The following is a 143,379-nucleotide window of genomic DNA, read 5'->3' on the forward strand; positions in this document are numbered from 1 at the left end:
GCGTTAAACAAATATGATCTTTAAACAATAGGTGGAGGTGGTCCAGCTTCCCAGCCACGCAAGGCTAGATTCAAACAATGCAATAAAGTTTTCTCATGACTGCCATAATTGAATAAAGTTTTCTCACAAGACAGAAATTGACATAGACCTGATAACTGAATAGAAAGGAAACTGAGCTAGATCCAGAATTGAGTCACAAGATGGAATCAGTGTGGTTCACTCTATTCCCATAATTCCCTCCTTTGATTCTTGGGGGAGGAGGCCAGCCTTATCTATAAACTAATCTATGTAAATTATAATAAATATAACATTTGTATATAATAATCTATACAAGTCTAAATAAATTTATATGAACTTATCTTTAAGCTAATTTATAAGTTTTTTAATGTGTTTATGCTGTCAACATTAGGTACCAGGAAAAGACCACTGGGAAGCATCCTCTCATATAGCTTAGTACAACAGTTAATACAAAGTCTAGGGACAAACGTTATTAAATAGACTCTGTAGGAAAACTAAGTCAGGCTACAGATCAAACTACTTAGAGGGCTCAAAATGAACTAATTTTGAGAGGGAAGATATCACCAGGGTAACTAAGAAAACTCAGCAAACATAAGCACCATGAAATAAAAGGCCAAAGCAATATAATGATGATTACCAATATTAAATAATATCAAGTCTCCTTGTATCCTAGTAACTCACTTCCAATGCCCATTTCATCCTTCCATTGTGAGTGAGTTCCAGATGTCCCATGAAGTTATCTGGTCCTTGGATCTCTTCTTTTGGACATTCAGAAATAGGCCTCATTTTCAGGGCAGCTCTAAAGAAGGCTCTGCTTCTCCCATTCCAAATCACTTGCAGAGATTCCTAGGTAATTCTGCTCAAATCTTCTAGTAACAAGACTTAATACAATTTACTACAATCTCTCAAATTTGTTTTTCCAATAACTAGTTAATGTAGTGAAAACCAGCTCAAGCCTTATGGAGCTAATCCTATTAACAGAGCTATAAGAAGAACACCAAAATAATAAGCCTTAACTCATCTGAGACTAGAGAATTTCAGTTTTTATTTACCACTTCCTGTCTCTTTTTTTACCTAAACTTATACCTGATATAAGAATCTAAAAAAAAAACCAAAACCATGAGGTTCTGACTTGTAAAATGAACCCTTCTGTATTAAAATTATCAGACAGTACTTTAAAATGGAGAAATATTTTCACTTTCTTTACAATTATCAATTTTATATGTAAAATCCTTAATCCAATATTGAGAAATTATTAGTAAAACATAAAGCCTGAATTTTCATACTAGATACATTTGGAAGTCACTCCTATACATACATATACACATACATACATACACACCTATATATCATAAACAGTCTAATCCTTTTGTTTTCTCAAAATGTACTATTCCACTTAATTAGAAAATTTTGCATCTTTGTCTTATTACTTTGTCTAATCCCCCACCCCAAGGAGGATATCATCTCTATAACTTGACCACAAATACAGATTGAAATTGGGACATTTTTCATACTTGTATCCATTATAATAACTCAGAGATGTTCTAGCATCAGTCTACTAGTGGATTTAGTGTTGTACTTACAAAGTTTCTACTGCTTACCTGTCCTGATTATAGAAATTTGCTATGAAAGGAAAAGAAGAGACATAGTTATAACAATGTTAAGACCCATCCCCTTAAGGGCACAGACTGACCTGACACATACCATAATAAGGCAAAAACTTTAGCTCTGTGATTCCAGGCACAAGTCATATCTGACAACTAATCATGTAGCAAAGTTCTACATTATTCACAGAGTATCTCAGAATTCAGCAGATGAGTAAATTTTCTGTTCAGAAAGGCAATAGCACAATGGGGAAACAGAAGAGGATCCTATCTTTGGCCACACCAAGGTTGTCCCTTCAACTTTTCCCAGGGAAAGGGTGGCTCTGGAGAAGAAAGTGAGGCTGGTGACCTTGCACAGCCCTCTCTCACTCAAATCATAGTCAACTGCAAATCATGGCATTATCTTGATGTCATGGTCCTCTTCAAGAACGAAGAACAAACACAACCACCACTACCCAGGGACAGACCTGTAGCAGTTCTCAGCCTGCAGCACATGCCATTTTTTCCTTAACTGGCGGACTGTTGGCTTCATAACACTTCAAACAACTATTCCTGGAATCAAACTCAAAATGATATCAAGACTATGGTCCCATGACAGTTTACCTCAAATGGCAAAGTTTCATTAACCATAACTTAGGGCTTGAATTATTATCAGTTTTCTCATATTTCCTTAACAGTTGCATGTCACTTATCCTTTATTTATAAATTAATAGTAACCACATTCTGAGGGTTCAGATGTACAATGAATACATGAAAGCTGACACATTAATGTACTGAAGTTACATCTTTAAACCACTTTATATATTTTATACATAATTGTGGTAAGTGATAGCCAAAGATTTTCAAGTGAAAGGAAACTCACCCTTCATTATAGTAAACTTGTAAATTCCTCCCTACTCTGCTTTGACAAGAATTGGGAGAGGGGATCCGATTTTCTCACTTCTAGGTTCTTAAACTTCAGTTTTTTAGATTTTGCAACATGTATTCAGTAGGGTTGATAAGATCTTCTGACCCTGCCTGAATAGGAAGTCTCAAAGGGTCTCAGAGATAAGGACATCTTAAAGGGTCTGTGCAACTTTCCCCTCCGAAAAGTGGATTATTATTATTTTTAAACAAAATGTATCCCATTAAATATTGAATGGTTTTCAAATATCTATTTTTAAAATCACATTCTTTTAAATAGCTCAGTTCATAATTTAAGAGCATCCAGATTAAATGGTCTTTCAGGGGCAGAATAACTGTATTTCCTAACCAAACCCCAAACTATGTAAGGATAACTAATCTTTAATCCATAGAATGTCTCCTTTGCAAATTAGTACAAAATTTTATACAACTCTGATTAACTGCAATACTATAACCCTTTTGGGTTCCTAAGAGCTTACAAATACTTGGTTTCTTTCTCATTTTCTTTGGTGATCTTGCCCATAGTTTGTCTTAACAATTGATCTGTTATATAAAACTTTATGAAAGTTTTACTTTAACCTTTCCAAAAAACATTCCTAGTACCTGGCCATTCCCACCACGCCCCCACCACACACATTGTGAATATCTATCCAGGGTCTCAGCTTAGGCCACTATGGGAGTTGGGTTGGTGGTCCTCACAGATCCCTCTTCGATTCACATCACCTTTTCCATTCCTTACCTGAATTTTACTCATTTTAAAGTTGCTCCCTGATTTAAACAAGCTTTTCTCTTTGCGCAGTCATGAAAGGCTTAATGAGAGGTGGCTATTAAGTTCTAGCTAAATTTAAAATGCAAACGAATACCTATTCTTTTTCTTCTTTCTGGCATTTCTTTTAAACTAATTGCCTTCCTTCATTAAACTAAAACAGTAGATCAGTCTTCAGGGAAAAAGTGATCTAAGTGGTGTTTACTCCTGAAACTTTCACAAAATTTAATTTTTAAAACAAATTCTACAGAGCAGCATCTCAAAACTCCCCCAGATATTTCAGTATGTGTTAAGCTTCTGCTAAGTGTCTTATGAAATAGAACAAAGAGAAGGGGATGAGTTCCTTATTCAATACTTGTCTCAAAACTATCTCAATCAATCCATCTCAGACCTCTTTTCCAACTCCAAATCCTTCCCCCCAGAAAGGGGAGAGAGGTGCTTATGCTTAATCTTCAAACCTCCAAAATCTGTGATATTTTTAGTAGATACTATAATTTGGAAATTTACAGTAAAGATATCCCATGTCAATTTCAAATTCAATCTCTAATTCATTTATAATGCCACAAATTTCTACAAAGCAGGTACAAGTTTTCTTTCTTTCTTTCTTTTTTTTTTTGATTATCTGACTTTATCTCTGTAATCCCATCATGACCAGGGCAGAAAGTATCTTGCAAAGTTTTTTGTTTTTTTTTTTAACTTAATCTCTTAATGCAAGCCTAAAGTGGGAGCGAATCCCTGCTTACTGAAGCTGAGAGTTTGGCATCAGATTGCAGAAAGCTGGGAGAACTGTTTCAAGTATAAAACTATGAAACTTCATTAATCTTCCCCAGAATTCTAAACACTGCGGCTGCAGCTTTTTACAGAAGTATTTATGGCTAGTTGCATTTTCCCCTTAGACTTCTTTCAAGGTAGCAGAGTCTACAGATGTTAAACACAACACAAACATTTTTCTGAGCATTTCACATTAAAAACATTAGAGAAAAACATTAAAGACATTAAAAACAGAGACAAAAATAGCAAGACAGAAAAAGTTAGTGTACACAATTTTCCAAACTTTGCAGTAATTGAAAGTCAATTCAATTCAGGCCAGTTTTGGTACCCATTTGAATTCTAATACATTTTGGCATAATTTGAGAGTTCTATCTTTTAGTCACCCTCTCCATTCCTGTATGGGAATCTACACGTGTTTTCAGGCCCATAAGAATTTCCCTAAGGGAGTGTCAATTTAACAGCCCTCCCTTCCCCTGGTCTCATGCCAAAAGAAATTTATCTGGGGGTTTTCCCATCAGGATGCTACTCCAAAATCCCATAGTTTTCCCAAGGGAACTTCCCCAACTATGTAGGCTTACCCTTATTTCCCTAAAGGGACTTCTACATTGAAGAGGCTTACTTTAACAATTCCAGGGGTAGAGAACCTGTAGCCTCAAGGGCACATGTGACCTTCTAGGTCCTTAAGTGCAGCCTTTTGACTGAGTCCAAGTTTTACAGAACAAATCCTTTTATTAAGGCCACATGTGGCCTTGAGGCTGCAGGTTCTCCACCCCTGCAGTCTGCTCCCTTAAAGGAACTTCCTGGGGCCATCTACTTCCCCTACGGAGGGAGGGCTTAGCTTCCTAAGAGTGTGGGAGTTAGCCTTTCCCAGCTATGTGGAAGCTTTCCTAATTCTTCCCTAGCAAGCATTGTTGGGGGGAGGGGGGAGCCTACAAAGTCTGACCTATAGGGCAGTCTTCACCCAAGAAGTACCTTGGATGAAAGATTAACCAGAGTACTCCAGGGAGTTTTTATGAAAGATTGTCCTGGTGGCCAGAGTCCTGTCTCTAGACCTGGCTGGCCACATCAAAGAATCAAGGAATAATTATGTATATATTGATAATGTGATGCTTTCAAAGGTTAAGGGGAAAAATAAATTACATGAAATAGAAGAGAGTGCTTTTAGTTATGGTTTAAAGGGATGAATGGGCACAATCTTAATTCCTCACTGAGTGACAAGTCCTGTCACTTTTGCTTTTGTAATATCTCTTGAATATCTTCTTTTCTCTCCTCTGACACTGCTACCATCCTGATGAAGGCCTCCATCACATTACATGTGGACTACTGAAGTTGACTCCTGATTATTCTCCCTCTGCCTCAAATTTCTCCTCACTCTAGTCCAACCACTACTCATCTATCAAATTGATCTTCCTAAAGTGATGGTCAGACCCCACCCACTCCCTTCCCTTCCTCATTCAATAAATTTGAATGGCTTTTTATCACCTCCAGGATCATCAATAAATCTTGTTACTCAAAGTTCTTTCCTTTCATCTTACACCTTACACCCCACATCCCTTACACCCCACATCCCTTCCCCCAACTTAATCTTTGATCCAGTGACAGAAATCTCCTTGCTGTTCCTTAAACAAGACAAACTCCAGCTCCCAGTTCCTTGTGTTTTCACTGGTTGTCCTCCATGCCTAGAATTCTCTACTTCTCTCTACCTATTGATTTTCCTGACTTCCTTCAAATTCCAACTAAAATCTTACTTTCTATGTCTTTTCCAATTCCCTCTTAATGCTAGTGTCTTCATTCTAAAATTAGCTCCAATTTATTTTGTATATATCTATTGTTGGCACAGTTATTTGCATGGTGTCTTCCACGTTAGTGTGAGCTCCTTGAGATCAAAGACCTTTCTCTGTATGTATCCCCAGCATTTAGCACTGTACCTGGCATGTGGTTGCTGTTTATTCTTCATACTTGATGAGAACCAATGACATCATGAGGTTGAGGGTCAAAGTACTGTACATTTGCAGCTGATCAATCCAACAAGAGCTTGGAAGGCTCCACCACAGGTAGTTTGATAAGTAGTGAATGTTATCTGTCTTAATGCATATCACTCACTTAATCTGTTATCTTATCAATGTAAAAGTTCCTTGAAATTTATCCTTGCCAGCTCATCCTGTGCAATTCTTGCCCATATACTCCAATGTGTCAAAGGTAACCTTCCAGGGTGTTTTGAGATGTCAAGAATGTCAACGGAGTACAAAGGTTATCTGTTGATTATCCTTCATTCTTGGCATAATGTGATCAGCCCATCTTTTTTCGTATATTTCTTTGATTACATCTTTTATTCCACTTTTTCATAAGACCTTATGTGTTGCATCCTACTTATACCCAATATGTGTCTCTTCACTTCCCTCCCAGTGATACCTGATTTCAATTTTTTTGGAGATGGTGGTTCATGACTCAAAGCCACAAAACATCAGAACACAGCTATTAAAAAGATAGGCTCTTGTTTCAGTAAGAATTCTGAGAAATTGCAAAGTTCCTACTAATGAATCTAATCTTGTTGATTAAAAAAAGTGGAACAGAACAGGGCTAAAGGCAGAACACTGCACCGCTTTACTAGAAATCTCCATATAGATTAGCTTTGATCTATTCATTCATGGATATTTTTCAAGGCTACATGGATGGTGGAATCTAGCTAGCTGGTGGAATCTGCTATCCTGCAGCCTTCATTTCTCCATCTTGTGCACGGATGACTTAAAAATAACTCTGAACATCGAAATTTCAGTGAGGCATCTGAAAAATCTCAAGAATTTGCTTTATCGACCAGCCTAGTAATCCTGTCAAATTAATAGCTCACTTTATGTAACACTTTAAGGTTTGCCAAATGCTCCACCTGTCACACGCAATCTCCACCACCCAGGGAGTTGGGCTCTTATCATTCCCATTCTTAAGAAAACAGAGGTAGAAAACAGGTCCAAGGTTTGCCCTTGGATGAATGAAGTCTGAGGCAGGACTGAAGCCAAGTTCATCCCATTCCACAATCCACCACGCTACCCATCATGATGCCACTCGATTAGCTCACAAATCGATAGCTCTTTAAGGTTGGCAGGTTAGCAGGGGGCGTTTCCTCACCCACAGCTCCCCCTGTAATAATAAAATCACAGGTCTGGTCCAAAAAAAAAAGTTGGCCAAACCCTGTTTGTGGTGAGCGCACGCTGGCCCGCAGGGATCGCCAATTCCCTAGGGGCCCAAGAGCCATTGGTTTAAAGATCTGCCCTCGCTCTCGGCTGGGGAGGGATGCCCTCGGCTCGGGGGTGGGGCCGTCCGCGCCCAATCACAGAGGTCAGCGGACGTTAGAGGGTCCAGCCTCTCGGGGGGAGGGGAGCCGCTGCGGCCGAGCCTCGCTGGCTCTTCCTCGAGGCCCCTCTCAGGGCCCTCGTGCGGAGCCCCGGCCCTTCTTGGGGATGCACAGGCTCAGTCCTTTCAGCGGAGAAGTCCGCACGGCCGCCGAGAGGGGACGGTGCAGCCCCGGCCGTAGTAAGGGTTCTCTCCCGGCAGGGCCCCGATCGGGAGCAGCTGTGGGGCAGAGACGGAGACCTGGACCGAGCGAGAGCGAGACCGAAACGATGATCCAGGCGCTGCCCGCAGGAAGCTCCGCCCCCTCGCGTGACCCCACCTCCTCTCCGCGTTGATTGGACGCTCCTCGTTCACACCCCCCCTCCTCCCTCCCCGGCCCTGAGCTCTGGTTCTCGAGGGAGTGGTTGGTTAAGTCCGCGCGCACCCCACGCTGGAGACTCGGTGGCTTCTCCCTCTTTCTCGTCTTCCTCCGGAAAGCGGAAGCGGAAGTGACGTTGAGGGAAGGGGGGGAAGGTGGGGGGCAATCATGGTGCCGCTGGGGAGGGGAAGAGCTGCTGCCACCGCTGTCGTTGCCGGGTGCTGCCAAGGTAAGAGCCGGAGCCGGGTGTCGACTTGGGAGTGGAGACTACTTGGGAGGTAGGGTCCGGGATCGCGGCCTTTAGGGGCCGAAGGAACGTTTTCCTAGGGGCTGGGGGAGAGATTCCCGGTCCCGTCTCCATGGGGACCCCCTCCTTCTCTGTCTCCATGGGGACGGGGATCCATCCCCCTCCCCCCATCTCCATGGAGACCTGGCCCCGGCCCCTCCCTGCTCCCCCGGGGAGACCCGGCTTCCTCCGGGATTCCGCCTGGGGCTGAGGCCTCCCTGCTTCCCCCATCCCTGGCCCAACCCGCCCGTCCGCTCTTTCCCACCCACTTCGGGGATGGGTACCCTCACTTGACCCCCCCTCCTCTCCTTTTTCTGGCCTGGGTAAGAGGCGAATACCCAAACTCTTCGAGACAACTTCCCAGCTGGGACCCTGGCTCGCTCCCCTACCCCCTTCCCTGTCCTAGGGGCTGCTCCCGATTTCCTCTAATGCGTCCTCACTGGGGACGCTCCGCCGGTGCAGGGGTGGGTGAACATCTCTCATCCCACCCCTAACAGGGGACCCTAGCTCCCTAACTTCCTTCCTGGAAGTGTGAAGCGTTCCAGCCCTAGCCCCTTCAAGGGCACCTTGAGCCTACCCCCTACCGGGACCCCAGCGCCCTTTCGTCTCTCTCAGAGATCGTCTTGATTCCCTCCTGTCCCCGCTTCCCGTAAACGTCCCTTTAGATGTCCTTCCTTTTCCTCTTGTCCCCTAGTTGAGAATCCTCCTCTGTGTATCTCACCTCTGGGCCTTCTAGCTCTACCAGGGGCATTTACATTCTGAGTACCCCTACTCCTCCAGTTGAACTGATAGGTTCATCTACCATCACATCACCACGAGCAGCCGTGATGATGGCCCAAACACTCTCTCTGTCTCTCTCTCTCTGTCTTTCTCTCTCTCCTTCTCTCCCCCCTGGCTCCACACCTCTACCCTCTACCCCAACCTACTTCACTGTCTAGGTTGTTTCTATCCGCTGGCTAGGGCCCAGTGTACTCTTATCTTTCTGTTCCTCCTCCCAGCTGCAATGAAGTGCATCCCTCTGGGTAGTTGCATAAGCCTGAGTCAGGGGTCAAAAAGGTTCTTTCCTAATCTGGTTCCTCCAGCTTCCTTGGCCCCATAGTTTGTGTAGACCCCTTAGAGAGGTAGGCTGACTTTCCTAGCTATTCTGAGATAGAATTTCCAGCACCAACGTGGAAGAGAAAGTTAAAGTGTGAAGTTCAAGCAGAAAATAAGAATGACCATGTTGAAACTTTCTAATTACCCTGTGCTTATATGTTAAGCTGAGCCTCACCCGCACTTGTAAAACTTGATGTGTCAGATTTGGGGGGAATTGCAGTTTCAAAGAAGACAAGCTTCCTGTTTGATTCCTGCTCCACCCTCATCAGCAAATCTTCGTAGAGAGTGGCTTGTGGTTGGGTGTACCAGGAGAAATATGAAGCAACCTCCTTTGGAGCTGCCTGAGGGTGTAGTCCCAGAATCCATGTGTAGCAACCCATATAAGAGGAGAGTCCTATTCTCATTTGAGAAATATAGAAAGGGTTTTTTCTTCTATCAATATCTGGAGTGCCTCATTCTTTAAATTGCCTAATTATGCTTAACTCTGCTCCTTTCACTTTCTTCTCTGGCAACCTTTGGGTCATCAGATGGTAAGGAAAAAGTATATTCAGAAATTCTTGTGTAGTACTTCATTTATCTTAGGAAAGACTTGAGCCTTACAGAATAGGATGACATACTACAGAGACTACAGTATTGATGATTTGTCTAGTTTTGGTCCTCTTGAGGTTTAAAAAATACTTTGCAGAGGTAATAGCAAGGGGAAAGAGGGCCTTAGTGATACTGCTAGGACGCCTAGGTTCTGAAGTCATCTCAGTCCATGTGGTAGGCTTCTAATTTTCACATTGTTCCTTTGCAGATTGGTCCTTATCGTCCCATATCTCACAATTGCACTGAGCTCTGTTGAACCATGGGGGAAAACAGTCCAGATGACAATATCATTTGCTATGAGACAGAGGAAGATGAACTATCACATCATGATAAAATACTCAGGTTTGTGGATAAGAACGGACTGATGCCTTCTTCATCTGGAACAGTTTATGACAGGACAACTGTTCTCATTGAGCAGGACCCTGGCACTCTGGAAGATGAGGATGATGAAGGACAATGTGGAGAACACCTACCTTTTTTAGTGGGGGGTCCTGATGAGGGATATCACTTAATAGATCATGAAGGAATGTCCCAGGGTTATGTGCAGCACATCATCTCTCCAGATCAGATCCATTTAACCATAAATCCTGGTTCGACACCTATGCCAAGAAACATTGAAGGTGCGACTCTTACCCTCCAGTCCGAGTGCCCAGAAACGAAGCGCAAAGAAGTAAGTAAGCTCCTCTACCAGGAACCTGCACCCAGCTCTTAGTTGGGACATCTGATATCCTGAGGGTATTAAGGAGAACAGTTTAAAAAAATAACAAAGGCCTCAGGGAAAAGGGCCTAGGCTGGTTTTCTATACCAAGTTTTTATTTATCAGATATTCACTGTAAATTGTTTTGTGTTTATTGGCCTTTTGCTTCTGTTTTGGTTATTGGCATACTCATTGGTGTGTATATATGTATACCTTTATACATATATATATACACACATACTCTTTGAACTTGTGTGTCAGTTCTTTGAAATTTCCAAGTGTAAATAAATGATTGTTTTACACTTCATCTTCCCCAGTCAGGATTAAAATGGAAACTTGACTGTTTGGTAACTTCACAGACTTAATGTTGAAATAATTGCTCTTTCCTGTGTAGAAGCCTAAGAAAAGGGACAGTTGTTGAATTAGGGTTTTCCTCTGGGATATATGTTAGTGGTTTGTTTTAAAGATGGAAGACTCTAGGAGCCTGAGTGAAACTTTATCTGGGTAAATTTTTAATGCCTCACAATTGAAAGCTTGATGTTTTTCACAACAATTTCAGGAAAATAATAGACAAAGTAAATTCTCTCTAAGAGAGGAAGAAAAACCAACAGTTTTGGTCCCCAGTTTAATTAGAAGCAAAAAGGGTATGCATTAGAGGTAGACATGTATGTTTTCTAGAAACTGTGATTGTAGGTCAGATAAAAATGGGTCAGTAGTAGCAGTAGTATCTGTGATTAAATAGAAAGTCTTACTAGACAGATAACCAGTTGTGCAGAATGCCAAAATCTTTTTTTTTCTTCCCTACTATTTGGGGTTGGAATTGGGGTATTCATTATCCTTGAAATAACTCACTAGATTTCTGCCAGCCTATGTTTGTACATTTGAGTGTTAAAAAAACCAAGATGCAAGATTTCACTTCTGTTAAATTTCATCATAATTTTGGTTCAAGATTCCATCTGGATTGGACTAGATATGGGGCGAGGAGGGCGAAGGGGGCGAAGGGGGGTAGTGTGGTGGTGAGGGGGGTTGGGGCAGGGGCAGGGGGTGTGGGGAATCTCTTGACTGAGTCCCAAGCTTTACAGAACAAATCTTTTATTAAGGGAGTTTGTTCTGTGAAGTTTGGATTCAGTCAAATGGCTAAATTTGAGGACATAGAGGGTCACATGTGGCCTCGAGGCTGAAGGGTCTCCATCCCTGGACTAGTTGACATCTAAGGTTCCTTTAGCTCTAAGTCTATGTTACTATGAGTTTTGATTCTGCCAACATGTTAGCTGTCTTCTTTAGCTTTGTGTCAGCCACAGCTTTGATAAACCTATCATATCTCCACCCAAAAGTATTGAAGAAAACTGGGTGAAGGCCAATACTGTGGAAGCATCTGTTTTCTTAGGCTTATAGGATTAAATCTGGAAAAGACCTGAGAGATCACCTAGTCTAACTCTGTATTTTGCTGCTGAAGGAAGTTAGGCCTGGGGGGTGGGGGAAGGGGAGAGAAAGAGAGGAAATGTCTTGACTTAGGCCAGTAGTAAGCAGCAGAGCTAGGATTTGAATCAAAGTTTTCTGACTTCAAATCCAGGTTTACATTGATCCATCAATCAACCTTAGTTTGGGGTATGATTGTTCTGTGTCTCTAACAACAGCTAACCAGCCCATGGTGTTCATCCTCCGTAACAGCTGTTGAGAAGATTTTTGTCACTTTGCTGGAAACCACCACAAGGTCAGGCAGGGTTTTTTGCCCGAGAGTTTTTGAAGTAGCTGATACTTTGCCAGGAGAGAGGGAAAGTAAAACCCTGGTTTGAACTCCAGTCATCTTTACTAATAGCTTGGTCTCACTGTGAGCTGCTGACTGGAACCAGGCTCATGGTGAGTGGGTCAGGTGGCCAGGCTGAGCAGGCCAGTGTTTCAGGCTCTCAGGGTCTGCTGTCTTCCAGTTCTCAATTCACCAAGCACTTAGTAGGTAGCTCTGTACAGTGCTTTGTACCTAGTGCTGTGGATGCAAAATGGCAGGTTCTGCCTGGAGGAGTTTCCTTTCTACCTGGTCAGTCTAGCAAATAAACGTGTTATAATGAGGAGGAAGGAGAGAGCACTGACAGCTGGAGGGATTTGGAGAGGCTGCCCACAGGAGGTGACAAGGGAGCTAAGGATTCCAGTAGGGCCACGTGAGGAGGGAAAGTGTTCTAGGCCTGGGGGACAGATGGCCTGGGTTTTGTCTCAGTGCTTGTCCATTTCGAAGTGAAGATGACTTGGTTGGCTCTGTTTTCCCTTATCTGTGATGAGATTTCAGTTTGATTTTTCCCTGTTCTGTCCTGTGTATAGATACTTGAATTCTGTGACTAGTTTCTCTGTAGAACTACTTTATGGTTTGTTCCTGCCAGCTGTCCCTCTGGGAAGCATTGTCTTTGGGGCAGAAAGTTAGCACAGTAGACACCACTCCATTGTCTTCTCCTGAGGCCTTGTGGTTGTTGGTAGCTGCAACTTTCCCTTTGATGTTTACTATTCATTTTATTGCTGTTTCTTTGTTGGTCTTTAGCTTTAAGCAAGAATTTTCCTGTCATAATTTGTTTATTCCTTTTTTTTAACCACCAGTTGATGGTTGCTTTCTTGAATGCTTTATAAATTTGATTCAGTTACTCCTTCTGTTTGGAGTTCTAGTTCAGTGTTTTCCACCCTTTAAGTGCATGCCTTACCTGTGACCTTGTCGGAGCACACTGAACGATACAGGGGGTACTGTCTACCAACCCATCCGGTCATCTCTTCATTTGCCTATAAGATCACTGCCTAGACTCAGGAGACTGTGTTCAGGTTTCAGCTTTACAACTTATTAACTTTGTCATCGTTGGCAAAGGAATTTACTTCTTGCTTCAGTTTCTACGTTTGTGAAATAAGATTATTGGTATAGTCCTGCCTCACAGGACCATTGCTGATGTATATACAATATGTTGTAACTGTATGAAAAGTGCTGTACAAAGTTGAGCTATTGTTGTCATCATGATAAACACATACCCATTTCTTCTTGTTTCTACAATGGTTAGTAGCCAGACACCTAAAAATTGGCAAAGAAAATTCAAGGAACTTTGAAAGTTGAGGAAACCCAAAGATGCCATTGTAATGCAACAAAGTATCCTACACATTGGCTGGGTTACAGTGGTCTTATTCACATAGAACTATTAGAAATGGTGTTACTGTATTATTTTAAGGGTTCTCTCACCTTTGTCCATGTGGTTCTCAGAGGATGTGCTGTGACATACTAGAGTGCTACAGATTTTATTTATTTGGTTTGCTGCAAGATTTTGGACCCGCTGTTATTGCAGATAAAAAAAAGTTTAGATAGTTTTGATTAATGAAAATTTTACTGACCCAGCATGCATATGTAGTATGGTATGCATTGTGGTTGTTGGTAGCTACATCTTGGTAAGTATGATAAGTCTAATATTTACGAAGTAAGTAAAACTTTCCTATTACACTGTGTACTAGTAACAGAACATCAGCTCTTGGACTTGCAAAGAACTCAGCAGAATGGCCACCCATATTGAAGGGAGCTGGGCATGCATTACTCTCCTGATTCTCCCATAGAGTTGCCAACTTAAACATTTGGTGTTCCACAGTTCCTCATGGCAAAGAATACTGTGCTCTTAAGCAAAGAAAGTTTGAGAGTCCCTGGAATTCTTGAACTGGAAAGAATCTTCAAGGGCATCTAGCACATCTTTTATCCATGCTGCGCGTAACATCCCCATCAGCTTCCATGAAAACGTCTCAAGTTTTCCCCAGGGTATGCATTCCATTTTTGAACTATTCTGATTATTGGGAAGCTTTTTTCTTCGCAGTGAGTGATATAAAACCTATCTCCATTGAATTCTCCTTCCCCCCTCTACTTCTGTATCCCCATTGCTCCTAGGTTTGCTCCCTGGGGTTCAAGCAGAGCAAGGTGGATCCTGTGCCATATGGACTTCCCTTCTGATCCTTAAGAACGGATATCCCGTCCCCAGCTAAGTTAGTAAACATCCCCACTTTCTTCAGCTGGGTCGCCAGTGGCCAGAACTCAGCATGTCTAAAGCTGTCTTTCCCCAAAACTCCCCTTCTTCCATATGTCCCAATTACTATCAGTGGCACCACCATCCTTTCAGTCATCTAGGTCCAAATTCTCAGTGTTATTCATGGAATCTCCACTCTCACTTATCTTACAGATCCAGTCTGTTGTGAAATCTGGACCTTTAAACTTTTACAACTTCTCACATACATCGACTACTTTCCATTCACTTTGCCGCTTGTTTTAGCTCCTCCTCATTTCTGGTCTAGACTATTACACAGATTTTCTTTTTGATTCATCTGCCTAAAGGCTCTTCTCTCTCTAGTCTATCTTTCACTTAGTTGTCTTTATGATTTTCTTAAAGCATAATTCTGATTATATCATCTCCTCTGCTCAGTAAATTCCAGTGGCTCCCTACTATCCCCAGGATCAAATAGCTCCTCACCACTTATTCCTTTCCTAGCCTTCCAGTCGCACTGATCTAGACACACCAATTTACTTGCTATTCCTTGTGCATCTCCCATCCTTGTCTTTCCATTGACTGTCACCCTGAAATGTTCACCCTCTTCCCCTCTGCCTCTTCATTTCCCTGCCTTCCTTCAAGACTCAGTTCAAATCTCACCTTCTACAGGAAGCCTTTGTATGGTCCTTCTAGCTTCTACAGTCTTTCCTTCTGAGATTACCTTTTTTGTTTACTCTCTATGTATCTAGCTATCTATGCATTGTCTCCTCCATTAGAATGTAAGCACTTTATGACCTGGCAACACATCTTTGCATTCCTTTTTATCCTGAGTGTTTAGAAAAGTGCCTGACACTAGTTAGAACTGAACATAGGCTTGTTGATTTGGGCATTTTTTTATACTGATGAAAATATTGTCTTGACCGTTTTTTTCCACTTTTACCCATCCCCCAAAAAAGTTTATTTCCAAGTTGGTTGTTTAGAATTTGGTAAGTTTTTTTGTGATAAAAATTATATTATAAATCATAAATATTAACTTACAAAGTTACTGATATCTACTGCTGATCATACTTGAGAATGAAACTTTCTATTTAAAGCATAGTTTCTAGCAAGTAGTTGATAAACTTTGGTAATACTCTTAGTACCTTTTCTGCACCACACCATGTGCTCAACACTGGGGTTTCAGAGTCAAAAATGAGATAATTTGTATCCTTGAGGAGTTTGTATTCTCATAGGGAGATGTGTGGTCATGTGTATTTACATATACACAGAGATGTAGAGTGTGTATGCATGCATGCACGTTATATACATCATGTATGTATAGCAATGGTCTCTGTATTATTTCTCTATGGGAAAATGCATCTGAGGCTCCATTTGGTAATACATGGAAACAATGTAGCATCTGGAACGAGTGCTGGACTTGGAACCACAAACCCTGGAGTCCAGGCCTACCTCTATCACTTAGCAGCCATGTCACCTTGGTCACTTAATCTCTCAGCTTTTTTTCTCATCTGTAAAATCGGAGTGGGAATACTTGTTGTATCTACCTGATAGTGAAGTTGCAGAGATCAGATGAAAATGTATGTGATACACTGTAAACTTCACTGTCCTAAATAGATGAGAGCTATTATTGTTGTCTTGGCCTATGGTAGCCCTAGCACAAGACACAGACACTCTTACAACTCCTTTCCCCAAGTTGCCAGACAGTAGTATCAGTCAGGGATTCTGTTTTCGGTGGTGGGGAGCAAGAATTCCATCTGGGGCAGGGAGCTGTGATGGGTAATAGATGAGGGGTCTCACAGTAGAGTAGGAAGGGTAAAGAACTTAAGGCAGAACTCCTTCTAGAAGATGAAGGAGATAGCTCAAGGGCTCTAGGAGATTAGATACAGTGTGGGGTTAGGGCAGCCCTGATGGGTGTGGGGTTAGGGCAGCTCTGATGTTGGAACTCTTGTGTGTTGGGAAGGTCATGAGGGTCAAAAAAAATCCAAAAACAGGGAGAGGAAGGGAGTTTCTGCATCCATATTGATAGAAGGAAGTGTGCTGTTTATGGTAATGATATGTTCCTAGTTGTGAATGCCTGTACCCAGTGAATGCTTAGTAGAAATAGTTGAGTGGCCTATGGAACAGGAGCAATAAGAAAAGGAGTTGTGGAATTTCAAACTTAAAAGGGCCCTTTAAAATTATCTAGTTTAACCTTCCAGGAGATTATAAATTGCTTCCAAAATCCTACTCTGTGGACCTCATTTTTCAATTCTCTTTTATCTGTCACTTGTATGTGCAGCTCCAACATCTTTTCCTTACCCACCCAAGACTTTGAAAACTGTTTTGTTCCTTGATGTGTGTTTAATGCCTAATTTTCTTCAGCTTTTATACTACTTTCCTCATCTCATCACCACCACTCCTTCTAACTTCCTCTGACTTCATTTGGCCCATCTCTTTCTGTTTCGCCAGCACTTAGCACAGTGTAGGTACGTAATAGGTGCTAAGTGTTTACTGACTGACTTTTGACTGGGGTGGAGGCACCTTCATTCAGTATTTCTCACTATAGTGTGTATGTATGTGTGTACATATATGTGCATATTTACTCACACGGAGAAATCCTTATTGCATTCTAGACCCTTCACAATCAGTTTTTGAATATTTATCTGTTTCCTACCTCCTGGTTGGAATTTTATCATGTTAATTCAGACCCAACCCTAAATACTAAATCCTTAACATGACCCAACTTTGTTCATTCCATGAAACAGAAATTGAAGCCATCTTCTTCAACCCTCTCATAATAACAAGTTCTCCTTCTTGTCCTAGCTTAACATTAGTTTAGGTGTGCGTTTGTCCTTTGTTGCTGAAGAAGACAATGCCATCAGAGAAATAATGATATGACTTGCATTTGACTTTGTTTTGAGTGAGGGAGGGCTGTGCAGGTCACCAGCCTCACTTCTCCTCCAGAGCCATCTGAATCCAGTGACCAGATATTCATCAGAAAGACTGGAGATGACCAAGGATGAGGCAGTTGGGGTTAAGTGACTTGCCCAAGGTCACACAGCTAGTGAGTGTCAAGTGTCTGAAGTGAGATTTGAACTCAGGTGCTCTATCCACTGTACCACCTAGCTGCCCCACATTAATTTAGGTACATTAATATCCAAGATCCATTAAAACCAGAGTTCACTTTTGCTGGTGTAATCAAAGCAACTGATACTATAAGACTGATTTTATTGAAATGAACCATAGAGAACAACTCTACCTTCACACAGCCTGGCCTTTAGCACTTCTCCTTTTTCTGATACAATTGGACATTGCTTGGATTTCACTTCTTACAAAATTTGGTACCGTTGAAAATTCAGGAGTGTGGTATTTTTTTCTCTCACCAGTAGTAAGGTAGGAAGATTACCTGTTAAGGCTCAGAAGGTGACGTAGTTGCTTTGAGAGTTGGACAGTTGAACGTCTTTGCCACTAACTGGTTGTATGGCCTCTGGAAAATTACTATTCTGTCAGCCTCAATTACCTCTATAAAATGAAAGGGTTGGATAGATCCTCTCTAAGGACCCCACTCAGTTGTAAAATTTCCTACATGCTTCCGTATGTTCTGAATGAGCTGTCAGTATTAAATTCCTGCTTTAGGACTTGGGTATCTAACAAAACATAGCAAAGATTTGTTTTCTTTTGGGTGAGGTGGAGTAACAGCTTCCATTTTGAAATAGTCTTTCTGTGCAGGGAAGATCCACGTGGCCGTCCCCCCTCCCCACCCCTTGTCCTCCCTTACCTGATTCAAGCAAAGAAAGAATAAGAGGAGCTTATGCTTTATTGATCCATAGTCCCATTCATCATGGGACCTTTGAGGAGACTCTATGAAGAATGACAATACTCATCTTTATTGTCATAAACTTCTTTTTCATTGGGTCATGGAAACTTTGGTTCCATACAGAATCTTAGTTCTTTTGCTGTTAAACACTCACCTGCTCTTTAGGTCTCTTTAGTATGGATCTGTAATCATGACCACCGTGGTCCTGTGATGCTACATGCTAAGTCCTAGATGGGTTCTCCGGAGCCAAGATAGATAATGTAGTGAAACTATGTGGTAACAAAGATGTTATCAGAGTCAAGAAATAATTATTGTGCCTCTTTTGTGTGTTCGGGGAGCACCATGCTAGGTCTGTGAATACACAAATACATAGACCCTTCGAGTTGGAAGAAATCTCAAAGATCATCTAGTGTGGCCTTGTCTATTTGAAGCATAAAGTCCTAGTGTATATGGAATTATGTGGGGAAGGGGAAGGGAGAGGAGGAAGGAAGAAAGTGTAATTGGTGTGTAAAATCACGAGTTAACCATCAAATGAGCGATAATACATATGCTAGAACACAAGTTCAGAGAAGGGAGCAGTCGCTGAATCTGGAATACTTCACTAAGACTCCATGGAGGAGGTGGGTTTTGAGGTTAGGTAGTATATAAACAAGTAGAGAAGAAGGACATATTAAGCTGGTGTAACAGCCTGGAAAAAGGGGAAGAGATAAGAATATGTGGGACATATTCAGGAAACAGTGAACGTATTAGTTTGGCTTGAGGAAATCAGTAGAAGATTCATATATTGTGGAAGACCTTGAATGCCAAGCTAGAGAGCATAGATTTGATTAAAGACAGTGAGGAGCCACTGAAAGTTTTTGAACAGAAACATGTGAATATGTATTTTGAACATGTGAAAATATATTTTAGAAAGATTAATCTGATAGTGATATTTAAGGTGAATTAGGTAGGTGGCAAAGTGGATAGAACACTGGGTTTGAAATCAGGAAGACTCATCTTCCAGAGTTCAAATCCTGCCTCAGACACAGCTGTGTGATCCTGAGCAAGACACTCAACCTTGTTTGCCTCAGTTTCCTCATCTCTAAAATGAACTGGAGAAGGAAATGGCAAACTACTTTGGTATCTTTGCCAAGAAACTCCCAAAATGGAGTCACAAAGGGTTGGAAATACTGAAAAACAACTGAACATCATCAGAGATGATGATACTAGTCTGGAGGACTATAAGGGGTTAAGGATCTGAGCTATGGTGATTGCAGTAGGAAAAGAAAAGAGGGATTAAAAAGAAATTATAAAGGAAAAATTGAGAAAAGACTGAAGGGACAGGGGAAGAGAGAGACAGACAGACACGTCAAGGATGACTCCAGGGATTCCAACTAGAGTCACTGCGGAAGTGATACCATTGATTGGCATAGGTAAATCTGAGTAAGAGATTGGGAAAAGATAGAGAGGTTTAGATAATACCAGGACATTCAAGTAGAGATGATCAATAGGTTATTAGCTATCTGGGAGCTAGGATGGCACAGTAGATAGAACACCAGACCTGGAGTCAGGGAGATGGAAATCTGAGTTCAAACTTTGTGTCAGACACTTTCTGACTGTGTGGCCTTGGGCAAGTCACTTAATCTGTTTGCCTCAGTTTCCTCTTCTGTAAAATGGGGATAATAATAGTACCTACCTCCCAGGGTTGTTGTGAGGATCAATTAAGATAGTATTTGTAAAGCTCTTAAACTCTTGCATGTGGTAGGAGCTATATAAATATTAGTTGTTGTTATTGTCTATTACTACGAGGCTGAAGCTTAGGAGAGAAGTCAGGGCTAGAGACATAGATGTAGCAAACATCTGTCTAGTGATAGTTGAAGCCACAAAATGTGATGAGAACTCTGCAAATGAAAGTACTTTCTTTTTCAAGAGTAAGACAAGAGCGTTGAAGGCAAGTTTGGGATCTGCCTCTTTGTTGTTGTGTTTGTCCTTCATTCTCTGTAAGAGGACCATGACATCAAGATGATGACATGACTTGGAGTTGACTTTGATTTGAGTGAGGGAGGGCTGTACAAGGTCACCAGCCTCACTTTCTCTTTCAGAGTCATCTGGGTCCAATGGCCAGATATTTATCAGCACGACTGGAGATGGCCCAGGATGCAATGGGAGACCCTGACCATTTTAGGCTAAGGTCTTTTCAGGTTCTCACTTTGAGTGAGATAATGCCCATTCAGGCAATAGGCTTCTTTAAGTAGTTACTCAAGGGATGACCCCTTTAATTAAAAAAAAAAAATGAAACTGAAAGGGGGTGGACCCTCAAGGTTCCTGGCCAAAAAAGAAACACTTACTATTTAGTATTTACATTCACTCTGTGCTAGGATGGCAGGGACCTATAGTCTAATCCATAAGCTCCGGAGTGAACTGGGTTTAATGTAAGGCTTGGTCTTTGTGCAAAAAATCTAGCCAGTAAACCCAAAGGAAAAAAGGCAGCTTTTGGTCATCGAAATATACCTTCTCCTGGGCAGAGCACCCCCAGGTAATGGGGGAAAGGAGAGGAGAATGCCTCTATGTAGGTGGGAGGAGGAAGAGGAGCCTAGCTAAGGAGGCTGAAGGAGCAAAACTGTAGAGATTGTCACGTGTGAGTCAGAGATGTTGGTGATTAGCACTTTGTCAAGAAAAGTAAAGGCTGAGGTATAGAGAATGGGCTTGGTGATGAGGCCATCTTTGGGGACTTGAAGGAATACCAATTGAATAATGGGTTGGAAACCAAATTGCAAGAAATTAAGGCACTGATGGCTGGTGATGAAAAAGAGGCAACCAGGGTAAAGAAAGGAGAAGGAAATAGGATGACAAGGGCAGGGTCAGAAATGGAGTAGCAGAAGCTGGGGGATTGGCAGATATTCTGCCCTAGAATATTCCAGTAAGTTGATCATACATTAACTTTTCTTCTTTTGGATTTGGAACTTATATACTTGAAACTTTAACTGTTGTTGGTAGAGTAAATTATCAGGATGGATTTGGAGTCATTCTTTAGGCCTTTATCCTTAGAATCACAGAATTCCCCTTAATGTTGGGGAAGGGACTTTAGGGGAGTATCTAATCTAATTCCCTCATTTTATTCACGATTATACTGAGGCTTAAAGAAATCAGGACTTGCTTAAGATCATGCAAACTGTGATATATGGCACAGCTGGAATTAGAACCCAGCTCTTCTGATTCCTAGGATTACTAAGTCACTGTTCTTGCTGCTTTTTTGATTCATTTCATTGTGATGAAGCAGACAAGTTGTGTTAAGAGAGTGCTGTGTGGTAATGTTCAAATACATACCAGAATTTTGATAGAAGAGAATATTTAAAAACAACATATACGAGATTGACCTTAAAGTCAACAAGTATGTGTGGTGGTTTATTTACTTGAGAATATTCAGTTACTCAGAAGCTTAATTTTACCACCTTCCTCATTCCCAAGATTAACAATAGACATGCAAAAATCATTTTTAAGGAATTATGGAGTAGATAGACGAGATTAGAATAGATTCAAGAAAACTTCAGCTCAGATCCTGCCTCTGACACTTAGGCACAGGACCTCATGCAAATCATTGAGCTTGCCTGAGCCCTAGACAACTCTCCAATTCTAAGTTATAGATAGATTATGAACTGCATTGGTGTGGATAGTTTCCTATACCCGTATCACAGATCCTTAATGTATTGTTGTATGTTATCCTTAAAACATAGTATTTAATAAAGGAGGAAAGCCTGCGTGTTGGTGTATTTCAAGGATCCTTGATTTCACCAGTACAGGAATTTATCAGCCTCTATACAAATGGCAACCCCACTGTAACTTTGGTGTCCTCAGTGAGTAATTGTGGCCAGTCTGGTGGAATGGGTCTTTCTGAGCTGTACTAAGCTGTTCCTTAAGAGATCCATAAACAGTTTATTGCTGACTCTGTATTCAAAACATTTATAGCTTGGGAAAAGCTGCCTTCTGGGACTGGCACCATATTTGGTATAGCCTTTGAGAACTTAGGTTCTCAAAGTAGGATTTTGAGGAAGGAATATCCCTGAAAAAACACTATAATTTCAGATTTAATAGTAAGGAAATAACTTGGATTTCTTGGAAACTATGATAATGGAGCCGAAGCTGTAGCATCTCCAACTAATCTCTAAAGGCTGAGTGAGATGTATGTATGTTCTGTGAGTACCACCCTAAGTGATTGAAGAGACTCATTACTATATTGACTGAAGGCTGTGGATTTTTTTATATGGTGTCTCTTGAAAACCATCTAAGTCACAGAGGGGCTATGATATATGTCAGTGGATGGGATACCCACACCAAAGAGATTGCAAGTCCTTGAAGTGATGAAGTAAGTTATAGCAAGGAGGTGTTTCTTTTAGGCATCTTCTGGGAATGCGACATGGGGAGTTAGTTGACAATGAGTCCTTCAGTACCACTGACCAGGCAAGCTTTGTATTCTAGGTGAAGCGGTACCAGTGCACCTTTGAGGGCTGCCCTCGAACCTACAGCACAGCTGGCAACCTTCGCACCCACCAGAAGACTCACCGGGGCGAGTACACTTTTGTCTGCAACCAAGAGGGCTGCGGCAAAGCTTTCCTCACCTCATACAGCCTCAAGATACATGTGCGAGTACACACAAAGGAGAAGCCATTTGAGTGTGATGTGCAGGGCTGCGAGAAGGCGTTCAACACATTGTACAGGTTGGTTCCCCCTTCCCACTAATTTTGCCTGATAGATGTGTTTCTGAATAATTGTGTGTCATCTTCCCTCTTCAGAGAGGTGGGCAGCCAGGTTCATAAATGTCAGATGAAGTAGTCCCCTTGGTTGGTTTTGCTTAACAGAATTTCTTTGTTTCGAGGGAGAGTTGGGGATGGGTGGGGCAGGAGATAATACTGGGAAAGGATTAGTGTAAACAGAAGACATCTAGGAAACTTTAAAACTGTGTAAATAAAATCTTTATGAACTCAAATAATTTGATAAATTGATCCTTTTTGCTATGACACAGTTGACACTTCCCAACACACTACCTAGATAAAGCTTCTTATGGAGTCCATAGAATACTTTCCCTGAAAAACTGATTATTGGTTGGTACTAGAAGGGAAGATTACCCCCTTATTTTGCCAGTTTGGTAGTAGCGTTAGCCATTAACTAATCGTTTTAAATGCAGGCTCTTAGCAGTTTCACAAGTATCTTTTTTGTAAATCAAGATTTTCATGTATCTGTTGCTTCAGGTAAGAACATACCTGTATTTAGTTTTGTGTGTCAGGGAGTTCCGTTCTTGCGTCTTGCATTGTCCTTTTGTCCCTTGGCTCAGGACCTTGCTCTGTGGGGCTGAGACTTTGTAACTTTCTTTCTTGCCTTCCCATGTACAGCTCCTCTCAACCCCACTGAGAGCTGTCTGCTTTTGGTTCTGCATGGAATGGGGAGGGGACTGGAGGTGAGACATCGTGACCCTTATTTTGAGTCTTTTCTCTTTTCCCTACTCAGCCCTCCTCTCCAGCAGTTTGCACATTTGTCTGTTCCCCCAATCTAGTCGTGTTTAGGGCTGCCAGGGACCAGCTACTGTTCGAAGTAGGGTGGGGGAAGGAAGGAGGGAGCTGAGCAATACACAAAATGCTAATGGAGGTACACACATGCAGAGAAGGAGTGTCAGGTGGAAGTGTCTGTATACCCAGAGACCCAAGCCAAGTTGAGTATTAAAAAAGCAACCAGAAAGGGACTCCAGGGAATCGTGCAGGTGCTGTTCATTACTTGCTCACTGTGAATGCCAGCAGTCTCCTTTCTGCATGTGTTGCCCTTCCCAGCTCTGTATCTTAAAGGCATAGAGATATGTTGGCATCCCTGAGAACACTCTGGAAACCTCCTGGCCTGGCCCAGAAAGGTAGGGGCTGAATTATGGTAAAAAGAACGTTCTTGGATGTTTTGTAGGCTGAAAGCACACCAGCGGCTGCATACAGGGAAAACCTTTAACTGTGAATCAGAAGGCTGCAGCAAGTACTTCACCACGCTCAGCGATCTGAGGAAGCACATTCGAACCCACACAGGAGAAAAGCCATTTCGGTAGGTTACTGAGTCAGGTCTCAGCACTAGTGATCACAAACCAGGTTTCTGCTGGGTTTGTTGATGTATTGCTACATTCCTCCTTTTTTCAATTGGGGAAACTTTCTGCAGTCCTTCTACATAGGTTGGGAACATCTCCATACTGGCTGCAAAAGTCTCAGAGGCACACCTGTACTTGGGGAGGCCAAGGGGATGGGGATGACTCATAAAGCCAGAAAACAGCTCAAATTTTGTCTTTATTGCTTTGTATTATCTTATTTGACCAACACAGTAATCCTGTGAAGTAGGTCATGTAGTGTTCATTTAATTGTTGAGGAAACTGAAATGATTTAATAATAGCTAGTATTTTGATAATTTAAGTTTTTACTAAGTGCTTTACACATATTGTCTCTATTGGATCCTCCCAAGAACCTTGTGGAGTAGGTGTTATTACAGCCTGAGGTCACACAGCTTATTTTGGCCAAAATGGTGAACCAGCTTGACTTGATCAGGTTTGGATGAGTTGACATTTCGCCTTCAAGGCCCATGCAGACAAACATATCCTTGGTGTTTGTGTTTGGCATGACTAAAGTTTTATATGGTAGATTTGCAGGATTATCAGAGCTAGAAGAGACCATAGAGGTCCCTGAGGCCCAGCCCACTCATTTCATAGGGAACTGTCCATGGTTAGAGACTGGAACCCAGATGTTGATAAAAATCCTAATCTCTTTTCTTTTGTCTGATGACTCAATTTGTAAGAATGTGTTGTAACTAACCAATTTTGATTGGTTTTATTTTTATTTCATGTTTCCGGTACTCATTTGTGTGCATTTTCTAGTAGTCACCTCTAATTCAGTCAATCACCAGGCATTCATTAGATGTCTACTATGTGGCAGGCATTGAGGTTAGAGAAAACTGAAAGTAGTCCCTGCTGTCAAGGTGCTTCAGTTCCTTTGGGGGAGCAAGGAGGACCACATGCACTTCCATGATAAGTTTATATGAATAAGTACAAAATAAAATGAAGGTAATCAAGGAGAGGAGGGCCAGGACTTGGGTGGGGCTGTGTGTGTGTGTGTGTGTGTGTGTGTGTGTGTGTGTGTGTGTGTGTGTGTGTGTGTGTGTGTGTGTGTGTGTGTGGAATGATTTCATATAGAAGGTGCTGCTTGACCTGATACTTGAAGGAAGTGGTGTGCTAGAGAAGGTACTTGGAATCAGGAAGACCTGGTTTCAAATCCTGCTTCAGATAGTGACCACCTGTGTGATCCTGGGCAAGTCATTTAACCTCTCAGTGTCTCAGTTGCCTCATCTGTAAAACGAAGGGGGTTGGGCTTGATGACCTCTGGGATCCTTTCCAGCTCTAAAGCCATGATCTTGTGATTGAAAATGATGTGATTGTTTTCATGCAGAGGTGAGGAGGGGGTGTATTTCAGGCCAGGGGTGCAAAGGTTTGGGGAAGGAATATGGAGTGTTGTAGGTGAAGAACGGCACAGGCCAGTTTGGCTAGAGTGCAGTGTGAAGGGAGGAAGCCACATGGAATGAGTCTAAGGCCATCCTGTGAAGGGCTGTAAAAGCCAACTAGAAGGGTTTATGTTTTATCCTAGAGGTACTAGGGAGCCCCTAGAGTTTATTGAACAGGGTAGTGATATGGTCAGATCCAAGGATGAGGAAAATCACTCGGGCAGCTGTGTGGATGAAAATGCCATTCTATAAAGTAGTGAATGAAAGTCTCACCCTGTCATAAAGTCCACAGCATTCAGGCCACCCACTGCTAATAGAGCTTTTCTTTCCTCTGTACCTAATTCCCTCTGAACCCTGATAGGCCTCTAAAGCTTCACCCACCTTCTCTGAAGTGTTGTTGGTGTGCACTTAACTCTTTGGTGGTAGAATTCCACCTTAGCTGATGGTTTGTGTTTCTTTGTGTTTCAATGATTCCTTCAGGTGTGATCATGATGGCTGTGGGAAGGCATTTGCAGCAAGCCACCACCTTAAAACACACGTCCGAACACACACTGGTGAGTTTATTTTTTTAAATGCATCTTGATTGCTTTTTACTATAAATGTAATGACAGTATAATTCCAATTGTTTAGGTACATCACCTCATTTGTTCTTCATAATAGCCCAGTGTGTTAGGTGTTAGTATTGTTATTTCCATTTGACAGATAAGGAAACTCTGGGGGTCAAAGACTTGCCTAGGGTGACAAAGACTTGCCTAGGGTGACAAAGCTAGTAAGGAAGCCATCAGGACCTGAACTCAAGCTTTCTGTTGTTAATGGTTGACTTTCTATAATTTTGCAGAAGTAGACAGCAAGGCTGATTAGCCTAGTCTCCCCCATGGATGTGTGACTTTCAAAGGAAAGATCATAGAACTTATAACTGAAAGAGACCCTGGGGATCATTGTGTTGGATATCTTCATTTTTTGGAGGGCCAGTACTCACCCAAGTTCACACATAGACTGACAGTAATGAAACTGAGCTTGTCTTCACTTCTGTGGGGAGCTACAGTTTCTACTCTGTGCTGCTGTTTCATCAGTAATAAATATTCCCAAGAGATTGGGGGGAGGGGAGCACGATGTAAGAGTTCCTATAAAATAGAACCCAGGAAGAATTGCTCATCTGTTTGAACTTCCAAATGCCAGGCTGTGGTCGGACCTTTGTCCATTAAGAGTTTACAATGGGAGGTAATTAGAACTTGATTTGGAAAACTTTCCATGTTCCTCCCTGCCTGGACACTGAGTGCTCACCCAAGAATCCATGTTTCCTTTAGTCAGTTGGAGTGGAGGTGAGGAGCGAGCAAAACCCATTTAGGGTAAAACTAATAGGGTAAAAATAACTTTTTCCTTCCTTCAGGTGAAAGACCCTTCTTCTGCCCCAGTAATGGCTGTGAGAAGACATTCAGCACTCAGTACAGTCTCAAAAGTCACATGAAAGGTCATGATAACAGAGGACATTCATATAACATACTTCCCAATAGCATGTCTGAGGTATGGGGTTCTTTGTTCCCTTTCCTGTGCTTTTCTATGCTTTGGTCTCTGGAATGTAGGCTACTTGATTAGCCGCTTTGTGGAATGCCAAGGTAAATGTGTTTTAAAGCTTGTTCTTTCACCAAATTTCTGTTGGTGAGAGGGTAGCAAACTGTATCAAGATGGATGTGCCTTTTGATGGAGAAGAGAGTTCTGAAGTTCATCTACATGAAGTTTGTGTGGTATTTTGTGATTTATATGGTACTACATGACTTACAAAGGATTTCCCTCATGTTACCGTGTGAGGCAGATGGTAGGTTATTATTCCTTTTATAGGTTCAAGAGCATGTTATAAAGGTCAGATGACTCACCCCATTTTCCCTCGATAATAAGAGGAAGGTCTTGGACCCCTATCCCAGTGTGTGACTGCTGCGCCCTACTCCTTCCCTCCCCTGGTTGGCTGGGGCTCATTCTGGGCCTTTGTAAAATGAAGCTCTTGATTCTTTGCTACTTTCATGGGCTCCTCTGCAATTTTTAATGTACTGACTTCTAAAAATATTTTTTATTATTTTTATGTCACATATTTTCAAATTTTTCTGTACTCCCCTGAGAGAAGGTTCTAATAATGAAAGAGTTGGGGAAAACAGGTCAGCAACACTCACTAGGACCCCAGTATGTGTATGTGCCCATAGTCCCCTGCCTCTGTGGGGAAGGGATCAAGCTGTATTTTCTGTTCTTTAGGACCATTCTAACTACATAGCCTCCGGTGACATAATGCAGTAGAGCATGGACTTTCACAGGGGAGTCTGCTGATCCTTGGTAGTCCTTCAGTTTGTCTCTAGAATCTCCCTTGTTCCGTTCATGTTTCTAGTATTGAAGGGTTTATAAGACTCCTCAGAAGGCTCCAATTTGTTGTGCTCGTTCCTAGAGGGCAGAACCAGGAGCTGGAAGTGGAAGGGGCAGATGCATCAGGAAAACCTGTTTACCATGAGAGCTACTCACGAGTGGGCTGCTTGAGGCCATGTTAAGGAGATACCACATCTTTGGAAGTTTTCAAACAGGGTGGATGACTGTCAATCAACAAACATTTTTTAAAGCACTTACTATGTTCTTGGCATTGGACTAAATGTTGGGATTACAAAGAGCTTATAAGCTTCCTGAGAGAAGGGACTTTTTTGGCCTTTCTTTGCATCCTCAGTGCCTAGCCCAACGCCTAGCCAAGTAGGTGCTAAATAAATGTTTGTTGCTTGACTAACGTAATGGAGGAGACAACATTCGCATTGATACACACAGGATACATAGAGTAATTGGAAGGTCTGCGTAAAGGGGGAGGTTCTAATATCTGGGGGCCCAAGAAAGTTCTGCAAAATGTGATTTTTGATCTGAGTTTCAAAGGAAGCTAGGGGTCTCAGAGATGGAGGAGAGCAGGGAGAGCATTTATTGTAGGAAGGACCTATGTTCAAGGTTTAAATAACCTCAGAGGTTACTCCTAACTCTAATAGTCTGTGATTCATTATCAGTGTTTCATCAAGTTCAAACCCAGAATGTTGGCTCCGTGTAATGAATCATTCTGACCACAGCAGTTTATGAAGTGTGTCATCTTACAAAGGGTGGAAGCGTCTTATGAGGGGTGGAAGCTTTAGGACTTGCAGCAGTGGAGGGAGCCCTCACCCAGATGAAATCATGACTTGTTAGAAGTCCCTCTCCTCCAAATCAGGAGATTGCTTTTTGTGGTGATGGGTAGAGTCTGCTGGCTCATTGGCTGTATTGAAGTGGTTCACAGCTCCACACATCTGAGAAATGCTGGCCTGAAGCACAGCTGTTAATATTGTGCTGTGGAAATCTCTTTTGCAGATTGTTTTTATAAAGAGTTAGTCAGGTTTCTAATTAAGCGACTTTCTTTTTGGTAAGTAAGGAAGCCCCTATGACTTTGGAGTGATGCTTGCACTGGGAAGTACATCAGTAAGTGCTGATTTGGGGTTTTTTCTGACATTGCAGGACACAAACCACTCACTTTGTCTGAGCGACTTGAGCCTCAAATCCAAGGATTCTGAGCTACGAGAAAATTCCAATACAGTAAGTATAATTTTCATCCATTGAGATATATGGGCCTGAGATCAGTGTCAAAAAAACCAAAAACAGACAGACTAGTATTGGCCTTCCTCTGGACTTAGTTGACCTCCATTTTTTCATCCTGGCCATTTGAGTTTCTGTGCAGTTCTGCTCTTGGGTTGCCAGGGCATTGTCTCTCCAAATTTGGTCCTCTTCTGAGAGCCTCCCCCACTACGCCCCTCCTCCTCTCCCCCAGTTATTTAGAACCTTTATTCAGCAAATATTTGTAGGGATATGTATGTGGTAGTTATCTTATAGGACCAGGTACTTTTCAGTGATTGATTTTGTGACATTGTGTTGAAGAAAAGTTTTGACCCCACCCTCCACCCCCATTTCTTCTAGAGAAGAGGCATTCTTGAAGGCCTTAGCTCTGATGGCCCTAATTTGCTCTGCTAGGATTAGGATATGTTCCCACCATCTCAACGAGTCCTTATTTTCGCAAACCTATGCTTTCAGTCAGTACTTATACAGGCCATTTGGTACAGTTCTCAGAATTATACTATCGTCCCTCTTCCTTTTGAAGACTTGATTCTTTGGGTGATTTTTTTTTTCCCATTTGAAGAAGCCATATGGAGTGGCAACAGGCCAAAAAAATTCATCTCCCACTGATGAGCCTTCTGGTTATGAACTTCTGCCTGTTGCTGGGCTTGTCCTTGGCCACTAGACTCATAATCTTCTGCCAGACCTTTCTAGCTCTCTCAGGCTTGCCAGCACATGTGCTCTTTTGGCACAGCTTTGGAGAGCCCACAATGAGTTGTCAGATGAAGGCTTGGCTATGTGTGGTAGGGTACAAAATAAATAGGCATGAACAACATGGCTAAAGGTATTCAAGTAGATGAGTCTAGGTGACCATGGGTCAGGGATGTGATAGAAGGGATTCAGCCTGGGTAGGAGGTTAGACTCTATGCTGAGGTGCCCAAATACTTTGGATTCCAGCATCTTCTTATAATCTCTCAGATCATCTTAAGTGACCCTAACTAGGACTTCATCTTACAGAAGAATGCTTTCTGGAACCCTGAGGCATCAGGCAGAATAGATAGTAGACACTGGACTGGTGAACACCCTCTTCTACACAACTCCCATGAGGTGTCAGAAAAGGTCTACCTCTCCCTGCCAGATTGCCTGACCCTGATAAGCTCCTTTGTGATTGATGAAGATCACAGTGCAACCAATCTGCTGCTTGAAGATCCCTGGCAAAGAAGCAAGAGACAGATTGATTTTCACTATGTGTCTGGAAGACATGAGAGTGCTACAGAAACCTGGGATAGGTCATGTGGTGGCAAAGCCGGGACCCTGCTTCAGGCTGTAGAACAGGCTAACATGAACAGTCTATAAGAACAGTAGACTGGAAATTAGGAGACTTGGGTTTTAGTCTGCACTCTGCCACTAACCTCCTTTATAACTGTAGACAGGTTACCCAGTAATGACTGTGGTCCTAGGAAAGGATGTTAGAGATCATTTAGTACAACTTGCTAATTTTACAAATGGGTAAACTGACCCACAGAGGAGGTGTGACTTCCTTAGGGCTACAGAGATATGGTAAGAGGCAGTGGAGGGAGAAGGAAGAAAGAAAAAGCTCTCAGCTCAAATTAAAAGGCAGGTTTCTAAATGCAACTTTCTTCCCACTGTACCTTCTTCAAAGGCCGTGCTTTTCCTGGGACTCTGACAAGTGTAAATAGGAAGCATTCCTTTTTATTCCCCCTCACATTTTGGCATGTTTCCTTTCCTAGACGCATGGCCAAGACCTTAGCACAATTTCACCAGCAATCATCTTTGAATCAATGTTCCAGAACTCAAATGATACTCCAGTCCAGGAAAACAAGCAGACAGGTTTGTTCCTTAACTGAGCATGAGTTTGGTCAGGGGGGTGGATTGCATGCTTAGTGTTGGTTCTCTAAGGTGGGGTCAGTCAGCTTACATGACCTCATCAACCCTTTTCAAAAAGCCAGGGATTTTTGAAATCCTCTTCCCTAGAGCTGTTATGTCTGAAATGTTCAGCTGGCTTTTTTTTTTTTTTTAAGGAAGAATGGGACTTGCCCTGAGCCCAGCATTTCCATTTTTAAAAGAGGCAGAGGTAGACTAGGACCCCAGACATGTCAGTGTTACTGACCTAGACTCAGTTCTCTGAAGAGTCTCCTCTACAGAGTCAGTAGGTCTGCTCCAGAAGGGGAGACCAAATTATGGAATCCCAGGATATTCTAAAGTAAAGCTTCAGTACTTGAGATTTTTCTGTTCAGGCAAAGAGCCTCAAATTTCAAGACTTAAGTTGCCAATGGAGTTTGTGACCTTGCCACTTTTCCCTGAGGTGAAAAGAAGAAACTGTCACAGGCAGGGATTCTTGGAGGGGCTATGACTACCATAGGTGTCCCAGTGACTGCTCTGTGTGTGTTGGGGAGGAGGGCCAGGCTTGGGAGTCTCAGTGCATACATTCTTATTTCTTTTTCTTGCCAGCTGCCTTGATTGAAAGTTTTAATGGTGATACAGAGTCAGTCACCGCTGTTCCACCCTCCACGGGAGATTCAGCATCTTTATCTCTTCCACTTGTACTGCAGCCTGGCATCTCCGAGCCTTCCCAGTCTGCACTACCTGCCTCCACACCGCCCGCTCCTCCTCCTCCTCTGGCTGCTCCCTCCATAGGAACTGGTTCCCAGCCAGCTGCATTTGGGACCCCCCCTGCTATTTTACAGTCTCCAGAAGGGCCAGTTGCCCACAGCACACAGTTTGCTGCTAATCACCAAGAGTTTCTTCCGCACCCTCAGCCGCCACAGCCCCTTGTGCCAGGACTTTCTGTTGTTACTGGGGCTCCCCCAGTCACAACGGCTCCACCAACTACCACGGAGGCCATGCCAGCTCTGGTTCAGACTCTGCCTCTGGGGCCCACCCCTGTTCTGACGAGCAATCCCACCATCACCATCACCCCAACTCCCAGCACAGCGATTCTGCAGTCCAGCATAGTTATGGGAGACCAGAATCTACAGTGGATACTCAATGGTGCAGCTGGCCCTCCCCAAAACCAAGAGCAAATGGTGAGTACCAGGCACTGAGTGTGTGAATATGTAAAGCATGTGGCGGGATGTATCCATGGCACAAAAGAATCCTTAAATCCACATGGGAAGACCTTCCAGATCAGCTAATTGAGATTAGGGCTGCTTCCCTTTTTTGTTGTATTCTTAAGGTCTAACATGGTGTCTGGCACATAGAAAGTGCTTTAATTGGGGTTAACTGATTGATTGCTTGTTCAGCTAGTGCAGTCTGATTTTACAGATGAGATGTCTTGCAGAGGTTTAAATAATTTACCCAAGGTTGCAGAGGTTAATTAGTTTGCAGGTAGTAAGTATTAGAACTAAGATGCGAACCCAGGTCTTCCAACTCTGAATCCAGTGATCTCTGTTATTGGGCTGTAGTGTCTTTCATTAGAGCCTTGTTCTAGAACATATTCAACTTCTTTCTTACTCAGTTTTTCTATGATAGGGGCTGTAACTCTCCCTTCATTGGAATAGAGAGTTGCAAAGACAACCCAAACTTTAAGATTGGGTCTAGTTATTTGAAGGAATATCGTACCTTTGCTATATTCCCTTCATATACAGCCTGAAAATAGCTCTCATGGAACATGTATTCTCTCTGAGACAAAGCCAGGCTGCTAGAAAAGACCCACTCTTATACCTACTCGAAGGACCCGGATGACAGCATCTGCTCTCTTCTTTTAGAACCATTCTGAAAGTGTTTTTATAAAATGTGCCTGCTGGAGAGGCCTGTTGAAGCCATCTAGTCCCATTCATCCTCCTCTGAATCCCCATCCTTGATAAGTGGTCTTCCATACTGCTTGACCCTCCGAACATTGCTAGCAGCACAGAATTCAGTTGGCTTCCAATTGAATGGATTCTGCTGGCTCAGTTTCTGGGGGACAGGAGTCAGTGGGGAAGGACCAACTTCCTTGTAAATCCATCCTGTTTCAGTCACCATAACTGTGATTTTATTTTGTTTTTTTCAGCAACAAGCATCTAAAGTAGAGAAAGTGTTTTTTACCACTGCAGTCCCTGTCGCTGGCAGCGCAGGTAAGTGTACTGGCTCTTTTCTCCCAGAGAAAGTAGAACCCTTGGAACACTCCAAGGGTTGTCTTGTTGACTTAGCCTGCTTTGCAGCTTTATTATATTATATATTATATTGTTATATTTCATTAGCATCAGTCAACTCAGCATCATATCCTGCTTGCTTATTAGAACCTCAGTGCTCTTCTTTTTCCATTGATAAAACTTGAAAAGTTCTGTGCTTATGCCTTCAACCTTGTAATTTTGAGTTTTACGATGGAAGCAGATTCTTATTTGTCCGAGCCAGTGAGGTTATGAATCTCACTTTATTGTTGAGGAAAGGGTGAGTGTGAGCTCCTTTGCCTCTCCCTGGTTTCTCTGAAAATGAACACCTTGGTCCTCAAATCTCCCTTTCCCATCAAGCCTAGCTAAGGATTATATGCAATCAGACTTTGGCCAGAAGTATCACCATTATTTCTTAAATGATGAAGCATTTTGTTCTGTATGTTATGAGATGTTTTGTATCTGTTATCTCACTTGATTCTTACAACAGCTGTGTAAGGGGAATTACCTGGAGTTTAGAGAGGGGAAGTACTTTGTCTAGGATCATATCAGAATTAGGAGTAGAGCTTGTAACTGGAACCTCGATCTCTTGACTTTCAGTCCAGTGTTCTTCTCACTTCCCCTGCTGCCTCAGACATAGAAAACAATGACCACACCTGCTTTCCTGACACTTAGAGAGGTGTATGAGAGACTGGTTAACCTTTCAGTTTCAGAGAAGGCTCTGTCTTACATGTTCCTTCCCTCTCCTTTCTTTACCATACCTGATATCTGTGAAATCACAAGTAAAAAAAAAAATCGCCCAAAACTAGCAGTAGCAGCAGAGCTACAACTGAAACTGGGTTTCCAAATGCAGCTCCTGAGAAGGTTTTTAGCCTTTTAGTATCATGGACTGCTTTGACAGCCTGCTGTGGTCTGTGACAACCCCTTTCAAAATGAGGAATGTTACATTTTAGTTTTCCCCATCCAAATTCATGGATCCCTGCAATCTATTGAGGTCTCTGGAGCCTCCCCTCCCACTAGAGCGGTGCCCATTCTTCCCCTTTGCTCTTTCCCAGGGAGTTCCGTGCAGCAGATTGGCCTCAGTGTTCCTGTGATCATCATCAAACAGGAGGAGGCCTGTCAGTGCCAGTGTGCATGCCGGGACTCTGCCAAGGACCGGGCTGCTGGCAGCAGCAGCAGCCGAAAGAAGGGCTGTTCCTCACCACCTCCTTCAGAGCCCAGCCCTCGGGTCCCTGATGGCCCATCACTCCATCTACACCCCCAGACTTTTCCCTCTTCTGCTCCATTGTCACCCTCTTCTTCCTCCTCCCCTTCTGGCAGCCGGAGTAGACAGGCAGAGAACCTTTCAGACTCTCAGACTGAGTCATTAAGTGCCATGGATGTATCAGAGTTCCTGTCCCTCCAGAGCCCGGACACCCCATCCAACTTGATACCCATCGAAGCACTACTGCAGGGGGAGGAGGATATCGGCTTAACCAGCAGCTTTGCTAAATGAAGCGCCCTTGGCTCGCTCGCTTCTGGGCAGAGCTGCAAGAACAGATGGCCTCTATTTGGGGGTCGGAAGTTTGAAGGATGAAGAGGTTTGCTGTTGGGAAGTCATACTTCTCAGACATCATTTCTTTATTCCCATCCCAGGAATGTCCATTTTAAGGAACCGATCTTTGGAGAAAAACAACAACAACAAAAAAAAACAAAAAAAAAAACTACAAAAAAAGCTAAGTTATAAATGAACTATTTTGGCTGCACTGTATGTCACTTTTGCTTATTGTCATGTGAACATGGAAATTAAGGTTACTCGTATGCATAAAAATTTTAAATTGAAAGGGGTGTGGTTTCCATCAATCTTAGATTGTGTTTTACTTGTATTGGGGCATTTGCAGTTTTGTCAGTGGAGTCTCATTACAGCTCCTGGGGTGTCTCTTCCCTGGGTAGATTTGAGACTAAGCCACAAACTGAAATGCAGGCCAGTGACCCCAAAGAGGGGGAAGAGTGATAGGAGAGGAAGAAGCTGTGTGTGTTGGGCAGGACTCAAGTGTGATTGGTGTATGGCAAGGAGCTTCAGGGAAGGCTGAGGCCAGTGGCTGCAGGGACAGGGACTCGGAAAGCCTGATGTTTGGCTTGGGGCCCAGGCAGGGCACTGACTTGTTTGGGTGGAAGATCAGCACTAGGATGTGTTGCATGTTCAGGATAGTCAGGGTTTCTTTGTCTCCTTGGCTCTTCCAGGATCTCTCTTGGCTGTTGGGAGCAATAGGTTGTGGTGCCTTTCAGGGAGAGAAAGGATCCCTGTTTGTACCTTTGAGCTGACTACCATGTTTGGTGTAGAGTCTCTTTGTTGACTTTTGCTCTCTCTTGGGCCACTTGACCTTTGCAGAGCAAAGGTGGGCTGACTTTGTCAGAACGAGGTGAGAGCTGAAGGAAGTCTTCAGATGGAGTGGAGTTGCCTGGGTAGGCTGCCCTACTTGGGGTCCTGGTCCAGCGGATCAGCTGTTTCCTGTGTGGTTTTGCCCTCTATCCTTACTAATGCAAACGAGTATAATTTCTCTGTTGACATGTGCAACATAGCTTAGTAATTTGATATGAAAACTATGATCTTCTAACCTACTCAGGGTAAAGTAAAGCAAAATAAAAAAAAAATCCCCCTTCCACCAAAAAGCCTGAAGTGTTGCAATAAGGTTTTTTTTTTTATTTGGAATGTTTTGTTATGTTGCATTATATAAAAAAAGAAAAAAAGAAAAAATGTTGATCTTTATAGAATTTTATCCACTTCTCTCTGGCTGTGGCTCCAAGTCAATTCATTTAAGAACAATATCTTATAGTTTTTGTTGTTTTATGTCAAGGGGCTCTAGTGACTTAGTCATAAGAGTGGTAACGTTTTTGCCCATAGAATTCAGAAATTTAGTTCCACCCGGTAGTTCCTCCTCTGTAGTCCTTTTCCTTCCTACTTCCTATTTGGAGGGAATGGGATGTCCCATGAGCCAGAGTACACTGCAGACCCCATATATTTAGGCCAAGAACAGCTAAGAGTTTACCTTCTTCCTTTTTCCAAGGGCTTGAGTTCCTTATTGACCCCACCCTCCAATGCCCACAGAGATATATTTGCCTCTTTCATTTCCCAAGCCAGCATTCAGGGACAGTCATGTTCAGAGATTCCCTGCCCTGCCCCTTTCCTCTCATCCCTCCTTCTTCCCCATCCCAGAAAAGATGGTTACTTTTGGGAGGAGAAAGATAGGTTTAATCAGGGCGAATTATTTGCCTTTCTAGGAGCAATGAAGCAAAGGCTGGAAAGTAGTTGAAAAGGGGAGTAGATGAAGTCTTATCTCCCAGAAAGGGGTGGGGGAGCTTCCTGTCACTGCAATGTAGTACATTCAGTAATACCTTTTTGTGTATAGAAGTATCAATAAGTTGGTTGCAACAGAGAGGCTTCCTTGAAGGAGCTAAACCTATGCTCCTTGTGACTGTCAATGCTGTTTTATTGACAGCTCTAAGACTCCCTCCACCCTTGCCCCCCTCTACATACACACCCACACCCACACATACATCTTTTACAACTGAAACCATCCTGCTCAGGTCCAGGGGGATGGGGGAGGAGCTACAAAGTACTGGGTTGCACCCTCCCACCTTATTCTGAATCTGAACAGACCAAGCTCCTTCTCCAATAAGATTCTGGCTCATTGAGAATTCAGGCCTGGACCCAGAAATGTTAAGGACATATATTAAAAACTGTCCCTTTTAATAGTCACATCATTATTTTATAAATGGTTGTCTAGGTGCCAACTCTTATCATTTTCAGAGATCTGCCTATGTTGAGCAGGGGACCACCTGAGCATGGGAGGAGGAGGAATACAGAAAAGCCACACACTGTGGCTCAGATGAACAAGTTAAGGTTTTGTCACTTGGTGATGACCTTAGGGTTTGGTCAGGCAGATCATAGAAACCTCACAATCATTAAGCAACAGGAAGTTGTCCAGATTCCAGTGATCAGAGTTCTTAAATCCATTCAGCTTTTGAGAAATCAGGAATTCCCTTAAAGTGGTAGTGATTATCAGCAGACTTATAAGGCAGGGTCATTCAACTGAGAGGGCAGTCTTCTCTTCCAGTCTCTTTAAGTTCCTATGGATATAAAAGAAACTCCCTTCTTGTCTACATGAACTCTGGGTTGGGCATCCTCTCCAAGTGAGGCCCCTAACAAGGGTAGGGGGCCTTGGACCCAGAGAGGAGCAAAGCTCAGGGTTGAACTGGGACCAGAAAGACCCTTAGGTGAGAGTTTGGTTTCTTGAACTTGTGACACTGGGGTTCCCATAGAGACTGCAGAGGTACTGTAGACTTTAGAAGAAAAGGCTGCACCTATAGGTTGGAATTGCTCATGGGCCTCATGGCCTAGAAGGGTAATTGAGGCATGCCTTATCTCATTGCTTCTTTGGTTTCTTCATACCATGGATAGGAGTTTATAGGCTGAGGTGGTGGGCAAGGAAAGTCAGCCTTGGCGGGTACCACCAAGCTGCCTTAAACTGTTTTCAAACTGGACTGTGCTCCAGATTCAGTGACAACCAGCACTGCCGGTCCTCAGAGGTTTTGTGTGTGTGTGTGTGTGTGTGTGTGTGTGTGTGTGTGTGTGTGTGTGTGCGCACGCGCGCACGTGCGTGTGTGTGTGCATGCACGCATGCATGCAAGCTTGTGTACTTGTGCCCATCCATGAAGAGTCTCCTTCTGGATTAAGCAAAAACGGAGAGTGGGGGAAGGAATATGATGGAGAGAGACCTCCTAGCTCCTCATTGTGGGGCTGACCATATATGGCTTCACAGCCACTCACCTCTTGAGGAACTACTGGTTTGGTCACTAGGGTTGGGGTTATTTATTGAGCTCTGCCTTTTCCAGAAGGAGTAAATGGTACATAAGGAGAGAGACATGAAGTGTAGAATCCTCAAAGGGTCAGAGGACCCCAGGAAGGGAACCTCTAGGTGTACCTATGGCTTGGAGGGTCAGGATGAGGACCTACAGACTGATATGAAACAATGGAGGCTAAGGTTTCATTGGAGAGACTTGGTACAATGCTGAATGTTTCCAGAGAGATGCGTTTGCAGAACCTCATACTGGTATATTAAAGAAATAATAAAAATTAAAAAGCACTTTAGGTTATGTTATCCTTAACCCGATTGCTGCAATTTCTTTTGTATATATATTTTCCACAAAGTTTTATTTTTTTTTCTCTGAGAAAATGGAGGCGTGAAGAGAAAAGCACTTACCTTGGGTGCAATACTTGTAGTTTGGTGGATGTTACCCCACGCAGACCCTGCCTTGGCCCTGGCTCAGGCTTGGTGTTGCTCAGTTCCACAACATGGTGCCCTGTCTGTAAGGAAACACTATTATGCATTCCTAGCAACTAACTACGAAATCTATGCAAACCCTCTCCCTGTTCCCTGGGCTGAAAGGGGGAGAGGGGCTCTCCTCCAAAGAGCTGCTCATCATTTTCCCTTGGCCTGTTTGGAGATCACCCCCCTCCACTCAGCCTCTTTTCAGCTGCAGTTCATTGTCATTTTCCTGTTCTGGGAGGGCGGTGAGAAAAGCCTAAAGGGAAGGGACAAGTTGGTCTTGGGGCAGAAACTTTGCACCTTCTAGACTTTTATATTGGCAATCAGGGCCATTGTCTTGTTATAAAGACTCCTACAGAGTCAGGGAATTCATTGGGTTTTTGTAACTGCAGCAGCACTGTTAAATGTCTTACTGGACTTCCAATCACAAATATTTGTATCGAGGGAGACGGAACCATTCCCAGCTCTCTGATGTGTAGCTCTCCTCTTCCCTTCTCCTCTTTGGCCACAAAAGGAAACTCCCTCATTGTTCATTGGCTCCAGTAAACTGAGCTGTAGTGTTCACCTCAGCTCTGTCAGGTGATTTAGGAGAGGTGGAGGACAGCCCTTAATCCTTTGATTTCATCTTCTCATTGGAAAATGAATTCAGATGAGAAGTTTTAAAGTAAAATTCCAACCAAAACAGACTGTTTCCTGTAGAGCAAATCTCCAAGTGACTCCTATGGGCAAACCAGGGAGCTGAACCTTCCTCATTTTGAGGAAGGGAGGGAGAGAGCAAAAGGAAATGATACCTATGTTTCTGATTGGTTAAGTCTTCATTTGGAATGTTCCCTTTCACATACTTGGGGAAACTTGTCCCAGTGTGATCCATAGTTTTTAAGGTGATGATTGTGGGCTGGGCTAATCCTGATTTTTGGTATTTTGTCTCACTGTATCTCCTGTTCTACAGTTGGATTCTGTCTGCACTGAAAATGCAAATTAAACTGGATATTGATGTCCGAATGTATGAAGTCTAAGCTTTTGTTCTTGTCTCCAGATTTCTAAGCCTGATCTGTTGTGTTCCCAGCAGGGTCCGCTGAGCTTCTTCTACAGAGGGCCCTTTCAACTCAATGCAGCTTCTGCTGTTCTGTTACAAGAAACTTTTTCATATGATACTTTTCAGCAGAATCAGGCAGGGCTGGGGGCAGGAGGTGGGATGGCGTGGGTGATTTTTTGTTTTTTTTCAATATCCTTGTTACCCCAACTGTGGTACAAAGTCACAGCCTTCTCTTGGCCTCTTTCCTTTCCTGTCCTTGTACCTGCTTGAGGCTGCAGCTCTTTCTGCCTGACTCAACCACCCACATCCAATGTTGTAATATTCTGGAGAGATAGAGGGTAATATTACTGGGAAGCAGCAGGTTCCTTAGGGGGGTTGGGGGGTGAGGACTCCTGGCTCCTCTTTGGGAGGGGGCCAGGAGGAGGCCTTCTTCTGTGACTAGATCCTCCAGCTAGGCACTGAGACTCTCCGTTGTTTTCACTTCAAACACGCTTATCATAGGCCCAGGCTTTTGGTAATGGTTTTTAATATCCCAGATATCAGTTTTATTAGGATTATGTAAACTTCTATATCAAAGGAATTTATTTAAATATGAAACATGGGAACAACTGACTTCCACGGAGCGATGTGAAAATGTTAGTTACAGGTTCAGTACTTCCAAAGGAAGAGCCCTCCAAACCCCAATGAGTACATATGAATTTGTATTTTTGAAGAATGTGAAATAATGGCATTTGCTTAATTGCTCATTTTGTATAAAGTTAATATTGTACTTTACAAATCTGCTGAAAAGTGGAAATTTAACTTTTTGGAATTGAAAAAAGCAATATTAAATACTAATGAAATCCTAATTAAATGCTTATTTAAATTTGGTAGTGTCAGTGGCGTTTTTTCACTTACATGATACTGTCTTCCAAATCCTGCTACCTCAGTCACACTGTTGGAAGTTTATGGGCCTCTGCCCTTTAACCTTGTCTTTGTTTGGGAGACACCAGTAGTATCCAGTCTACCACTTAAATCACAAATGAGCTGTTTCAGGCTGGAGGCCTAGTAATAGCTTGGGTCTAAAGTGTTCCCAACCTCCTAGTCTGGGGGCTTGTACCTCCAACACAGAACTGGGAGTTCAGGGGCCCAAGGGAATGGGAACAGCTCCAGCTGCTGACAATGAGGGGGCCTGGGATGGTGGTGGTGAACCCACAGAGTCAGATTGTTTAAAGCATGGCTTGATCCCAAGTGATTAACTCACTGGAGGATGGGAAGACAGGTAGGAACCCCACCTCATTCCAAGTCGTGTGTGATCATCAATTCAGGGGAGGATAGATAGGTTGAAACCAATCCCTCTGATTGTCTTTGTGAGGTTTGCAATCACACCCACCCTCCATGCCTTCACCATAACAGCTCCCTCAGTGGTCCAGAGCCACACTTTGGACCTTCAGATTAGTTATGTCCTTGGGCACCTAAAGCAGAAGTTGCAAAAGTACCCTCTGAGAAAATTTTCATTGGCCTCCTCACCTTTTTCCTCTCTTCCCTTTTCCTCCCCCTCACCTTTGGTAAGGCTTCTAGGGGGTCATCTCTGCCTCTGCCTTTTTGTAGATTGTCATACCCCTTCCTGGATTCTACATATGGAAAGTGGAGGTTGGGGAGATGGTCAAGGCCAAAGAGGCTGGTAAGACTATGTCTCCGAGGAGGGAGTACTAGAAGTGAAATGGTTAAAATCTAGGTACAAGCCTTTGTTCTGGGAGGTGTGGCAGCTCTTAAGTGAGCTTATTTTAGCCAGAATTCCCAATTTCTGCTCCTCCCCAGGCTATCTATACTGTAACCTTTACATCATTTTTTCCCCTATAGTCACCCATCTTCCCAAACTTGCCCCTTCTGTGAGGACATCATCTTTTTGGTCACCCCATCCTTTTCATCCCACTCTTCTAATCCTCCCTCTACAACATCTCACATCCCTCCCTTTCTCTCCCAGCTGCCACTTGAGCTCATGCCTTCCTTATGTGCATTTGCCTCTTCTGGAAGCCGTCCTCCACGATGCTGCCCCCAGTGATTTTTGTGAAATTCAGGTCTGACTCTGTGCTCTAGTCACTCCTTACTGGCACTGATCAAGAGTTCCATCTTTATCTCATCCTTTGAAAATGTTGTATTTTTGTGTAAGTTTTAGATTATTAGAGTATTGACCCTATATTAGTATAAATTTTTCAATCTTATCCAGGTGTCTTTTTAAAATTAAAAATTTTCTATTTTATCAAGTATTTTTCCCCCTCTCTCAAACTAATTCCTATATTGGCCATATCCAGAAAAGCACATATATGCAGTTTGTGAGTGAATATACAGGTACCGGGAAGGGCCTTGGTATTTATAGGTCCTACTATGTGCCAGGCACTCTTGATCTTCACTAGGATACTGTGAGAGTGAGGCTGTTATCTCCTTTTTACAGTTTGAGGACTCAGGCAGATGGAGGTTAAGTGAGGTGCCCCAGGCTATAGAGCTAAGTGATTGAAGCAGGAATTAAATTCAGGTCTTCCAGATTCCAGGACCAGCACTCTATGCTTTGCACTCACCCATCTGCCTAATTAGCATCCTTATCAGGAGGCTTGCTTGAATTTTTTTTTTTTAAATAATAGTTTACTTGGTCAAAAAAGTTTGGAGACCACAGGTTTAGGAGAATTGTTCAAGAAACACAGCAGAACTATTCAATTAACACACGTTTCAGTTCAGAAGTGGTGGGACCAGCAAAGAACTCAGATTTGAATGGAGGGATACACATATACGGGGGTGGGGTGGGGGTGGTGTGTGAATTGGGGGAGGGGGGTTGGTTGGAAGGCCGATGGAGAGGAGCCCACCGCTGCCAAGTGAGGAAAGAAGGTCATGGTGGTGGGGCCTCCTTCAGTGGGAGCTTCCGGGGAGAGGCCTCGGGTGGAGGGTACTTCCAGTGTGACAAGTCCGGGGGTGAAGAGGAGTTGTGTGCTTACTAGAGAGGGAGCGGTCTGTACCACGGATAAAGCCCGAGAAACCAAGGTGCCAGGGCCGTGCTGGGAGCAGGAGGGAAGTGTGGACGCAGGACGACCAGGCTGCTGTGGTGTTCAGGCCCCACGCCGGGGGCAGGTGTGGATTTCGTCTTTCCGCCCACGCCTTTTGCCCTAGGCAGGTGTCATACACCTTACCCCTGTCACACTCTGGCACAGGTACACCAGTGTGGACCGAGTCCAGAGGAAGCGCGCTGGATGTCACCGGGCAAGTTACCTACACTGTTTGCCTCAGTTTCCCCAACTGTAAAATAGGGAGAGTTAATAACACCTATCACCCGGGTTGGTTGTGTGGCTTAATAGATGAGGGTCCCTCGCCGGAAGCCACGTGACCCGCCCAAGCTTCAGGCCCTCGAGCCCCCCACAGGGCTCAGCCCCTTTTGGCCAGCCCCTCCTTGCCCCACCCCTGCGGCGTGCCGAGGCGGCGCTGCCCCTTTAAGGCGGCGCAGGCGGGGTCGGCGCGGGCTACGTCACTTCCTCGCGGAAGCGCTGGTCGGCCGATGGGGCCGGTGCGGTCGCCTCCGTCCGCCGTGCTGGCGGCCCTGGAGGCCGCAGCCGTGGGGTTGGGAGAGGGTTCCCTGGCCCCCAGAGTCGGTTGTCTCCTGCCCTCCGGACCTGGGGCCCGGCTCCTGCAGCTGCCCCGGGGTCTCGCTGACGCTCGTGCCGGGCGGGCCGCGGGCTCCAAGCAAGACCTGGAAGGTGAGGGAGGCGGCGGGGGCGGAGCTGTGGCGGGAGAGTCGGGCCGCTGGGGGGCGCTTGGTCTGACCGAGCTGTAGCATGGAGGGGGACGGTGCCCCGACATGCCCTGGGAGGCGCATGCGTTGCTTGAGCTGAAGTGGTGGGTAAGGAGTTACTTTTCTGGGAGGAGGCGGGGCGCATGCGCCGTCCGAGCTGAGCGTGGAAGCTTGCCTTGGCCGGGTGGTACTACTGCCCTTGCGCATCGGGCCGCCGTGAGGCGCATGCGCCGCCGGTGGGGGGCGGGCCCCTCTCACGCCGTCTGCGCTTGCTTTTCCAGGCTGGTCCGAAGCCCTGTCCGCCGCTGTGACCGCGCTCCGCGCCGGAGGGCTGGTCGCCGTCCCCACGGACACGCTGTACGGCGTGGCCTGCTCGGCCAGCTGCTCAGCGGCTCTCGGGGCGGTGTACAGCCTCAAGGGCCGCTGCCAGACCAAGCCATTGGCCGTGTGCCTGGGCCGCGTGGTCGACATCTACAGGTGAGCCTGGAACCCCCCACGTGCTGCCCGCGAACACCGAGGCAGGGAGCCCACGGGCGGAGGGGGGCGCCGCACCGGCTCTGGGAGGCCCCTCGGCGAGGGGTGCTGTGGGCTTGGCTGCTGTTCAGACCCAGCCTCAGATCCTCGACCAGGCACTTACCCTCCCAGTGCCTCAGCATCTTCAGCTGTAAAATGAGTGACCACAGCACCAACCTCCCACGGGGACAATTTTGTAAAGCACTTCGCCAGCCTTAAAACTGCAAGTGATAGCTTGTTCCCCGAATTGTTCTGTGAGCATGAACTGTCAGCTGCCAAGGGCTGGTCAGACCTTTTATTGCTAGGAATCTGTGAATGCGAAAATGCTTTGGGAGTGAAAGAATTCATTTCATCAAACCTTTGTTATATGGTAATATGTAATTAGTTACATTATATCCCTGTTGTTATATATTAGGGTTACATCCCTGCTGTGTTGTATGTTGAACCGTGAGATAATGTTTCTGTCCTCAAAAGACTTCTAGTCCTGAAACCTCAAAACTGTGTGATGCGGGACAGTGTGATTGGCTTAGAGCAGCATTGTAGACAGAGTGTGCTAGAGGCTCAGAGAAGGGGATGATCAGTTTTAGAAAAAGGGTATCGTGGAAGACTGGATACTGCAAAGATTTATTTTTTCCAGTTTAACTGCTTCCCTTGCTCTAGCTTTACCAAGTTAGGAATAGGGATTAGACCTGTGATTTCACTTCTGATGAGGAAACTTTTACCAGGTTGGTACCTTTTCTGAACTTACAGTCTTAGAGCCCTAAGAAGCCAAGTGACTTGCACAGCCATTATGTATCAGAGCCTGGACTTGAATCCAAATTGTCCTGCTTTTTGAGGCTGGCTCTATAGCTACTACACCCTTACTTTCCCGTGGCTGGCAGACATCCCTGACACATTTAGTTTCCGCTAAAACTTTTATGTATTTGAAATTGATAGTTTTATGGGTGAATGATTAAAAGATTAGATGCTTATTATGTGCAAAGCACAGTGCTAAGTGCCAGAAGTGCAAATAGAATCTAAGACATCCTCTGCTCTCAGTGAGCTCACAATCTAATGGGGGAGCCCATATATCTGGAAGAGTCAGCTTCAAGTCACATGGAAAGGTCCTGTGGTTCTTAGGGTGCAGCAGCAAAGCAGATGGTAATGCCTCTTCTCAGTTTCCACTGGTAAAATTATCAGGTCATGACACTGAACTAATTTGACAATGCCAAGGATTTTGATAGGAAGGACCTTTCAGGTCTTGAGTAGATGAGGCTAGAGCATCTACAGGAGCAGTTACAAGACTGCATCACCAAAGGAATTGTTTCCTAGGCTATTGGCTATGGGAAGTGGACTGAGATCATAGTTATTCCCAAGGCTCTTGGTTGGGTTCAGGGTCCTGAACTAGCTCCATCTGAGGAAATGGTGATCAAGGTGGTAGTGGTTTGAGTTGGCTGCAACATGCTACTTCCTCTCTTTGCCCCAGTGTCATGCTGCATTAACTAGCCTGCCTTGCTTGAGTAGTAGTTGGTTGGCAGTTGGTAGGGATCATTGGCCCCTTCTCCACAGAAATTGCTTCTCCTGGACTAAGAATTGGTGGTCCCAGGGAGTTGCTGCCACTCCTAGGTCTCCTGTACTTATCATCTACCTCTTGGTGGCAGTTGATCAACTATTGTTGCTGTGGTGATGAGGAAGGTAGGCCTCTTCTACGCAGTGATTTCTCCATTCAATGATGGCTGCAGGGTATGGGCTGGAGACAGTTCTGGTGACTGGGGGATGCTATTCTCATGGCTCTTGGCATTCAAGGTCCTGTGCTGGGTGCATCAGAGTCTGAAGAGAGATTGTGATCAAAGTGGTGGTGGTGGCCTAATCTGCCTGGCACATTATGCTTCATCTCTCCCTTTGGATTCTTGCGGTTTGCTTGTCCTGTGACTGGGAGTTGGCTGCCATTTGGGGTGATGAATGACTCCTCCACAGGAGTTACTTCCCCAGTGATGCCTGTGAGGGCTGATTATAATAATTATTATCAATATTACCTTCTATGATCACTTTTATCTCTTGTTTGGTTAAATGAACCTAGCATAGTTGTGCATGATATTTCTTTCCATTCTCTTTTTTTTTATGACAAATACTTACATTAAGCTTGAGTATCTATTTGGAACTTAATTGTAGTACTAGACAGTGATGGGCTAAACTTAAGAGCATTATTAAAGCATTTGAAAAATAGATTAAGTTCACCTTCAATGTGTTTAACATTACCTCACATTTGGCCCCTAGAAAAAAATACTTTATGAAGGAAATGAAGATTTTAGCTGTACTTTGAAGGATAAATAAGTTTTCAACAGTAGAGAGGATATTCCAAACCTAAGCAGTGACATGAATAAAGGTAGAGAGCTGGGGGAGTGTCTAGGCACCTGACTAGTAAGGGCCTGAAGTGACAGACTACGGGCTGGAATATGAGGCAGGTCAGACCCTAAAGGTTGGGGCCAGAGAGGGATGTCATTAGGAAGAGTTAGGTTTTGGGTGGCCACATTTAGCCTTCATGTGCTGTAGGGATGTATGGTGGTAATCATGGGCTGACCTGTAGTGACTGCTCCTCTGACACTGAACTTGTCTTTTTTTCTTACTCAGGTATTGCCAGGTGAGGGTCCCCCGGGAGCTCCTGGAGGACTTGCTGCCTGGTCCTGTGACCCTGGTGATGGAGCGTTCAGGAGAGCTCAACAAAGACCTGAATCCTTTCACCCCAGTGAGTACAAAACTGAAAGGAAGGGACTCAGGTCATCTTATTCATACCAGCTCTATACTCACCCAATTTTACAAATAGGGAAAGTGAGGACCACAGGTTAAGTGAGTTACAGTGAATTTGTAGCAGAACTGGGATTAGAACACAGACACCTGGGCTTGTGCTATTTCTACTGCTCTCTGCTGCCTCATTATCCATCTCCTGCTTAATTTCCTTAATAGCTCAGGATCTGACAGTTGCTTTCAGTAGGTTCTTGGGCTTTTCCTAACCTGAAGCATTTCTCTTTGCCATGTAGCTTGTAGGTATTCGGATACCTGACCATGCCTTCATGAGAGATTTGGCTCAAATGTTCTCAGGACCCCTCGCCCTCACTAGTGCCAACATTAGCTCACAGCCAAGTTCATTGAATGTCAAGGTAAGTTTTGTCATTGTGTGTTCCCTCCTCTGCCCACTCCCATTCCCTGAACTGTCTGTGATTTCACCACAGGCTACACGGTATCAGAACCTTGAGAGAGCTCTGGACTGAGATGATCGGGTTATTTTCCCCTGAACCTGTGACCACAGGAAAAGTCACTGCTTCTCTCTTTTGATTAGAATCATTAAGATCTAGAACCTAAGGAACTTTAGAGGATATCTAGTTCAATCCTTCAGTTTTGTAGGAGGAAAAAAAAACAGGTCTAGGGAGGTTAAATCAATTCTCCAAGGTCACACAGGTAGTGAAGGACAGGGGTGGGATTTGAATTCAAGTCCTATAACTTCAAGTTCAGCTTTCTTTCCACTATACCTTGAAGCTTCTGTGTATTCCATGTTGAGTGGGAAAGAAGTCATACCCTGTCCCATCTTTCCTAAGGGGCAGAGCCACATTAATATACCTGTGGATGATTCCTCCCCCAATAAATAAATTTAAGTGAAAGACATTAAAAGAGGCCCTAGCCTGAAAACCAAATACATTGATTCCTCTGATAGCTTATGCCACCTTCTGTATCCAAAACTGACTCCCCCTCTGTAAAGAAGAGGGAAATATGCTTAATTATCTGTCCTCTGAAGGAAGTTTGGTCATCCAATTTAATATTTTTTTCTGAAGTTTTTTAATGTTAACTTTTCATCTTCAGTGTCATGGTCATCGTATATTCTCCTGACTTGACTTTAGTCCCTTTCCTTCACTTGCACAAGTATTCTTATATTTTTTCTGTGTTCTCATGTTCATCATTTACTATGGCACAGTAATATACCTTATATTCACATTCAGAATTTGTTTAGCTTTTCCCCAGTAGCAAAATACAGTACCAAATGGTTTCCAAGATTACTCTTTTATAATGGTAATGGTAATATTGCAAGGGTACCTCCGGCTATGCTTATCTGTGCTATGAGACTGATTTTTCCACTAGTCTGATGAAAAAGAGACGCAATTACATTCAGTGTTTGTTTTAGAAGTAATCGAAGATAGCCTTGTTCTGGCATTGGAATGGGTGGATCACTTCTGGGAAAGTGGTCTGAGCACTGATTCCTTTTTCCTCTGCAGGTTTGAGATCTGGTCATATCCTGTGTCTCCTTCATTCCTACTCCCCCCCACTCTCCATTATTTCCCTTGAGGTTCTAGATCCTTTGTTCCTCTTGCTGAATTTTGTCCAGTTCTAGAAAGTCACTCCTTAGCAAATTTTTTTAAAACATTTGACAAAGAAGATTTACTTTGTTCTCACACAGCAAGAATAAACAACAAGGATGCAGTAGCACTTCTATTCTAGAAGGAGTTCTCCCTCATTTTTTTATCTGGTCATTTCATTAAGTCATTGGCTTATGACGTCTCTTTTGGCACCCACAAATCTGAAAGGTGCAGACTATCTGAGGCTAGAACTTTTTATGTCTCTCCTTCTCAGTTTAACATAGCACTGAATCTGTAAATTAATTTAGGGTGAATAGTCATTTGCATTATGTTGTAATTTTTATTCCTCTTGTAATCTCATTAGTCTGATACCTTTTGTGGCATTTGCACTCATTAGGAGTGTAAAGTCTGGAATCCCCTGGCTAAGGAACCCCGTACCTCCCCCATAACTGTTCTTTTGATACCAGAGGAAGAGGCCAAGTATCTCCAGATTGACTGTAGGCAGTTAATCATTATGAATACGTAGAAATGGGGCAATCTTCAGTCTCAAGTGACAGCCAGACCTTTTAGTGGATCTAAAGAACCCCCAAAATCTCCATGGTAATTATAGAAAATGGACTCTTCTCCCTTGTCCATCACTACTGATTGGTGGATATTTTGGTTTTTCTGCTTAGTTAATGAGCTTGGATGTTAAGCCAGTGTTATCCCTAATCATAAGTTTGTGTATTTATCATGTACTGGTCACATATGAGTCATGATATCCTTGTTGTGCCTTTCATAGTACCTAGTATCTAAGTTTTGATTCTACTAAACTATGATTCAGTATCTAAGGTATGATTGTTAATGGGTCACCATTTTCAGGTTTCCACTTTTCACAGAGTTTAAGTTTTTATAGGTTTTCCCCAATCAGGATCCTACAAGGGGCTAAGCCTTCTCCCCTTCATTCACTCCCCCTATCCTCCACTTCAAAGATAGGGAAAGAGGAGAGCAGGACTCACTGGAGTGATTCTGGTTTTGTACTAATTTTGGTTGCTGCTATGGAGAACTTGAACCATTTCAGCAGGGTGTTTTTGTATAGTGGTAAGCATCTATGCACAGCTGCTTCAGGATATGGCTTAAACAGCTGGAAATCTTCCTGTGTAGTACAAAGTTGTAGTAAACCCTTTAAGGGTTTGGTGTTTTGTAGTTAGACAGCTTTGGTTCTGTTATTAGAAAGTGTGTACAATGCAGTATCATTGTAGAGAACATTGGTGAGTGTTCACCCTAACTTCATTTGTGTTATCTTTAGGAGTTCCAGGACCTCTGGCCTCACTTGTCCTTAGTCATTGATGGAGGACCAATCGGAGATGTAAAAAGTCCTGAATGTCGACTTGGCTCCACAGTGGTAGACTTGTCAGTTCCTGGAAAGTACAGAATTATTCGACCGGGCTGGTATGTATGTTTTCTCAGAGTGGGTAGATAAGTGGTGAGTTTTTTGAGTTTTTTTTTTTCCCTACCCCCAGTAAAAAGAGAAGGGCGAAACATATGACTTAGAAAATTCTGGTTGTGTAAGCGTCTGCAAGGTTAAAACAGACTTTGTCCTTTGTTACTTCCTCTAGTGCACTGACACAGACTGCAGCCATCCTCCAGAAGAAGTACGGCTTGGTCCCTTCGGAAGAATCCTGCTCATGAAAAGGAAAGAGGAGATTAGAAGGACTGGAGCTAGGCACTGTGTGTCTGTCAATTGGTGTGACCTTGTTTAATGAGGTCATTGGGGCCACTTCTACAGACTTAACCTCTTCAAGTCTGCTTGTCTGAACTTACATAGACTGATTGTTTCCATTGGTTTGATGGAAGAAGAGATACGATTACATTCAGTGTTTGTTTTATAAGTTCCTGAGGATGGCCTTGTTCTGACATTGGAATAAGTGGTTCACTTTTGGGAAAGTGCTCTACATGCTTGCTTCTCTTCCCTACAGTGGTTTGAGGTCTGGAGAGATCTCCCATCTGGGACCCTGGCTGGTGACATAGGCCAAGGGCTTGTGACTGTTAATATGAGTACCAAGTGACCGACGTCTTGTGTTTTGTTGGGGTTTTTGCTGCTGGGGTTGGAATTAGAAGAAAATAAAATCTCGAAAGGCGTTGGTTATGCTCTGTATTACTTCTTGGGGCAGTGTCTGTTTCCAAATGAAATAATATTTATGAAGTGCTTAGCACAGTGTCTGGCTCACAGTAGGCCCCATATAAATGCTTATTATCTTCCCTGCCCCCTCTTCCTCTTGTCTGCAGAGATCAATGGTATTGTAAATACCAAGGAATCCTGTAGTGAGATAAAATGGTGGGAAAAACCTTACTTATTTGGCTAATAATCAGAAATCAAGCCTGAGGTGTGACCAGTATAAGGTTTAGACTTTCAAAACCTCAAGGTAGTTGTTAACCTCCACTGAAGTCATGGTCTAATTGTTCTCTTGGGCTCTTGAAGTCATTGTCATCAGGAAAGGGAATCTGGGAATGTCAGTCTGGAAAGGCCTTGAATATGGGCTCAGTGAAGGCCTGGGTCTCTGACTTTCGAGGTGTAGCCTAACCATTGCATTCCACCACCATTTATGAAGTGCTTACCATGTGCCTGGCACTGCTGGGTACCAGAGATTCCAGAAAAACAAAAGGAAATGATCTCTTCCCTCTGTGGAGCTTCTGTTGGGAGGTTTGCAGTGTGTGTGGACGTAAACAAAATGTAAAATCTTGAAAGTAATTTCAAGAAAGAAGGAACTACCCATATGGGGGAGGAGATTGTGAAGAGCCTAAGGCAGGAAGTGCCATTAGTACCAAACTATCCATAATGGAAAGAGTAGCCCTTTTAAGAGATCAAATTGAGAGTGGAGTTCATTAAAATGTGCAAAGACACAGACTGCTGGAACAGATGCCTGTGTGAGTGGAACAGAAGTAAAGAATAATAATATGAGACTGAAAACTTAGATTGGAACTAGGTCTTACTGGACTGTAAGGCTGACCTGATGAGTCTAGATTGGATCATAGAGACAATAGGGAGCCATGGAAAGATGTTTCAGTGGGGGGGGAGGGGGGGATGATGGTCAGATCTGTTTTGGGAATATCCAGTTGGGAAGTGTGGAGGATGGATGGAGATGAAGATTGGAAGTCGTAGCAGGGACACCAATTATGAGGCTATTCCAGATGAGACAGCAGGAGGGTCTGAACTGGGGTTAGTAGAGACAAAGGATTGAATGAACTTGGTGTTGGGGAGTTAGGGTTGGCAAGCCCAATTGATTGGGTGTGAGAATTGAGGTAAGGATCACAAGTTGGAAAAATTCTTGGTGGCACTTAAAGCCTTTCATAACCTGGTTTCTTAATTTTTTTAGGAGTCTTACACCTTATTCTTTCCATATATATACTCAGCAGTCCAGTGACAGCTAGCCTCCTTCCTGTTTGTCAACAACACTCATGTCTGGACTTTTATCACTGGCTCTTCTTCCATGCCTGGAATTCACACCCTTTTCCCCCTACCTCCTGGTTTCCTTCAAGTCACAGCTTCTACAAGAGGCCTTTCCTAGTCCCCCTTCTCCTAGTGCCTTCCTTCTGAGAGTACCCCCAAGTTGTCCTGTATATCTTTGTGCATGTCTCCTCCATTAGACTGTGAGTTCCTTAAGAAAAGGTCCTGTTTTTTGTTTTTCCTTTTGTATCCCCAGTGGTTAGCACAGTGTCTTGTACATAAGTGCTTAGTAAAGGCTTGTTGGTTAACTTGATGCCGTCCTGCTGGCCATAGTTGTGATGCTTGTGGGAGTGATGGGTTTGGGGCGGAATGAATTTGATATTGATCATGTTGCATTTAAGATGCCAGTGGGGCTAGAGATAAAGTATCCAACAGGAATTTGATCATCAATAGTTCTGCAGAGATTAGGACTGAATAACTAGATTTGGAAATTTCATCTTCTGGGAATGAGAGGTCATGGGAAGATTTTTTTTTTTGAGAGTGAAAGCTGTTGGGAAGTTTTAGGTGTTAAGGGAGGGAGCTATGGATAAGGAGAGATTGATGACAGGAGCAAGATGGAGGGAGTGCTCCCTCTGGAGGGCAAGCTCCTGGAGAAGATTTGGGGAGGGGTAGGATTGAGAGAGGAAGAAGGGCTACTTCCTAGAGTCTAGAGGAAAGGACAAAAGGAGAAATTATGTTGATTATTTTCCAGGTGTGGAAAAGGAGAGGAGTTTGACAGCTGGATTTGATTTTTCTCTGTGAATTAGGGAGCCTGGCTGGACATAAAGAGTGTTGGAGGCTGCAAATGCAGTTGCCTCTGGAGATATAGAGAGAAAAATTGGGAAAGGATCATTGCCACATAATTTGTCACAGGGGAATAGATTTTTTTTTGACCACAGCAACTTCGCATCTCCCTGGGTATGAACAACAGTGCCTTATTGATGATTATTGGAATCTTGAAGTAGTTTCCCTTGGATGCCAATTGAGTTCCAGTACAGTTCAGTAGAAAGAATGGTGGACATAGTTGGGGGATGCCTGGGTTCCTGTCCTTCCTCTGTGAACCTCAGTTTCCTCATGAGCAAGATGGAAACACTAGTTTAACTAAAGTACTTCCTTCAAAGTTGTGAGATTCAGACGAGTTAATGAATGCCAAATGTTTGCCTATCTTGAAGAGCTACATAAAAGTCAGTACAATACCTCTCACCAAGTCAGCCAAGGTTGCCAGGTTGGCTTCTAGGCCACTGCTTTAAAGATCATCCTAGGTAATGCATGTAATTTAAAGTAGTAGTGAATATTCCACTCCCCTGCCTTGAGTTACCATTTAGTATTTAAATTAAATGGTAACTGTTTCTTTTTTGGCCAGGAATCCTTGAACCACTACTTAAAGAAGCCCATTCACTGAATGGGCATTATCTCACTCAAAGTGAGACCCTGAAAAGACCTTAGCCTAAAAAGACCAAGGTCTCCCGTTACCTCCTGGGCAGTCTCCAGTCGTCCTGATAAATATGTGGCCGCTGGACCCAGATGGCTCTGGAGGAGAAAGGAGGCTGGTGACCACCTTGCACAGTCCTCCCTCACTCAAATCAAAGTCAGCTGCAAGTTGTCATCATTTCCTTTGTGTCATGTTCCTCTTCTGAGAACAAAGGACAAAACAGCTTCTGACTCCTGCATCTTCCCTGTGTGCCCCTGCCTACATCCTTGGAGGGTACGGTGGACAGTGTGCTACAAAGCAAATGTTTTTGAAAGATTAGGAGTTTAAATGCTCCCTCCCAACCTGTCTTCAGATTTATCACAAGTTCAGAATGAGATAACAGTAGTAAAAGGGCTTAGAGTGGGGCAAGGAAAGAGAAAGGAATAAACATTTCTATAGTGCCCACTGTGTGCCAGGTACTATGCTAAGTGGTTTTTACAAATACCCTTTGAGGTGCTATTATTTTCCCTGTTTTCCAGTTGAAGAAAGGCACACAGGAGTTACTTGCCTGGAGTCACACAGTAAGTGAGGCTGGATTTGAACTCAAGGCTCCTTGACTCCAAACCCAGTGCTGTCCATCCTGTGCCATGAACTACCAGGCAGGTGGAAATAGGAAGACCTGAGTCTTAGCTCTGGCTTCGCCAGTACTAAACTCCTTACCTTGGACTTGTGGATTCTCTTTCCTGGATATATTTTCCCACCTGCAAAGTGAAGTTGAACTAGATAGATCAATGAGGGTTCTTTACACTAATGGTGTAAGGAACACTTATGACTAGAAAAGAGAGCACTTGACATTTATTTAATTAATACAAATCACAGTAGCACTGAAAAGTGGCTCTACTGGGTGGGGTTTGTTACTTAAATTTTTGCAAACAAGAGATGTGTGAGGTGGAGGCGCCCAAAAGAACCATTAATAAAATCTCTTTCTCACTACTGTCCCATCAACTTGTAGGACTCTGCCAGTCAGGTGAACCCCCTGAATATTGGGTTTGGTTTTGTTACTGAAGAGGAGGGGTTTTGAGCCATTTAGACTCATAATTCAGGTCACAGGAAGCAAAACACAGGACTCAGTATACTCCACCTCCAGGCTCAGTAAACTTCAGGAAAGGAAAGCCCCTATCCTTGTCCCTACCTATAAGGAAGGCTTTGCTGTGTAGGGCCAGTGGATTGTTCAGATTCCTTTTCACACTGATTTCTGCACATCAATCAATCAAACTCTGGAATTTCTTCCATATGGAAGCTTCTTGGAAGAGGCAGACTATGATTTCCACTTCTATCCTCAGGGAAAGTGGAGCAAGGCATGAGGTGGGGCTTGAAAAAAGGGATTGGATGCATGCTGAGCCCCAACCCTGCCTTCACTGTTTTGGGAGCAGAGCAGCTGTTTGTGAAATACCACAAACGCTCCCCCATTTTATGCTGACCTACTGTAGCAAAGTTCAAGTCTAGAAAGGATTTTGGAGCTTTACTGAATGTCCTGATGCTGGGGGTCACTGGCTTAGATACCTGTAAGACTGTGTCTATCCTCCCCACACTGTTAACTGCTACTGAGTGAATGGGTCTATCCCAACCTAAGGAGCTTGATTCTTTCATTCTCCACATCTGGCCTCATCACAAAAGGCAACACCCAGGAGCCTCAGCGCTCCCAGCTTAGAGAGGAAGGTTTCTGTGGCCTGGTTCAGTTGTGCCACAGCCTGACTCCTTTCCATGTATCTGGGACTCCTGGTTCCTCAGCTCCCCTTACTTGAATCTGCAGATCCAGTCACATCAACCATTGTTCCTTCTCTTTAATGAAATGCTCAGCCCAGCGCCGAGTCAGCTGCAGGTACAAGTTAGGCTGGTGGGGCAGGTAGTCCAGGTAGAGGCGGGTGAGGGTCTTCTTCGGGATGGCCTTCTCAATCTGGGTCCCTTCATGCCACTCGTTAAAGGAAGTGATGGAGACAATCTCTGGCCTTACCGTGAGGGCTGCCTGTAGGGCTGTCTCATAGTACTTGCCATTGACCCGGTTCCGGGTATTGTGGTTGTTCCAGGGCCTAATGCTAGTGTCAATATAGCCAGGCCCCACACTTGGAATGAACATCAGATTGTTGGCATCACAGAAAGTCTTGACTGCTTTCCAGTTCTGGTGGGAGGAGCCAAAGGAGAATCCATTGGAAGCAAAGTATGTGTACATGCCATCAAATCCAGCAGACAAGATGTCACGCTTGTGTGCCTCTTCTACCAACAGGGCGATGAACACCCCATCATAGGGAGTGTTTCTGATAGAGTGGGATCCTGAGGGGGTGAGGAGGTGGGCCCAAGCCTCAGGTGGGGTAAGGTATGAGTCATAGATGTAGAACAATGGTAGGCTCCTCCCCATGCTGTTTTTATAGCGATAAAATGCTCCATGGGATCCATACCTAAAGTGTGGGAAACAACACAGAAAATCCTGTTAGTAGTACATGCCCAATTTGTGAGCCCAAGATGGAGTAGGGCTGCCAGACCCTAGCCCCTGGGTATGGCATTGTGGCTAGGAGAGTTCTAGAACAGAAGTTTTTCATCTGGCACCTGTAACCTTAAAATTTTTTATTATAACTATTTCTATATAATTGGTGTCCTTTGTAATCCTGTGTGCATTTTATGTGTTTAAAAAACGAGTCTGAAAAGGGCTTCAAAGGCTTTACGAGACTGCCTAATGGGTCCAGGACACAAACCGAGGTGAAGAAGTCCAGTTCTATAACCAAGTTGGTTGTTGTATGGTTCTATGTATGTATATATGGTTCTATGTATGTCTGGTCTTGCATGTAAACTCTCTAAGTAGTCAACTAAAAATGTACCACAGCCCAGTGCTTTGGCCTTCTCCCTTTGATGTTGGAACATATGTGCATCTCATGTCCCAAACCCTCATGCTGGGATACCCCCACCTGCAGCCCAGTATAGGTAATTGTTCTGGATAGGATTCTTTTGCTCAGGCCCAAGGAGGTCCCCATGCTGAGCTCAGCACATCCAAAGCCTTACGTGTCAATGATGTACTTGACGTTGTCATGAAGCGTCCGGTCATCCCGACCCTTGTAGGGCTGTATGTGAAAGGCCACCTGCCATAGACAAAAATGAGTTGTGGGTTGTGAACGTGTGCCCAGGCCCTTCTGTCCCATTTGGGGTGAGTAGTACAGGAAGTGTGGCTGTATTATGCTCCCCCTTTCAGGAAGGAAACTATCCCTTCCTAAAGTAGTTGGGCCTGGCATGACACCCACAACCTTCAGGCAGCTATAGTGACCAGTTGTTGGAGCAGAAGAGGCAAAGATGACAAAGCTATGAAGTAATGAAAAAAAAGCACTGGCTTTGGAGTCAGACCTGGCCTAGTCTACCTTATGTAACTGTGGGCAAGTCACTGGGCCCTCTGGGCCAGCTCTGAAATTAGGTACAAGGACTGGCCAGTCCTAAAACCTATGACTTTATGACCTCAGTTCAAGTTCCATCTCTACCACTCATTAGCTGTGTGATTCTAGGAGCTTTGCACATAGACATTTAATAGAAGTAGCTAGGTAGTTCAGTTAGAGTGCTTGACTAGGAGACAGTAAGAACAGAATTCAAGTCCAGCCTCAGAAGCCAGCTGTATGACCCTGGGCAAGTAAGTCACCTAACCTCTGTCTGCCTTAGTTTCCTCATCTGTAAAATGGGAATAATAATAGCACCTACCCCTGAGAAAGGTGAGGATAAAATAATATTTGCAAAGCACATGCTTAAAGTGCTATATAGACACTAGCTTTTAATAAACACCTTGGACAGAACAGTTTCCTCATCTGCTAAATGGAGGTGATAATACTTTTTACATGGCTGTTATCCTTCCATTTTACAAATGAACTAAGAGCTTCTGGGAACCCAGTATGCCAGACCATCTTTAAATTCTCCCTGGTTGGCTCTTATTGAGAATTAGCCACTTCTTCAAAAGTTTCTGAACACTTGGAAAAGGAGGAACCCAAGAAAATAATCATATCCCAACAAACAAAGGAGCCCCGTATCCCACCCACACCGCAAAGTTAGCAAGTGCTTGCCTGGGGTGGGCAGAAGAGGGCTTGAAGCAAGGAAAGGAACTTCTTCATTTCCCTCTTCCCTCCCCCACCTAGATTTACTTACCTTGATGCTGTGCTGATGTGCAGTATCAAGAATAGCAGGTACTAAATCATCTGAGGGTTCCCCATTGTCATCAGCCATGCCTGGTGGGTACCAGGACAGGACCAGAACCCCTATGACACAAAATAGTAAAACTAGCCCACATGTAGACAGCATTTTCCTTACGCAATGCTATGAGTGCAAATGGGTTTTTTTTTTTAGCCCCATTTAACGGATGAGAAACATGAACCTCAGAAAGGGAAAGTAATTTGCCTAGGGTTATACAGCTGGTAAGCATAATAAGATCCAAAACTTGACTTGTAGGACAAGTGATCTATTACTTACTGCAGGTGGACAGTTTCAGGCCCAACTTCCTTACCCTACTTACATAGCTATAATTTTAAATTAAAATGTCAAACAAGTCAGTCTCTAACTTCAGAGTGGAACCTGAACGAGGTCAAGGATGTTCTGTTTCTCTTCATTTAGGAGAACTTAATAAAATAATGTTCTAATCTAAAAGATGCTGTAGCACTGGAGCTGTCCAGATATTGTGGTGCTGAAACCCTAGCTTTGGGGGAAATAAGAGCTGTCCCTCAGGTGAGTAAAAATACAAGTCGGCCCTAGCACACAAAAGACCATCTACGAGTAAACAAGAAAATGAGTTTAGCAATCCAAACTATTTCCTTTGAAAAATACTGTGTTTTTTTTTTTTTAATGAAATCTGTTGGGGTTTTTTTTTTAATGAAAAAAGCAAGAAAAATTCTACTGATGAATCCTGTTTAATAATTGCCTCCCCAAATCCAAGGGATCCTTGGGATCCTTGGAGTCAAAGTAGGTTCTGGAAGGACCAGAAATAGTCAGAGGACCACCTCCCAGGGTCTGAAACAAGAACATTTCTCTTCTCCCCAAAGTTAATTTCTTTCAGGACCCCAGTCTGCCAATGCCACTGAGAGAGCAGGCCAAGGAACCAGTCTCATCTTCCAGAGAGTAAAATTCTTTCTCAAATGGCCACATTGTGTGCCTACATTACGGAGCAGCAAAGGAGATCATTCAGTTCTGCAGGATTACTGAGGCCCTCCACTCCCCTGCCTTTGTGAACACCCACACCCTTTCAGGGAGCTCAAAGAAGTCTCCATCTTGTTATTAAGCACCTGCTTAAATGAGCCTGCAGCTCCTGTCACCTCCATTTGCCCAAGATCTCAGATGAAAAATGAAGACTCCATTAGCATGGCCTCTAATTGAGCTTGGATTTACTCTTCCTCAATCCAGTTTGCTCTGCCAATTAGGGTTCCAACCAAAGGCTTTGAATCCCTCTCCACCTAACATATCTTTATTCTTAACATATTAAGAACAGTTTGTTGGTCTCCCAAAATGGACAATTCCTGACTGGGAATATACCCTTGACTGCCTCTCCTATGTCCCTGGCTCAGAGATTAATATCTGGGATCAGGGAGGGAAGGCATGGCTGCCTGTTTAAGAGTATGTGGGGGAGGTAGGAGTAGTAGCTTACTTGGCAGCTTACTTGTGGAGGAAAGCACTGAATTTAAGAGTCTGAGAATAACTTGCTGAATCATGGTTCTGCTACTTATTACTTCCATGACTTTGGGCAAATCATTTGACTCTTCTAGACCTCAGTTTCCTCATCTGTAAAATGAGGATTTAGGGAATTTGAGGGGGTAGTGACTTGGTCGGTGATAGATTACCTGGGGGAGGGGCCCTTACCTTATCTTAACTGGGGCCCACGGAAAGGTCCTTTGTGTATTTTCATGGGGAGGGGGCCAGGGAGGATCCTGTTTGGGGCCCAGAAAGCCTTGGAGAAGGAGGTCCTTACCGATGGCAGCAGCTTTGAGCTGGTTCATATGTTCCCGCAAGACTTCGGGATCCCTGGAGCTGTAGGGTCCCAGCTCAGGGTAGAAGCTGGAGCCCAGGTCATCCGGGGGACTATGGCGGCCCTTGGGATAGCTGGCAGACACTTTGGGGTCCCAGTGCGGCACCATAACGTGGTCCCAGTGCACATAGCGGCCCTCCCGGCCCCTTGGGCTGCCATACCACGAATAATAGAAGACGTGGAGGTCGGAGTAGACAGGCGGACCAGATCCCGGGGCAGGAACAGGGGCCGGGGCCGGGCTCGGGCCCGCAGCCGTGCGGGGCGGCTCGGGGGGTGGCGGCTGCGGAGCACGGGCGGCCTCAGCCTCCGCTGCTGGGGGCCCAGCGGGCACGGGGGCACGGCGCTCAAATGGGCCCAACTCCAGTCCCGGGGCGAGTTCTGGGAGCCCATCGGGCGCCTTCAATGTGCGCAGCCCCATGAGGGTGCCAAAGGCGAAGAGTAGAACGAGGAAGAGCGCGATGCAAGCGCGGCGCCGCCGCCGGGCCATGACCCGCTGTAGGCCTCCCTCAGGCTCAGCCCCGCTACCAGCCTACCCCCCAGCCGCGCTCGGGGGCCTTCCCTGCTTAGCCATGGCCCAACCGGCCTCCCGGCGGGAGAGCGACGGCAGCCGCCCGCACCTAACTTCGACCCGCTTGCGGCCTGCGTCCCACAGAGACGACTTCTCGATCCTAACCTAAAAAAAATAAATAAAAGAACACAATCGACTCCTCCCGAATCCTCCCTGCAGTGCAGGCGGGCCCTGCACACAGAGAATGCAGTCGGCTTGAACCATGTTGCCCAATGCTTTGGGGGTGGGATCGGGGGAGGTGGAGAGATCAATACTGAAAGAGGTTGAAGTAAAATACAACTGCCATCCCTGCGGGGCTCTGCGGACCGAGAATCCTCCACTAAAGTCGCATTTTATTTGTTCTGTGTTAACTGTTTCTTTAGGTTCAGCATGATAGAGGAAAAGATCAGATGGAAATCTATGGAAGTTCCCTCCCCCCCCCCCCCCCCCCGCCCCCCTCCGCGCCCTAGTGCTGCATGGAAAGGCCCGAGCTGCGACTTTAGGGATGCTCTGGTCTAGATTCCTACTATCCTGGCCCTATGCTCCAGGCCATCGCTCGAGTCCTGGAGACTCAGGTACCCCACAGCTCCGCCCTCAGGGAGCACAGTACCGGGCTGGTATCAGAATCCCTAAACCAGCTGCTGCTAATCAGATATTTGGCATCCAGCTCCAAACCGGGTGTTGCTCAGAGCTCCGGGATGCTGTCCCCTCCATTTATTCCTAGGATGGGCTCTTATCGCCCCTCCGCAATCCCTGAACCGACTGAATCTAACACTTATCTGCCTGGCTGAGCCTCCAGCAACGTCCTTCTCCACTATCTCTTCTGCGCACAATTCCGTCCCACAGGTGGACTCCCTGCCCCTCCAAACACCTTTACTGCTTCTGTGGAGTAACCTGTTGCACATAGGACATCCTTCCGTTTTACCCTCTTTCTCCATCTACTGAAGTCTACACAGAAGCACACACACACACACACACACACACACACACACACACACACACACACACACACACACACACACACACACACACACACACACACACCCCTCTGTCCAAAAGTACCCTTCAATGACCGGTAACGCGGGGACCTATTAATGTCATTATTAGTACATTTTTTTCGATCGAGGAGAGGGGTGAACCTATGATTTCTTAGTGTAGGGAACTCCTTATTGTAATGCAGATGGGCACAGAACAGAACTCAGGGCTTCTTACCTGGAGCTCAACTCTCAGTCCATTCTACCATGCTCCGCTTTATTCCCTACATCACCCCTGGGAGGTAGGTTACTGAGTGTCTGAGCATCTGCATTTTACAGATTACGGAAATTAATTGACCAAGGAAGAACAGGTAATAAGTTCTTTCACACGTACACACTCTAGATTTGGAATTGGATAACTGGATTCAAATTCTGGTTCTGATAATTAATATTTTTAATGTTTATTTTTTATGTGTTATCATGTTTTTGTATCTGTGGGACTCTGGGCAAGCAGTTAAATTTCTCCCAGCCTCAGCTTTCTCAACTGTAAGATTAGGTAGGTTGGTTCTTGTTGTTTAGTCACGTCCAACTCTTTGTGACCCCATTTGGAGTTTCCTTGGCAAAAATGCTGGAGTGGTTTGCCATTTCCTTCTCCATCTTGTTTTACAGATAAGGAAACTGAGGCAAACAGGGTTAAGTGACTTACCCAGGGTCACAGAGCTACTAAGTGTCTGAGGCCAGATTTGTGGCCTCCTACTTTGTCCCCTGTGCCATCTTACTCTCTTCTCACTCCAGTGAGCTATTGAGAACACTGTAGCCATGGAGCTTTTGAGAAGTGGGAGTGCTGAAATCCCAGCTTTGGGGAGAACAAAGCTTCTGATGACAGGAAATGCAGGTCAGAGTCTGAGGATCTCAGACACTCCTTTCACTGTAACATGATATGTGCGTAAGAGAGGAAGTTGCCCTAGAATCCCTTGATTTGAAGGACTTTCAAATTCCTGTTGACAATTCAGTGGGCTTGTATTGTAGCTATCTCTTCCCCATGTGGGGATCAAAACTTTTCCAGATCTTTCATCTTAACTGGGAGATTCACATTCATAACTTGAAAGAAGGGGAAAGATTTTTAAAATGGAAGTTAAAAATGAATACAGTCCAGGAATGGTGCACAGTTTATGGAAATGTGTGAAAACAGAACATGGAATATCACATTTAAGAATAGTTGGCATTGTTGAAATGTAGAGTGGCCCAGAGACCAATTCAGTGCTCATATAAAATACTTATCCCAATGTACTGATGGATTAACTCAATAAACACTTGTCCAATTGCATGTTATAATCTAGACAAGATACATTCTTCATAAGCTTGATTTTTCCTATGTTGATTGCTAGGCTGGTCTCACTTTGTAAAGACTTTTCTAATTCCTTCCTTTCTCCTAAGTTTTTATCTTCTCTTGCTTGTCAAGTTACCTAGAAGTAATTATTATAACATTCATATAACACCTATTATGTGCCAGGCACATAGCTTTACAAATATTATCTATTTTATCCTCACAACAGACTTGGGAGTTAAGTGTTATTATTATTATCCTCATTTTACAGATCAGGAAATGGAGGCAAAGAGATGTTAAGTCCAATTTTATGAACATTTATTAAGTGTCTGCTATGTGTCAGGTACTCTGCAAAACACTGGGAATACAATTAATAAAAGGAAAATTCTCAAGGAGAATTAAAAAGTAATAAGAGGAGACAGCACATAAAAGGAAACAAGGAGGCGGAGGAAGACCATGGGGTATCTAGTATGGGGGCATCTTGTTCAGTGTAGTCAAAACCAGGCAGAGCAGCAGATGCAGAGTGAAACAAATGGGAAAAGTCCAGTTTCTTTCTTCTATTAAGGATGGCACTGGGAGGAGTTTGGTCCTCTATCCTTCAGATACGGAAGGTGGTGTCGGCTTGAGTTAACAGCATAATGGTGAGATTAGAGGTGAGAAGCTTAACCTGGGAGGGGCATCTCATTCTGTGGAGTTGAAACAAGGCAGAGCAACAGATACAGAGTGGAGTGACTGGCCCAGGGTCTCATGGTTATCTATTAAGTATCTGAGGCTTCCTTTGAACTCAGGTCTTCCTGTCTTTAAGACCTGCACTCTACCCACTGAGCTGTAATGGGAGTTAAAAATCTTCCCAGTTCATTGATATGCCTCAAGTGGGGCTGTTGAGGGAGGCTTGATTGGGGAAGGCTTGTTTTGTAGGGGGGCCCACACCTTTGCTGATTGCTGGTGAGGCACTGGGTTATACCTCTGGCTCTGAAGAGTATAAATGCCCTGAGGTGAGGTTTTGCTTTGGGGCTTAGTTTTTGGAAGAAGTTTTCATGTGCCAGATGAGTCTCTGGGCAACTGTTTTAAGAACCTCCCCCTCTTTGAAAACCCAGATTTTGGTGCTTCTCTCTCTGGTAATTATGTATGTATTGCATATGGTCAGACAGTTGGAAGCTCTGGCTGTTGGTCTTTCTGTTTATAATCTCTACTTGTAATTTCTATTTGTATTTTCTTGGAAGTCCAGGGTGCTGACTTTTTCCCCTGAACTAAGTGAATGATATATGTGCTTGATTAAAGTATATTGCTGACCCCTCAAAAGTTGCTTTCCTTTTAGAAAAGCAGATCGAAGAACTTGTGCAGCAGGCCCTCCTGTGTGTGCCAGGGTCCTTGCTGCCCCCACTTCTTGGTGTACGTGCTGAATCCCTCAGTAGAATATGAGTTCCTTAGGGGGAGGGAATGTTTCTATTTTGTTTCTGTATCCCTGACACCTAGCACAGTGCCTGGAACATTGCAGGTACTATAAATGTTTGTTGAATTTAACTGAGGAGAGAACCTGTAAAACATTTGTGAAATTACATAGCCCTTCCAGTAATCACTAACCTTTCCTCAACATTGAGACCCATCCTTTTTTTTTTCTTTTAACACCAAAATTATCCAGGTGATGATGGATTGCTGGGAGTTCAAAACAATTCTATCCTGTACACAATGATCTCAGGAGAATTCAAATTGCTAGTGACTCACGGGGTTAATGGAAAGAGCATGGTGGGTGGAAGAAGGCAGAAGCAGATAGTCCAAGGCTTCCATTTTGCATCTATAATAGAACAAAAGAAATGTTCCATTATTTCAAAGGTAAAAATGTAATTTTATTCTGCATCATGAGTAATAATGACTATGAATAGCTTATAAAACCTGGTTTTGCTGGGGTGGTGGTGGTTATTTACCCCCGAACGGCTCTACACTCACCTCCTTTTAATCTGTCACCACAAACCTGCACTAACCTCTCTGTATTTACTTGGTCATGGGTCCACAATCCACAGCATTTGAGAAACCTTTGTCCTCTGGGAGATGGTACCAGGACATGACATTTGCTCCCTGGATTCCTTGGTCTGCAGTCCAACTGAAGGGATGCCATGTGGTCCAACAAAAAGCCTGGGGCAGCCTAGTCTATGGTCAAGGCATGAGAGGGCAAAGGCTTAGGAAAAATAAGGAAAGGACAGCTGAAGAAGCACTAGGTGAGACAGGCAGAAACTGAGGATAAAGGTGGGGGCAGAGGGCACCTTTAGCAATGTATCTCATTGTGTCTAATCAGATCAATATGAGGTTGGAAGGCTCTATTTGGGCACAAATAGTACATAGGAACATTTGGGATGGAGATGTCTCTAAACTGGTTTTGTTTGTTTGTTTCCATCTTAGGGTAGGATCCCTCCCTGCCACCGTAAGCAGGTCAACATTAGGTTAGGTCAAGTAGACAATTTTTAGGGGACCTTTTCTAACTCCTTCCTTTAAGCCAGGAAGTGGCCTTGTCTGTCCTTTAAAAAGGCTGCCCAGACACCCAGGGGCCTGCTGAATCCCACTGCTGCTTCAGTCCAGTGAGATGACCCATTAGCCTGGGCTGCCTGTGTGCAAGGTTGTGACTATAGCTTCCAGTGTATCCACACCTTCTGTTTGGTCAGTTGCCTCACACCACAGAACTTTGAGGCAGGTAATAATGGTAAAACTATGTGTCGTTTGATTTGGACATAAATTGGATTTAAGTGAGGCAGAGTTGCCAGAATTCATCAGCCTCACTCTCTTTTCCAAAGTCATCTGAGTCTAATGGTAAGACAAATGTCAAAACAACTATCAGTGGCTTGGGATGCAGTGGATGGCCTTGATGTCTTCAATGTCTGACCAAGTTCTAAGCTCTCCTCAGTGCCTGCTTCAAGCTTCCTTCATGATTATTGGAATAAATGGTTTACATCCAACTATTTCCCTTGGGAAGTCTTCACATGCTTGGGGTAGACACTCCTCCCAACTCACCCATGAGTCTGAGACCTGTTGGTTACCCTCAAACTGGTCTAACCTGTCTGTTGAAATGGTTTACCAGGGTGTGGCTGCTTCTTGGAACCATAGGTGAGAATTGGGAGACAGGTAGACATCAAAGGTGGAAAACAGTCCAGGCAAGATCTTGGCAACCCTCACAATGGAAGTACTAGTCTTCTATTCACACCCCAAACACCCCATCCATAGAGATGGCTGTGGGCTGGAAATGCTCAGATGAATTTATGTTTTCATTCTAGAGGCAACAGGAAGTCATCAGAAGTTATTGAGCAGAAGTGTGTGTAACAAGGGCAGGCTTATATTCTAGTAAGTGCATCTATGTGGGGGATGGATTGGAGGAGGGGAAAGATGGCAGTCATGAACTCATTCAGGAGACAGTTGTTCAAAGGAGAGCTTGATCTAAGGGTGGTGTTCATGTGTGTGGAGAGAGGTGAGTGGGAGAGAGAATACGAATTTATTAAGTACTTACTATGTGCCAGGCACTGTGTTCTAATTAAGTAACAGTGAATATGAGTATAATTTAATGTTTATATTAAGTAATATAGCAAATACAAAGGGTTTTACAAATATCTCATTTGATAAGGGAAGGACACAGAGGCAATGGATGCTATTTAGGTTGCTCAGTTTCCCTCATCTGTAATACGAGGGAATGGTTACATACATACATATATATATATACAATATATACATACATATGTGTGTATACATGTATATGTGTCTACATATATATGTATATGAAATTTCTCCCAGTTCTAAGTCCTATAACTTAAGTCTTTTACATTATTTCCTATAGGTGCAACAATTGGAAATATGCTGCCACCAATTTACACTTGTCAAGTATTTCTTCAGTGACCTTTGACTCACCCTTGATTTTTATTCTATAGACACTGTTGAGTTCCATGATGATCAGTCATATAACATCAAAGGAAAATATTTCTATGAAGCTGGCTTCTCTATAGTCCTGAGAACAGTTTGGGTTGTCAGCAGCAAGCCCTTCTCTCAGTACACTGTCAGTCAGTCGATAAACATTTGCTAAGTACTTCTTATATGCCAGATACTGTGGCGTTGTTCATTTGTATCTAACTCTTCAAGATCCAAGGTTTTCTTGGAAAAGATACTGGAGTGGTTTGCTCATTTTACAGATGTGGAAACTGAGGCAGACAGGGCTAAGTGACTTGCCCAGAATCACACAGCTAGTAAGTTTCTGAGGCTGGATTTGAACTCAGGAAAATGAGTCTTCCTGACTCCAGACCCAGTGCTCTCTCCCCTGAACTCAGCTGCCCTTGACATTGAGTTAAGCAAATACAAATAAAAAGAAAGGCATTCCTGGCCCCTCCAGAGCTTACAATCTACTGGGGAAGACCACCCACAAAAGGAAGCTGAAAAGCTGGGGAGACAAAAGGGGGAAGGAGGAGGTACTAGGTTCTGGGGCAAGATGGAGACGTTCAAAGATTAAAAGTAGTGCTGCTTGGGGGGCATGGGGGCAGGGTGTAAATGAAGCCCAAGAAGGGAGATTTCAGAAGCAAAGAACACCTAATCTAAAGCAGGAGTCGACAGAGTAAATAAGGACAAATGCACTCTTCTTTGCCTCTGGTCTGGATCTGTGGGGCAGCCAGGGAGATTAGACGGCACTGGGAGAAAGCAAGAACCTCATTTGATCAAGAATTCTTCCTATTGGAGATAAGGTATCTGTTCTCTGACTTTAGAAGAGTAAGAACTGAGAATCCCTCATTGTCAATCAACACTCATTTACTGATAGCTTCTACCATGCTAGGCAAAAAAGAAAATCTGTCCCGATTCTCAAAGAGTTTACATTTTACTGGTTCTTTCAAACCACCCCTGGGGATATTCTGAAGTGTTGTGAGCCCCTTTCAATGGATGAGCTGCTTGGTGTGGAGGGCAATAATATGAGATAAAGATGGTCAAGTAGGAAAAAGTCAAATGGTGGTGGACCTTGAACGCCAGGGTCAGACCCATGAACTTTATTTGATGATAGCACTAATTATTATTCTTCCCAAAAGCCCCACTCTGACACCTCATCATAGGATGGAGGCTGCCCCAGCTTCTTCAAGTCAGTGCCAGTGGAGTTCAGTCTCATTCCTAGTCTACCAAGCCAGTCCCACGAAAATACCAAGTTTGCTGCTTTGTCTCTAATAGATTGGTCATTTGGTGATGAGATCGTTGGCTATGGAAACAAGCTCTGGAGACCCACAGTAGGAGTTGGCATAAGAATCCGCAAAAATTATATGGTTATATGTGGGGACTTGTCTAGGATAACTATAGGACCTTGCAAATTTTTAAGAAACTGCTAGAGGGAAGATCCCTTTGGAAAAAGAAATCCCTTTGTTAGAGAAACTAAAACTGCTAGGAAAAAAATGTCTTTTTAAAAAAGTTATCTTGTTATAAACTGTATTGGAAGCAGTCAGGTTTTTTTTTCTGGTGTGTTTGACAGTCAAGCTGGTTCTCTTTGAGACAGTTTTTGCAGACTTTTCCATTTGTTGATTCATTGACTGTTCAGGTACTTATACTTGCTATATTACTTATACATGTATAAGTTCTGATATTTAGAAATGTGATGATCAAAAAGTTCTGAAAGAACAAATTTGTGGATAATTTAATCCTTTTATTAGTAAGACCAGCAGGTTATTAATAAAAGGATGGTCAATTGGCCTTTTGACTTAGACCAAAAGACCCCTCATGGCAGGGGGGTCAAAGTTTATATGTCCTTTGAAGAAGAGATGTTCCTGAGGAATGCCTAATAACCTCTGACTGGTCAATCAAAAGGGAGGTGGGTTATCTTGGGCACACAAATATTGTGTCAAAGGGACATCAGTTTCTGTATCACCTGTCTTGATAATAGGGAGAATCAACATTTTCCTAGGACCTGTCTGAGCAAATACAATGAGCAGAAATGCATCCATTAGCTTAAACCATGCGTGGGGAAGTTTGGATTCAGTCAAAGGGCCACACTTGAGGACCTAGAGGGCCCATGTGGCCTGGAGACCACAGGTTCCTCACCCCGGCCCTTAACTTAGAATTGTTTTTACTGTCTAATTAAATCTTGGCCTGAATAAATTTTTAAGAGAGATTTTACACACTGGTTGATTTCTGGATGAGGAAGTAGAAAAGAGGAAAACCTTTGGTCCTAATACAATAATTAGCTATTAAATATAAGAGAAAAATATTCATTTCTCACAGAAGCATGGTTTGCATCCCTAAAATAATTACTGTTGACTAGCAATGCACTTAAAGCATACTATAATAACTCATAAATATTTGTCTTTGTCCTCTTTCCTCCCTTCCTTCCTTTCCTTCTTTCTTTTTTCTTTCCTCCCTTCTTTCTCTCTCTTCCTTTCTTTTTCTTCTTTCTTCCTTTTCTTTCCAGCCATGAATACTTGTTTTTGACACGAGTACAAATAGTTTATCTGAGATTCTTTTGAACTGTAGATTTGCTTGGTGGCCTAGAAAACCTGGAGTAACCAACCCTAAGTAAAATTTCTTTTCTCTAGTTCTTCACTCTTATTCAAGGCGGATGTGATTTATTGTCTCTAACTGATCTTATTTGTCCTTTTATTGGATGAATTTTGAACTCCAGTAGGATTGTCTTTTCAGTGGCAGGGATTCAGTGGGGTGGTAATTTTGGATGCCTTTTACATTAGGAATCCAGAGAAAGTTTACCTTGATTTCAAAAGGGATTGCCTATCATACAGGGAAATCTTGAGAACTTTTGGTGTGCCCTATGTAGAAAGGGAAGCCTAAAATTTTTGTGCTTACTCCATTTGGATAACCTTATATACTGAGGGAATCATAGAAGAAATTTTCATCTTAAACAGCTTGTTTTGGAGGCAAAAGATACCTGTGGAAAGAGCTCCACATGATTTGGGAAGCTGCAGAGCAAGAGTTCTTAACCTGGCCCCTAAGTGGTTCACAGATAGATTTTAGGGGGTCCGTGTGCTTGGATGAGAAGAAAAATCTTTATTTTTATTGAAATTTAGCATTTTCACAAATTATTTAAAAATATTATTCTGAAAAAGAACCCAGGGGATTTACTGGATTGCCAGAGGGGTCCATGACATACAAAAAAGTGAAGAACCTGTTCCTTAGCAATTATGACTTTGCTGTGGAACTACTTTTTGATATGGAAAGATTGGTTTTATATTACTTAAAAAGTAGTTATTTAGTAACTAAACCTGGCCTCTGAGTGTGCATCAGGAGTAAAGGAGTAGAGATAGCTTATAAATTATCAAGAAAATTGAGAAGGGATTGAATCTCAGAAATTAAGACCCATTTGGTATTCTAGCTATACCACCTGAGAAGGAACCAGGTGGGGTGGGAGGGGAGGGCTCCCTTTTTGCTTCAACCATGACTCCTTGGGGTGGAAGAGTACCTTGTAAGCTTCAAGGGGTTCAGAGAATGCTATGACTGTCATCTCCCATTACCAATGGTGGTACAACCATGGTCCAGGAGTTAGTCAATGACTAATTCAATGACCTCTTTGGAGGGAAAGGTAGAGAGGGGTAGTCAGTCAATAAACATTTATTAACCACCTACTGTGTGCCAGGAACTATGCTAAGAACTGGAGACAGAGAAGCAAGGGAGACAACCTCTGCATAAAAAATGCCATGTACAAGATAAATAGGAAACAAGAAACAAAATGGCAGGGCAGTAGATTTAAGAGGGATTTGTAAAGACTTCTGTAAAAGGTGTTATTTTGGCTGGGATTTGAGGGAAGCCAGGGATGCCAGGAGGCAAAGATTGTGGATGACAGGAAGGAACATATTCCATATGTAGCCAGTGAAAATGCTGAAAGTTGAGATATGGAATATCTTGTTGAGGAGTAGAAAGGAGACCATTGTCATATACTGTGTATGTGTGTGTGTGTATGTGTGTGTGTGTGTGTGTGTGTGCACATGTGCTTGTGCACCCCCATTGAGAGTGAGAGGTGGGTATTCAGTATAAGAAGATTGAAAAGGGGGGAAGTGCGTCCAGGTTATTAAGGACTTTGGATGCCAGTCAAGGTAAAGTACCCCAGCACCCCCTGGACACAGCACCAATTTTGTTATAGATCTGAGCCCAGAATAGAATGACTGCTGCATAAGAGAGGAAGAGGATGAGGATGAGGACCCCAATCCCCTGGAGTCAGTGTACCCTTGTTGCTAGGCTGAGGAAACTTGGCCATGGTCCAGAGATTGTTTGTTTATAAATTATCAAGAAAACTGAGAAAGGATTGATTCCCAAAATTAAGACCCATTTGGCATTCTAGCTGTACCTGCTGAGAAGGAACAAAGTGGGGTGGGAGGGGAGGTTTCCCTTTTTGCTTCAGTCATGGCTCCTTGTCCCATTCTTCTACTTTGGATGGAAGATATCTTGAGAATTTAAGGAGTTCAGAGGATGCTGAGACTCTTACCTTCCATGGTCAATGGTGTTGTAACCATGGCCCAGCATCAGTTGACAGCACTGTTATGTAGAGGATCAAAGAATCTGGACCTAGGTGAGATGGTTTTTCTTTTCTCTTGTCCCTTGAGGCTAAGAGACTAAGCGAGGCTTGATCAAGCCTTCATTTTGGTCACAACTGTTTCTGATCACAGTGAGATGGAAAATGAAGGAAAGAAGGATGGAGGAGGGGATGTCAGGATTTCAGCCTTTGCCCAGGAACAGCCTTACTGCTATGGAAGCTGAACCTTGTATTTCTTGCTTTTCAGTTTTGCTTCAGAAAATGTTCTTTAATCAATTATGTGAGTGAGAAGTCCTTTGAGGGTCATTATAGGGAAAAAGACAAAGGGATGAGAGTGATGAGACAAGCTGATTATGATTTGGGGGTGGAGGGGACAAATTTATTATACTCCTATAGTATCTAACTTAGAATCTAGGATAGACAATCAGGGAGCAGCCATTTAGACTCAGTTGGCATGAAATGGATGCTTACAGGCTGGGATGTCAGGTCTTCTTAGCACATGTACTGATAAGTGAGCTGGTGCAGTTTGATCTTGGAGTGCCACCTCATGGCTTGTGCATGTATTGCACCCCCAAATATTAATCATACACCTAGGAGGCACATGGAAACATTGCTAGTGTGTTCAGACTACTCAGTGTTCTTTGATCACAGCACTCCCATCTTTCTTCTCCAGGCCTTTATGTTGCATTTCCCATGCCTCCCTCCACTTCCTAGCTTCCCGTCAATCCTCAGCTCAAACCCAGCCTTCCTTAGGAAGCCTCTCTCAGTCCATCTGTGATCTCCATGTTCTTTTAGTGGAGAAACTATCTGAGATTACCTTCCAACTACCATGCATATATTTAGTATGGATCTACTTATATAGTGTCTCCCCCATTAGACTGTACTCTCTTTCCCCCATTCCTTTGCAGAAATAGAAGCTTCCTGGGTATGAAACATTTATTTTTATATTTTTTGATGTATTGGTCAATTTTACTGATTGTTTTTTCTCTTTATTTTTTCTTTTAAGAATATTCTTTATTATATGGGATAACTCCTTAAGAGGGGGAGAATGGAGAAGGACACAAGGGGAAATTTAGGATTGAAATTAAGGTAAATTGAGGCACAAAGTTCTGAGCAAGATCAATTTATTGACAAAGTACAAATTTGCCAGTAAACAGTCTTAGCCTCAGCTAGTTAAGACCTTGAATGAGAGCTGGCAAGTCATTTTTATAGCCAAAAGGAAAGGCATCTGAAAACTGGAAGGCAGTATCATAGACAGGGCAAAGAATATGATTGGTTACAAAGTCAGAAGCATCATAGATGTGGGGGACAATATTACTGGCTAGAAATTTGGAATATAGCCCCTCCTTCCATCTTGTTGCTATGGAAAACTCATTGATGGTGTCCACCTGCACGGCTAGTTAGTGTCACGGTGATTACAGACTAGATTTTCTTGAAGGACATCCAGTGTTGCAGAAATAACTGACCAGACTTAATGGTATCCACTTGCAGCCTTCAAGGAGAACAGATTTTCTTGACACAAGAATAAAACAGTGGCTAGCAGGAAAACTGAACTTCCAAACTTGACTCAGAAATAATTGAAATCCGATTTAGAGAGTAACGTAAAATATCAGTGGTAATACAAAATGAAATCGACTACAGATAGAATCAATTTGATTTTCTCAATTTTCATGTAAAAACAAAAAAATTCAATCAAAATTTTATTTTTGTAGAAAAGGAATTTAAGATCCTTGAAGGCAGAATCTGTCTTTTGCCTTTCTTTGTAGCCTTACTGCTTCGAATAGTGCTTGGCACATAATAGGTGGTTAATAAAATGCTTGCTGACTTTCTGATTTGAGTTACATGATTAACACTATTATCAAGAAGAGCCTTCAATGCTAGGCTAAGAAGTGTGACTTGGTAAGCAGTTGGGAGCTACTGAAAAATTTTGAGTGGGTTTGAATGCCAATTCTGCATCTGTGACCTTGGGCAAATCACTTCTGTTTGGGCCTCAATTTCACCTATGAAGAAGGGGGTTGAACTAAATTATCTCTGAGGTCCCTTCCATTTCTAAATCTCTAATCCTGTGAGCCTAAGAATGATATGACTATGTATTAGAAAAATTTCTCTAGCACCATGTGAAAAATGGCTTGATTTGGGGAGAGTATGGAGACTGGAATTATGAGTTTCTAGCCTGGCCCTAAGGTTATAGGAGCTTATATTAGGCTCCAGCCAGTAGGGATAGAGAAGTTTCAAAGATTATCCTCATCTTTAAGATGAGGATAATTATACCAAAATTATACAGGTATAGTCCCCTTATCGTCAGTGGGGGCTGCTGGGAAGTCTAGTTTTCCCAGCTGAAATGAGAATCTGAAGAATTATTACAAATGAGAATTCCAATGGACATACAATTTTAAAACTCTGAAGAAGGGAATACTGAGGTGATAAGCAAATTAACAGTTTAGTTTAATTAATGATTCTATAACTCTCCTGAGCAGAGCCCCCAAACCTGAAATTGGAGCTCGCATATTTCTCCTAGTAGTTTTAAAACTATTAGTTTGAACAGTAGTTTTCAAAATGTGGTTCATGAACCCAGAGGTCAAAATTATTTTCATAATGATGCTGAGACGTTTCCAACTACGTATCTGCATGAGACTGAATTTTCCTCAAATATTTCATCTAAAACAACACTTCACAAGAGATTCCATGCAGAATCACATATGAGAATCCAGCTGTCTCCTATTGAGACAGAAATTTACAAAAATTCTTAAAGCAATGCCATTCTACTCACTAAAATTTTTTGGTTTTGGAAAATGTAGTTATTTTTCATTAAAATGTGCTATTTATGTTACCATGTAATGGATTTGTTACTGTTCATTTTAAATGAATTAATATGTAAATATTTTTAAATGTATCATTTTATAATGCAGTAAATATTGATAGATAGAGCTCATATAAACAAAAGCTCTTTGAATCCTCAGTAATTTTTAAGAATATGTAACTTGAGTCCCAAGGTCCATTGATATGGAATTCTCTCCTCATTGGTAAAGATCAATGCCTGGCACCTTCATGAGAGTCAGGGCAAAGTTGGCCAGAGTGGGAGAGGAGAAATTCAGTATCTTCACAATTGCTAGTCTCTTCAAACTCTTCAGGGTTCAGGTGTTTCTGGTTTCCAGCTTTGAGGATCTTGAGGACCTAGAGGGCCACATAGGCTTCACTTAGGCTAAATTCTGCCCTTTTGTACCCAAAGGGATGAGAGCAGTCAAGAGGGAGCAGACCTCATGCTCCACAGCAACACCTATTTTTTATTTTATTCTAAAGAAAGCCAAAGACTATAGGAATGTGAGCTGTAATTCTTAGTCAATAAGCATTTATTAAGGGAGAGAATAAGCATTTATTAAGCTTCTACTATGTGCCTGACATTGCTGTTAATATTTAATTTCATTTTATTTAGTCTTCACAATAATCCTATGAGTTATTATTATCATTATTATTATTTTATCACCTTCATTTTACAGTTGAGGAAACTGACGCGGGCAAGTAAAAGTTAACTTGCCAGGTACTCCAACCTATCAAACATTTATCATGTTTGATTAAGCCATTTATTAAGCCAGGCACTGTCCTTAGTTTGGGACACAAAGAAAGGCAAACACAGTTCATGCTCTGAAAGAGCTCATATTTTTAATGGTGGAGACAACACATGAATAATTTTATGCATATACAAAATATCTGTGGAGTAGAGGGAAGGCAGTCTCAGAGAGAGGGCATCAGCAGTGGGGGATGGGTAAGGAAACTGGTAACACCTCCTGGGCAAACTGAGATCTGAGCTGAATTTTGAAACAAGGGAAGACTAAAAGACAGATGAGGTGGGAGAGCATTCCAGGCACGAGGGACACACACTGTAGGGTGTTGTGTACACGAAATAATAGCAAAGAAGCCAGTGTCAATGGATCAAAGAGTACATGCAAGAAGGTAAAGGGTAAGAAAACTGGAAAAGTGGGAAGGGGCCACACTGTGAAGATTTTTGAAGGACAGAGGATTTTATACTTGATGCTGGAGGTAATAGGGAGCCACAGAAATTTATAGGGATGGGGCAAGAGTCACATAATCAGACTTTTACTTTAGGATCACTGACATATAAGAGGAGAATATATGGGAATGAGAAGAGATCTGAGACAGAGACCAACCAGTAGGCTATTGCAATAGTCCAGGTGAGGTGATGAGGTGCCCTGCAGTTGAGAAGTAACAGTGTCAGAGGAGAGAAGGCAAAGTATTTCAAAGATATTAAGAAGATTGTCTTTCTTTGTTTCCCCAGCCCCTAACGTAGTGCCTGGCACATAATAGGAACTTAATAAATACTTCCTGATTTGACAAGATCTGACAAGAGAGATTAGATGTGTGGAGTCTGAGTGGGGAGTTATCGATGACACAAAAGTTGTGAGTCTGGGTAACTGGGAGGATGAAAATATGTAGGAAAGTGATAGGAAAGTTGAGAAGAGGAAAGATAATATTTGTTGTTGGGTTTTTTCTGTGGGTGTGTGGGAGACAATTGGGGTTAAGTGACTTGCCAGGGTCACACAGTAGTAAGTGGCTGAGGCTGGATTTGTACTGGAGAAGATGAGTCTTCCTGACTCCAGGCCCAGCACTCTATCCATTATACTGCCCAGCCGCCCTAAGGGTCACAAAGTATCATACTAAGTAAAAGTGTTTATTCTATTAAAGAAAGAAATATCCTAAAATAGCAGCTGCACTGACCATGGTAATAGACAGTAAGTAATAAGTGGATCCAGTTCCATTTATGAGTTTAGTCTGTTACTTAACTTTGATTTCTACAAGGACAAAATTCATACATTAAGGACACCTAGAATCTTGGATGGAAGGGAGTAATACATAAAACAATGACTGAGAAAAAAGTCACTCCAAGATAAACTTTTGGGCAGTTAGGTGGCATCGCAGTACACTGAGTGCTGGACCTGGAGTCAGGAAGACTCATCACCCTGAGTTGAAATCTGGCCTCAGACACTTACTAGCTGTGTGACCTTGGGCAAGCCACTTAACCCTGTTTGCCTCAGTTTCCTCATCTGTAAAGTGATCTGGAGAAGGAAATGGCAAACCACTCTCTAGCATCTTTGCCAAGAAAACCCTAAATCAGGTCACAAATGATCTAACACGACTGAAAATGACTGAAGAAAAACAAAAGCACACACACTTTTTAAGGCTATAAACAGCAATCTGGAAAAGCAGAGGAAATTCCCACACAGACCTTTTAGGTACTGATCAATAAGTGTTGTATCTTCACACACACACACACACACACACACACACCCTCCAATAAGATGTAAGCTTCCTGAGGGCAGGGACCATTTAAAAAATGTTGGTACCCCCAGAACCTAGCATTATGTTTTACACATACTAGTGTATAATATATTGTAATACTACATATTTAAAATTTCTTTAATTGGGATTAAAGACTCTATGGGGGTGGAGTACTTTTAGTGGCCACCAACTAATTTTCATGGGCAGAGCTAGAAAGTTTTAATCCTTTCTGGACTTAGGGAAAGCGCAGAAATCCATTTAGACTGGAACATGAAGTAGATATATCAGGACAGAGAAGAACCTGCAGCTGCTAGAAACAAGTGTATTTCAATCTCCTCCCCCTTTTTCTTTCTCTCCTTTTCAGGATGGATCTGCACCCAGTTTTTCGATTCCAGATAGTTCTCCAGCCTCTAGCCTCCTTAGCAAAATATTAGAGGATTGGACCATTTGGTCTCTCAGGCAACCTTTCTGGCTCTGATATTCTAAAATTCTTTCCACTTCCGACATTCCACGTACTTTGTTCTATGTTCCATGTTCCAAGGTCTCTTCCACTTCCGACGTCTGATTTTGTGACATTTTACTTCTGCCCCGGGGAGAAAACCTCAGAGTCAGGCGCCTCTGCTGCCCTCGGGCTCCCTAGCTCTGACTGGTGAGAAAGCCGTTTTCCCTCTTTCACCTCGGGGCTGGGTTGTAGTCCTTTCCTAGGGCCTGAGTGGATTGGTTGTCATTTGAATGTCTTCCTGGGAAGGGTTTAAAGGGGACCGTTAGGGTTTAGGGATGCTCCACTAGCATCTAAAAGACCCTCAGCCCTCTAGACATCGAAGTGACTGGGAGAAACATGAAAAAAGACTTACTCCTGGACAGCAGAAATGGGAGGAAAGCACCCCAGGACTGAACAGGGTGGAAATGAGGTCAGACTGAAGGTCTCTAGACTTGTGTGAATGTGGTCACCTGCCCCTTAACTCCCCAGCAAAGCTTTACAGCCCAACTTTGTCCTGGACCTGAAGTCAGAAGCAATTTGTGCTGCCAGCTGTGCAGCAACAGGGAAGCCCCTCTAAATTCCCTGGCCACCCAGGACGTAGGGGAGGAGCCCGATGAAGAAAAGACCTTGGACCTCCAGCTGCCAACGATATGCGGGGCCTCCGGGCTTCGTTTTTTCAGTTGCATCCGCAGAGGCAGCGGCGGCAGGACCGGTCTGAGATCCTGTTGAAGCCTGCAGAGGACTCCAGATTAGGGAGTCAAAAGGACACAGAAGCGGTGTTTGTGGGGGAAGATCTGGAGGCCACGGAGACCCTAAACATCGAGTAGATCCAGGTGATGTCCAAGAAGGACCTAAAGGCGGTCTGTAGAGTGCTGGGCCGAGAAGTCCCCAAGACCGCTTCAGCCAAGGACCTTCGTAGCTGGCTATTGGAGAATTCGGGGGCGTCGAGGCGGACCACCAGGAAGACCCACGCCTCGGCCAAGGCGGCCCAGCCCCCTGCAGGGGTCGGAGGAGGCTGGGAAGACGCGGGGTCTGGCCTGGAGGACTTGGAGGAGAAAGCGCCTTCCCCTACAGAGGCCAGCAGGGACCAAGTAGGGATTGGGGCATTTGCAGTCCGACGGGGCGGTGGCGGAGCCACAGGAGGGAGGGGCAAGACGCAGGGGAAGGTGAATAAGGCCGAGGCTGAGACAGAGCCCCCCGACTCTTCCTCCACCTCCGCAGAGAGGCCGGACAATGGTGGGGGCGATGAGCTCCGGGCCTCGGCGGAGAGACGAGGACACCCGGGCGGCTCTCGGAAGCTCTTTGGCTGGAGGGCGAGAGGCAAAGCGATCAAGCGACTGGAGCTAGTCCTGGAGAACCTCGGGGAGAGCAACTCCAAAGACCAGCGCTCCGAGGACGGCGAGCAGCCCAGAACCTTCCTCAAAGCTCCCGACTCTATGTCTCCACCTCCGCGGGAGCGGCCCGAGGCTTCTAGCCGGCGTTCCACGCAGTCGGGCCTGAATGGAGAATATTTAAGGGTCTCCCCAGAGGAGGAGGCTCGGGACGGTGTTCCGCGCACGCTGACTTGGACCACTTCTCAGGAGAAGGCAAATCGAAGCTTCATGTACGGGCCCGAGCTATTTTGGCGGCAGCTGCGCCGCCTGCGGCCCAGGCCCCGGGAGCCCTATACGGACTTCGCGGCCCAGGTAACGGGGCTGGTCGGCGCTTGGGTGGAAAAGGCCGGGGCGATGACGCGCGAGGAGGTGATAGAGCTGATCCGACTCGAGCATGTGGTGGATCAGCTCCCAGAGCAGCTCTGCCAGCTTGTACTGGCCCAGCAGCCTAAGACGGCCATGGAGGCGGCAGCTCTGGCGGACCAGATCTCCTTCCAACGGGGCCGTCATCTGGGGTTGGGCCCCGGGCCTGGGCCCGGGATCTGGCCCTGGTTCTCCCAAGTGCAGGCGTCCCCCACTGGGAAGGGGCCCAAGAAAACCACCCTGAAAAGCCACACTAACGTAAGGGAGGCCACGTCCAAAAAGGAATTCCAGTCATCGGGGGCGGGTTGGGGGTGGAAGCCCACGCCGGTCCGCACTTGTCACAAATGTGGGAAGGTTGGTCATACTCGATCCAACTGCCCCAACTGGAATTCTGTAGATTCTTAATTCAGGGATAGGCTAAGGGCATTGGGGTGAGAAGGGTAAAGCAGGGAAGGGGACTATGGAAAGCCGGGGTGTGGGGTTGGTGGGGGGAAGCCCGAAGAGGGAGGGAAGAGACCCCTGTGCTTAGAGTATAGACAACCTTCAGTTAAATAAACTTTTTAAAATAATATTTTACTAATGTATTTTTATTTTCGACAAACTTATAAGGACCAAGAAACGTGCACTATAGTGGGTTGAGATTAGAAAAACTGAAGTGACTCAGCTTTGGACCTCAAGAATCTTACATTTCACTGGTGGGAGATAGGAGCAAGATAGGGAGTAGCAAAGAAGAGGTACTGGCATAGTCTAGCTATTTTTAAGGAATTATACCTTAAGACTGAGGGTGGAAGTTTGGGTAAGTAGATAAGGATTTAATTAAAGTGGGCTTCCTCTGCTGAATTTTAAGAAGATTCCAAAGGTAGACTCTTTTCATTCCAGCCAAGGGAGTCTATAGGAAGGTCAGAAGTCTAGAAAAATGGAGGTTGAGAGGAATTTTTTCCATCTATAAAAGGAGGGTCTTAGGCTAGATAACTTCTTCATACTCCATCCATCCATCCCAGCAGTGGATTTGTCCTCCAGTCCAGCCACTCCCCTGAAAAGGGAGTCAAGAACCTCTTCATCTCCAGATCCTGGGATCCTCTTGGAAGGGAACACAGATGCTTGGGCAACATGGCCACTGGGAATAAAAGTGGGAAGGAGAAGTGAAAGAGAAATAGAGACACTGAACTACTGGCTGAATTCTGATTCTGATTTCCAAATCTGGAAATTTGGAAAGCCGTTTGAGAATTGAGTGACCCCTGGCAAGAGTCTAGGATGCCCTTTCTCAAACCAAGAGATCATTCTCTTGAGAGAGATTTTACACCAGTCTCCAATATTCCAGCTTTCCTCTTGAGCCAGCTCAGAGCAGCCATGAGCTGCTGGGGCTTTGTTTGTCACCATCAAGGCCAGGGTGGGGGTGTGGGGGAGGTGAGGGGAGGTGATACCTGCACGTCTCACTTACTTTCCACTTATGGTGGGACCTCAGGAATCTGAAAGGGCTTTAGCAGAGTGACTATCTCTAGGACCTTGGTACAGTGGCTTCAGTGGGTATGGTTATTCTTGCAGAAGAGCTTTGATCAGCAGAATTCTGCCTGGCCCCACAGGTTCCTAGAATAAAGAATAAGGACACATACCTGGCAGCGTCGTGCAGACCTAGGAAACAAAACTAGCACTCTGGGTTAGGGAGGATAGGATTGATTGGACACTGTTCAGGTTACTATAAAGTCTATCTGGATGGTATGTTGACCATAAATCATAAACCTAGGAACCTTACTCAAATGAAGTCTCCAATTATGATCCAAAGTCATCTGGAGAGGCAGGTTTGTTGGGGGATAGGGGTGGGGAAGCTTTTGTATCATTGGTAATAATGTGAAAGAATTGCCTAAAATCAGTTTTTGTGAAAAGTAAAAATTGAAGCCTTTCAGCATGAATAAGAAAATAAATACTTTGACAAAACAAAGCAGAGTTCCAAGAAAGGCTATTTGGGAGCCCAGAGGAAGCTATGACTTTGAGCAAACCCAATTGATGAAGGCTGAAGAATGGGAAAATACATGTCCCTCTCTTCCAAAGAGCTTTTTTTTTTTTTGAGGATGATAGTGCTCCAGTAGGTTCCTAGGCCCCAGTTTAGGAGAACTTGGCTCAGGAAACCTTTGACCAAGGAAAACCCTTCTCTAGATCCGTTTCTGATTTCCCTTGTCCCTGTGGCAAAAGTGTTTTTTGCTCCTGATTTAGGGAACAAATATTTTTTAAGCACCTACTCTGTGCCAGGCATTATGTTAGCTTCTAGAAATAGAAACAGTTCTTTTCTTTCAGGAACATACATTCTTCTACGGGAGGGGCTTTTAAACTGGGATCCATGAACTTGGATAGGAGAAAAATTAATTTTTCTTTAATATAATTGTTTTTCTTTGTATTTTATTTTATGCATTTAACATGATTGTGTGAAGGGGTCTATAGGATTCACCAGACTGACTACCAAAAGAGATCCAGGACATATGCAAAAAGGTTAAGTGCGCCTTAACTAGGAGGAAAACCATACGTACACAGATAAAGTAAACATAACATGTATATAGTGCTTACTATGTGCCAGGCATTGTGTTGAGCACTTTAAAATCATTACAAGTACAAAATAATTTCAGGAGCAGAATGAATTATAACAACAGAGGGAGTGTAGCAAGGTAGTACCTGAATTTAATCTTGAGGTAAGCTAGGGATCCCACGAGAGAAAGTTAGGGAGATAGAGAAGTCCAAGCTCATGGGACAGCCTGGGCAAATGGGAAAGAATATTAAGGGGGCCTAAAATGCCTGGAGGGATGTAAAGATAAAGTTGAGTCAGCCTGGAAATAGATGTTGAAGCTAGAAGGGTTTTACATGTTTAACAGAGAGCCTGCAATTTGTCCTAGAGGCAATAGGGAGCCACTGAAATGCTTTCATTAAAAAAAAAAAACCTAACATTTTCTTGAAGACAGCAGAATAGAAGCAGAGACCTCTCCCAAAATTCCTCAAAAAACCTGTGAAAAATGACTCTAAACAAATTCTAGAGCAGCATAAGCCACAAAATGACAGACTGAAGCAAATTTCCAGCCCAAGATAATCTGGAAGATTGATGGGAAGAATCTATTGCACCAGCTTGGGAGCAGAGGACAGTTCAGTGAAGACTGAGCAGGAGCAGGCCTTACGGGACTGAATCGCTGGGGTCTGCTGTGGATTCCAGACTTCTCAACCCATAAATGCTAAAGATTACTTCAAAGGTCAGTAGAAAGGGTATCTCCCCTGGCTGGGGGGGGGGGGGGGGGGGAAGGACAGGAGAAGAAGAAACAGACTATAGATTCCTACTTTCTCAGTGAAGAGGTATTTTCTTATGTCATTGGTGATGAGGAAGATCAAAACATATAGCCAGAAGAAGATAACAAAGCCAAAGCTTCTGCATCCAAAGCCTGTAAGAAAAATATGAACTGGCCATGGAAGAGCTCAAAAAGGATTTTGAAAATCAAATAAGAGAACTAGAAGAAAAATTTGGAAGAGAAATGAGAGGGATGCAAGAAAATCATGAAAAACCAGTCAACATCTAGCTAAAGGAATTCTCAAAAATGCTGAAAAAAAAACACCTTTAAAATTAGACTAACCCAAATGGCAAAAGAGGTCCAAAAAACCAACGAGGAGAAAAATGCCTTAAAAAGCAGCATGAGCCAAATGGAAAAAGAGGTCCAAAAGCTCATGGAAGAAAATAATTCTTTAAAAATTAGAATGGAGCAAATGGAAGTGAATGAATTTATGAGAAAACAAAAAATTATGAAACAAAATCAAAAGAATGAAAAAATAGAAGATAATGTGAAATATCTCATTGGAAAAACAATTGACCTGGAAAATGGATCCAAGAGAAATAATGTAAAAATTATTGGACTACCTGAAAGCCATGATGAAAAAAAGAACCTAGACATCATCTTTCAAGAAATTATCAAGGAAAACTGCTGTGATATTCTAGAACTAGAGGGTAAAATAGAAATCGAAAGAATCCACTGATCACCTCCTGAAAGACATTCCAAAAGAAAAACTCTTAGGAATATTGTAGTTAAATTCCAGAGTTCCCAGGTCAAGGAGAAAATACTGCAAGCTGCCAGAAAAAAACCAATTTGAGTATTGTGGAAACACAATCAGGATAACACAAGATCTAATAGCTTCTACACTAAGGGTTCAGAGGGCTTGGAATATGATATTCCAGAGGTCAAAGGAGCTAGGATTAAAACCAAGAATCACCTACCCAGCAAAAGTAAGTATAATACTTCAGGGGAAATAATGGTCATTCAATGAAATAGAGGACTTCCAAGCATTCTTGTTGAAAAGACCAGAACTGAATAGAAAATTTGACTTTCAAATACAAGAATCAAGAGAAACATGAAGAGGTAAATAGGAAATAGAAATCATAAGGGACTTACTAAAGTTGAACTATTTACATTCCTACATGGAAAGATGATATTTGTAACTCATGATACCTTTCTCAGTATTAGGGTAGTTAGAGGGATTATATTCCTATAAACAGGGCACAGGGTGAGTTGAATAGGTAGGGATGACATGTAAAAAATAAAAATAAGGGGTGAGAGAGGAATATAATGGGAGGAAAAGTGAGAAATAGAGTGGGGCAAATTATCTCACATAAAAGAGGCAAGTAAAATCTTATTCAATGGAGAGGAAGAAGGGGGAGGTAATAGGGAAAGAGTGAACCATACTCTCATCACATTTGGCTTAAGGAGGGAATAACATGCACACTCAATGTGGTATGAAAATCTATCTTACACTACAGGAAAGTAGGGGGGAAGGGAATAAGTAGGGGTTGGGGGAAAGATGAAAGGGAGGGCAAAAGGAAGGAGGGGACAATTATAAGCAAACACTTGAGGAGGGATAGGGTCAAAAGAGAGAATAGAATAAATGGGGGGCAGGACAAGATGGGGGGAAATATAGTTAGTCTTTCACAATATGACTGTTTTGGAAATGTTTTGCATAGCTGAGAAGAGCTAAATCTTTCAAAGTTAGTCATTGAACAATGTGGCTGTAACTGTGTACAATGTCCTCCTGAAATTTTCTAAGCAAGAGAAGAACCTGGAGAGTTGAGAATCTTCACTTGGTTCTGTTACCTTAGGCAGCCTCAGATCCCAAAGTTCTTTGGACTTCAGGTCCAGGATGTGTTCAGGATCAGGTCTGGCCAAGTAGAGCAAACAGCCCTCCAAGATGGGATTTGGTGCTGAACCATACAGTGGAGGAGTAGAACTGGAGAGGAGCCCAGAGGTCACCTCCCACAACACCCCTCCCTTTAGCAGATAAATAAATGGAGACTTAGAAAGATCTGCATTCACCTGCCCCCAGAGCAAGGGGGAGTAAAAACAAACAGCCAGAAGACACGAAGGACTTGAATGATGCTGGCTGCAAGCACTCCTGCAGGATACTTCCACAGTCAAAGCAGGGAAGAGAAGTTCATTAGCACAGACCATTGAACCAGTAACAAATGGAGAGGCCTAGGAAGCTGAGTCAAATTGTTCTTATGCCTTGGGACGACAGGAACCAAAACAGCCAGAAAGCACATCATAATTCCCTGCCAGTCAGAATCCAAAGCCAGGAGAAGACATAAGACTACTCAAAGTGAATCCATCAAATCTGGTGATGGAGGTAAAGTGTCTGAAACAGTCCTGCTCCTCAGATCTTTCTGCCCTTTTGGCATCTCCTGTTAGAACCAGAAAGGCCAAACAGAGAGAGTCTAAATTCGAACTGGATCCAAATTCTGCTTTATTGACTGAAGAAACTTCTGATGCTGACTCATGGTGCTCAGGAGTTTCATTCATCAGAAGTCACAGAACAACTAGGAACAAACAGGAAATTAAAGAAAAAAGAAGTGTGCAAGCTGAAGTGTAGGATAATAGGAATAGAAAATGTAAGCGAGAATGAACATGTAGTTCCTTCCCAACCAGGAAGCATCTCTGAATCCACGTGTGTGAATACTTAGAATTCAGATACTGAACAGGCTACTCCTTCTCCGGGAAACAGGCCCAATCAATGTAAAGATGAAATTCAGGTATTTGATGATAAATCCTCAGTGAAAAATTCAGAAGAAAAACCATAAGTAGAGACAAGAAGGAAGAAAGATGCCATTGCCAGAGAGACTTCAGAAGGAAAGAGCCATAGATGTTGGAGGAAAAAAAAGAAACAAGTCGTGAAGAACTTCAGCAAAGCAGTTTTGAAAAATAATTTGCTTCTCAAAGCCAGCAACACCAAATAAAAACACACGGGCACAAAAAACCGATATTGACAAGGTAAGAAAAACATTTGTTCTTTCAGGGGAACAAACAGAATGAAAAGGCAGAAGAAATGTGAGGTTACAGAAGTTACTAGTAATGAGAACAGCATTTGCAAAATCAGTGGCATTGAAGATACTAATGACAAAAAAGAATATTTAAAAAGTAATACCATGATATGCCCTCCCCCTCTGTTTCCAACAGGTCCCATGATTACAGTAATTCTGTTCTGTTAGCTCTCAGCAATGATAAGGACCAGGTATCTGAAGATAGTGAGAATGAAGGAGGTACATTGTATTTTATTGAGAGTAGTGAGCAAAAGTTTTCATCGGAAAAAGATTCAGAAGATAATCCATCAAGTGATATGTGCTTCATCCCTGATAAATCCCCTGGATTGAGTTGTGATAAGATTTATTATACTGCAGAAGAAAACAAGTGAAGTAACAAGTAAGCAGGAAAATGATAAAGAAGAAAGTAAAGAGAAGGAACCTGTAGACCAGAAAGAAAATAAAGTTGAGTTCATAGATGAAGATGACACGTCTAACCTCCTGAAGTTATCAAGTACCAGCATAGACCCCGGTCTGGGTATTAAGCAACTTAGATATGGTGCAGAAAAAAATAGTCTATAAGGAAAATGTCCTTATACAAATAAAGGAGAAAAACAAAAAAGAGCTCTTGCAGAAAATTGTAATTATTCCTGATTTTGAAAAGAAGGATTGCATCCCAACATACAAGGAATCACAATTTCAACTTAAGAAAAAACACAGAGAGGAATGGGAAAAAAACAACAGGAAACGTGCTGGTTTGTTATGAAAGTCCTAGAATTGACAACTGAACTGAAAAATGATCTTAAAGCACTGCAGAGGAGAGCCAGTATGGACCTTAAAAGGCTTTATGAGAAAAATGGTAGAGATGGTTACCCCAAATATTTCCAAGTTGGAATGATTGTCAATAATCCCACTGACTTCTATCATTCACAAATTCCTAAGAAGCAAAGGAAAAGAATGATGGTGGAAGAATTGCTGACTGATTCTAAATTCAGAAGGTACAATAAAAGGAAGTATACAGAGATTATGATGGAAAGAAACCACTAATGCAGCTGGAAAGAAATTTCAGAAAAAGAAGAAATTTCAAAACTAAGATTTAGTTACCTAAATACAACCTCAAGATTTTTATTTTCATCTTCATTTTTCCTTTATTCACCAAATATGTGTTGAAGGAGAGAGAGAGAGAGAGAGAGAGAGAGAGAGAGAGAGAGAGAGAGAGAGAGAGAGAGAGAGAGAGAGAGAGAGAGAGACTGAGAGAGAATAACCTGGTCAGATTCTGGCTATGCTGGGGGCAGGCCAATATAGTTAGCATGCTGTATTCTCTATCAACTAGCAAGGCTTCAATACTTGCTAAATTAAACAAAATTATTTAGTAATTGCTATGAGGAGAGTAAAAAGGGTCTCCAGATAAGAGTCTCTGCATTGGAAAGATTGATACTCCAATTCCAGAATTTCTTGGTCAATTTTCCTGGAGCTCAGAACTGTCTGGCAAATTATATGTTTGAGAAAGCAAAAGGGAAAAAGAAATGAAACAAACATTTATTAAGCACCCATTATATGCCAGACACTGTGTTAAATGCTTTATAAATATTGCATTTGGTCCTCAAAACCCCCAGGAGGTATTTGTGACTTTGGAGAGTGAAGTTTTAGTTGAATGATGAAGTCAATAGCCATGCTGTAGTAAATCGGGGGACAGGAAGTGTGTAACATTTAAAAAGTTCAAGAGACATAATTTCCGGATAATTAATCATTTTATTAATAATGCTAGCGTATTACCAATAAAATGGGTCAGGGACATTCTCCAGTATCAAAGATCAATCATAGCAGTGGGCTCACAGTTTATATGCCCTAGGAAGAGTGGATGTTCCTGAGGGTGGCAATCAATTCTGATTGGTTAACAAATAATGAGAATGAATATTACAATGAGAGATGGACCTATTCTAATGAGGGGCTGGGGGATGTGACTTTGATGATATTTATTTCTAAATCACCCATCCTTGAGCAATCTAGGCAAAGAATTTATCCCCATCCAAACCTTTGTAAGAGCACAATGCACTTCCCCACCTATGTGGGGTCTGAACAAGACTGAAGAGAAAGTTAATTAAATCTCTTTATCAGCAATGTCCTTCAGGAACTAAGCAACCTACAGGTTGCTGAAAAATATCCGGTCCTAACTGGTAACTTATTATTAATATGAGAGACTCCTATTGGAGATGGTCTTCTCGAAGATTTTAACTGCAAAACAGAGAAGAAATACGGTAGCTCCTGAAAATGGATGAAACAAGTAGGAAAGGAAGCAGGTTTGGAGACTAAATCTCACAATTGCTCCTTTCCTGGCCAGTAAATTAATGCATTTTGTAAGAATATATTATAGAAGGGGGGAAGTACAAGAAAGGGAATAGAGGAAGTAGAATATAAAAGGAAATGTGTGGTGTGCACTATTCAAGTCCATGGCAAACAATAAAAGAGCAATAACTCCTAAGGTCAGACAGTAAGAAAAGGGACTACCAGAAAATGGTTAAGGTGACCTACAAATGGATGAGGGACTAAAGCAGGGGGGAAAAAGGGGGAGATCTTGATTGAATGATGGGAAAGAGTCATGCTGAAGGGGAAGACATATTTCTGGATAGACACCTTAAAGTGGTCTAATCTTTAGGGATTTGGTGCATTGGGAAAAGGATTGACAAACAAGAGGAGAGGATTGAGGGTAAGGGGAAATGTACATATGATAGTAGGGTTGCCTTAAAGTAAGTTAAGCAAAAATAATTATAAAGTCAAAGTGCTGTCTTTAAAAAGGAAGAACAAAAAACCCAATTTAGAAAAAAAAAATTAGAGACATAAATTGAGGAAAATATAAACTAACTAATAATTTTAAATGTGAATGGATTAAATAACCCAATAAATGAAAGACAGTGATAAGAAAACAAACCCCCACAATTTTTGCTTCTTTAAGAAACACAACTAAAAAGCAAAAACATACACAGAATAAAAATGAAGGGAAAGAACAAAATTTGCTGTTCATCATGTGATTCCCCAAACTGGGAGTTGCAACCATGCTATCAGGTAAAGCAAAAACAAAAATTCGCTACATAAAAAGAGATAGCTTATAGATGTATATTCGTGGGAGAGGAGGCATTACCTTGATGGGAAGGAAGGTTCTATTGCAAATCTTTTTACTATGCTATTTCATTAAGTACTTTTGCTTTAAAAAAAAAGGAAGGAAGAAAAGGAAAGGAAAAAAGGAAAGAAAAACAAAAAATTAGAGCATGCCCTTTACCTTTTAGTTTAGTAACCCTATCTCAAAAGGAAATAAGGTTAATGTAGCATGACCTATTTTTGATCAAGTCATTCTAATTCTTTGTGATCACTAGTTTCTTTTCTAGATAATCACTTATCACTAATATGTTCTAGGATTTTGCTAGAAATCAAAGCCAAGATCAATGGCCTACAGTCTGCAAGTATCTTCTCCTCCTCCTCCTCCTTTTCTTCCTCCTCCTTCTCTTTCTTCTTCAAAAGTCAATATATTTGCCATTCTCTAGTTCTATGATAGTTTTCCCTATCACTATGAGCTTTTATCTATAATTGATAATGGTTCATCAATCATGTCTGCTTATTTATTTTTTTCATATCTGTAATTTCTCTAGGCTAGGTGACTTGAATTCATTAAGGGAATTTAGGTACTTAGGTAATTTAGTCACATATCTCCTTGCTTATCTTCGGCATCATTTACATATTAGCCACCTTTGTTTTGTGTTTTCTGGTCAAAAGGCCAATCTTCTTGATAGGAAAAAAAATAAATAGAAGCAAAGTAAAAATCAAACACTTTGATATATTGTCCATAATCTTCCATCCTATTCACCCTCAATATTAATCTTATCCCTTTTTTTACTTTCCTGTTTTCCTAAACATAGCTTTTGAAAAAGTCACTTTGTTGCTCTTTGCTTTACTTGTCAGTCTGGGCTCATTCTGAACATTAACATTCAGTACCATTCATATAGTGCTATACCACACTTTTGTATTTATCCTTTTGTTTTCCCTTGCTCTATCTTGTTACTTCTTTAAAAAAAGAAAAACAACACCATAAGTAGATTGGTTAATTTCCTGTGCTTCCACCCTTGTCTCCAGTCAATTCCCTTTTCTCCTACTTATCAGAGTACTCATCTTTGTGTCTCTGGAATTTTATTCTTGAGAGTTTGGCATCTTGCCTGGCTTGACTTTCCCCTATGGAATTTTCATTCATGGGATACTCCCTAATCTTTTTCTGAATGCTTTGAAATGCCTGGAATTTCTTTCCTTCTCTATCATAAACTCTACAAAGACATATTTGTTTCTCTCCAACTTATCCATAAATCCCACTCCAATTGGTGAGAATCAGATCATGAATAGAATTTCTCCTTTCTAATATCCCCACATTTAGAAAGATGAAACTAGTATTAAGACAAGTCAAGAAATTACATGCTGCTCTGTCTTTTTTTTTTTTCAGGAAAAAAGTTGTAGCAGATATATGGATAATTTAGGTCTATTTGTCATTCTATATCCAAAAGCACGAGAGCATTGTCCACTATCCAGAACCCGGGCAAACACGCCATCATGAAATTGACATACAATACTGATCTTCTCCAGGCAGCCAAATTTTGACATAATTTTCCATAAACCCTCACAACTAACAGTGTCAAAGGCCTTGATCAGATCTGCAAATATTGTGTACAGACCTCTGTTCTGCTCCTGGCATTTCTCTTGGAGTTGTCCAGCAGCAAATACCGTATAGACTCTTCTTTGACCCTTTCTGAAGCCACACTGGCTCTCAGGTATATGACCATCTTCCAGGTGAAGGATCAGCCTATTAAGCAGGACTCTAGCAAGAATTTTGCCAGCAATGACTAAGAGAGAGACCCCATTTTGGTCTTCTTTGAAAACAAAGGGCAACAACCCAATCACTCTATATCACCCATGTCAGGCTTATGATCTGCTCCCTATGTTTCCTCTTTCTGTCTAAATGATTTTCTGATGAGAAAAATCACTTCTGTACTGGTTTCTGTTGATATTCACTCAGGTGTTCTTCACCATACTTCACCTCTCTGGTTCCTGAATTTCTTCTTATTAATACATCTTCTAATTATAGCAATAATGATTATCATTTTTTTATTGCTTTAAAGTTTGAAAAGTGTTTTTTTAAAACTAAGAACTGTGCTAAGACATGAGATGTGTTGTATTTTGCGCATTTACTCCTTATAACAACTATGTGAGGTAGGTACTATTATTCTCATTTTACAGATCAGGGAAATGAGTCAGGTAAAGGCAAAATGACCTGCCCAGGCCCACAGCTGGCAAATGTATGAAGTAGAATTTGTGCTCAAGTCTTCATGACTTCAAGTCCAATGTTCTATCCAGTATGGCTCCATAGCTACATGTAAGAAACTATCCATGCCCTTCAATCTAATTCTATTTCTTTTCCTTTAATTTTTCTTTTTCAAAGTTATCAAGCATGTTTTTCTCTCTCCCACCTCCCTCTACTCACACAAAAGAAAGAAAGAGAAGAAAGAATGAAGAAAAAGGAAGAAGGAAGAAAAGAAGTAAGGAACTACTCATTTATTATATTATAGGGAAGAACTCATATGTCAACATAAACATAGTCAAACAAAACAAATTCCCACATGGACTATGTCCAAAAATGCATTTCTTATTCTGCATATTTTAACATCACCTCTATCATGACATGGGCAGGGCTCATTTTTTTAAAACCATTCTTCTGGAAACATAAATGATCATTTAGTTGAGCAGAATTATTTAGTCCTTCATAATTGTTTATTTTTACAATGCTGTTATAGCAGAAATTGTAATTTGGCACAAGAGTAACCCCAGTACCCAAACCCATTGGTATGGGACTTTGCTCACTGGTGGAGAACAATGCCCTGCTCCTGCATGAGGGTCAGAGTGGAGTTGGTAAGAGTGGGAGAGGGGAGAGCTTCAACATCTTCAACAATCTTCAAGAGTTTTCTCAAGTCTTTTGAACCTACTTCAAGTCTTTTTGGGATCTGCAATCATTTTAGGAACTTTTGGCTTCTAGCTTCAAGAGAGAAAAAGGACAATGAAAACAAAATAAAATTATATTAAGTAAAAGCCCTGTGAAAAAAGCACTAAATAGAAAATAGACAAATGCAAACAAAATAAAACTATATTAAATAAAAGCCCCGTGGAAGAAAACACTAAAAACCAACAGGAGACTAAATAACTTAATCCTCTTCTTTTTCAATAAAATATTTCAAGAAAATATTCCAGTCACCTCATTCCACAAAATCCAAGTATTACTTATAAAATCAAATTTGTCTCCTTTGGTTTAAGAATTCTCATTCATCTTGCTTGTTTCCTATTCTTTGTGCATTTTATACCAACATTTGAACCATGGGTTTTATTCCTGGTTCCTTTGTTGGATTTTATCTTCTATGAATTCTCTTTATATTATAGAAGCTCTCTATTTTATCTGGCTTAGTGGGTATACATAGACATTTTTTCCTTCCCATTCCCCTCCTTTTCAATTTAAATCTCTTAGATATCCAAAAAAGTCCTTGTTAGGTGCACTCCATCTCAGGCCAGGAATCTGTCATTTCTATATTTTAAGCTGTAGTCCCCAAAAAATTTAAATCCCATTATTAGATACTATGTTCTTAACCAGTTTTTCTTTTGCTCATCCCTCATCTTCAATATGCAGTCATGATCAAAACATTGCCTGTTCTACTATTGTCTTCAGTTTCTTAAAAGATTTTAAAATTTGAGACAATTTTAAAAGATTCCATCTGACAGCATTATTGAATCACCAGAATTGGGTGGAAGTCACCCATTTTACCTAATCCTGAGAAGTTTCCTAACACATATTGAATCCATGTCTCCTAGGGAGACAACAGATGTCTATATTGCTCCTATTAAATTAATAAGAAGCTGCTTTACCAGCTCAGGTCTGTTCATAGAAGAGTTGTATAATTCTAAACATCTGGTTACCTTGGATTTCTTTGTGTGTCTGTGTTTCTGTTCCCCTATGTTGTGTATATATTTGGGAAAGGGTCATATATTGGGCTATGCTATGAGCTGACCAAGATCTTAGGCTCGAAGGTTTTGACAATAGTGTTTACACCTGAAGATCAATGACAGCCCCATTTTTCACAATGCCTGTTAAGTCCTTCTGTATTCTCTTGAACATACCGGTGTCAAATCTGGGTGATAGAGACCATATATGTTTGGGTGTTTGACCAGATTTTCCCATTTTTATCCTATTTGATGTATGTGATGTCCAGATATTTGGAGATATCCTATTTCCCAGAGCTAAGGCCTAGCAAGCAGGCTATACCGTGAGCTCGGCTTAGCAACAATCCTTTGAGCGCTGGATGATCTCACCCTCTGGCAAAGTGTATTATTTGATCAACACCAGGGGTTCAGTGAGAGATTTATGATTTTCATATTAATCAATAACTGTTCAGATTTGTTGGCACTCTCCATTCCTCAGGGACTTGAGAGCCAATGTGCTATAGCGTAAAGCCATCCATCACATCTTTTGACATGCTCACAATCCCTGTTTCTTGTAACAGCCAAATGAACCAAAACAGGTACTGCACTCCTGTTCCCACCACACCAATTCTGATTCTGTTCCCCACTGAATAATCACAAGACTCAACCACCCTTAGGATTTAAGACAACTTAATGACTGCTCCCACAGGACCTAGGAATGTCTGCATTGTTCATGCATGAGTCAACCATGGGAACTCCTAAGAATGACTGTGACTTGATCCAGCTCACTTGCAGTTTGTTTATGTATACAAGACCTGCCTTTGTCCCAATATGTTAAGCCTTCCTTCTTGTGGGTGGAGGAAGGTTTCTTCTTGCAAGCATTTTCCTCACTCTGAAATTAATTACACTTCTGTTAAATCCCTCACACACCTACCTCTGGCCTGTTCTGCTCGGATCTGGTCATTTCTAGGTTAGAGGTTGGTTCTGGTCTAATTGACGGTGGTACCACATGATCTTTCAGTTTACTTTTGATTTGTTCTCTATAAAAAATTGTAAAATTACTTTTCATCTAATGTCTAAGGAGATTTCAAACACATTTCCATATAATAGCAATAAGCAAATCTAAGATTAGAATTCTACTTGTATTGTTAAAAGATACTTCATTCAATTAAATTGTGACAAAATCATTAAAAGTATTATTTCTTGTATTATGCATGCTGCAAGAAGACTGAAATAAAACCCAAACAGCAGCCTTGGTCACCCCTGAGAAGGAATCACCAATGATCTCTTCTCCTTTCTTTTCCTCTAATCTTTATAAAATTATCTGTTTCCTGGTAGCATCTGTGATAGGGATAGGGATGAAACCTATGATTTCAGTCTTCTAAGTAATTTCCAGATGAAACTCCCTGCACCAGTGTGGGTGAACATCTTCTCTTCTTTGGATAAAGTTGCCTAGAGCATTAAGAGAAGAGGTGTTTGCTCTAAGGCACACAGCCAATATGAGTCAGAAGTGGGATTTGGACTCATATCTTTCTGTTTTTGAGCCTTATCTCTATCTAGTAATGCCAATGAAAATTGTAGGTGACATAAAAACAAAAGATATTGAGGGGAGGAGGTTTTGGGAAGATGGCAGAGTAAGTCAGAAAATTCCAAGCTCTCCAGATTTCCACCACAAACAAAACAAAATAGCACCTCGAGGTGAATGTAGAGAGGCAAAAATAAACAAGAGTTGGGGCAGAGCAGTGGTCCTCCTGGGACAACTAGAGAAGACTTGAGGAAAGACCCCATGATGGAGATTTGGCCTGAGTGAAACGCAAACACCTCTAGGCTATCTTCACTGAAGTAACAAACAACAAACCCTGGGGGCAGCTGGTTCAGGAGGTAGCCTCAGCTTCAATTACAGGAATTCACACCTGATAGAGAGTGTGTGTGAGGTCAGACATCTAAACAGGAGAATATTGGAGGACTGTCTGCTGCTGAGGGACTCCAGCCTCAGCTGTGCTGCTGAGAGATGTCCTGGGTTTCAGTTGAAGGTGAGAAGGAACCAGCACACATGAGATGAGTGCAGAAGCAGCGGGGTAGATACTGTGGGCTATGAGCAATTATAGGACAACTGAGTTATTGGTTTTGGTTCAAGGCCAAAGGGAAGAACTGAAGGTTACAGCCACTGGGAGGTCTTCAGGGATCAAGAACATTTCCAGCATAGTGTAGCTGAGGGACCTATCTTTGGCTAGGAGGGTGAAAGGAGTACAGAGGTTGAGCCCTGGACAAAGCTCAAAAAATAACAATAAGAAGGACCTAAATCCAGAGGCACCATCCTCCACACTCTGGGACTAGAGATGATTATAATAACAAATGGCTAAAAAAATTTTTTTAAATCAAAAGTAAAATGAGTAATCAAAGGAGAAAGAACCCAACCATGGACAGCTACTTTGGGGATAGAAAAGATCTAAGTTCATTTTCAGAGGAGGATACTGAAACAAAAAAGCCTCTCCTACCCCAAAAAGAAAGGTTAATGATCACATACCCAAAAATGTTCATGGAAGAACTTAAAAAGGACTTTAAAAACCAAATAAGAAAGATTGAGGAAAAATTATAAAAAATAACAAGGACAATCCAAAAAACCAAGAAAATTATGAAAAGAAAATCAAAAGTAGAAAAAGAGATTCAGAATCTTAAGGAAGAAAACAATTTCTTGAAAACTAGAACTGGTAAAAAAGGGAAGCAAATGACAGTAAGATATTAAGAAATAATAAAATAAAAAGAATTTTTAAAAATATAAGAAAATGTGAAACATGTCATAAGGCAAACAACTGATCTGGAGAACAGATCAAGAAGAGAAAACATAAGAATAATCAGACTATCTTAAAACTACAATCAAAACCAGGAATCTTGATGCAATATTACAAAATAATTAAAGAAAATTGCCCTAAAGTTTTAGAACAAGAGGGAAAAGTAGAAATAGAAAAAATCCACTGTTCCTCACCTAAAAGAAATCCCAGAAAGAAAACCTATGGAAATATCATAGTCAAATTTCAAAAATCCCAGGTTAAGGAGAAAATATTACAAGCAAAAAAAAAAAAAAACAATTCAAATACTGAGGAACCACAATTAAAATGACTCAAGCCCTAGCAGCTGCCACACTAAAGGACTATAGTTCTTAGAACACTATATATAAAAGAGCAAAAAAATTGGGGTTATGGCCAAAAATAACTTACCTAGCAAAATTAAATATAATCCTGAATGAAAAAAAGAGTATTCAATGAAGTGACAGACTTTCAGGTTTTTGTCACAAAAGACCAGTACTTAATAGAAAATTTGATATAAGATCCAGGAGAAATATAAGGTACGCATCAAAGATCAATTACAAGGGATTCAATAAGGACAAACTGTTTACTTTTTATATGAGGAAATGTAACCCATATTCTTAAGACTGTCATTAGTAATTGGGTAGTTAAAAAAAAAAAGACTGGGAACGAATTGAGTATAATGTGGTGCTTCTAAAAAGCAAAATTGTGTAGGAAAAGGTAAGAAGAGTAATTATTTATACAAATGAGGTGTGAGAGAAAGAACTGATATGGGGGAATCAGGTGGAGGTGGAGAGCTGGTAGTGCTGGAACCCTACTCTCATCAGATCTGGATTAAAGAGGAAAGATATATATCGAGAAGGGTATAAAAGTCTTCTAAATTTATAAAGAAATAAGGGGGTAAAGGAGCAGGATAAGGGGTGTTCAGAAGGGTGTGTAGAATATGATTTAGGAGGATGGGAGAAGAAGAAAAGGGAGGGACCCTTAGAAGAGTGGGTAGAACAAGGAAAAGAAGGGTTGGGGGAGAGGATAAGGGAAAGATTCTTTAAAAGAGTTTGTTTATAAGAGTTTGTTTATGAGAGGTAGTAAATTATGAGAAGTAAACTAGAGGAGGGATAGGGTAAAAAGAGAGGCTGAGAAGTATAATAGTGAGGAAGAATGGGATGGAGGGAAATACACAAATAGTAATGATTACTTTAAATGTGAATGGGATGATAAAGGCCTCATTTCTAGAATATATAGAGAACTAAGTCAAATGTGCAACAATACAAGTCATTCCCCAGCTGATAAATGATCAAAGGATATGAACAGGCAATTTTCAGAGGAAGAAATTAAAGATATTTATAGTCATCTGAAAAAATGCTCTAAATCACTACTGATTAGAGAGATGCAAATCAAAACAACTTTGAGGTACCACATCATACCGATTAGATTGGCAAACATGACAGAACAGGAAAATGATAAGTGTTGAAGAGGATGTGGGAGAGTTGGAACACTAATTCATTGTGGGTGGAGTTGTGAGCTCATCCAACCATTCTGGAGAGCTGTTTGGAACTATGCCCAAAGGGCTACAAAAATGAGCATACCCTTTGACCAAGCAATATTGCTTCTAGGACTCTATCCCCAAGAGATCATAAAAATGGGAAAGGGTCCCACATGTACAAAAATATTTATAGCAGCACTCTTTGTAGTGGCCAAAAACTGGAAATCAAGGGGATGCCCATCAATTGGGGAATGGCTGAATAAATTATGGTATATGAATGTAATGGAATACTATTGTGCTATAAGAAATGATGAACAGGAAGACTTCAGAGATGCCTGGAAAGACTTATATGATCTGATGCTGAGCAAAAGGAGCAGAACCAGGAGAACTTTGTGCACAGCAATGACCACAGTGTGTGAGAGTTTTTTTCTCATAGACTTGGAAGTTCATTGGAATGCAAGGACTTAAAAAAATCCCCAATGGTCTTTTAAGGCAAAATGCCTTCCATACCCAGAGAAAGAACTTTGAAATTCAATCGTAGAATGTAGCAGATCATTGTGTGTGTGTGTGTGTGTGTGTGTGTGTGTGTGTGTGTGTGTGTGTGTATTATGTTTCGGTTTTTTTATATGATTTCTCCCATTTATTTTAGTTCTACACAACATGACTATAATGAAAATGTATTAAATAGGAATGTATGTGTAGATCCTTTATAGAATTGTATGCTGTCTTGGGGAGGGAGCAGGGGGGGGGGGGGTAGGTAGGGGGAAAAAAATCTAAGTTTAATGGTAGTGATTGTAGAGCATTAAAAATAAATAAAATGAATATAAAAAATGTGAATGAGATGAATTCACCCATAAAACATAAATGGATAGCAGAATGGACTAAAAATCAAAACATACTGCTTACAAGAAACACATTTAAAAATGAGAGATACACACAGAGTTAAAATAAAGGGCTGAAGCATAATGTATTATGCTTCAGCTGACGCAAAAAAAACCCAGGGGTAGTCATCATGATATCAGACAAAGTCAAAGCTAAAATAGATTTAATTAAAAGAGATAAACAGGGAAACTGCATTATAATAAAAGTCATTATAGATAATGAAGCAATATAACTTTTTTTGCACCATAGCATCTAAATTTTTAAAGGAAAATTTAAATGAATTTCAGGTGGAAATAGATAGCAGTACTATAGTAATGGAGAACTTTAATCTTCCCCTTTCAGAACTAGATAAATCTAACCAAAAAATAAATAAGAAGCTAAGGAAGTGAATAGAATTTTAGATAAACTAGATATAATAAATATCTGGAGAAAACTGAATGGAAATAGAAAGGAAAATCTTTTTCTCAGTGGTACATGGTACCTCACAAAGACTGATCATATATTAGGGCACAAAAACTGTATAGGTAAAAGCAGAAAAGCAGAAATATTAAATATTTCCTTTATAGGAAATGAAATAAAATTTATATTTAAATGAATGAATGAAATAAAAGTTATATTTTAAAAAGGGCCATGGAAACATAGGGAAAAACTAATTGGAGACTAAACAACCCAATCTTAAAGAATGTATGGCTTAAAGAACAAATAATAGAAACATTCAATAATATCCTTAATGAAAATGACAATAATGAAACAATACATCGAAACCTATGGGATGCAGCAAAAACAGTAATCAGAGGAAATTTTATCTCTCTAAATGCTTGTATCAGTAAAAAAGAGAAAGATCAGACCAATGAACTGGGTATGCCATTAAAAAAACTAGAAAAAGAACAAATTAGAAATTTCCTATTAAGCACTAAATTGGAAATCCTAAAAATTAAAGGTGAGATTAATAAAATTGAATGTAAGAAAACCATTGAATTAAGAGATAAAAGCAGGAGTTGGTATTATGAAAAAAATCAATAAAATAGACAAATCATTGGTTAATTTGATTTTTTTTAAAAAGAGAGAAGTAAACCAAATTACGAGGATCAAAAATTAAAAGAGTGAATATACCACTAAAGAAGATGAAATCAAAGCAATTATAAGGTGTTATTTTGTCCAATTATATGCCAATAAATGTAACAACTTAAGTGAAACGTAAGAATATTTACAAAAATACAAGCTGCCTAGATTAGCAGAAGAGGAAATAGAATATCTAAGTAGTCAGATTTTAGAAAGAGAAATTGAACAGGCCATCAATGAGCTTCCTAAGAAAAAGGAACAGGACCAGATAGACTCACAAGTGAATTCTATCAAAGATTTAGAGACTAACTAATTTCAATATTAAATAAATTATTTGGAATAATAGGCAAAGAAGGGACCCTACCAAACTCCTTTTATGAAACAGATACTGATACCTAAACCACGAAAAGTAAAAACAGAGAAAGAAAATTAGAGACCAATTTCATTAATGAATATGGATGCAAAAATCCTAAATAAAATACTAGCTTTAAAAAAATGAAAAAATATTATCATCAAGTTTATTTTTTTAAAAAGTTAATTGAATTGAATTTTACAAAAGAAAAAACAGATTAGAAAAGTAAGATGACTTGGTTGAGGTCACAAGGCTAGTATTCAAGACTGACACAGACTCCAGGACTCAAGTTCTTCACATTGGGTCAACAAACTTATTTTTTAGAAAAATATTTTGATAACTGTATTTTGATGTAATTGGTTTATTTTCCAAGCCTGTATATTTTATTTTATGTATCTGAAGGAGAGATTTTGAGGAGAGAGTCATATTTGTCATCATGCTGTGACAGGGATCCATGATAAGAAATAAGTTTACAAACTCTTGGGCCAAAATTAAAAAAGATTTTGGACAAACCAAACCAATGCAGCTGAAATGCAAGTAGAGGCAGGTAAATGGAAAAAAAAAAAACCTTCACAGCAAGTTTCTCTGATAAAGATCTCATTTATAAGATATACAGTTATCCCTTCCACATCAGGGTGGTTAGGTCCACAGTGTGGTGCTCCCATGATCTGGAAAGTATACAAAATTGTTTTTGCCCTTCCCTTTATACCAAAGAAGTATAAATTCTTTCTTTTTCTTCTCTTGGGTATTTACAGTACCTTACTGTAAAATTTGGGTAAAGTATTTGTTCATAGGCTCTGTGTCATCTGTTGGCTTTCAAGTGTCATCTATAGCTTCCACAAAATTCCCATTCAATTAATTAATATTAATTAATAAAACATTCCCATTTAATTTCTTATGCCAACCTGTGCTATGTTGAAACTGTGATTGGAAAAGTTAAGATGTGTAAAGGATAACTAAATAGGAAATGACTTAAATTTATAAGAACAAGAACCATTCCAATGATACAAATAGTTTTTAGAAGAAGGAATCCAAGCTATACATAGTCATATGAAAAAATGCTCTAAATCATTAATAATTGAAGAAATATAAATTAAAATATTTCTGAGGTACTTTTTCATACTCTTTAGCTGGTCAAAATTCACAAAAAAAGGAAAATATATTCTGCAGGGGCTATGGGAGAACAGTTACATTAATGCATTGTTGGTGGAACTGTGTATGAGGTTAGCCCTTCTGGAAGGCAATTTGAAACTATCAGACTGTGCACATGCGTTTTTCAGTGATACTCCTGCTAGATCTATGCCCCAAAGAGATCAAAGCAAGAGCAAAAGGACCTACATGTACGAAAATATTTATAGCCGTTCTTTTTGTGGTGGTAAAGAATTAAAAATGGTAGGTGCATCCATTAACTGGGAAATGACAGGACAAGTTATAGCATATGGGTGTGATGGAATACTATCATGTTAGAAAAAGGATGAAGGGAGGATTTCAGAGAAATCTGGGAAAACTTGTGGGAAATACTCAAATTAACTACGAAGGACCTATGAAGGAAGGTGCTACCTGTATCCAGAGAAAGAACTGATAAATATGGTTAGTATGAATGTGAATGTGTGCATGTGTGCGTGTGTGTGTGTGTGTGTGTGTGTGTGTGTGTGTATGTAATGGTAGCCATCTTTAATGCAGAGGAAGAGGTTTGGGGGGAGGGAGGGAAAAAGAAGAAAGTTACTTGATAGCTTTAGTACATATTTAAAATGAAAAGCAAGTTGTTCATAATAGATTTGTAGTGTCGTAAAAAAAAAACTTGTATATGCTGATGCAGAGTGAATATGATAACAGCAATATTGTAAATACAAAAAACTCTGAAAGACTTAAGAACTCTAATCAGCACAACAACCAAATGCAATTTCAGAGGACCCATGATGAAACATAGTATCCAGCTCCAATTAGAAAGATAATGACTGGGCCATCTCCAGTCATCCTGATGAATATCAGGCCACTGGACCCAGAAGGCTCAGGAGAAGAAAGTGAGGTTGGTGACCTTCCACAGCCCTCCCTCACTCAAAACAAAGTCAATTGCAAGTCGTGTCATCATCCTGATGTCATGGTCCTGTTTGAAAACAAAGGACAAAAACATCAACCACCAGAAAGATAATGGATTCAAAGTACAGATTGAGACCTTTTGTGGTGGGGAGGGGAAAGAGTGTAGGGACATGGTCAACTCAGGAATTTGCTTTCCTTAACTATAACCATATATATTTATAATGAGTTTTTCTGTAGAGGTGGAGAGGATCAGAAAGTGGAAAGTTGGAGGGAGAGAAAGCAAACCTGATAATGAAGTAAAAGAGGGCACCTCGATGAGATGCAGTGCTCACCAACACAGCAAAGACTCCTATGCCACTTGTCACCATTCACAATATATGATGTCCTGTTCTTCCCTTTCTACCTATCTGAATTCTACACTGCTCAAAGCTTATCTTTTATCCTATTTCTTCCATGAGTCCTAACCTGATTATTCTATCCCACAGAGATTTCACACTCTCCTAAAGTCTTTTATCACCAAATGTGTTGGAGCCAGCTCTAACCAGAGCTGAATTTGTAGTATGAACATTTATACCACAGAATGGCAAATGCTCCAGATGAGGGTTTGATTTATTGTTTTGGTCGTTGCCCAGATTTAATAAGATGATAGAGAAAGTGGTAACAATATGGATTAAACTTAAAGTATGTCCCGCATACATTTTCTGCCTCCCCCATCAGTTGTTAAGTATTTACCAACACACCCCTTCCTACATCCCTCTATGTCCAGATTCTTCAGTGGTGACACATTTGTTTCTTCTCTGTTCAATTTGTCTCCTTAAAAGGGTCCACTAGCAGCACCCAGATTTCAACTAAAGTTTTTGGGAATTGATCCTTAAGAGGTTTTTATTGATTCTAAGTATTCATAGAACATAAGAACTGGAAGAGAATTCAGAGATTTGCTCGATCTCAGATGAAGACACTGAATCCCAGGGAAGTTAAATGACTTATCCAGGAATCTTTCGGTAAAGCCTTGTTGCCTTGTACACAAGTTTATATGTGTGTAATGAATATATATACACATATGCTTATATGTAGGTGTCATGGTGTGGATTTGTTTATGAGGTGTATTTTTCTTTTCTCTCTTCCTTTACCCCCCCCCCCCATACCTGTTCATCCCCTAACCTTGTGGGAATTGGAAATTCCCACCTAGATTACAATTTCTTGTGGGAAGGAACCACCTGACACTGCTTTTTTTTATTTTTCATTCTAACACAACTAACATATATCTTACAATCAGTACATATCTGTTGAGTAACATGTGCATACATTGATATATACATTAACCAAGATATACCCTGTCACACCTACACCAGGCTTTGCATTTTCCCATTCTCCAGGAAACTATCACTCTCTTTATTCATTAATTTTTAAAAACATTATAACAAACTACTGTTTCCACCCCACCTCCAGAATAGCCCAACTAAAAACACTTTACTGAGAATTCCTGTTTTTTTTTTCTTGCAGAGTAATTAGACAAGGACCAACGGCTGAGACTGACTTTAATTAAAACACTGGTAAAGGGTTTTTTAAGACATGCAAGGTCAGGATTCATTCTTCTCCCACTCAAAAATTCAGTACTAAACTCTTTATCCCTCCAAATTGAAAGCAATTTTCTCTCACTGTCTCCTCATCTCCCTTGAAATGACACATTGGCATCCATTCTAATGGACTCTTCTAGGGGGCCAAGTGGGGATCTGAGGTGTGATTAACTTCCTAGACTTTCTAATAGTTTATAGCAGAAGATGTCCACATTCTCCACCATAAAGAAGAATGAGAGCCATGGCCAATGGAGAGTCCCTGCTGATCTCTCATCTTGCAGTGGAACTAGGAAAAGACACTTTCTATTTTAAAAAATTATTTTAAATACATGTTATTAATATCTTTTGTTATTTTCATCTCCTGCATTTTCCCATATATCCTTACCCCTGCCCCTCCTATAGAGCAATTTTTTACAATAAATAATTTTTTTAATGAGGAAAATGTCAGCAGAACTAACCAACATCTGAAGATAGTCTGACATTATATTCAGTGTTCCACACCTGTGGCCCCCTACTTCTGCCAAAGAGCAGGGAGAGGCATCTTTTCATAATTCTTCTTTGGAGTTCAAGTTTGGTTATAATTTCACAGCATTCAGTTTCCATAGTTTTGTTTTTTGATCCTTCTATTTTTTATCTTAGTGATTGTGTCTATTGTTTTTCTGGTTCTCTTTACTTCCCTCTGAATCATCTTTTTATGTCTTCCCATGCTTTTTTGTATTCATGATGTTCACCATTTCTTAAAACACAGTGTGATAAAAGAATTTCTGGCTCAGTTTTGTCATTTCTGCTTACATAAGATGAGCAAGTCATTTATAACTAGCTAGAGTCTGCAAAACTGGGCTAAAACATCAACTTTAGCTCTGGTGTGAATGGTTAGTTTGCAAATTCCAGCTATATCTCAAGTGATTAGTGTCTTGTTTTACCTGATACAGATTTTCTCCTTCTGCATTTGCTATTCAATATGTAAATCATTACCTTTGCCTTCTCCTTTCTGCAAAATTCTGTTGTACCCATCCTGCCTACTACTTGTCTCTAATCAAAATCTAACTTAAAACTTCTGCTCAGGGCTCACTGATTTAGGTATACAGGGAATTAATGATTTGAGTGCATAACAAACTGTTTTTCTTCATATCTCTGCATCATTAGTGGTTATGATATTCCAGTATATTCATGGACTACAAGCTATTCCCCAATAGATGTACATCTACTTTGTTTAAAATTCTTTGTCAATGCAAAAAGTGCTGATATTTTGAGGTTTAGGGTGCCTTTATTTTATAATTTAGTTCCCTGAAGTATATATGTAGGAGTAGAATCTCAAAAGGCATAGATGTTTTAGTTCCTTTATTTGAATAATTCCATACATTCCATAATGTTAGACCAATTCATGACTCCAACAGTCCATTAGTATACCCATCTTGGAAAGATACTTTTACCAAAAAAAAATTGAATCAAGTGTTTATATTGTTGTTTTTATTGTTAGTCCTTCCTTCAGTTTTCAAAGAGGACCAGTGGCATCATGGGTGATGTCTTGATTTGCCACGAATTATATTTAACCAAAGCAGAGTTGCACAAAGTCATTAGCCTTGCTCTATCTTCCTGAATCTTCAAAGTTCAGGGGCAAGACAAAAGTCAAGAAGACTGGCAATGGCCTGGGATGCAGTGGATGACTTTGTCATCTTCAATGTCTGACCAAACTCTAGGCACCCTACAGTCCTGCTTTAGTCACCTTCATAGGCACTGGAATGAATTATTCTCATTGCTCATTCCACCAGGAGAAGTAGCCTCCTAACTCATTGATGAATTTGAGGCCTGTTAGTTACCCTCAACCTGAGTTAGCCCATTTGCCAAGAAGGTTTTACTGGGGTGTGACCATTGGGCATACTACAGCTTCTTGGAGCCATAGGTGAGGGTTGGATAAAACATGGACATCAAAGATAGATGAGCAGCTCTGAAAAGGGCTTGGCAAGCTCTCACACCAGAGGAGCTAGTCCTCCTGTAAGGCACTTTTATCTCCATTTCCTCATCAATAATATTGGAAAATGAAGAAGCCTTTCTTCCATCATCAGTTACCAATGATATTCAGCCACTGCTCCCTAAGTAAAATAAAGTTCCCCAGGAGATTACTTTGATCTTCCTATTCAATTCAGTTTAATTCCACAAGTATTTCAAAGTGCCTACTATGTGATTATTGCTAGGATGTATAGACAAAAATCAAATAGTACTTTCTCTTAAGGAGCTTACATTGTAGATATGTATGTACACAGAGAAGTAAAAAAAATGTTAACGGGGAGAGTATTTGATTCGGGGTTAGACTAGGTGTCTCAAAGGTTCCATCCAATTTTAAATCTATGATTTAGATTTAGAATCTCCCAAGTTACTCGTGTCCTCACTCACTAAAATTACCTTGTACTTACTTTGCATATATTCTGCATCTCTATTTTTAGAAGAAGACCAAGGGCATCATGCATAAGTGATGTCTTTACTTGTGAGTTGGATTTAAGTGAGGCAGAGTTGTGCAAATTGTCAGCCTTACTGTCTCTTCCTGAGTCATTGTCAAGTCCAGTGGCAAGACAAAAGTCAAGACAATTGCCTGGGATATAGTGGATGACCTTGGCATCTTTGATGTTTTACCAAATTCTCAGCCCTCCTTAGCACTTGCTTCAGCCACCTTTGTGGCTATATTGTAGCCACTATCTGTGGCTAGGTAATGTACCTGTCATTTCCTAAGATAGAAGTAAGCACCTCAAGGGCAAGGACTGTTTTGATTTTATTTTAGTTCCTCAGAGCGTAGTACTATGTCTGGCCCATAGTAGGCAGCATAAATGTGGGAAGAGTGTGTCCCATTTCTCAGGAGATGACAGTCCTCATATCTGAGACTCAGAGGGAATACAACTAGGGAGGTTTTCCAATAATCTGATGAGGCAAGGTCTTTCTAGAAGAGTCTAGCAATACTACACAGCCAAGGACTTTCATAAGATCATATCTCTAAAGCTGGAAGCTACCTGAGATGCCATCAAGTCCAATTCCTTCATCTTATATATGAAGACTAGAGTTTCAGACAAATGAAGTGACCTGCCATATTAGCAATCACACTAGCACGCAGGGTGGACTGCTAGCACAGGTTCTTTGATTTGCTTTTCGAAAGGAAAGACAGCTTCAAAGGGGGCAACAATTTTACTTTAATTATAGATAAGTAGAAAGAAGTGAGTATAGAAAATACAAGCAGAGAAATTAGCACAGAGATTCAATAGACAGGGCTCCAACTCTCTTAACAAAGTAATACAACCATCTACATACACCACCAGACCCAGAGAGCACCAACATCTGAGTAATTTGGGGGGGGAGGCATCTTTAAAACTACTCAGAGGGGTGGAGCCAAGATGGTGGAGTAACAGCATGGACTTGCTAGAGCTCTCCCTGCAAACCCAGTCAAATACCATAAAAACTGACTCTAAACAAATTCTGGAGCTGCAGAACCCGCAGAATGATGGAATGAAGCAAATCTCCAGCCCAAGGCAGCCTGGAAGGTCACCAAGAAGCATCTATCATGCCATGCTGGGAACAGAGCATAGTACAGTGTGGGCCATGCCAGCACAGGCAGGACCTGAGCAGGCCTTGGGGGAACTGAATCTTGGGCACCTGTGGTGGTTTCCAGACTTCATGACCCCAAAACACTGAGGACAAATTGGAACCTGTGTAAGAGAGTAGAGTGGTCTGGCCCCAGCCCCAGAGTGGTAGAGGGGGTGGAGGAGCCCACAGAGGAGGAGTCTGCGGGCAGTAGGGGCAGGGGCAGCGGGAATGGGGAGAATGGAGGGAGGAAGGAAATAAGCACTTATATAGTACCTACTACATCATGTCAATGTGCTAAACGCTTTTATCATTCCCATTTTACTGTTGAAGAAAGTGAGGTGCAGAGGTCAAACCATTTAGGGTCATCACACAATTAAAATGTCTAAGGCTGGATTTAAAACCAGGTTTTCTAGAATGCAGGCCCAGCAGCCACCAGCTGCCTGCAAGCACCAGCTGCCTTGCTCTAAGTAAGTTGCATGGGTGCAGTCAGTCAACAAGCATTTATTAAGAGCCTACCAGGTACCAGGCACTGTGTTCAATCAGGGCTTTTGTATTGTACTTGACCATTTGTTAGGTGGTACTAAGTGGAGGAATGACCATTACCTGCTCTTGTGGATGCTACTACAAAGTGCTCTAGGAAATTTTGTGGAAGTCAAGATCACTTTTAGTTGGTCATGGTAGACTTCACGGAGGAGGTAACCCTTAAGATATAGGTAGAGATAAGCTTGAATACATGAAAGCAGAGGAAAGGAGGGTGAGATCAGAAAACAGCTAGCAATCCAGCCCACTGAATTTAGAAGGCAAGTAATAGGAAGTAAACAGAAAAAACATCAGGATCAAATTCTGGAGGACCTCAAAAGAATACATTTATAGAGCTCAAGGAGGTAAGCTCAAGGGGCCATCTGTTCCAGGAAGTCTTCCAGGATTTCCCTTTCCTCAAGCTCCCTATTTCTCTCCTACACTAATCTTATTCCACCTTATTCCATTTAATTGGGTTCCTGTTTTGTCCATCCACTCTCTAAGAAGCCCAGCTCTCTTTTCTTTGCCCAGTTAAGGTTTATGAAGCTCTAGGCTCACAACCCTGAGCACATCAGCCAATATTTATTAAGCATCTACTATGTGCCAGGCATCCTGGGGATACCTAAAAAGGCAAAAGGCAGCATCACCCCCACCCCAGGGGTTTCCCATCTAACGGGAGAGACAACTGCACACAGGTTAGGATCAATAGGAAATGGAGAAGAGAGGGAAGGTTCTAGAACCAAGAGAGGCTGGGGAAGAAGCCTGGCAGGTGAGCAGGCAGAGGTGGGGGTCAGTCCCAGGCAGAGAGGGTCCGGATTTTGAGGGAGGGTTCAGATTTTTACCCCTTGGGAGTTCCCTTGTTCCTTCGGGCCCCCACACAGCTCACTTCCTCTCTGCAGGGCTGTTTCCACTGTAACAGGAGACCTGAGGTTCCTTTCTGCTCTAACATGGAGGTAGTAGCTCAGGAAGCTGTAAGTGATGGGGAGTAGGGGGGTGACTCTCCCAAGGTCACACAGAGCCAGACTGGAGGTGAGTGGCATTTTCCATTATAAAACAAAGCCAAAGGAGTGAAAAAATAGCAGGCAATATGAAATATGACATTAGAAAAACAACTGACCTGAAAAATAGATCCAGGAGAGACAATTTAAAAATTATTGGACTACCTGAAAGCACTGATAAAAAAAATAGCCTAGACATCATCCTTCAAGAAATTATCAAGGAAAACTGCCCTGATATTGTACAACCAGAAGGTAAAATAGATATTGAAAGAATCCATCAATCACTTCCTGAAAGAGATCCCAAAAGGAAAACTCCTAGGAACATTGTAGCCAAATTCCAGAGTTCCCATGTCAAGGAGAAAATATTGCAAGCAGCCAGAAAAAAACCAATTTGAGTATTGTGGAAACACAATCAGGATAACACATGATCTAGCAGCTTCTACACTAGGGGTTCAGAGGGCTTGGAATATGATATTCCAGAGGTCAAAGGAGCTAGGATTAAAACCAAGAATCACCTACCCAGCAAAAGTAAGTATAATACTTCAGGGGAAATAATGGTCATTCAATGAAATAGAGGACTTCCAAGCATTCTTGTTGAAAAGACCAGAACTGAATAGAAAATTTGACTTTCAAACACAAGAATCAAGAGAAACATGAAGAGGTAAAGAGGAAATAGAAATCATAAGGGACTTACTAAAGTTGAACTATTTACATTCCTACATGGAAAGATGATATTTGTAACTCATGAGACCTTTCTCAGTATTACGGTAGTTAGAGGGATTATAGAGGGTACAGGGTGATTGAATAGGTAGGGATGATATCTAAAAAAAAAAAATAAGGGGTGAGAGAGGAATATAATGGGAGGAAAAGTGAGAAATAGAGTGGGGCAAATTATCTCACATAAAAGAGGCAAGCAAAAGCTTTTTCAATGGAGAGGAAGAAGGGGGAGGTAATAGGGAAAGAGTGAACCTTATTCTTTTTGCATTTTGCTTAAGGAAGGAATAACATGCACACTCAATTTGGTGTGAAAATCTATCTTACACTACAGGAAGTAGGGGAGAAGGGGATAAGTGGGGGTTGGGGGAAAGATGGAAGGGAGGGCAAAAGGGAGGAGGGGGTAATTAGAAGCACTTTTGAGGAGGGATAGGGTCAAAAGAGAGAATAGAATAAATGGGAGGCAGGATAAGATGGGGGGAAATATAGTTAGTCTTTCACAATATGACTGTTATGGAAGTCTTTTGCATAACTATACATGTATAACCTATATCGAATTGCTTGTCTTCTCAGTGGGGATGGGTAGAGAGGGAGGGAGGGAGAATAGCTGGAACTCAAAGTTTTGAAAACAAATGTTTAAAATTGATTTTAATATGCAACTGGGGAATAAGATATACAGGCAGTGGGGTATAGAAATCTATCTTGAACTACAAGAAAATAGAGAGGGGACAAGAGAAGAGAGGGATGTGATAGAAGGGAAGGCAGGTTGGGGGAAGTGGTAATCAGATTGCACACTGTCTTGGGGTGGGCCAAGGTGAGAAATGGGGAGAAAATTTGGAATTCAAAATCTTGTGAAAGAATCTGTTGAGAACTAAAAATAAATAAATAAAACTGAGCTACTCAGAGTTCCGTCTAGGGAATCAAAAATTCCTTTTCATAAGCAAGCCCCCAAAGCAAAATTCCAACCTCCCAGAATATATAATAAAGACTTGGCTCATGACTGGCTCAGAGCCATTTGTCATGAAACCTACATGACTCAGCACAACTGTGAATTATCAGGGTTCAAAGGAGATCAGTCCTTTAAATGTTCACAATTTAGTCTGAGCCTGGAAAACTGAACTCTAAAAAGAAAACAACAAAAAATCTCACCTTGCTTGTACTTACACCTGCCCAGCATCATAACCCGTAAGTGTAGGTTAGAGGGGAGAGTTGAACCCAGAGGCAAAGTCTCTAACCATTATGGTCAACTTCACCTGAAAGGTAGAAACTATGATGAAACAGAAAAGAACCATTCCTATAGAGAGCAAGCCCAATGAGACCACGGCACCAACACTTTTCTGTGGAAGGGGCATCTCAGGAACATCAGGAGAGGGCCTCAGGGGTGCTGCATGTTGCCATTCCACTTGGGTTCCCCCCATAAGGATCTTATTGCTGTATATGCTCACTCACACCATTAATGGTGTATATGTTTATGGCAGATACTCTCAAAATTTACTGATGAAGATTGGATTGCTGTACATTGAACAAGAATTGACTTCCTAAGTTAATTACAACAATTTGATTGAAGAATTTAAAACTTTAACATCTGGTAATCGATGTATTATTCTCTAGGATAGGAAGATGAAGAAAACCTCATCTGGTTTGACTAATTTTAGTAAGATAAAGATCATGAAAATTGACTGTAGTTTTATGTGTTCTTGTTATCACTACAGCTAAAACTTGGTGTTTTATGTCTTGTTTTATAAGTTTTTATTTCTAGGATAAAGTTAGTTTATTCATTTTTATAAATTTTAGTTGTTTTATTTACTTTAGCTTTATGAATGAAAAAGTATCCTTTATGATTGAGTATTCAGTGAATGTTTGTTTTTTAAATTAAAAAAAAATTTCTGTGTGCATACCCTGATGAAATATGTTATGCAGTACAGTAGCCCTTTTGAAATCCTTTGGAATCACTTATAATCTGATTTTATGACTTTCTTGAATATATCATTTTGCTGGGGGGTTGGGAGTTATAGCCACTGGAGAGATCAGGAAGGTTGTCATATAGTAGATGACAGTTGAGATGAGCCTTGAAGGGAGACAAGGACTCCTAGAGGCCAAAATGAGGAGGGACAGTATTCTAGACATGCTATACCACCCATGCAAAGCCATGGAAGCAGGGGATGGAATGCCCTATCTGTGGGGACATAACGTAAGCCAATTTGCCTGGAACCTAAAAGTTCATAGAACTCAAGAGAGTTATTTTAAATCCATCTGAGAAGGTAAGTTGGAATCAAATTATGAAGGGCTTTAAATGCCAACAGAGGAGCTAGTATTTTATACTAGAGAACAGAGTTTCTGAAGTTAAAGAGTCGTTGAAGATATGTGAGAGACTGGTGAATCAACTTATCAGCATTGTAAAGGACAGGGATGAATCATTCTGATACTTCAAGTATGGCAGAAGGTTATAGAATAAGCAGTTTATATTCTTACAACACTTCCAAGAGTATTTTCTTTTTTGCCTGGTCCCATTCCTCCATATTTCTTTATCTCTGAGTCCATTTGTCTGTCTGTCTCTCTTTTCTTCTGCTATCTCTTTTCCTCTTCTCATTTCCTCCCATTTTCCCTTCCTTTTCTTTCTGCCTCTCCTTCTTCTCCATACTTTTTCTTACTTCCCTCTCATTTGCTGACTACCATATGAGATAATATGGTTTAGTGGCAAGGGCATTGGATTTGGAATCAGGAATACCCAGGTTTGAATCCTGACTCAGGTGTTAACTATGTGACAGTGAGCAGGTAACTTAGTCTTTTAGTTCCTTAGTTTTCTCATCTGTCAAATGAGGATGATAGCTTCTAAAATCCCTGCCAGCTCTAAATCTGCTGCCTTTTATTTACTGAATAAAGATTTGTTCAACCCATGTGTTCTTTTAAAAGCAGTTGTTGAAAAAAAGATATAAAAGATGTATTTCTTTCTCTCCTTAATTGAGGTGGTGGACTGTGGATATGGAGTGTTGCATATCCTGTTAGCTTTGGTTAATGGATTGATTCATTTTGCTGAGATGTTCCTGTTCCTCTCTCTTTTTCAAGCTTGTTTTTTTGTTTGTTTGTTTGTTTTTACAAACAATGGCTTCCTGGGAGGGAAGTATATATTTTAAAAAATGAAGGTAATGTAAAAACAAGAGAGAAATCTAGTCTGCAGTTAAGTTGAATGGTTTATGAATTCCCTAAGTAAAAAATAGGAAAAGTCTCTCTTTGGGCGCTTTTGGGGATTTCTTTCAGTGAGTTTGTTGCCTTGTTTACAAAAAAAAAAAATTCCCTCTCTCACCATTGCTTTTAGAGTTTATTTTTCCTGGGGGTGGGAGATGGGGAAGGAAGGAAACAGAAATTCTGCTTGACTGTATGAGGCAGGGCCCCAGTGCAGAGAAAGATGTCTTTGAGGTCAGTCTCCAGTTCTTACCCCTCCTCCACCTTGGGCACTGGCTCAGCTCTGTATTATCTGCATGACATCTTAGCAAACCTCCATAGAGAAGCTGACCTTCTGTGTCAAGGCTCATCTGGATTTACTTTCTGCCTGGAGGAGCAGGAGAAAGGAATGGGAAATCAATTTCTCTTCACCCAGAAGGGTCAGTTTTCAATAACTTTTAAAGGAGATGGATGGACAGAAAGACAGAGGGGTGATAGAAAGAGATAAGCGGGAAGAAAGAGACATACTAAGAGGAGGAAAAAGAGGGAGATAGAGGAAGAAAAAAAAGGGAAGACAGAGGGAGAAACAGAGAGAAGAAAAGGACAGTCAGATTAAGAAGAGAAAGAAGGAAAGAGAGACAAACAGAAGAGGGATAAAAGAGAAAGTCAGAGAGCAGACCAGATGAAGACTGAAGGAGAAAGGAGAGAGGAGAGAGGAAAGAGGAGAGAGGGATGCAGACAGACAGGGGGCGGGGCAGCGGCGGGAGAGAGGCGCTGTCTTCTAGAAAGCCGAGGCACGTTCTTGCTGCTGCATATCCCAGACTGGCTCTCCTTTTCCTGCCTGCTCCCGCTTCTCTTTTCCAGGATGCGCAGAGGCGATTGCAACAGGGAGTGGGGGTCGGGAAACGGCCGCCATGGTCAGACCGCCTTGTCAAGGCCCCTGAGGTCTTCGACAACCCCCCTCACACACACGCACAGGCGCGCACAGACAAACACACATACACCGCCCCCCATGCACACACACAAACACACACGCGCGCACACGCACACACCTTCGTGCCTGTAGACGGCTCGGGGCCAGCGTGGACATTCGAGAAAGGCCCGCCTCCGGGGCTGCCACCTGGAGATACGGTGGGTGCCAGGGGTGGGAGCTGGGAAGAGGTCCCTAGACCTATGGGATGGTGACCTGCGGGGGCCGAGCTTCAGAGCGGCCAGATGGTAGTCCCCAGCTGGGCCAGAGGGTCAAATTCCTTTTTGTCGTTTAGCGGATGGGCTGCGGCTGCAGGTGGGTCCCTGGAAGACTACAGGTTCAGTTCTGCTGAGGGCAGCACCTGCGCAGAGCTTTCTCTGCCCGGGAAGGTAACTATCTCAGTTAGGCCCAAAATAGGTTTGGCTACTTGAATTACCCGGATAATACCTGCCTGACCACGTAGACTTGCTCTCTGACCTGTCTGCTTCCTTCGATTTGCTCATATTTTGCTCCAGAGCTTGGCCCTAGGGCTGCTTCTGTTTGATCTGTGATAGCTCATTAGCACCAGGGCTCTAGCGCTGCTACGCCTAATTTGCATATATTTGCATATATCTACATCCACCTGCGTTTCTCCCCTTCTCGGGTTCATTCACATTTTTTTTCTCCTTGAATTTTTCTGAGAAAGTCAAATTCTTGGAAAATCTCTCTCACCCCTACCCTCAGGTGTCAGCTTTGGGGTTGGGCTGTGAGCCCCTAAATTGCCATGCCCTACCTGATTTAGTACTCTGCACCTGACTGAAGGACCAACCAAGACCCCTCACATCCCAGTTTTGCCTGGCCTAGAGGCACCAGGACTAAGTTACTGAGGCCTATGGGTCACTCTGAACTACAGCCATTTTGCTAGGGCTGCAGGGTGAGGCTTCAGTAGCTGTTTGGGGTGGGGGGAAGGGGAGGGACTGCTAAGGTAAAAGAGAGTTGGAACAAAGAGCAGAGTAGGAGCTCTGTGGGGTTAGGAATGGGCTATTTTGGTAAAATGGAATTGGAGGGGCCTCCTGAGGTATTCAATTTGGCAGATGCTGACGAAGCACCTACTAAGTGCTACCTTAAAGGCTCCCTTTACCAACTTCCCTGGGGCTAAATGAAATGAGGTCGGGAAGGGGATTGTGTAACCTTTCATTGAATGATGAAGATATGGAGGAGGGAGTCTGAGAGGAAGGTTGGGAGTTTCAACCCATCTCCAGCAACCTAAAAGAGATTCCCAGGGCAGGCCTGTTTTCCTCAGGGTCACTGCCCCTGCCCAATATCCCCATCTGCCTTCCCATTCACCTTTCAAGGGTAGGACCCTAAAAACTAACTTTGTTTCTTATTCCTGGACCCTTCCCCATTTCTGGGAGGGTAATATTGAATCAGGCCTCTGTAGGGATTTCCTCTTTGGCTTGCTGGTCTGGAGGTACCTAGTCATCATCGTTTTCAAAAAAAGCCAATACTTATTTGTATTTCTGTCTCTGCCTATGACTTTCTTTAGGAGATAGGGGAAGATAGTTCCATCCACCAGGGAATAACTCCCTCTTCTTTTCTTATTACCCACCCCTGGCACACAGGGACACAACTTTACATGAGAAAACTGTCATGTACATCTACCGGTACATAGTAGACCCACTTAATTCCCCACAAAAACATCAAATGGATAAGTTACTATTATATTCTAAATTTCTTGAAGAGAAAACCACCACCAGGTATTCCCTCCCCAGCTTCCTAATTTCATAGTGAGGATTAAGTAAATATTTGATGAATAAAATAAGACATGAACCAGGAGAGTCTGTCATAGCCTAGTGGACAGAGAACTAACTAGCCCGGGAACCAGGAACACCTGGTTACAGTCCCTCCCCCTTAACACAGACTGGCTGTGTGACAATAGGCAATTCATTTAACCTCTAAGTATTCTAGGCAACTCTCCATGATTATAAATTGCAGAGAGGGAGCTTACCTTAGTAGAGGAATATCCCAATGAAGTCATAGGTTCCATTTCTATTCCTTTATACCTACAGATATGTACTTAAATAGACACAGATATATAGAGCGTACACTGGGATGAAGTAAAATATGAAGCTTGTCAGGTCACAATGAGGGATGCTTTTTTAAAAAATATATTTTTAATACATTTTGCTTTGACCCAGATGATACATGCCAACAAACATTTGCTCTACATGACACACCCCCTAAAACACTTGAACAAAATTGCCTTAAAGAGTGGCTCTGCCACCATGCCACTTCCTATTTCTGTAATCTACTGATCTTCCTTCCCTTTTTTCAATAGAAATAAAGGACTTGTACTTTAGCTTTAATAACTAGGTACCAACATTGGACAGGGAGACACTATTTTGACCTATGTTGAAAAATATTTTATAGTAATTTATCTTTTACAGAACATCATGTCAGTTAGCTCATCATGGCAATATGGAGGTAGGTAGGACCTATATTATTACTGTCATCTTTCGGATGAGGAAAAAAAGGCCCATAAAGGTCCAGGGTTCTGTCCTTGATTACAAGACTATGGCCTGTTTTTAAAAGAATTGTTATCTATTGTTTTTACAATATGGACTCTTTTTTAAAAAAGTGAAGCTTTTACAAATAATAAATAGTGGGGTTTAAATCTGGAAAATCCTCCCTACACTTTTTTATTTCTAATTAGGTAGGGCCTAATTTTGTAGGGTCAACCTCATGGTGAAGGCGCCAGCAGACAGTCACAAGCAGGGGGCGCAATTTTCGAACTTTGCCCAGTGTGTAACCTGACTGTCGACGTGCCACACAAACACATTTATGGGCACACACACTGCCCCTTCTACATCCTGTAATTAGGGCTCCTGTGGCCTTGGCTGGGGAGACGAATGGTTTCAAGCTCATCCTGTCCAAGATCCCCCGTCCTCTCCCTTACCCATCACACACGCACACACTGGGTTGATCCTGACCACATAGACAACCTTCGTTCAAGGTCAAGGACTGATTTTTTTTCTCTCTAGTTTGCTGCTTAACTGCAGAACGAAAAGACATAATATATATCACGCTCCCACCACCAAATACAAACACAGCACCATCTCCAGTCAGGCCAGCGAGTCCTCTCTCCCTCGGAAGGACTTAGCCAATATAGGGTTCCTGGACCCCCCTTTAGAGAGAAGTCGGTTTAGAGCTGAAGCTGACAAGGGAAATGAGAGAGAGGCGGGGGGATAAGCATGAGAGAAGACGGATTCTCCACAGATTCTGCAGCCCCTGTGTCCTCCCCAGGTGGAGCTGTGACGCGAAGGCCTCTGAAGAAAAACCAAATATGATGCTCCCCGCTCCCCGCCCCAACGAAAGGGGCCGCGACTCCCACAGAGTCAGAGAATAGGCTCGGAGCCCCAGCGGGTCGGGGTCCAAATAGACCGCGGGTCACCAGTCACAGTCCAATTCTCCAGTTTACACCTGGATGTACGGGAGAAAAGCCACTTTGGGAAAAGCCAGAGCCTCACGAGACTCTTTCCAGTCCCCTCCACGTCTCGAGACATGCTCGAGAGCGAAGGAGAGGTCTGTAGCCCTGAGACGGGGAAAGTTTTACCCCAGGGTCCCCGGCACTCCGCACCCACAGAGGTCTTCCTGGGTCTGCGTCCCTGCTAGAGCAGTTTCCCTTGGGGCGAGAGATCTAAGCCTCTTCACACTCCCCACTCTGGACTATGAGGGTGGGTCTGACCCCCTTCTGTAGATACCCCAGCTTTCCTTCCTCAGCTCACGGGTTCTACCTGGTGCCCCACCCTGAGTGTTCAGAGGATCTCGGGTTCCCTAAGAGGCAATTCTCCCACGCGTGAACACGTGCGGATCTTCGGTCCGTGGGACCACGCCCCCTGCGCCTACTGCTCCATAGGGATTGGTGGGCAACTCTTCCCCCCTCCCGCTGCCCTAGCCCCGCCTCATTCCTTCCAGAGCTCCGCCTCCCAGAGAAGCCCCGCCTTCCTTAGATGTAGATTGGCTGAGTCCCACGGACTGCGTTTGCTGTTTGGCCCTGGCAAGTGACGGTCTCAGATACGTCCCCGCCCCCTGCCTGGGCCGGGGTCCGGAGCGCGGCTCCGTGGGGCGGGGGCCAGGACTGGGGCTAGGGCTACTGCCAGGGCTGGGCCAGGGGCTGGAGCCAGGGCCAGGGCTGGAGCAGGGGTCCGGGCGGCCGCATTGACATCTCTGTCAGCTGGACCATGGAGATTGGCGCTTGCCCGAGCCCCCAGCGACTGCTTATCTGCCTGCAGCCGCTCTTCCTCTCGCTGCTTCTGGGGCCCAGCCAGCCTGGCACCGCCGAGGAGGGTGAGTCCGGGACCCGGAGTCTGGGGGCTGGAGAGCTGCAGGGGCCAGCGGTCGGGGTTGCGGAGCCAAGGCCCGGAGGACTGGAGGATCTGGAGCCTGGGGAGCCAGAGAGTCCGGAAAGACTAGGGAGATCGGGGTGTGTGCGTAGACAGGGCCAAAGACTAGGAAGGTAGAGAGACTGAGGGGAGGGGGAGTCCGGGAAACCAAACAGGGATGGAGCCACAGGCTATGGGGGGAGGGGGGAGGGAGAGGGAGTATTAGGAGGCGGGGCATTTTGTGGTACTTGGAGGAAAGATGTTCCGAGACACTGGGGGAGGAGTGTCTGGCAGACTAGAGGGGGCTTCCAAGACTTGGGGCGATGTCCAAGAACTGCGGATGGGAGGAATACTGGGGGTTCTGGGGCTGAAGATAACTTCCAAAAGACTGGAGAGGTCTGGGAGAAGGGGATATTGCAGGATGTATAAGGGAGACCTTTGCGAGGGAGATAGGGGACGAGGAAGAGCTAAACATGGTGGGTAGATCTCAAAGAGGCTAAGGGGTTGAGGAGCTGGGAAGACGTCGGAAAAGAGGAAGATCGAGAGCGGGTTAGATGGGCCAAAAGGCCAGAAAACCAAGACAGACAAGCAAGAGCCAAAGTCGCTGTCCATGGTGCTGCCCGCCTCAGCCGCTTCTCTGGTCAAAATAGGGAGGATCCAGGGGCTGGGCTCCGCCCTCTGTTGGCTGTAGCTGGGCCGAGACATACGTCTGGAAGCAAAGACTGTTCTGGGGGCCGCTCCCCACCCCTGACTCCAGTTGGTTACCCTAGGGCATCTCTCTGGCATAGTAACACTGGCTCTGGGAGACTTCTGAGATGTTGCCTTATTAGCACAGGAGCTAATCAATGTCCCTAATATCTTCCCCAGGGAAAAGCCATCAGGTGTTCAAGAGGGCTACCCCTCTGGAGTTCAAAGCTGTTTCTCTTCCTTCTCTAGGTTTACGTGAAGAACGTGAGAAAGATATCTAGAGAAAATGTAGAGAGGGCTTAATCCTTCCCCTATCTGAGGATTTAGATGTGGAGTGTAAGGGAATAGTCTGAGTTTGGGCTGACAGAGAGATACCTTGGAAACTCATTTGAAGGTCTACTTTGACCCCTCCAAAATGGATTCAAATCCCAACTCTGTTAGTACCTATGTTGCCTTCCTTATTTAAGTCACTCTCTCCACTTCCCCAGTACTTCATATGTAAGGAGATAGAATTGTACTCAATGAAATCCCAGAACACTTCCAGTATTAAATATCATGATCCAATCTTCTCCTCTTCCCCACTTGGAATGCCAGGTGAGGATGAGAGTAATGGCAGAGGTTGGGAATATTTCCCTCCACACAGAGGGATTCGGCACCTCTATCTCTATAAAGAGACTCATTTTCTATCATGCTAGCCAGACTTAAAGGCAGGGGCTAGGTCATTTGCTATAAACAGTTCCTATAATATTCCTCTGGCTTACAAAAATCATACAATTTGAGAAAATCAGAGTTATCCCAAAGGACTCTTAAGGGTTTCTGATCCTCTTTTTAGATGCATAAGCTTAAAGTTTCTACACAGAGACTCAAATTATTCACTCCTTACTCCAGCCATAGGCCTTCCTCCTTAGGGATCTAGGGGTATAGAAGGAGCCCTTTCATTATTCACCTTGATTTATCCTCCTGCACCCTTTGATCTTGTTTGGGACATCTCCACCCCTCCCATTGCATTAACCTGTCTCACTCCCTCTTTCTAGTTGTCCTTCTGGATTCCAAGGAATCCCAAGCTGAGCTAGGCTGGACTGCACTGCCTAGTAATGGGGTGAGTCTTTTCTTCTCTTTCCTGTTCCTTGAGTATTAAGGGTAGAAATGGGAGTGGTGAGTCCTTCCACCTCCATACGGGCAGAGGCCAGAGTCCTCTTTAGTGATTATTCCTTCTCTCTCTCTAGGCTATGGTTACACATGGTCAGTTGGTGCCTCTGGACAATTAGTAAGTCCAAGGAGCCAGCTGCTGTTCTCTGGGAGTAGTTGACAATAACTACCTTGCCTTCTCCCCTTTTCCACCCCTTTGAAGAACACAGTCCATCCAGTCTGTCTATTGTGGGCCCCAGAACTGTAGACACCAAGATTCTGGGCTCATGAATTTTGAGCTTCCAGGGCCCAGTTGGTGTGAGATCTGTACTGCAATGCAGCTGCTGTCACTGCAGCTCAGGTGCAGAGTTTGGCCACCAGGAAACTGGTCTCAGCCACCTGCTCTACAGATGTCTGATTATCTGTCAGTGTACTGATTGGGGTGGGGAAGAAGGCCATAGGTTACCAAAGGGACACTGTTAGATTAAGGGTCTCAAGAGAAGAGTTGTTGACATCTGGTTTCTGTGGTCAGCTGTTGGGAGATGCAGTCTGGAAACAAATAAAGCTGTTCTGTTTTACCTCAGTTTCCCTATTTGTAAAATGATTAGCCATAGCAAATGTTTACTACTATGCTCTCCCACCCCACTACCCAACATGTTTCAAAAGGATAAATCATCTTCTGCTGTATACTCATAGCATGTAGATTTATTTAATATTAATCTGAATGAAAAATCATTATACAGGCAAATATAAAGGGGAAGTCCTTACAGTGTGTATCAAAGACAAAGAGATATGACTATTGGATAATATCTTTTGTTATTCCCTTCAACAACAAAGATTATCAACAACTCCAGCTTGGTTAGACTCTATAGGCTATCACCACTGGGCATCGTGGTATAGTGGAAAAGGGTACCAGATTTTAATCAGAGGATCTGGTTTGGAATCTGGGCTCTGATACTTACTACCAGGGTGACCTTGGATAAGTCAGTTCTCCCTTGCTTTACTCATGTAAAATGAGGGGAAAAGTTAACTATATAATAACTAAGGTCCCTGCTAGATCTAACATGCTCTGACCCTATAAAATATGATCTCTCTACAGGCATTGGTGTTGAACAGTGCCTTGCATAAAACAAGCCCTCAGTAAATATCTGTTGATTGATTGACTCAGTGTACTTCCCATTGCCCACCCTTAATCAATTAACAAATATTTATAGAGGATCTGTTATATATAAGGCATTGTCCAACATTGATACTTCTGGTAAGGCATGGGGATCTCCAAGGGTCACAGACCCACCAAGTGTCAGAGGCAGGCTTCTATCTCAGCATTCTATTCACTGTAACACAATAGCTTACATTACTATAGTGTTTAAAGTTGTACAGTACTCATCTGTTTTCCTATTTGCTGCTCATGACAGTCCTATGAAAGAAGCAAAGATGGGCTTAGAATCAGGGAACAATGGATTCAAATCCTCCCTCTGAAACTTACTATGTCTGAGGCTCTGGACAAGTCATTTAATAATAATAGCTTACATTAGCATATTGCTTTTAAGATTTTCCAAGCATTTTACATACATTGTCTCTTTTTCATAGCAAACACTAAGTTGAAAGCTATTATCACCTCCATTTTACAGATGAGGAAATTACATTCAGGAGAGGTTAAGTGACTTCCTCTACCTCACTAAGCTAGTGTTTAAGGAAAGATCTGAACCTAAGTTTTTCTAACACTAAATCTAGTAATCTATCCACTAACTTGTATGAATGTCAGATAATTCCCTAGTACTTATCTAATGAGTCATAGATAGGTTTTTAGGAGAGAGTAAGATGTCACAGATCACATATATTTGTATGGAAAGACCTAGGTGTTTTCATGAAGCAGCCTTGGCCTGAGCCCATGGGCACTATGGCAAGTGACTACCTTCTAAGAGAAACCCCTGAAGGCTCTGGAGTGTTTGATCATCCAAGGACAGAGGAATTAGATCAAACTAGTCTAATTAATCCCTTAATTTTACAGATGGTGAAACTGAGGACAAGAGAGGAAAAATTTGTTAAAGGTTCATAGGGTTCAGAATTTAAAGGAACCTCAAAGACTGGTCAAAGACCCTCATTTTAAACAATAGAACCAGAGGGAAATGGACTTGCACGAGGCTTGAGGTTGATTTATAAAAACAGAGTGGAAGGAACCTTAGAGATCCTCTAGTGTACTCCTCAAGAAGACAGAGTTCAAATCCTACTAACTGTGTGACCTTAGACAAGTTATTTAACCTTGCTGTCAGTCTCTTCGAATATAGTATGGGAATAATAATAGCACCTACCTCCCAAGTTTGTTGGAAGGATCAAATGAAATAAAATTTATAAAGCACCTAGCACAGTGCCTGGAACTTGGTAGACACTTTGTAAATGCTACCTATTGTCGTTGTTATCATTTTAAACTTTAGGAAACTGAGGTTCCAGGAAGGTAAGTGATTTGTCCAAGATCACACAGCTAGTAAATGAGGAGTCAGAATTTGAACCCAGATGTCCCATCTCTAAATGCAGTGCTCTGTCTGCGGCACTACATACCACAATGTGCAAAACAGGCACCTTGCTGGATACTGATCAGCCCCTTTCCCCCTTGCCCCTTTCTGCAGTGGGAGGAAATTAGTGGAGTGGATGAAAACGACAGACCAATCCGAACCTACCAGGTGTGCAACGTGCTGGAGCCCAACCAGAATAACTGGCTGCAGACAGGTTGGATCGGGCGGCGTGGTGGGCAGCGGATTTTCATCGAACTCAAGTTCACACTTCGAGACTGTAGCAGTATCCCAGGGGTGGCAGGATCTTGCAAGGAGACCTTCAACCTCTACTATACTGAGGCAGAATCGGAGGCTGGGGCAGGAGTAGAAGGGGAGGGAAAGGGCGGGGCTGGTCTAGGGGGAAGCCTGAGCGAGAGCCGCCAGCGCAAGGTGGCTACTATAGCAGCGGATGAGAGCTTCACTCAGGGCGATCTAGGAGAGCGGAAGATGAAGCTGAACGTGGAGGTGAGGGAAATCGGGCCATTGAGCAGGGACGGCTTCCATCTGGCCTTCCAAGATGTGGGCGCCTGCGTGGCACTGGTCTCCGTGCGAGTATATTACAAGCAGTGCCTGGCCACGGTGCAGAACCTGGCTGCCTTCCCGGACACTGTGGCAGAGGCTGCCTTCTCGTCACTGGTGGAGGTCACTGGCACGTGTGTGGCCCATTCGGAGGGGGAGCCCGGCCGCCCTCCCCCTCGAATGCATTGCAGTGCCGATGGGGAGTGGTTGGTGCCCGTAGGCAGGTGTAGCTGCAGCGCTGGCTTCCAGGAGAGGGAGGAGTCCTGTGAAGGTAAGTGGACGTTCTGCTGCGCTTTGGTAATGCAAAGCACTTGGTAGACATGACCTCGTTCAAGTATCTACACCACCCAGTGGCGATAGGAAGACTGGGGCTTATTATTCTTGTTTGACAGATGAAGAAACCGAAGCTCAGAGTGGAAGTGACTTGCCCGCTGTCCAAGATTCAAACAAAGTAGGGCATTGCATTGCCTCTGATAACAGTAATAATGTCACATTTACATAGCATTGTTCAAAGCACAACCGTCTAGTGAAGCAGAGAAGTCCCCATTTTACAGATTAGAAGGGTGAGAAGTTAAATGACTTGCCCAAGGTCACAAAGTAGCTGAGCTTCCATTTGAACTCAGATCCCCTGATATATATAGATACAAATCTAGTGTTCTTACACCCATTGACTCAGATGGATGAGGAAGGGCTTTATCAAAATGGAACAGAAGGTTTACTTGGTCTACACTGGAATGGTGATCCTTTTGGAAAGCTGAATGTGAAATTTTTGTGAGGGTACAGTCAGAGCAGGATGGTCATGAGGTCTGATTTCCCAGGGTGAGATTCCTCTTCTGAGCCTAGTGCAGATCCATTCCCATTTCCATGAGAGTAGGGATCTTGGCAGACTGTCTAGGGGCTTAGATCACTGTTGATCTCTCCTTTTCCCTCAGCCACTTCAGTGAAGTTTTGCCATTGCCTTATCAAGGTCCAAGATAATGGGAAAGCCCAACCTGCATATAGGCCCATGGCAAAACAAGAGGGAACATGGGTTTATGGTGAGCACAAGGGCATGCGGATTTTGAAGGTATCATATTTTAGACACTACTTTGATCATGTCACTCTGTTCAATAGGCTTCATTGGCCTCCTATAGCTCACTTAGTCTGGCATTCAAGATTCCTCCACCATTTGATGGCACCCAACCCTTCCATGTTTATCTGCCACTACTCTCCAGCATGTACACTCCAACCAGACTGAATTATTGCACAGATCTCATACTTTCCCATCTCTGTACCTTTGCTTGCAACTTTCTCTAAATCTTCTCCCATCTCCTTCCCTCCTCCAACATTATCTCAACTTGTTGCCATCCTACTTCAAAGCCCAACTCAAATATAACTTCATTCCAGAAGCCTTCCCTCATTCCTTCAGTCAACAATTACCTTCCTTTTCAGTCATCACAGAGCACTTTGTACCTCTTTGGGCATATTTTGATTTGTATTAAATCACAGAGCTATCTGAGTATACATCATATCCTCCCATTCCTACTAGACTGTGAGCTCCATGAGGGCAAGAATTATGTTTTATTCATCTTTGTATCCCTTTCTCCACATCCAATACAGTGCATTGGATATTATAGTTGATTAATAAATTTTTGTTGAGTTGAATTGAGATCCCTCTCTCTAGCTTCCTCTAATTTCCAGAGACTCCATCCCAAGACTGGCTCTACAACTCCCTGTCTTGCCATTCATAGCTGTATCTACCCTTCCACACTGCAAATGGTTTCCTCTGCATTCCTGCTCCTGTCCTAGGTCTTGAGGGACCTTAGGCTTTGTTGTATGCAAGGCTTGGGTGGATTGAGGATTCAGTCTGTAGTTCTGTGGGCTTGAAGTTCTTGCAGACTACAAGGAAAGGGACCAACCCAGGGAAGGAGGGACAAGTTGAAGGAGGGTTGGAGAAGGAGACACAGAGATTCAAATTTTTTCTGACCCCTTTGGTCTGTGATAAGGACTCAAAAAAAGCTATGAAGATTTGGTAACCTCAGAAAGACTGAATGGCCATCTTTCCATATATCAACAAATGATCAATCATAGATTTAGAGATCAAATGTACTTTAGAGATCATATTCTCCAATATTCCTTATTTCAAAGATGGAAGGGAAGAGACTTGGTCAAGGTCACATATCTCTGTCAGTTTCTGTTAAACTAGAAAGTTTCCATCAATATACAGTGTCTGCTTTCCAAGAATCAACCTATCTCAGTGTGAAGGGACTTTCTCCTAAGGGCAGTTAGGATTGGCCACCATTTTTTGCCTCTATATTTATATATGCACACATGTATATGTATATATGCATATATATGTATATGTGTGTATATATGTATGTATGCAGGTATCTGTGAGCTTATATTAGTGGAAGGACTTTTCACAGTGATGATTCTTGGATATTAACAGATAATGAAAGAGACTACCACATCAGCTTTTCTGTCTGCCACATCTTATTTCTGATTTGGACTCTGGCTAAGGATCTGGTTCTGATTTTCTCTCTCCAGCCACAGCCCCTGGGTCTAGCCCCAGCCTCTAATTTCTAATGTTATGGGTTTTAAATAATGGACATTATTGAAGGGAAGCTATTTGATATCATTTATAAACATAATTAAATTCCTTCCCTACTCTCCAGGAGGAATCAGGCCATTAGAAGTCCTCTCTGAGGATCCAGACTATCTTCTCAAAGAGAGAAAACAAGGGACTTCCCCTCCCAACACTAGCCTACAAAAGACTTACAAGAGTGGCCACTCCAGGGGACCAGCCTTGGGACGGGACGACAGTTCTCAGACCTTCTTAATGCTACCTGGCCCTGAGCCCACTCAGATTCCCTAAACCTCATAAGAGAGCCCATGACCCATGTGGCAAGGAAATGTCTAACCCAGTTGTGCCATCAAAGGTTAAAGGAAATAAAGAAGTAACCTCTTGTGAGGCTCTAGGACAGGAAGAGGGAGTGGGATAGGGTGAAGAAGAAGGGTGTTTGCTTCTGAAAGATGTTTGTTTTCTAAACCTCCTAACCTGGAGTTCAGTAGTGGTCAGTGATGGTTGGTGATGGGGTAATGATGGATGGCAATGATCACTGATGCTGGCAGTGATGGTAGGCAATGCACAGTGATGAAGACCATGGGCAATGATACTGAATTATGATGGGTGATATAGTGATGGTGAATAATGGTCATTGATAGAGGGTGATGTGGTTAATGATGGCTAGCAATGACCACCAACAATTATAACAATGATGAGAAATTGTTAGTTGGTGATGATAGATAATGATCAATAATAGTGGGTGATGTTCAGTGATGACAAACAGAGGTTACAGGTGCAAGGATGGTGGGTAATAGTGGTTTTACCTTTCTTTTTATCTTTATCTCTTAGTGAAGTCCTTGGCACATAGTAAGTGCTTAATATATATTTGTTAATAGCCAACTGGAATTTATTCAGTGCTTTAAGATTTACAAAGTGCTTTGCAAATTTCATCTCATTTGATCTTCTTAACAACCCTCAGAGGTAGAAGCTATTATTATCCCAATTTTGCTAATAAGGAAACTGAAACAGCCAGAGGCTGAGTGACTTGCCCAGGGTCACACAATTAGTGTCTGAGGCTACATTTGAATTCAAGCTTCTTGAGTCTAGATCCAGTGTTTTATACAATGTGCTATCAAGCTGCTGAATGTTGACTGACAGACTGATAGTAATCACAGGTGATGGTTAGTGATGGTTAATGATGAATGACAGGCAGTGACAGTGAATGATGATTAGTGATAAAGCCACCCTCTTTCCTACGGTCTCAATAGTTTTGGGTTTTGCATGGTCTGTTCCTAGATTCTGGATCAACTCTCCTATATTTGGGAAATGAGGTAGATAAATCCTGATGGACACATGAGTGAATCTTAGGAAAAGTCTTGGCAGGGACTGTGTGTATTTTTGGAGCTTTAGAATCTTTAGAGCAAGGATTGTCTTGTGTTTGATATTGTGTCCCTAAATGTCTCTAGCACAGTGATCTACACATAAGTGCTTGTTAAATTGTTCTTGTTAAATTGAATTACTGAATTCATACTCAGATAGTTTGAATTATCATAAAATTGAAAAAGATCTCAGAGTTCATCTAAGTCTGGGGTTCTCAAAGTGTGGTCCCTAGATGCCTAAGGGGCTCTGAAACCCTTTCAGGGAATCTAGGAAGTCAGCATTTCCCCCCATAATAACACTAAGATGCTATTTACTTATTAAAACACTCCTCCCTTTCCTAACAATAAACATACATAAGAAACTGGAGTTTTTTCATATACTTCAACCAAAACAACATATCATAACAGATTGAATGCAAAAGCAGACTCCAGCTGCCTTCTATTAAATCAGACATTAAAGAAATTTGCAAAAATATGCAAAACAATATTTTCACTAATCTTTGTTTTAGATTAAGTATATTTTTCATAAAAAATATCTTGTTCATGTTAGCATGTAATGACATTTTTATTTTAAATGAATTGATAAATATTTTGAAATTTTGTCTGTTTTAATTTCTAATACAATATCAATAGTTATAACCGATATAAATAAAAGTTCCTTGAAATCCTCAATAATTTTTAGAGTATAAAGGGGTCCTGAGGCCAACAAATTTGAGAACTGATGATCTAGGCTAATCCCTCGCAAAATGCAGGAATTCCTTGTATTACAGGGGATCTTAATCTTTTTTTTGTGCTATAGACCTCTTTGGTCTCAGGATAATATTTTTAAATAAAAAATATATAGAATTACAAAGGAAATTAATTATGTTGAAATTCATCTAACAATTTATGAAAATGTCTCTGGTTAAGAACTCCTGTAAGTATATCCTTGACATATAGGTATTCCACCTTTGTTTGTATACATACAATGACAGGGATCTCACTGCCTATTATGGTACCCATTTTACTTTTGGACAGCTCTGATGATTCAGGTCAACAAATTAACAAGTATTTATTAAGCACCTGTTATGTGTCGGCCACTGTTCTAAGCTGTATTGATACAAAGAGAGGCAAAACAAACGAACCAAGAAACAAAAACAAAGACAATGTGCAAGCAACTAGGTATACACACATACACACATGTGTGATAAAATGTAGATAATCTCAGAGAAAAGACACTAACATTAAGGGAAATGGAGAAAAGCTTCTTGCAGCAAGTAGGATTTTAGTTGAATCTCGAAGGAAGTCATGGAAGTCACGAGTTGTAGGTGAAGGAGCTACATTCCAGGGCTAGGGGACAACCAGTGAAATGATGAGTCAGGAGATATAGTGTTTTGTTCAAGAAACAGCAAGGAGTCCAGTGACACTAGATCTTAGAGTATGTAAGAAGAGGGATAGAGGGAAGTAGGGTTTAAGAAGACTGGAAAGGTAGAAAGGGGCTAGATTTTTAAGGGGCTTTAAAATTCCCAAAGAGGATTTTCTATTTGATTCAGGAAGCATAGGGAGCCACTGAAGTGTATTTAATCAGAGAGTGACATGGTCAGACGTGTGCTTTAGGAAGATCAGTTTGATTACTGAAATGGACTGGAGTGAAGAGAGACTCCAGGCAGGGAAACCAATAAGAAACTTATTGCTTGATTTCTGGGAAGGCTGGGTTTTTTAAAACATTTTAATTAATTTATTTATTTTTAGTTTACAGCATTCAATTCCACAAGCTTTTGAATTCCAAATTTTCTCCCCCTCCCTTCCCTTCTCCTCAAGATGGCATGCAATCTGATACAGGCTCTGCATATACATTCACATTAAACATTTTTTCACATCAGTCATGTTGCAAAGAAGAATTAGAACCAGTGGAGTGAACTATGAGAAAGAAGAAACAAAACAAAAAAAGAGAGAGAGCAAATAGTATTCTTCAATCAGTATTCAGACTACATAATTCTTTCTCTGGATGTAGATAGCATTTTCCATCATGAGCCTTTTGGAGTTGTCTTAGAATCTTGTATTGCTGAGAAGAGCCAAGTCTATCAAAGTTAGTCATTGCACAATGTGGCAATAACTGTGTACAATGTTTTCCTGGTTCTGTTCCTCTCACTCAGCATCGGTTCATACAAGTTTTTCCAGATTTTTCTGAAGTTTACCTGTTCTTCATTTCTTATAGCACAATAGTATTTTATTTCATTCATATACCACAACTTGTTCAGCCATTTACCAGTTGATGGGCATCCCCTTGATTTCCAGTTCTTTGCCATCACAAAAAGAGCTGCTAGAAATATTTTTGTACATGTAGGTCCTTTTCCCATTTGTATGAACTCTTTGGGATACAGCCGTAGAAGTGGTATTGTTGGGTCAAAGGGTATGCACATTCTTATAGCTCTTAGGGAATATTTCCAAATTGCCCTCTAAAATGGTTGGATCAGTTCACAACTCCACCAAAAATGCATTAGTGTTCCAATTTTCCCACATCTTCTCCAGCATTTATACTTTTTCTGTTTTGTCATGTTAGCCAATCTGACAGATGTGATGTGGTACCTAAGAGTTGTTTTGATTTATGTTTCTCTAATCTGTAGTGATTTAGAGCATTTTTTCATATGACTATAAATAGCTTTCATTTCTTTCTCTGAAAACTGCCTGTTCATATCCTTTGACCATTGTTCAATTGGGGAATGAATTGGAAGTTTTTTAATGTTGAGCTGAAATTGACCTCCCTTTATCTTCCACCCTTGGCTAAAGTGGATTAATATAAGGGCAAAACGAACCCCAAATATCTATTGTATATTCCAAGTTGGACTGTAATTAAGAATTCCTTGTTATTGGAAGGGGATAAAGGAAGACTTCTGACTTTGCTACTCAGTCAGAAGACTCCAACTTTTCTTCATTTACCACAATCCATTGATTTTCTAGAATTTCTATCCTTTAGGGCCACACACAAAAAGGACTTGAACCCTGGACCTTTAAGATATAATCTATCCAGCCCCTTCCCAGCAGGTCATGGCCACTTGAGAGCTTTGGAAATATTGCCATAGGTGATGTTGGCCCATGACTCCAGAATTCAGCTCCCTTTCCCTACCTAAGTTCCACCACTGCCTATTTACCAAAGGAGGCAGGGCCAGTGTCCTGGTGTTGTGACTTTCAGCATGAGTGACATTGTACCATTTTCAAGGGTGTTACAGCCTTTATCTTGATCTTCCCCTTTCCCAGGTAGTACCTCTCAATGTCTGGTTTCACTTGCTGTTTGAAAGGGCCTTCATCCCTTTGTTTCTCCATACTTTTGTCTGAAGCTGTATGGAAGAACAAAGTCTCCATACTTCAGTTCTGAGTCTCTAAATGCCCCCAAATAGGGACAAGGAGTAGACAGAGGACAGAGCTGGAAGATATCCCGTGGTCTAAGATTGCTGTAGTATCTTTAGTCTCTACCTTCAGATCCAAACCTTGGGACATGAGGCCTGGAAATTAGGGGTTTACAAAAGGCACTTTAATGAAATAATAATCCCCATTAAGCAGTACTTTAAGCTTTACAAATTTCATTCCTCTCCAAAATCCTAAGAAGCAAGTAGTGCTCATGTTATTTATTATTCTCTTTTTCTTGGTAAGGAAAGTGACTCAGAAAGCTTAAATTACTTTCCTAGGATCACAGAAACAATAAATATTGAAGCCTAAGTCTTTTATCTCTAAGTTATACAAGGTCTTAGACGATACCTCCTTCCCAGAGCATATACACTTGCCTTCAGGCAAACAAGTCTTGTCCCATGATCAACTGTCCTGGGACAATATTCCTCAAACTTCTCTCTCATTTCCCTCCTTTTTAGTCCTAGGACCAATCTGTAATCACAAAGACACATGTGAAGTATCTCATTGCTAAATGAGAACCAACTTTCTAGGACTTGTCTACTAAGTCATAGATGGGTTTGGTGGAGGATTTGTATCTATAAAGCTCCTCACTGACAGATGAAGGAGAGAATTGTACCCATTAAGCCTCTCATTGCTACATAAGGGGTATATCCTAGAATTTATCCACTAAGTTTGGGATCTGTGGGTAGATTTCAGGGAGTTTATGAACTTGTATGGAAAAAAAAATCACATCTTTATTTTCACTAACTTTTGGTTTATTTTGTAATTTTATGTATTTTATGCATTTAAAAACATTATTCATTAACAGGCTTCACTAGACAGCCACAAAAGTGGCTTAAGCAACAAAAAAAGGCTTACGAATTCCTGTACTAAGTCATAGATCAGTGAGGTGAAGGGATTTTTGCCTACAAAGCCTCTGACTGCTAAATGAGAGAGGGAGTTAGGCTTGTAAAGCCTCTCATTGCTACTGTCAGTATATTTTGGAGATACCCTGTTTCCCAGAGCTGTGTGTGTGCATTCGTCCTTCACTGCCAAAGAAGACCATGCCATCAGAGAAATAATAACATGACTTGCCCTTGACTTTGTTTTGAGTGAGGGAGGGCTGTGCAGGTCACCAGCCTCACTTCTCTTCCAAAACTGTCTAAATCCAGTGACCAGATATTCATCAGGATGACTGGAGATGACCTAGGATGAGGCAATTGGGGTTAAGTGACTTGCCCAAGATCACACAGTTAGTGAGTGTCAAGTGTCTGAGGCAAGATTTGAGCTCAGGTCCTCCTGACTCCTGCCCTGGTGCTCTACCCACTGCACCACCTACCTTCCCCATCCCAGAGCTAAGCCCTAGCAAGCAGACTGTGTCCTGAGCTTGGCATAACAATAATCCTTTGTGATCAGGATGATATCACCCTCTGGCAAAGTATATTGCTTGGAAGAGCACCAGATAGTTACTGAGGGATTTAGCTCCCCCTGTTTCCCAGGACCATCCATCAAATATTCACAATCCCTGCTCCTTGTCACTGACAGGTACCCACTACTGTTCCTATCATAGAACTCTGATTTGGTGTCCCAGAGAGTGGGCATGACCCACAGGGCCCATGGGAACAGTAACTCAGAACCTAAAAATGATTATGTCATGGTCCAGCCTAGGATCTGTATAAGACCTGCCTTTAGTCCAGCATGTTAAGCTCTCCTTCTTAGGAGGGGGGCTTCCATATGCATATGTCATTTTTCTCATTGAAATTAATTAAACTTCTGTTTTGTGTCTTGACTTCCCCATCTCTGGCCTGCTCTATTTGTTTGGCTCCAGCCACTCATAGATTGGAAACTGGTTCTGGTTCAGTTAACATTATATGAGAGGCAGCTCTCATATATCTATTAGCCCCAATCTCTTAATTCATTAGGTCTTATCTGTTAGCTCCAATCTCTTAATTCATTGAATTATGTTAAAAATATTTATTATGAGTGGCTAAGGCACATCTCCCTGTCCTCATTAAACTCATAGTCAATTTTGAGGGATAAGGGGAAAAAAGTAGAAAATGATGATAATCAATATTGCACTATTAGTTTATTAAGAAATTATAAACATGCCATAGTAGCACAAGTGTTTGGACTTATCCAGGTATGGAGGACAGACAATGAAAATGTTCAGAGTCAGGAGATGGAATGTCTCATTCAAGAAAGAGTAAGAAGACTAGTGTCACTGGACTGCAGATTACTTGGAAGGAAGTAAGGTATAAGAAGTCTGGTAAAGTAGGAAGAGATTAGACTATGAAGGGCACTGAAAGTCTAACAAGATTTTATATTTGATCCTGGAGGTAAAAAAGAATAATAAACATAACTGGAATTTATTGAATGAGGGAGGAATTTATTGAATGAGGACATAGTCAGACTTTGCACTTTAGAAAGATTGACTTGACAGCTGAATGCAAAATATATTAGAGGGTGAAGAAACCTGAGACAGGAAGACTGACCAGTAAATTGCTGAAGTAGTACAGATCTGCAGTGATGAGAACTTGCACCAGCATGGTTGCTGTGTCAGAGAAGAAAAGGGGAGATATAATATATCTATATATGTGTGTGTATATGATACTATATTACATTATGATATATTACATATACAATATAGTATACATATAATATATACACACTTGTGTTATATATAATATGCTACATTACATTATGTATGTGTATGTAGGTAGGTATGTTTACATGTATGTATAACAAAGGTAGAAATGGCAGGATTTGACCATTGATTGGATGGGAGGGTGTGATGAGAGTGAAGAGTAGAGAGTACCAAGGTTGGGTGATGGGGAGAGTAATAGTATCCTCAGCAGTAATAGGGAAGTTAGAGTAGAAGGGGTTTTTTGGGGGGGGGGGGTGGGGAGAATAATGAGTTAAATTTTGGACATATTGAATTTAACACATCTACAGGAAATCCAATTAGAAATGCCTAAAAGTCAGCTGGAGATGCAAGACTGGATGACAGGAGAGAAGTCAAGATGATACAGGTAGATCTGAGAGTCATCTATATAGAGATGATGGTTGAAATCATAGCACCTGATGAGATCACCAAGTGAAATAGTGTAGAGGAAGAAGAGAAAAGGGGCCCAGGAAAGAGATCTAGGCGAGCAGGTCTCCTCATTCTCAGCCCTAGATTTTGCCCATTAAGGGCACACTGCATTTTCCAAGGTTGAGAATTGGCAGCCCATCACCTATTATTTTCTGTGCTCAGCCTTGAAAGTAGAGACTAGGAACTCCTTGGATAGATGAGTAACATCACACAAGTCATCCTGTCCAGTCCTCTGCCCTTGGGACAGGATGATCCCTTTCCTCACTCAGGTCAGCTAACCTGTCAGCCAAAGACTTCTGCTACTTAGTAACAAGTGCCAAGGAAAAGACAATCCTTAGTTGGCAGGGAAAAGTTCTTAGGGTCTGATCTCTCTTTCATTGCAGCAACAGGTTTCTTCCCTTGCTACCCCTCTCTCCGTTAAACTAGTAACACGTTTCTAGGACCACTAAGCTTTTCACACACATTATTACCTTATTTGATACTGTTAATAACTGCATGAGTTAACCAGTAAAAGTGTAACTACCCCCATTTTACAGATGAGGAAGCTGAGGATCATAGAGGGAGAGGGACTTGTTTAAGAGGAGCAATTAACAAGTGGCAGAGCTGAGACTTCAACTCATTCTTCCAGCATTCTTTCTACTGTGATGGAGATGTGTGGGGAAGAGCCTTTTTTGGGAGAGAGTTGGGGGGACATGGGAAGCCCTGGGAAGATCAGTTGTAGCTCTGAGAGGAAGATCAGAGAGCCCAGGTCTCTACCATCCTCCTGGCTCCCTAGGAATCTTGACAAGTCTTGTCATTTATGGCTTATAACAACCAGGCCATAGTGCGAGGAGGAGGGCCTTAAAGTACCTACATCTAAACAGGGAGACTTTAGGGAAGCTCCAAATGTCTTTCTGCCACAGCCATCCCCCAACCCAGAGCCCTGCCAGAGCCAGGCAAGAAAGCATGTCTTAGGGCCCATTTGGGTGGAGGTGGAGACGTAGAGAAGGAAAGGGACGGGGTCTACCTTTGAATTTTCCATCTCAAAGGAGAGCCTTCCTAACTCTCACCAGTCCCAGATTTGGGCCTACCCCTCTCCCACACTGGGTCCGCCTTTCCCCGCACCTCCTGCCCCTGACTGTCGCCTCTCTTCACAGCCTGCCCCCCTGGATTTTACAAGGTGTCCCCACGGAGGCCACTCTGCTCCCCGTGCCCCGAACATAGCAGCGCTCTGGCCAACGCCTCCACGCTCTGCGTCTGCCAGGACAGCTACTCCCGCTCCCCAGAGGACCCACCCTCAGCCTCCTGCACCCGTGAGTCCCCCGGGGCGGGGGTGGGCCCAGCAGTGCCCTCAGACCTGGTTAGGCAGCGCCAAACTCGGGTCCCTAGCTTCCAAGACTCATCTTCAAGCCCTGGCAGAGCGCCACTCCCCCCGCGCCCCGCCCCCAATGGCAGCCCCACCCCATCCTGCTAATCCGCTGCCCTGAGCGGCTTCACAGGCCCAATCCCGGTTCCCGTGGCTTCTTAATTCCAGTCTTCAAATTCTAGTCTTTCTAATGTATAAGTAGACAAAAGATGAGGAGGCGAATTCAAGACTTAAACCATATTCCCTGTAAATGTTAGCGGAAAAACCCTTTCCGCCCCCAACAGCCCGGGATAGCACTGCTTTTCTATCAGCGTGACTTCGGTCATGTCACTTCCCTTCCAGTTGTCAGTTTCTCTCATCTGTATAATGAGTTGTGACCTTGGAGCTCTCTGGCCTCTTCCAAATTTAAATCTCTGCTCCTTGTATGCCCTCACCAGTGACAGACCTTCCACTGTCAATCCCAGTGGTCTATTCCAGACTCTAGAGATTTATTCCTTTCCCCAAACCCCTCCCTGCTCAGTCCCAGGACCACATTCTGCGCTGCCCAGGCCAGGTCGGCCAACCAGACACGGTCTCATTGCCCCCGCTCCCCACCCCAGGTCCTCCGTCTGCCCCCCGTGATCTGGTCTACAGGCTGAGCCGCTCCACCCTGCTGCTGCGCTGGAGTCCCCCGGAGGACTCTGGCGGCCGATCCGACATCACTTACACGGTTCTGTGCCAGCGCTGCGGCGAGGATGGCCCGGGCGTGGGGCAGGGGCAGGGGTTTGGCCAGGGACACGGGGGCACCTGTGAGTCGTGTGGGCCCAGCGTGAGTTTCGTGCCACGTCAGACCGGACTGCGAGAGAGGACTGTCACCTTGCTCAACCTGCTCCCGCACTCCCACTACACCATCCGGGTGGCAGCGCTCAACGGCGTCTCCGGCCTGGGCGCTGTGGGGACCACTTATGCCCAGGTCATCGTGTCCACGGGTCTGGCGGGTAAGGCCCCAGGCTTGCCCCATCTGCTCCCCCAGGCCCATCCGAATCCCCTGGCTGCAGGCCCTAGAGTGTATTCGATTTCCCTTACCCTTTACTCCCCTTTGGGGGAGGGTAGGAGCGGGCTTTCCTCCTTGGAAAGGCAGGGACTCTGCCTGGGAGGTATGGGAAGGGAAATCCTTGTCTCCTCTGCTCAACTGCCTTCACTCCTCTACACCACCTCCCCACTTTTTGGTTCCCCTCCCCCACAGTTTGGTTGTTGTTCTTTCCAGGTGTTGCCCACACACATCTACAGATAGAAACTTGCATATAGCAGTAAAAAAGGACAAAAGCAAAACAGTTCCTACGCTTAAGGGGTTTATAACAGTGGGTGTACACACATTAGCACATACAAAATATGTACAACATGGCTACATGGTGAGTTGCTGGGAAGGACATTAGCAGGGTAGCGAAGTGGCTTCGGGAAAGTTTCATGTACAAGATGGAACATAAACTGAGTCTTGAAGGAAACTAGGGATTCTAAAAGGAGAAAGTACACTCAAAGCATGAGGCAGAACCAGTACAAAGTCACAGAGGTGGGAAATGGAGTGGCTTTAATGAGGAGCAGTGAAAAGTCCCCTTCACCTGAGCTATAGAGTGTATGAAGTGGAGTAAGGTGGAAAAAGACTGGAAAGGTATGCTACAGCCAGATTATGAAGGACTTTACATGCTAAAAGAGAGGAGTTTATTTTTGCTCCTAGAGGTAGTAGGGAGCCAATGGAGTTGATTGAGTAGGGGAGTGACCTGTTCAGACCTGTAATTTAAAAACTTGGTAAGATACCCCTCTACACATTCAGTCAGTATGTACTCTGATACTTGGTGACTTCTATGCAAAGGTGGAAACAGATATGGATAGTGAGAAATAGATCAGAAAGAAGCCAGGAGAAAGGACAGAGACTATACAGACGTCTATACCATTACTTCTTGAAGGCTTTTAAAAAAATGTGCAGAGAACAGCCCCCCTAAAAAAATCACAAAATGAGACTATCTTTTAACAGACAAGAAAAGACTGCTCATTGATGTGTCATTGTGGAATCAGATGTCTGTGTTCATTCAGACCATGAACTTGTAAAGATCAGAATTAGTAAAAAGAAAAACCTAGAAGAATAATAGTGATGTGAAAAAGATGGCGTTCAATCAAGACAATTCAATCCTGACCTATTTAAACAAGGAGCAAGTCACTTACCCTCTGTCAATCTTAGTTTACTCATCTGTAAAATGGGGACAAAAATAGTACCCACCTCATAGAATTGTTGTGAGGGTCCAATGAGATGGTGTATGTTAAGTGCTTTATACTATTATGAAAAATGGACAACAGACAGCAAAAAGGACATCAACGCTGATTATAATAATCACATATAGTTTAACTGAAGTAAATTAGTTGCCATAACAAGGAAACCGAAAGAGCCTAAATGCCCACCTCAGTCAGCAAATACTTGACTAAACTGCTTAAAGCAACTAGTTTAGAATATCAGCTCATTTGTGAAATGGTAAGAATGATGGATGATGCTAAGTAGTATTGCCTCATAAGAAGAGAAAAACAGTGGAGTACAGATCCAGATTAAAGAAAGATTGGCAAAAGAGGCAAAAATCATTCCAAGGGAGACATCACTCTCATGATGTGTCATTGGTCCTCTTTGAGAATAAGGGACCACCGCCAACAACAACGTCACGTTACAAGTAAAAAAGAGGTCAACAAACAGAAGAAGAATGGATAAGAGCTATAAAGGTTTCTTTTTCTATAACAAATTACTTTGGCTATAAAGAATGGTGGAAGACAGAACTCTTACCATGACATCTGGAATATTCTTATAGGGAAGGCAGAAATAGAACTTTAGAGATGGCAAAGAAGCTAGGTTGGAGCAAATGTCAATAGAGCAGATATGTGCTGGATGGAGGTGACAATTGTGAGGACACTGAAGTATCAGTTCATAATGTATCTAAAGAAGGGTTGATACCAAAGGGGTGGGGGTGGGGATTTCAGACCTTATTGATAATAAAAATGACTGGAGAATGTAGGAAATGAGATCACGCTATATTTATTTTTTGCTGATTATGGAAAACATTTGATTTGGTAAAGCAAAACACCACCTTAAGAGATCTCTTCTAGCAAGATGTCTTCCATCAAAATCATTCAAGACTCCATAGAAAATATAACAAGAGAAATAACCTTTTTCAAAGCCCCACTGGTGATAAACATCAGATGCAGCATGAAATAGGGAGATCATATGGTATTTGCCAAAGGTATTTACTACTATGATGAAGGAGATCTAGCTCAGAGTCCAAGACAAAAAAAGATTTCATACGAACATTGAGGTCTTCCAGATGCCCCTTTTTGTAGATGATATTGCGTTAGTGGTATCAAGTCCCAGAACTTCGAAGAGCTCCTTCAAAGCTATCCTCAGACACTCAGAAGAGATTGACCATCCATACAGGAGGACCAAGTGGATGAAGAGCCTATTGTCCCAGTTATGAATGCAGTTAGATGGATACTCTATAGAGCTTGCCAAACAATATATTTGTCTGGTACAGACAATACAAATGGTTAATTAGTATTAAATAGGAGGAGAGCAAGTTGGATTACTTCTAGAAGAGTGCAAAGTTCTTTTAATGACTCCAAGTTTTCCTGGAAACTAAGTCATGTCTTTTTTAACACCAGAATTCTACTGGTGTTTATTGAATAGCTGTGAGACATGCATCAAAATACTTTGGGGAAAACTGACAACAAAAGTATTACACAGCAGGCCAGAGAGAGGCACATGGTGTCTAATAAGCAGGCTCTAACTTATAACCAATGAGGAACTCTGAAGAAGGATAAGAGTAACAGATTTTATCAGGGAAAAGATAACCTGGCCATTTGGTAATAGCAAGGAATAACAGGGGAACAACCTGAGTGCTTTACTAATATCCTTGTAATGTTGAGAGAAATTAAGTAAGACCTTCAGCATCTTAGTGAATTTTGGGAAACAAAATTTTGAGGGTACAAAAATACCTCATAAAATCCTACTCTGGTGCCTCATTATGATATGGAAGTGACCTTGGATTCTTCAAGGCTATGCCAATAAATATTATAAGGGCTTCTAGGATGGCCCTAGAAACAGAATGATTCTATTTCCTGAGGACTATCCTATTTAACCATGAAGAGGAACTGGTGGTGAAACTTGTTTGACTATGACAACCCATGAAACAGAGAAAAATAAGAAATGGCCCTTGGTCTTGTTGCACCACCATCCCCTTCACCTTCTGCAATGATGGTGGCAAAGCTGTGGGAGAAAGGTCTAAGACTAACACAGGTTTGAGACTGTGGACAATCTAATTTGAGTGTTGACACAATAAATGTGAGATCCAGTGACCAAGGAATAGACATAGCATGAGAGGAGTTGAAGCATACCAACCTTGGCATTATTACTATAAATAAAATTAGACCAAAGAAGGTAAATGGAAGAATGGCTCACAAGTACCCCCTTGGAGAGGCAAAGAAAAGCGTTGATGGTGTGGTTTTATCATATATCCTAAAGTGATAAGAAATATTTCAAGGGACATATGGTCATTACATGTTTCAATATAAATGATAACTCTTTGGAAAAAATACCATGAAAATAACTGTAGCTTATGTATCATCAGTTATCGAGGATAAAGTAATAGAGAAATTCTGTGATGATCTTGATAAAATACTACAAATCAAATAGTTATATACCATAATTATATGTGTAGTATATAATTATGGCAAATTATTATATACTATGATACTCAACAACATGAGTGCAAAGGTGAGAACAGATAAGAAGTGGAAAGAATTATAGGGGAAAGCAGGATTTAGGAGAAAGAAATGAGAAATGCCAAAAACAAGTAGATTATACTGAATTCTCATGATTTTATGTCATGAGTATTTTTAAAAATAAAATAATTTGTAGGCATAAGGCATAGAGAATGCCAAAAAATTAAATTGACTGTATCTTAACAAATAGTATAAGACCTATTATGGATATGGGAGTTGTCCCTGAGTTCATTCTCTGTTCATTGTCAGACTATCAACTATTTAGAGATAAAATCAGAATTTATAGGAAACAAGAAGAAAGAATAATAATGAGAAGAGGATATGGCATAAAACTAAGAAGATTTAATGCTGAATTATTTAAACAAGTTATGGAAACTGAAAAGTGGGAAATGGACAACAGACATGACATCAACACCAATTATAATAGTACAGAAGCTAATGTAAATTAATTAAATTTTCCAGTGTAAATTAATTGCTGCAACATGGAGACCAAAAGAGCATGGCAAGTACCCCCAAAACATTTGACTTACTTGCCTGGTGGAGAACGAAAGTTGCCAAGGATAATACCAAGTTAAAATATAAGCTCATCTTTGAAATCTTACAAAGGAGGATGATAGATAATTATAAGAAATATCACCTTTTAAAGCAAAAGGAAGCAGTGGAAGGTAAAACCAATCTAAAGCAAGCTTAATGGATAAACAACAAAACAAAGTAATTTCAAGGACATTCAAGGATGAAAAAGAAAATTGACTGCAAACAAGGAAATGGAAAAATCATTACCACAAACTTTTCTCAGAGTAGTGGAGCCATTCATTTGTATCTTAACATCGTAGTCCCTGAAGTACTTGCAGAGGATGTCACTAAAGAGAACAAAGATCAGAAAAGTAAATGGATTGGATTAAGTATATATGAATAAGATCCATGTTAGAGGTGATAACAATTGTGAGGGGAATCTACAGAACCAATTTACAAGGTATCTAAATGCGGGAAAGATACCAAAGGCAGGGAAAAACTCTCAGATCTTATTGATTCCAAAATCAGATTACTGAGAAAATATGAACAATTATCCATCTATAATGCCTATGCTCTCTTCTATTAAAAAAAAACCTCTGTAAAAGTCATCTATGCACAAATTTAGAGCATCCTTGATGAGGGTATTAGAGAACAAGCTGCTTTTTTCAAATAATACTCAACATATATATTATATTCAACAATATTCAAAAATAATATTCAATATTGTTATCATCTCACAATTAAATGGAAGATGTAAAAAAATATGAGATCCCATTGTACTTAATTATTTGTTGACTACAAAAAAGAATTTGACTGGGTTGAACAAGACATTTCCTTATAGGTTCTTTTACAACAAGGTAGTGCAATGGATAGAATGCCAGGCTTGGCATCAAGAAGACTTGAGTTCAAATCTAGCCTTAGACAGTAGCTGTATGACCCTGGGCAAGTCACTTTGCCTTATTTGCCTCAGTTTTCTCATCTGTAAAATGAGTTGGAGAACGAAATGGGAAACCATTCCAGTATCTTTGTTAAGAAAACCCCAAATGGAGTCACAGTCAGACACAACTGAACAACAAAAAGTCTCCCATCCACATAATCAAGATCATTTAGTATTCCAAGATATCATAACCAATATAATCTTGTTCAAAGACTCTCTTAAAATAAATACCAAATGAGATATGTATGAGTGTCCCATAGGGTTGGCATTGATGTGCTATGGTCTGCATGGTCAGAGGAAACTCCTGAATCGATAAGATCATGGATCCAGTTGAGAATTTTAAATATGGGCAAGAATCACACAGGATAGTTCAGGAGTGGATGGGTTTTTGTTTGCATTATTCTAAATCAGTAAGATCATTGGTTTGTTTGAATCATTTAATACAATAATGCTTCCCAAAGATATTTTCCACTGTGATGAAGAATATGCAGCAGAGAGTCCAGGTCGAAGAGGAATTCCTGTGCATGATGAGGTCCTCCAGATACTCCTGTTTGCATATGACATTATGCTGATTGCATCAAATCCCAAGATATTGTAGGACTTCCTAGAAGAAATAAATAGTCATTCAAAGGAAATTTGGCCTGACTATCCATACAGAAAAGAATAAGTGGATAAAGAATGTGATTACCTCGATTTCAACATGTATCCTAATATAGAGCTTTTTCATATATATATGCATATCTATATACATCTATTTATCTATATCTATCTATCTGAGACAGACAGTAGAGATGAGCAGTAGACTGGGCCTAGAATTAGAAAAACAGAGGACAGAAGGGTGGATTGCTTTGGGGAAATCACAAAACACTATTCTGCACCCCCCCAAGCTTCCCATAATAGCAAAGGCACTTCTTTTCAATTTAAACATCATATCAGTGTCTCTATATAGCAGTAAAACCTGGAACACCATTGTTTCTGAAGACCTAAAGGTGAGCTTCCCACAGACAGCAAGACAAAGATGCATGATTGGTGTGAACATCTAGCCAGTGAGGAATTCTGTGGAATAACAGGAGTCAAGAATGTTCTCAGAAAAAAATGTGTAGCAAAGAGAGAATATGGGCCAATCACATGGTACAAGCAAAGGATAACAGATATTCCGAAAGTAACCTCAGGCACCAGAAGATGGTGAGGAAGACCTTCAACAAGTTGGTTGGACCCCCTGTGACGAACCTTTGAAAGGACGTGTATGAGTGTCTCATGCGAAAAGCATTGATAGGCTATGGTCTTCATGGTTGGTGTGGTTGGAGGAAACTTCCAAATTGATAAGATCATAGATCTAGTTGAGAATTTTAAATATGGGCAAGAGAGACACAAGATAGTCAAAAATGGCTGGATTTTTGTTTCCATCATTGGAAGGAACTTCAGAATCATTGAGATCACAGATCTATTTGAGTCTTTGAGAATACATCTTCTCATAGAAACTGATTTTACTGAGATCTGCAGATTCCAGACTTGCCATTAGCTATGTCTAGCCATCTACATGTTGATTTAATTAAGGATCCCACCAATTTCTATTTCTTTTTTTCTCCTAACCCTTCCTCCCCTGCCTAGTCTGGGCTAAAGGCTGAGCTCAACTATTCACTGAATGAGGCTAGGTCAGCTTAGGTCACATGTAGATGTAGGTATGGTAGGGTTGGAGGGGGAAGGGTTATTTAGGGACTGGACCTATTGCTCAGTCTTTTCAGATGAGGGCCCTTCAACTCTCCTCTCTTGTTTCTGCCTGGTTCTTCTAACTCTACCATTCTCCCACAAGCAGCTGCCAACATTCCAGTACCCCACATACAGCATATGCTCAGCTGCTAGCAGTTGTTCATGTATCCTCCACCTTCCCCAGGGATTCTCATACTCCATATCCCTCTTCATCTTCCAGTATCCAGTGGAGTTACTGAGATCCACCCAGACCGAGTGGAACCCAAGAGTGTCTCCCTCTCTTGGGAGGAGCCAGGGTTCCCAGGGACCTCAGGAGCCAACAACACTGAGTATGAAATTCAGTACTTTGAGAAGGTAAGTCCAGGGTCTCCCTGGTTGTCCCTGAGGTACTTTCTTTAGAATGAGTACAAGGTGAAGGGAGTGCCTTGGTTCTTTCTGTTTATAAGTTTAGGGCTCTGGTTTAGTCTGATTTCCTATGGCCAGCCTCCCACAGATGGGAGAAGCAGACACTGGAAACTATTATAGGAAAACTAGAAGATTAGATACTCCCTAAGGAAAGGGAGTATCTTTTCACTGTTGTATGTCCAGTACCTAGTACAGAGCCTTGTACATAATAGGTACCTAATAAATATTTGTTGAATTATGAGGAGAGGATTCAAGGTCATGTCATAGCTATTGAAGGAACTGTAAATAGTTAGCTTGGTGATGAGAAGACTTTCAGGATTGGGGGAATAAGAGAACTGGTTTCAAATATATCCAGGGCTTCCCTCCTTTTGGTGGAAAGGCAAGAGACTACTAGGGCAGAATGCTATATTCATTGTCATTGTATCTGGTTTTTTTCTTTCTAAATTACCTTTGTTGTTACAGAGTAGGGTTCAGTTCTGAGAAGTGGAGAGAGAAGGGAGCTGTTTCCAGAAATGACTGTGATATCAAATCAAAAGCGATTTTTAGACAGTCATATACATATAATCTGTAGGCCTAACATGGAAAGAAGAGATCAGATTTCTGCCAGGCCCCAGAAGAAATAGGAACAATGAAGGGAAGTTGAAAGAAAGGTAGATTTGAGTTCAGTAGAAGAAAAATCTTTTAAACAATCAGACCTGTCCAAAGAGAAATGGTCTGCCTTGGGAGGTGGTGAGCCATCATCCACTCCTTGAGGTCTTTAAGCAGAGGCTTGATGGCCTCTTGTTGGGGATGTTGAAGTGGGGTTCAGATAGAGACTAGGTAGACTCGAATTCAGTGGTGTTACAGCAATCACCTGGAATTATAGGGGTAAGTAACTGCCTTCCTTTTCCACTTTACCTGATTTGAAAATGCCTAATGGGCCATCTCTCATCAACTGGCTTCCCTAAGCAATTCTCTCTGGTCAGCTCCCTGTATCGTCTATCCCATAATCCCTCTAACACCCTATCTTTTCTCCCTCCCCCCCACCTCCTCCATGTCTTCCTCACTGACTCAGTTGCCCCAGGGCAAAAGTCTAAACCCTTCTCAGCTTTAACTTCAACAACAATGAGATTTATTAAGTACCTACTTCATGCAAGGTCCCAAAGAGGAGAGGGGAGAAAAACTGAGGGAGATGCTTCTGACTGTAGAACTTGAAGACATTTAGGATTTTGCAGATCCCAACCCTTTCAGGGAAGTCATAAGGTTACTTTGACCCAAGAAAAATCACTCCAGGTGACTGGCCTTTCATTCTAAGGCTCTGAATGGGGTATAAGGATCTCTCCCTATCCCTTGTATCAGTAGCAAGTGGAGAGAAAGAGAGGGGAAAGACTTGCCCTTGGATGCAGGGAATTAGTTGTGCATAAATGTATATGAGAGTAGAGAGGGAGGGTCCAGGCAGAGAAAATTGGTTTTTTGTCTCCAATCCTCAGTTGGGATGATAGATTTTTCTCAGCATCTCCTCAACTTGTTGTTGCTACCATACCCTGTGTAGGCCCAAAGTGGCTAGGCTTTCCCTCATTCTGTGGCCTCCCTGCCACCACTTTTGTTAATAAAATGTCTTCAGCTCCAAACCATCTCCTTCCTCCTTTTCTTTAGAAAAATTATTTTCATTAATGCCTTTATTTTTTACACATGTTCATTTTCAAATATATTCTCCCCCATCCCTATCAGTGATCCCTTTCTCCTTGTAACACAGATTTTGAAGTAAAGAAGAAAAAATATGTTCATCAAAACCCAATCAATGTATTGGCTACATCTGACAGTATATTCTAGGTTCCATCCTCATTATCCCCCAACTCTGTAAAGAAGTCTTTATCTCTTTCCAAGAAGATGATGACCTGCCATCTTATTGGGCAGTTGAGCAGGATCTCCTGGACATCAGGTTACTCTGCCTCTCTTCCTCCTTTACCCAGGGCCAGAGGGAACAGACCTATGCCACAGTCCGGACTGGAGCACCTGCTGTCACAGTGAATAACCTGAAGCCAGCGACGCTCTATGTTTTCCAAATCCGAGCAGCCTCACCTTCCCTCTCCCCAGAGGTTGGAAACTTCACTCCCAGCATAGAAGTAGAGACTCTAGTGGAGGGTAAGTATTGGGGGATTGGGGAGAAAAGAGGTGAAGAGTCCCCAAGGGAGAAAAGAGATGGAAAGAAGACTGGGAGGGAGGGGCAGGGCAGGACTGGGGTTCTTCTGAGGGACAAGAAACTCCAAGTGCTGAATATGGTCTGGCATCCTACCCTTGGATAATGACCTCATCCAACTCCCTACCCACTGCCCAATACCTTCTTTTCCACCAAAGCTGGCTCAGGGTCCAGGAAACAGAACCCTGCTGTGGTTGCTGTGATAATCGCTGTAGCTGCCCTCCTCATCCTTGGCTTCGGGCTCAGTTCTCTGGCTATTTGGAAGAGGTAAGTGGCCTAGACACCCTTCTAAAAACACAAGCTTCCTTCCAGCCTGATCC

The 143,379-nt window shown here is 42.3% G+C and overlaps 5 protein-coding genes and 1 pseudogene across 9 annotated transcripts in view; 5 read left to right on the forward strand and 1 right to left on the reverse strand.

The window, feature by feature from the left end:
- The first annotated feature begins 7,862 nt into the window (after positions 1 to 7,862).
- MTF1 (metal regulatory transcription factor 1) lies at positions 7,863 to 36,146 on the forward strand. Of its 3 annotated transcripts, none has more exons than XM_072609999.1 (11): positions 7,863 to 7,997; positions 9,946 to 10,407; positions 22,672 to 22,910; positions 24,139 to 24,270; positions 26,188 to 26,261; positions 27,098 to 27,231; positions 29,209 to 29,286; positions 31,053 to 31,152; positions 31,774 to 32,348; positions 33,314 to 33,377; positions 34,469 to 36,146. In XM_072609999.1, the coding sequence occupies exons 2-11, from the start codon at positions 9,997 to 9,999 to the stop codon at positions 34,906 to 34,908; spliced, it is 2,247 nt and encodes a 748-aa protein (XP_072466100.1). In that variant the 5' UTR covers positions 7,863 to 7,997; positions 9,946 to 9,996; the 3' UTR covers positions 34,909 to 36,146. The 3 variants fall into 3 exon arrangements, with proteins under 3 accessions (XP_072466100.1, XP_072466102.1, XP_072466101.1); XM_072610001.1 differs by having other exon boundaries at positions 34,734 to 35,110; XM_072610000.1 differs by lacking the exon at positions 7,863 to 7,997 and adding an exon at positions 8,195 to 8,377.
- Positions 36,147 to 43,231: 7,085 nt separating this feature from the next.
- YRDC (yrdC N6-threonylcarbamoyltransferase domain containing) lies at positions 43,232 to 50,474 on the forward strand. Its single transcript, XM_072610003.1, has 6 exons — positions 43,232 to 43,480; positions 43,797 to 43,992; positions 46,639 to 46,753; positions 47,046 to 47,165; positions 49,642 to 49,784; positions 49,952 to 50,474. Exons 1-6 carry the CDS (start codon positions 43,282 to 43,284, stop codon positions 50,022 to 50,024), a joined length of 846 nt encoding a protein of 281 aa, XP_072466104.1. The 5' UTR covers positions 43,232 to 43,281; the 3' UTR covers positions 50,025 to 50,474.
- Positions 50,475 to 54,068: 3,594 nt separating this feature from the next.
- Positions 54,069 to 59,953, reverse strand: MANEAL (mannosidase endo-alpha like). Its single transcript, XM_072610002.1, has 4 exons — positions 59,211 to 59,953; positions 57,404 to 57,513; positions 56,285 to 56,361; positions 54,069 to 55,686 (listed from the first exon to the last, which is right to left on the reverse strand). Exons 1-4 carry the CDS (start codon positions 59,752 to 59,754, stop codon positions 55,050 to 55,052), a joined length of 1,368 nt encoding a protein of 455 aa, XP_072466103.1. The 5' UTR covers positions 59,755 to 59,953; the 3' UTR covers positions 54,069 to 55,049.
- A 16,320-nt stretch (positions 59,954 to 76,273) lies between these two features.
- Positions 76,274 to 78,584, forward strand: LOC140508621 (uncharacterized). The gene is made up of 2 exons (XM_072616520.1): positions 76,274 to 76,538; positions 77,051 to 78,584. The coding sequence occupies exon 2, from the start codon at positions 77,207 to 77,209 to the stop codon at positions 78,509 to 78,511; it is 1,305 nt and encodes a 434-aa protein (XP_072472621.1). The 5' UTR covers positions 76,274 to 76,538; positions 77,051 to 77,206; the 3' UTR covers positions 78,512 to 78,584.
- Positions 78,585 to 79,456: 872 nt separating this feature from the next.
- LOC140507502 (deoxynucleotidyltransferase terminal-interacting protein 2-like) lies at positions 79,457 to 85,509 on the forward strand (annotated as a pseudogene).
- Positions 85,510 to 115,746: 30,237 nt separating this feature from the next.
- EPHA10 (EPH receptor A10) overlaps positions 115,747 to 143,379 on the forward strand; it is a 43,513-nt gene continuing 15,880 nt past the window's right edge. The window contains exons 1-10 of one of the 3 annotated variants that reach the window (XM_072609993.1): positions 115,747 to 115,877; positions 117,634 to 117,698; positions 120,355 to 121,069; positions 132,316 to 132,471; positions 133,124 to 133,492; positions 133,641 to 133,660; positions 135,973 to 135,981; positions 140,716 to 140,829; positions 142,833 to 143,004; positions 143,218 to 143,326. In XM_072609993.1, the coding sequence (XP_072466094.1) occupies positions 115,772 to 115,877; positions 117,634 to 117,698; positions 120,355 to 121,069; positions 132,316 to 132,471; positions 133,124 to 133,492; positions 133,641 to 133,660; positions 135,973 to 135,981; positions 140,716 to 140,829; positions 142,833 to 143,004; positions 143,218 to 143,326 (1,835 nt within the window). In that variant the 5' untranslated portion in view covers positions 115,747 to 115,771. Of the gene's footprint in view, positions 115,878 to 117,633; positions 117,699 to 120,354; positions 121,070 to 132,315; positions 132,472 to 133,123; positions 133,502 to 133,616; positions 133,661 to 135,972; positions 135,982 to 140,695; positions 140,830 to 142,832; positions 143,005 to 143,217; positions 143,327 to 143,379 lie in introns of all 3 variants that reach the window. The other 2 variants (XM_072609992.1, XM_072609990.1) reach the window with 2 other exon arrangements.

The sequence above is a fragment of the Notamacropus eugenii genome, chromosome 5, assembly GCF_028372415.1.
Source record: "Notamacropus eugenii isolate mMacEug1 chromosome 5, mMacEug1.pri_v2, whole genome shotgun sequence".
NCBI lineage: Eukaryota > Metazoa > Chordata > Mammalia > Diprotodontia > Macropodidae > Notamacropus > Notamacropus eugenii.

Bases quoted from the DNA above. Each gene is read 5' to 3' on its own strand.
- MTF1 (XM_072609999.1), top strand. From the start codon at position 9,997: ATGGGGGAAAACAGTCCAGATGACAATATCATTTGCTATGAGACAGAG. The intron at 29,287-31,052 runs GTAAGTATAATT...TTCCTTTCCTAG, and splicing joins TACGAGAAAATTCCAATACA to ACGCATGGCCAAGACCTTAG. The intron at 33,378-34,468 runs GTAAGTGTACTG...GCTCTTTCCCAG, and splicing joins CCCTGTCGCTGGCAGCGCAG to GGAGTTCCGTGCAGCAGATT.
- YRDC (XM_072610003.1), top strand. From the start codon at position 43,282: ATGGGGCCGGTGCGGTCGCCTCCGTCCGCCGTGCTGGCGGCCCTGGAG. The intron at 43,481-43,796 runs GTGAGGGAGGCG...TTGCTTTTCCAG, and splicing joins CTCCAAGCAAGACCTGGAAG to GCTGGTCCGAAGCCCTGTCC. The intron at 47,166-49,641 runs GTAAGTTTTGTC...TGTTATCTTTAG, and splicing joins CAAGTTCATTGAATGTCAAG to GAGTTCCAGGACCTCTGGCC.
- MANEAL (XM_072610002.1), bottom strand. From the start codon at position 59,754: ATGGCCCGGCGGCGGCGCCGCGCTTGCATCGCGCTCTTCCTCGTTCTA. The intron at 57,514-59,210 runs GTAAGGACCTCC...TTTGTGTCATAG, and splicing joins GCTCAAAGCTGCTGCCATCG to GGGTTCTGGTCCTGTCCTGG. The intron at 55,687-56,284 runs GTAAGGCTTTGG...CCCACACTTTAG, and splicing joins GTCAAGTACATCATTGACAC to GTATGGATCCCATGGAGCAT.
- LOC140508621 (XM_072616520.1), top strand. From the start codon at position 77,207: ATGTCCAAGAAGGACCTAAAGGCGGTCTGTAGAGTGCTGGGCCGAGAA.